Genomic DNA, 144,179 nt, shown 5'->3' with positions numbered 1-144,179 from the left:
ACAGTACTTCTCAATTTCAGTGTTTATCTAAATCTTTAATCTGATATGTATCCAATTAACGATGTGGCTATTAAAACTAGATCGTATAATTGAGGAAGGTGGCTTCATGTGTCGTGCTACTCAGAAATCCATGTGATAACGGCATATTGAAATTGTCGCATACACATGTTTTGGTTTGCAGCTACGGTAATTTACAGCCTTTGTTTGAATTTGTTCAGGGGTGGCCTGCTTTTCGCTATACATGGCCAGATTCTGTTTGTGGATATAGCCTACTGCCGCAGTCCAGTGTTCGGTAGCGAACTAACTGGGCGCCGGATATCCCATGTTAAAAGATCCGTGCCCGATGAAGTATGGACTAATGTGTTTGTTCGTATCGGCTTGGGCGCGTCGTGATCGCGAGAAGTCATGTTATGAGTAAATACTGCGATTCATCGAGTCCATATATGAATTTCGTCATTTGTATTTGTAGTTGCAGATATTGCTATCTTGTATTTGTCCTTTCTCGACCCCTATCGTGTGAATCATCATTGTTATTAATGAGCGTATGTCTCAAGTACAAATGCATACGGTACGTTAGAGGCAGCGTCAGAACCGGACGCGGAATCCAGTAGCCCAAAGCAACACATCGCATTTAAGAAGATATCACGGAACAGAAAAAATCAGCTCGCCCGAATCGTCACTGACCAGTCGAACGTATTCAAGAGGATGCATTCAACCTAGAGCGCAATGAAAACAACCCCATCCGGCAGTCACGAGACACGTCAAATCGACGAAAGCCATGGTACGAAGTATAATTTCTTGGCCGATTCAGAACACGTTAAAATCGTAAATAGATCATCTCTATTTTATGTACATTCCCTGATACCTCGTATGGCCCCGACACCAGATGTGGTCAAAGTGATCAGCATGAGCATTGGTACTCACGGGAAGTAGAAGTAGAAGTATCTATTTCCAGTATAGAATAAATGATTAAATAAAAAGTAAATTTCGTTGGAGGTTCCGCTTGTAGCATTAATTCAAAAGTGGTTGATTTGGAAATTTCAAAATGAATATCTGCAACTTCGCAAGATGTCACAGGACACTATAAATACAGCAAATTTCAAAGATGTATTTGTTTTCCATCTTACTGTAGCTATTTCAGCAATGCTGCTGTGACAGTTTCATTCATAAATTGAAAAACCCGATTCCCAAACTTCTGTGTACTTTGCAGGAGCTAAAATGTGTATAGTAAAAGTAGAAGCAGTCTAAAAGGATGATCTTATATCAAATTACCCGGGTAGGCAAAACCTAACTGAGTGACCCGAAAAAATACTGTGCTGCCAACATCTGCTACTACCATAATCAAAATTTACGGACTATAATTAGGTAACAACATTTGCATTACGTAGTTACTAGTACGGACACAGAATCTGAGTATATAAAAGTGTGCATAGCAGACCTGCGCAAAGTGCGGCCTGCCACTCGATTTTGACCGGCACGCGAAAAGTAGCCTGGAATTTAGAGCATGAAGTGTACTTTTGAATACTCTGCGTGAACTAAAACCATGGGCCGAGTTCCGTGTTTAGGAATTGTATCGGCATTATAAGAAAAACGCGTTGAAATATAAACACTCGTCGGTTAAGGCCGAGAGAGCGCGGATTTCTGAGAATCTGCCACGGAAGCCGTCAATTCAACAAGGCTAAATACTAGGGATGGTGTGAACCTCTAAAAGGTTCTGGTTCGTGTGAACGCGAACCTTTTTGAAAGGTTCTGTGTGAACACGAACGTGAACCTCATGACGTCACGGGACGTCATATTGCTAATTCCAACCTATCCTTCAATGAAATGATAGCCTATATTAATGTACACAATACCTAGCGACGATTTGGGCAGCATTACGTCACAATGCTGAAATACATATTGACGTTTTAAACGTCGCCAAATGTATCAACTGGGGCAATCAAATGATATAATAATCTCATAAAATCAATATCTTCCGTCGCTTTCCCAACAATTTTGACGAGGACTTACCAGGGAATATAAGGGAAGGAAAGGAAGTAGTTTATTTTTGTCTTTGATGTTCTTGCGGCATATACACCGACTCATGATATACATACACACGATCTGCGTATATGCATACCATGAGTAGGCTACATGATGTGCATATGCCGTCGGGCAAGGAAGATGCAGATTATAGCCTTGTAGCAGGGTTGGGATGACTCGAGTCATGACTTGACTCAAGTCAGACTCGAGTCACCTTTTTCGTATGACGGATCGGAAAATGTATTCGGCGTCTGAGTATTGCTACATTGATATTGAGCAGAGTGTGAAACGGGTTTCTATACTTGCTCTCGATATTACCCCGTTAACAAGTTATACAGCAGTAGCCAACGCCTCAATCGCACCGATTTGGTTTTAATGATCCAGTAACATCATATGAAGTAAAGATTGACCCCATACGCCTGCTAGATTGATTAGTGGAATAAGCATTAGGGATGGTGTGAACCTCTGAAAGGTTCAGGTTCGTGTGAACGCGAACCTTTTTAAAAGGTTCTGTGTGAACGCGAACGTGAACCTCATGACGTCACGTGACGTCATATTGCTAATTCCAACCCTACATTTCAATTAAGTGATAGCCTATATTAGTGTGCACGATACCTAGCGACGACTCGGGCCACATAATGACACAATGCTTAAACACATATTGGCGTTTGAAACCTCGCTATATGTATCAACTGAGGCAGTCAAATGATATAATACTCCCATAAAATCAATATCATCCGTGACTTTGCCGACAATTTCGACGAGAAGTTGCCAGTGAATATAAGCTTACGCCTTAACGGTCTTCACCAGACCGGACAATGTATTCGGCGGCTGACTATTGCTACATTGGGCAGAGCGTAAAACATGTTTCCATATTTGGCACCGATATTAGGCGACCCCACAAGTGATACAACTGTAGCCAACACCTCAATCGCACGGATTTTGTTTTAATGATACAGTAAACATATGAAGTCAAGATTGACTGCTAGATTTATCACATCAGAAAGCGATATCAATCTCATTGATTGGTTGAATAAGCATCATACGGTGACTGCAGGTACTGCATGTCGCTCGTGATGTTGTGTGATTGCGGGTCAAGCTCACAGCAGAGAGTCACTAAATATTCATAAACGGGAAGCTGGATATTTCGTGCAAACTTTTGTAACAAAGCCAGTAAAATCTTTTAGATTGTCAAGGTGCATGCTCGTTTTGTGTTGATTTTTTATGCTGCCATCGTCATGCATAGAGTAGCCCGCAGTTGAAATGCAATAAATTCGAACCAAAAATATCATATTGAAGTGAAAATTGTAATATATGAAAAAGGTTCACAGTGCAGAACCTACCATAGTTCTGTTGTGAACGCGAACCTCTAAATTCCCGAGGTTCACACACAGAACGCGAACGTGAACCTCAAGTTCACACCATCCCTAATAAGCATCATTCGCTGACTAGGCCTACGTAGCTTATTTCGATCGTGATGTTTTGTGATTGTGGGTCAAGCTCGCAGCAGAGAGTCAATAAATATTTACAAACGGAAAGTTGGATATTTCGAGCAAACTTTTGCAACAAAGCAAGTAAAACTTTTGAGATTTTCAAGGTACATGCTCGTTTAGTGATGATTTTTTATGCCTATAGCGCCATGCATATAGAGTGGCCTGCAGTTGAAATGCAATAAATTTGAACCAACGATGTTGCAATGAAGTGAAAATTGTAGTATATGAAAAAGGTTCACAGTGCAGAACCTACCAAGGTTCTGTTGTGAACGCGAACCTCTAAATTTCCGAGGTTCACACACAGAACGCGAACGTGAACCTCACGTTCACACCATCCCTACTAAATACCATTGAACACAGCTCGTGAAGCATTGTAATATCCCAAATACCTTTTATCATCTCTATAGAAAAAAGGTCTGGGGGTTTATGTGAAGAATGATTCATGTTTCACATTGTTTTGGTAAATTAACCCTCGCTTTTTCATTGACTAATTTTCACACATCCACTTATAACAGCTTGTGTTAAAAGCGCAATTCACAATATATGGTTAGAAATAAAATAAGCCGTGAAATATAATTAAATTTTTTGATCAGCTTGAAAATATGATTGTTCACCCCATCATGGTTTAGAACTACCTACTCGTTCTGCTTGGCGAACAATTTAACTCCTTGAAATGTAACATAGTGAATTAGGGGTTGATCCCAAGTGAATTCCCTGCTAACAATCGTTCCTTATGAGTTGCATGTTCCCTTTACAATCAACAGGTAGTTCGTCTCAACATAATATAGCGGTGTTTGTTTGACCGAATTCGGCCAATACCCTCAGTGGCGATGGAGTAGACCTATCTACAGTTAATAAGGAATTGACGTCTATCGCTGTACTTGACGTTGACAAAACCAAAGCTAGAAGCAGTACTAGTTAGACTGCAAGTGGTGATGGGTTGGTGGAAGCTGCTACGTTACCTAGCGTCGAGACTGGAAGCCCAGCTGACGCACCTCGGGACCAAAAGAGTCCCTGTCTCTCGGAAGGATTTAACGCCGTGTGTGGAGGAACCAATAACACAAAATTACGCCGGGTGAGCGCTGTGACCCCGAAATCCTTGCGTGCTGAGCGAGGAAGCCCCGCTAGCACCAATCAGGAACAATGTATTCAAAACAGTCCTGAAAACAACGGCCACTGCATTCGCCACGACAAATATGTGGAAATTGTTTTCGACGGCCACATGGCCGCAGCTGTCGACATCCAGACAGAGGTGGTCAAAGTAGTCAAGGAAGCTACTCAAGTAGAAGTAGAAGTAGTGACGAAAAAATATACTCAAGTACGAGTAGAAGTACTTCTTCCATCAGCAACCTAAAACTACTAGAAGTAGAAGTAGAATTGACTGACTTTAAATCTACTCAAGTAAGTAAGTAGATGTGAAAACGATCCTAATCGTTCACATGGATTGTCGCACATTGAGCTATGCGAAAGGTGCCGAGCTCGATTCATATTGATGCATGCCGGAGGAATCCAACTTTCGACAGCATAAGCATTCGTTTGCATTATGGGGTGAAAATGATAGTATTGATATGGAAATGCGATACTAATCCTATTTTTCTCTAACAGCACGTTATATGAAATATTATGGTATGGCGCCCTCCCCATATTATAAGGCCCGTAGGTTAGTCGAAGAGCAATACTGAGAAGTTGTATAGGATACGGTGTAAACACTTTGCGCGATTAGTAATAAACGTTAATAAAAAATATGGTGGACCGTAAAAATGTCATATTGTGTATTTTTATTTCCGGAAATTGAAGGCATTACTACACTTGCTTTTATACTTCAACATGAATGTTATCCAGACAAAAGAACTGATGTTAATTAGAACTCAAAGTATATGATACTGGGAATTGAAAGTGAAATATAAATACTACTTCTAAAAGAGGAACATGTACTTCATGTCTTTATAGTCCAGAAAGTTTCAAACGTGGTATTCTAAAACAGCTCTAAAACTAAAAAAAGTCAGAGTTCACTTTGCAGATTAGGACACGCCATGGACAATGGACATGCTAGATTACGAAATGATAAGTATATGCTAGATTGCGAAACATCAGTTTCGAACGTTGTGATGAGCCATATATACTATGATGAAATATTTCATATGGACGAAGGGCGACAATGTGGTGTGAACGGAACCAGGCCAACCCGCTACTTAAATTATATTCAGCGACACTATCGTGAAATCAAACCGGATACACCGTATCTACTGCGCGCGAAGCGCGACGAAAATTCTTGGCTTTACCCAACTTTTATGAAAATTAAATGTTAATACTCCTTGAAAACAGCCCCGAAATTCCTCAGGCTATCTGCCTGATTGCAGGATTGAGCTACTTCTACTTGACAAACTGAAAATAGCGAAAAGTAAGTAAGTAGATCACAAAATATTACGAAGTGGAAGTAGAAGTAGCAAAAATCAGATCTACTTGAGTAAGTACAAGAAGTAGAGGGAACCTACTTGAGTACTTCGAAAAAGTAGAAGTACTTCGTTACTGACCACCTCTGCATCCAGACTGATGATCATGATTATGTGGATGAAGAGGAGTCTGGAGGCAATATGTTAGCCTCTGCAGAAAAAAGGCGCCGACGGGCATTGAAACCGTCGGCGTGAAGATTGATGCGGGCACGCAGCTTCTTCAGAGGCAGAAACAATCGAGTGTGGAAGCCCCACTAATTACAGAGACCCTCGCCCTCTCTCCACCGACACCAAAACCGCGTCATGGCCTCTACAGACAGGGTCGCGGCCCGATAAAGACGTATGGACTATACGATGAAACTAATAAGGAAGCAAAGACATAATTGCAACGGTTAAGGTTATGCAACCGAGTAGTTGAACTTGTCAATCTCTGTACAAGCCTCCGGAACGCGTGCTACAACTTCTAAAGGACAGGTTGGGCCAGGATCTTCAGACTGCAACCCTAAGAGATCATGCGGGCGTAATCTCTTCTGATGAAACATTATCAAATAAATAAAAGATACAAATGAGACACTAAAAGGTTAATGATTCACTTGTACGTGTAAAGATGTGCGGCATGTAGGCCTACATGAGTTCCAACCAACTTACCTAATTTTTCATGATATCGTCCCAAGTCGTTCGAAGGTTATTTTTCCCCATCCTAATCTTCAGTTGTGCACGGAGGTAGTTAGCGCGACGAATCCACTGACATAGCTTATATTCTGGTCTGCTTATAGGATAGGGTTACCATACGTCCTCCTTTAGTAGGACTTGTCCTCCGTTTTCGGGTTTGGAAAATGTCCTCCGAGGACGCCTAAATGTCCCACTTTTTGAGATTTCGTCCTCTTTTTTAGGAATTTTGACCGAAATTCCACTGAGATGCCGTAAATCAGCACCGAAGTGACGCTCCGGCGGTTATTTCGGGAGCTGAGTGAAACGTTGACCTTTTTTTGAAGTGAAGGAAAAAACAGTGTTTTGGTCGCTGAGCGGAAAGTTGACTTTTGTTTTTTAGTCAACCGACTTCGAAGTGAAAAGAATTTACCATTTTCCAGTATTTTCCACCGGTATTCTAAATTTGAAAATTGTGAAAAAGTGTCCTGCTTTCCCGATCATAGGACCGTGCATAAATTCTTACCTAACATTGTAGCCTACATTACACAGAAATACGCTTGATTTAATAATTGTAGGGATGCAATACGATGTTCCCGGATTTACCGTGCGATATATGCATTTGATACCATTTATTGATCACAGGCTGCAAGAGCGCAACTTTAGCTTAAGATTTGACGCTAGATTTACCCAAGTATGAAGATATTAATAGCTAGCATGATGAAATCTGGAACCCAGACAATGCGCAAATGCCCGGAGATATTGGGATACACCGTTGTTGATTACGATTATCATGCATTTGTTGATCGAGAGGAATGGAAAAAAATAATGATGTATGGAAGTGAGAAGGGACAATTTTACAAAATGTACAAGGACATCGACGTGATCTGTGGCTCACCGGTATACTACTACTGGAGGGAAATCCTGGCAAAATTCCCTGATGCGAAGGTATAAGTTAATATTGAACATGTTCATTTCATATATGTGAAATTGATACGCTGCCCTTTGTCCCATGGGCCAACAGACAAGACAGTCCGCCTTATGTGCTGATGGTTGCTAAAGTTCTCTATTTCCTCCTCGAAATTAGGTAACGATCGACATATAGCCAAATAGCCTACTTCTGGAGGGTCATCCAATTGATTGTCTGTCCAGAGACAGGCTGAGAGTGCTCCACAACCTCTTCTACGCTGCCCTAGCTCTTCAAATCAACATTTTGTTTCGCCGAGTGAATATTTCACCTATTAACGGGCTGCCATACCGTCCTGATTACGAGAAACCGAGTGCATAGTTCAGAGGCCGGCAACCATTTGTGTGCAGCGCGCCAAAATGTCAAAAAATGTAAAATTTTACCATCTTGCGTGCCAAACACTCAATTTATTAACATTTAACGTTTCAAGCACGGCATAAAATCTACCGTTTTCTGCTGCTGTCAACGGCAGCCGTTACGCCAGTGATTCTTGAATTATTGGTCGCGAAGGGAATAAATTTTGGTCGCTACCTCACGCGACCTATCGATTACATGTACGTAATATTTACATAATTTATTGTCACAAGGGTTGTAACCGAGTTACAAGGCTCCGAGTCACAAGTCAATCTCACCTTTTTAGTTTTGACCAGAGTCAAGTCGAGTCATTTTCAATTCGCCACCAAGTCAAGTCCGAGTCCAAGTCATCGAGCAGAGGTTCGAGTCCCAGTCATGGTATTATGACTCGAGTCCGAGTCCACGTCATTGTGTTGACTGCTCAGTTACGAGATAAAATCTTAATAAATCCACTGTTATAACTCTGTTTGGTGATATCGAATGGTTCGCATTTATAATATACAAATTTTCCTCACTTTTAATAGTTTCTGGTCGCATTTTTAAGTACTAGTACCAATAGACGAACTCCCAATAGGGCGGTTATACTTTACTACTCTTCGAAATTACAATGAAACCTCGCTCTTGGCCGTCTGAGTCTCGAGTCATATGACTTAGTTCGAGTCATGCGTAATGACTCGAGTCCAAGTCGAGTCAATACCCATATTGACTCGAGTCGAGTCGAGTCATTTCCGTATTTTGAGAAAATGACTCGAGTTAAGTCGAGTCATCAGAAAATCGTGACTCGAGTCTGGCTCGAGTCGAGTCATCACTCGAGTCATTACAACCCTGATTGTCACTCGCAATGATCGATCCTCTGGTTGATTTGGCCGTTTCCAAGTCCACTGTTTTCGGTACCATCTCCAATAAGTGACAGGCCAATCAGTGTTGTTACGATGATATGGTCTGATGACGATGAAAAAGTTGCCCACCCCTGTATCATTCAAGTCGGTTTGGTCTCACATTAAGGCTAGTGCGACACTAGATTAGTCTGCAAGCGTCACGGTAAAGCGGTAAAGATATATTGGAATCGCTTGCACACCATACCAAACTAAAAGAACGCGATTCCAAATTCGCATTTCCACACGGCGCTCAGTATTTTCCTCGGTGGGTCTCATTTGATACGTGCGGCTCAAGCTGTGGGCGCTGGACTATTCGGTGCTGGTCACTTCGGCACCTTGGTAGTGTCAAACGTTTTGGCCAGCATGCGGTGGTTATTTCGTTTCAAGTGGGGTTTCAAAGTTTATAACAAAAATCAATTTAAAACATACATTTTCAAAACAAGGCTCTTATTTAAAACATCTTTTTTATTGTTTATAATGGTTTTTTTTAAAGCCCTGACGTCACGAATATTCAATTGTGACGTCATAGTCATTTGACATTGACAATTGAAAATATAGGGAAAAAAGCTCCTTTGACGAAATATATGTATTATTGCTGTTGAACCGACTATTTTGAGGGTTCCAACTATACTATATCGATATACGTCGACCAAATCGGGTGGTAGGCTAATTGTCCGTAGGCTCATACAACATGTTTTTTGTAAAGTATTTACACAATTATGGCATAATTTTACAACTTGAAAAAAAAACGCAATTTTGTTTTTTTAAAAAGGCCTTTTTTTTAAAACACTGTTTAAAACATGTTTTAAACAAAGTGTTTTAAACCCTAGTTTCAAGGTTATATCGCCGCCAATCATTTTGACAGCGCATACACCGCACGGGAGTCGCATGATGTCCGAAACTTTATGTCCAGGTCGTGTCTTCTATAGCTGAAAATGCCCAGCGCCGGAATGCCGGTTCATAAGTTGCGCTCCCGTAGGCTGCACAGTGTACACTCCTTGACTAAAGCATCCAAATGATTACATAGGCCCTACGATATTCTGTTGACGTTATTTCATAACTGCTACAACGGATGGCTCATCCCTGTACATTATGCATAGCTTTTAACAACATTTTCTATATACATATATATTTATTTATTGGGGGCTCCCTCATTATAATCCAGACATCAGTTTTCAATAATTTCAAGATAAGTAAAATCGGCCCTAAAAGACTCTATTTTATGTTGACTTACAAAATAATCTTGGATCACCTACGAGCTTTGTAGATTTTGAAAACTTCTGTTTCACTTTTTGCAAAAACATGGTCTCAATATGTCATTCGCACGAAATCATTTGGCGTGCCATGAAAAATCATCCAACGTGCCGTAAACGGCACGCGTGTCGGGGTTTGCCGACCCCTGGCATAGTTCATGCCCAGTGGTCACAAATAGCATAAAAATAATGTGTAGACCTGGGCCTAGGCTACAGCAGCACCAGGTCTGCCACACTACCAGCACCTAACACGTTCGCCATCCACATTCGGAGATATGCATACCGTACCGTATACTAGCTTCTTTGCAATGACGATGAAATAGCAAAATCCAAGCGATGGAAAATTTAAATTTACAAAATAAGGGGTGTAGGCTACGCCACGTTATATCACTCGCATTAGCTTGGAGTAGCCAATATTTCACAAATTTTTACGGATGACATTGACTTACCGCAAAACGTAGGAATCGAGAGAAAACGTGAACGATCTGCGTCACGAACGTCACTATCCGCAAAGTTCGGTATTACAAAACTGAAATTAGCGCAGATTTCTCGCGGTAACGTACCGCTTAGCTTCTAGCTGGCGGAGTTGAATCCGCGCTGGAAATTGCAGCTTTTTGAACTGCAAAATCTCAATATTCTACTTCAATAAAGTAAAGAAGTGAGGCAGTAATCGATCTAAAAGGCCATATCTTGTAAGTTACCCAATTGGGTTACATTTCGTAGGCCTAACTGTTAGTAAAATCAAGCGAAATAAGGCAGTGGCAATATATCATCATCATCATTGGTTTATTAGCAATTTTATCAGTTCAATACACCACAAAAAATGCGATACAATGAAAAGAAAGGAAGATGTCGAAGCGACTAGGAGTTGTCTATGGAATCGGACACCCACCTATAACGCTTATGAATTGAATTCTCATATACGGACCATTAAGTGCGGGGACTGAGTAGGCTACCTCGCCGTTTAAAGCCTGTATGAATATAACGGGGACTTGAGTTCTATGTCGGAAGCATGCTATTATAATCTTAAATTATAGATTACTAACCTCGCTAGGTTAGTAATCTATTGCCAAATAGACTTATTTAATATCCACTTTTTAACTTTGGCTAGCATATCGTGTGGTCGCCTTGTCAATAAGTAATTCGCTGCCGAACGGTAGAATTCAGTCCGATTCGATAGGCCTATAAAGTCGTTGCGAATTACAATCAGGGCCATGTTTCCAGAATGTTATACATGTATTGCTCCAACTGTATCCTCATACGAAGTTAAAAGTCAATGCACGCCTGATACTTGACGCAGCGGCCTAAAGCAGACAAACTATAATGTATCGTACACGCCTGTAATTTTGTTCTCCTCGTAGCAAAGAAGGGTATGAGGCATGCGGGTATTCCCATTTCCCTGTATGCGAAAGATTATCGCAGCTAAATTACAAATCGTTGCTGACCACACAGCATTATAAACCCTCAGTGGATGTCATCTTTTACTGAGATTATCGACTTCGCGAAATCACAAATTAGCGCGTTGATTGCGAAACGTTGTGTTGCGTCTGGAATTACGAGAGTTTACGTGAGTTCAAAGCGCTCCTGCGTGAGCTGGCCGCGAAATGTTTTGAAATACCAATTTTTACATTATGCGGCAATCGCATTAGAGAGAGCTCGTTACCGCTGGCGGAGATTCTGATTTACCGCATTGTTTTGTAATGTCCCCCTAGGTTATTCTCACAACAAGAGACGAGGAGGAATGGCTGAAGAGTTATGAAAATTATTTTGCAAGAATGCACTCTACTTGGACCGACGCACTCACTCATAATTTTACCCCCACTGGTAGAAAGGTTATGGACCACTTTCGCACACTCGGTGAGTTGGTTTGTATATCAACAGTGTTCTGCACAATGTGCTCTGTTTGTTTTCTGCAACCAATATTTTTATATTCGACAACGACAGTGGGCTATTAGGCGTATGGAGATTAAACATGATGAAACTCTTTCTTCGGATTCCATGGACAGAGAATTGAAACATTTATGTAATGGGATATATGCTGCTGTCTTTGTGATATTTTAACCGGTATGCATTGTTCTATCGAAGTTTCTGTAAGGACCGCAGACTCCTGTTATTATACCAGCAACTCAATTTTGACTGTTGGATTTCACGTATTACTTGCCCGTTTAAGAGAGTTATATAATAGGCTACTTATACAACCCTTGCAATATTGCGACGTAGGGTGAATCGAAAGTCGACCACGAATTCACGCACCGCATCACCCACCACACAATAATAAACTTTATGCGATAACTGTGACGTAATAAATTCCAATTTTTGAATTTTTCTGTTGTGGGTGGCTATTTTAAAATAAAGATTTTTGAAATGCGGCGGCTCGTGCACGAAACTGACCACCCCTGGACCGTCGACAATATAGCTAGAAAATATGCGTTTAGGTCGCCTGATATTCGCGTGTCCGGAGCAAAGGATGTTCCAAAGAATGGTCAATCCGAACCGACAAATTATGAAAAGAAGATACCGGGAACATGTCGCTGACGTACTCACTGTAAGTATATGAGCAATAGGGAATCAATCTCCTGCATCTTTTTCTATGTATAGAGCAATATCTTCCACCTCTGTTAATATACTAGGGTTACCATATTTTGGAATTCTGAAAAGAGGACACTTTTTCAGAATATTCAGACTTGCAAAACCGGAGGAAAATACTGAAAAAACGGTAAATATTTCCCACTTCCATTTCCCACTTGACTAAAAAAAAGATCAACTTTCGCGCTCGTTAACCAGAATACAGTTTTTCTTTCACATTATCAGGTGGTTGACTAAAAATGAGGTCAACTTTCCGGCTCAGCTCCCGAAATACCCGCAGATGCGCTGATCTAGGGCTTCTCAGTCGTATTTGGCCGTCAATTTGACCGAAATGCTCAAAGAAGAGGACAAAAGGGCGTCCTCCGAGATCACTTTCAGAAAAGTCAAAAAAGAGGACAAAGCCTCTTTTAAGAGGACGTACGGTAACCCTAGCTAGTACGTTGACGCTGATAAATAGGGCGACAACAATACTATTCGTGCACTCAATAGCCACGTCATAGTTGATCTCTTGGTATGTCCTCAAATGGTTACTGCTAGGGATATTTGAACGTGAGGTTCACGTTCACGTTCAGTGTGTGAACCCCAGAAATTTGGTGGTTCACGTTTGCAAACGAACCTGGGTATGTCTTACGCTATGAACCGTTTACAAATATTATAATTTTTCAAGTCAACATACCTTTTTTGATTGATTTTTTTACATTTCAACTTTGAACCACTCTCTTCGTGGCGCTGGTAATGGAAATTCATCACAGTGTCGGGATGACTCGAGTCATGACTTGACTCGAGTCAGACTCGAGTCAACGTTTTCGTATGACTTGACTTGACTCGAGTCACTTTGGAAAAATGACTTGACTTGACTTGACTCGAAGCTTCAAAAATGCGCATTGACTCGTAACTCGGAGCAAAATTTACGAGTCAATTTCAAGTCATCAAGTAAACGGTGTCGATTAAATCACCCTATCTTGTGTATGTTCGGATTGTTCGAGATACGCCGGTGTCACTTGTGAGAGCAACCAGTCATTCACTGATCGTACGATACACTGATCCTCGATTGTTAGATCACAAATAAATAAACCGCAAACTAAACAATCACAGCTTGCGGTGTAGTAGCCTAGTAGTAGTATAGAGATTCTACAATCTCTATAGTAGTAGCAGTAGAAGATAACTCTAAATAGCAATGTGTCTCTGTTTCTTAGACGGATCAATGCTTACGTTGCGCACTGCGCAGTGCTCACCTTTACCAACATTTATGTATGATTTAAATCAAACAAATGAAGTTTTTGCGTTTATATACTCACGGATATGTAGATGTAGATTAGGTCCTATATTTTGGCTGATAATAACTGACTGTAGCATGTGACTGTACAGTTACTCACGTATTTTATTAACAGTTCTACGTGTGCGTGAGTGATACAACGTCTTTTCGCATGTATATTTACCTAGATATTCGTTATCTGATTCAAGATAAATGATCATCATTGATCAATTAATCTGTCTTTCACACAGCTAGCAAAGTGTATTGACTTTGAATCATCACTCATACATAGAAAATTCAATTTGACTTGAATAGTGACTTGACTCGTGACTTGACTTGACTTGACTTGACTCGACTTGACTCGAGTCACCTCCAAAAAACGAGTGACTTGACTTGACTCGAGTCACCTTTGAAAATCAATTGACTTGACTTGACTCGAGTCAAAATCTGCAATGACTCGTGACTCGAAGGTAGTGACTTGATCCCAACACTGTTACATCACTAAACGAGCATACCTCGCTCCTTTTTACAAATTTATTAACTTTGTTAAAATAGATTGCTCGACATTTTCAACTTTCCGTTTGTAAATATTTATAGTGACTCTCTGGTGTGAGCATGACCCCTAAAACAATTATCATCTATATTTGGCATCAACGAAATTGATATTAAGAAATCATCGTTGTCTAGGGCTACCCTATGCCCTCCTATAGGAGGATTCGTCCTTTTTTTGAAGAAATGTCCTCTTTTTAGACAGTTTGTCCTCTTTTTTGCCTGAAATGCCCCAAAAGATCACCAAAGACGTTAAATTTTGGCCCAAAAGATAGACGGCGGGTTACGCGGGAGTCAAATCTGAAAAATGACTCTTTTTTAATCAACCCGATGAAATTGGCTTTATCAATATGTTTTTCTATTCCGCTTCAGTAACTTTTGGAGGCTGCGAAAAATGACATCATTTCCTGATTTCAAAATATGGTAAACCTATCGTTGTATAATGTAAAAAAATGTAGCATTCGAGTTCGAGCGAGATCTATCGTGAATTGATATGTTTGTTGTGTCATAAAAACCTATTTCGCCCGATTGGAGTGTTGGCTACACTGTATAATCATAGTGCCATACAATGGTGTGGCAAAAACATATCTCACGGTTTACTACGGTTGGTTCTAGTTCTAGTTGCGGATTTTAAAAGTGAGTAGTTTCAGTTCAATAATTGCGTGACATCGCGGATCCAATGCTACGTCACGACTATAGAGGGCACCGGAATGCCGATATCTTCTGAGACAAGATACAACTTCAGTCCCATATGCCAGTTCAAATTTTTAGGCAACAAAAGCATTGTTGTTGTGTCATTTAACATCACTGCGGTTCTTGAATCCCGAGTTGAGCTGGTTAAAATCAAGTTCTTGTTAAGCCTACTGTATTATTCTCTCGATTCAGTAGCTCGTGCAGAATACTATAGCCATTCTCTTCTGAGACTTGGACAGATCGTCGACCAAACGACTGTATCGACTATGTTTCCTCCTTTGCATGCTTACAGAATTGTGAGAAGGAGAAATTACTTCACTTCACATTCTCTGACGGTTGGGAGCCGGTGTGTTCGTTTCTTGGCAAAGAGATTCCAAATCAACCATTTCCGCATGAAAACCAGAAAGGTGGCCTGGCGGTATCAATGTGGCAGAGAGATACGTTCGAGACACTAAAAACAGAACTGAACTACATCATTGCAATAGACACTTACGTGACCTTTGACACGAACCAATCAAGTCGCAGCAGGATGTAAACAAAGAACAAGGCCGGGCAAGCTTACAATGAGCTCTTATGGAAATGGATTGAAAAATGAAGGTTTTTAGCAAAATTACATTGAATTGGGGATGGCTGGCCTGAATGAATAGTAATAGCGTAGAGCTAGTATGTAGTTGCAGCGTTTTAATCTAGGATGAACATGAATGGTGGCAAGTACGCATCAGCGTGCTGTGTCCAAATGCATGGATTTTTGACAACTTTTCGGATTAAGTGACGATTATTGTATACTATAATATAGGATTGTGGTAATGCATATTTTGACGATTTCCTAGGCTTCACGTCTCGAGCAAAATTTTCAAGCATATCTCATGTTCAGAAATATATGCTATAAAATATAGCTGCTGCCACACATTACAATTTTGGTGGATTGATTGAAACTTTGAAAGCTACATGGACATTCTATCAAATTCTTGGCTTTGAGTGGAACAGCATTCTCTTCTAACACCGCGAAGAAAGCTACGAAGTATTTCATGGAGCGCTACGTCCATGACTTAGGGATAAAGATTGAGGAGACAATCCACTCTTTGTGGAAGCAATATTCTAGTAAACAGCCAATGTTATCGCAACTTGCGGAAAAGTGAGATACCACACTCAATGGAAATACACGTTCTCAGAAATCCATTATTGATTCGTCTTACACTTGTAAGACAGGGTAAGTAAGGAAAAATACATTTTTTCAGAGACTCCTGCAATAGATATTGTAACTATGATTTATTTTCACATTAGGTTCTGATATATGCTCTCATGCATATGCGTTGATCAAGACAATCCAGCACCCGAAGCTACAAGAACTGAAAGGCATACATTGTGGTTTGCATCAGCATCAGCAAGCTCGATTGCGATTGCCAAGCCATCTCTCGACCGTTCTCGCAACCGATCAACTCCTGCCTCAACGTAGATTTTGGTGTATCTGGTGTCTTCAGTTTTATAACATTCCACCAAACACAAATAATCCTAGAACATTTGTACCTGGATAACTGTTCATTCAACAAATTGGGCATCTAAATGAGCTTCAATGCACACCACTGGAATATATAGTATGATTAGACATGCACTGGTGGTACCCACTGACCATGGCACTGCGCAATTACGATCTGTAGCATGCTATTAAGCATTACGATATTCACAATGGAACTGAATTTGCACAATTGCCGAATATGTTTCGTCATTCATTTTAAATTTTTAATCTTGAATTAGAGTAAGCAATTAGTCCATATTTGGTTAGTTGATACACAATGCTGCATAGTATGAAAACGGACAGAATTTTATACTCCTTGATTCTTCCGATCAGCTGTTTAATATGAATAGGGTGTCTCGCAATCTTTCTTGTTGTTGAACAGTCTGGCCTCGGCATTTGACAGTGTGCCAAATCATGTGCAGGAATATTTAAATCTACATTCAATTTCTTGATTTCAGACTCAATGGTGAATCCATAGTGTCCTATATGGTGTCGACACAAGCAAATCTCACGGCTCAGTGAAATTGTATCACGTCACAATTTCCATTTGGCTACATTTTTGACCGGCTTGCCGAGCATTAAATTTGGTAAAACGGGTATCAATAGAAAGTTGACTCTGCACTGATTACGAAAATATAAATTTTATTCCACTCGCGGCCCTGGAACTCCAACAATCAGCCTCGAATTTTTCATTGTTATTGAGATTGGCATTGGGACGCAACAATGCTTTTTGGACCTTTTTCTCTTGAGCTACACTCTCGTTTCGCCAGACAGCATTGTTGCGTCCCAATGCCAATCTCCATAACAATGAAAAATTCGAGGCTGATTGTGGGAGTTCCAGGGCCGGGAGTGGAATAAAATTTATATTTTCGTAATCAGTGCAGAGTCAGCTTTCGATTGATACCCATTTTACCAAATTTAATGCTCGGCAAGCCGGTCAAATATGACCGTCAAATTGCCTGTAGCCAAATGGAAATTGTGACGTGATACAATTTCACTGAGCCGTGAGATTTGCTTGTGTCCACACCATATAGGACACTATGGTGAATCCCTTTTCTGCCATGATAGCATTTCCTGGTTCACATCATTTTCGTTAATTTCTTGTCGAATCCACATATTTCACTAATATTTTGATCTGAGATGCTCCCTGTGAATAGTTCCTGCACAAAAGTAAGTGCACCACAACCCATCAATCCTTTCAAAGTTGTATGTGATTTATAGACAGTCAATAGTCATTCTAGTTTTGAGAATTCATGAATGAATGCAAATGGTGCATTTTTAAGAACCACATCTCTACATGGCCAAATCGAAATTTAATGAAGCAGTTACATACGGTTGATCCAATGGTTTGATACTATGCTTTCAGCAATAATATAAATTTGAGTAGGATAAGCCGGGCAATTCAGAAAGAATTTAATGTAGTCCAGTATAAAATTTCAGCTTCTCCGCATATTTTGACATTATGATGATCCTCTGAGAACTGAACTTCACTAGCAATAATTGTCCGTCAATTTGTAACTTTCCTGGACGAGTTTCCTGTTTTGTGCTTCTACTTCTTCCAGAAATTTTATTTCCTTGCGTTTTATCCATCAACTTCCTCTTTCTGCAGCTTCATAAAAGATATCCATCAAGCCTGCACAAAATATTATATAGTATGTTTATTTTACAGAGCAACACTGCTGTGCAGGCACCTATCGAGGCGTCTACTCGTCCGACTAATGCAACGTATCACCGCTACCAATTTCAACTATCCATCTCATTATTGAATATATTGCTCTCAACGATTTCAATCCATTACACATCGTCAAGCAACAACACTGGAGCGGAACAATACGACACACACACCAAGTCGATTATGGCATCAAGTGTGACTGTATTTCAGATTCAGATTCAGTGTTTTTGGTACAATAACAGATGCGTCATTTTATTAATAAAATGAGAATTCAGATGACTAAAAGGAAGTCCACATGCCTTTATCCAGACTTTACATTCTTCCATGCATGTTATCGGCTCTGGGAAAGGTACAAGCACACACCAGGAACGGCCTGGGTAGCCATCTCCAAGTTACACAGGCTATTAGCACAGTGTTTATCCGGCATTTATCCTGATTGATTCAATACATGAGCTAGAACAAAAAATGACGATTTCAACTGGGAACGGATCATGTTGCCTAACATAGGCTATATCATATTAATATGATCATTGAATATGCAGACAAGTCCAGTGTAACAGTAATTTGCTAGATAATGATACAGACTGTAGACCGTATCATATACGATTCCATGAATAGAACGCATATTACACCGAGCCCACATCATGAATACCCCACATATCCTGACTCTAGATCCCTCTAATACATGCTATTCGGTACGACAATCCTATAGTATACGACTAAGGATAATACAGCAATTGTTGCTTCATCCGAGAAGTTACCAGAAATCCATGCATTTGGACATACCATGCTGATGCATGCTTGCCATCATTCATGCTTATTGTAGGTTAGAACACTGCATATACATACTAGCTCTACGATATTACCATTCACCAAAACCAGCTATTCCCAATTCAATGTAATTTTGTTCAAAACCTTCACTTTTCAACCCTTTTCCATAAGAGCTCATAGTAAGCTTGCCCGGCCTCGTTCTTTGTTTACATCTTGCTGCAACCTGATTGGTTCGTGTCAAAGGTCACGTAAGTGTCTATTGTTCTCGTGACAATTTGCTTCTGTGTACAATTACTGATCTTTTGATTTTGTAATCCAAGTTGCAACAGCGAGTATTTGTTCTTGTCATGCTAGGATGGAGTGAAAATGGCTTTTTTAAATCGAAAAAAGGGGGTTCTAAATCCCGACAAATCACCCAAAACTTCAATAAAATTCGACTAAAGGGAATTACTCCCATTTTCCAGCCGGCAACCCCCTAATTTCTACGAATGGCCCATCTCGGCAACCGCTGGTCGTAGAGTCATGACATATAGCTCAAAATCTGTTACACAAAACGAGTTGCAGCCAAAAATCACAAAAATTTTGAAGCGGGGAAATGGCGGGAGTAACTAAGTTACATGTTAGTGTGATTTACACAATAACAGCTAAATAAATAAATCGAACTATCTAAAAGCTCACTGGTAAAAGGATGTTTCTCCATGTATTTTTAAAAAAGGCCCTCGGGTGACTCACCTGGTTCTTGCGGGCTACCTGGAGCTCGTGGGTACCGCATTGGTGACCCCTGATCTAGAATATGGCTGTGGAAGGAGACCCCCTAGTGGTCGACGGACTCCCATGAGTAGGGTGGCTGGACACAGTCGCAACCCAAGTCTACACCCCTGTGGCCATACTGGTTTCCACCCAGGGCTTGACAAGTTTCATAAGATCGTAGGATGGCTCAATAGGCATCCGCTACACACTTCGATACCCCCTAATGCAGGGGTGTTAAGCTCAACTGGCTTCGCGGGCTGGATTCAAACCTTCAAATCGCTCGCGGGCCGGACCAGTCAAATGGTTTCACTATGCTAGAGCAAAATGTACCCCTTGCTTTTTCCATGAATACTTTATGATCAATCCTATCCTACGGATCATAGGGTTATTCCAGCAACACCTTTATTCGCAAACAACGGAATTTTGGAAAGGAAATCCAAGATTGGCCGGCTGAATTCAATTATCAACCGCTGAAACACTGATTCTAACGACGGAACAAGCTGGCAAATGTCTATGCTCCCTTGGTTTTAGTCGCAATCTGGCGTTAACTCCGAGTATACGTAGTGAGGGACAACAGATTTAACTGTAAACGCGGACATTAGAATATGGTCATTTAATATGAAATCGCGATTAGGGTTCTATGTCTATCTCGGACCTTTCGAGTCAAAAGTGATACAGTAGTGCGACCAAATGTATTTTTATTGTACTTTTTTTTATAATATCCATGCGCTATGCGACCTGCATATAACAGTTTCGCTTAGGATATTTCGCTTACGGTTTTTCGCTTCTGCGAATAACCACTTTTTGGTTCATCTTTCCATAAAAATTTGAACTCAGAGTCATGGAATTGGATGTCAGTGTCACTGATTTGTCCCTGATCGTGACTATATAACACCACCGTAGGATGATCATGTAATGTGACCTATGAACTTGACATTTGCTGCCTTGTGGGAACTATTTCTTACTATAAGATTTCAACATTTGTCAGCAATGTGCTGGATATCACAGGCATTTTTCAATCTACTTAGAATTGCGTCGCTGGCCGGATGAAATCGTCTGGCGGACCGTATGTTCGACACCCCTGCTCTAATGCCTGCCGAACAGACAACATGACGCCTCAATGCATCTTCCAGGCTGGGACCCGCTTGTTTCTCCTCTCGGAATGTTCTTTGGACCTCATTCTGTTGTCAACAGAGACTAACCCACCCTCACACGAGGCTGGGAGGCCATTTCTGACATGGTATATTTGCTAATGAGGCCAAAGTCGAAGCATGACATGCATCTTCTTCTTTCTCACGGAGACGTCGCCCGCTTGGGTATTCCGAAACAGTATTCATAAATCAACCGATCGGGCGTCGTCAGCGGCACTCCCCGGTCCACCGATGGCTATACCCGCCATGCATTTAGGAAAAGCATGAATGTTCTTTTACCGTTTTACCTATTTTGCGCACGGCGCCGCCCACACACCTTGGTACGTCTTACGGCAAGCATATCTTGTACGGACCTTTGTACGCTTCATAGTTCAAGGAATAATCAAGCCCTAGGGGCTGGGATGTCACAGCCTCACAAATATTTGCCACTAAGGCAGTAGTCCCTTACCAGTGATCTTTTACATAATGAGATCAATTTATTTAGCTGTTATTGTGTAAATCACACTAAAACATAGTTGCTCTCGCCATTTACCCGCTTCGAAATTTTAGTGTTTTTTGACTGTAATTCGTATTGTGCTCACAATAGAGAAAACTTTCTACTTAAGACAGATAGAAACATGATGTTTCCACGGATTTTGAGCTATATATCATGACTCTACGACCAACGGTTCCAGAGATTGGCCATTTGACCCTCCACGCGCAGAAATTAGGGGGTTGCCGGCTGGAAAATGGGGGTAATTCCCAAAAGTCAAATTTTATTGAAGTTTTGGGTGATTTATCGGGATTTGAGAACCCCATTTTTCTATATCAAAAAGTCATTTTCACTCCATGTCATGCATTGTCGTCCTCGCCTGCAGCCTTCCATATATTGTATATTATCGACTTCAAATTTATTTGACCTCTCAACATCCACCAATGAAACCGTACCTCTGCACGATACAGTAACGTGAAATTATTATTATTAATTTTAATCTTGAGCTATATGGGACGCCTGTCGCCGTTTCCTTGCCACGAACAATAATGTTTTCTCGAGCATCCGATTGTGATGCTACTGTAGGGTTACCATATTCTATTGCCCAAATTGCGGAGACTCTTTAGTGTCCACTAGCGGATTTTAAAATGACGCCTCTCAATAAGGCCTCATCACTGAGCTATATGAGAGAGAGAGAGAGAGAGAGAGAGTCTTTATTTTCATCGAACCAAAATACATAACAAACGGCAGTGATGGTGGTACAGAAAATATCATCATCATCATCATCATTGGTTTATTAGCAATTTTATCAGTTCAATACACCACAAAAATGCGATACAATGAAAAGACAGGAAGATGTCGAAGCGACAAGGAGTAGTCTATGGAATCTGACACCCACCTTGGCCTAGGCGATGTAAAGAGGAGGCATGCACACTGAATGAAAGTAAAGAAGATAGTATAGAAGAAGAATGCGACAAGAAATAGGGCGGCATGTCATGGGAAGCGAGATCGATAGGTCAGTCGTGGTCCGGTAATCATGAGTATGGACTGTATTTATTTAGTAGTAATTGCTTGTATTTCGACTTGAATGTGGACATGCTCGTCGACTGTCGAATGATATGCGCGCACAGTATTCGGTATTAGATAGGAATGATCGATAAGACCGTGAAGGTCATCTAGTCTGATCACACCAGCATCAAACAGGTACACTTGACTTTGAACAGTCTGGCTGTAAAGTTGTTTAGTTAAAGGAAAATAGAAAAAAAATTAAACAATGGTGGCAAATGATCAATGAAGCAATGTCTGGGCGAGGTAGGGCAACAGTGTTAGTGTAACGACAAGAGGTGATCAAGTAGGGCTTTTTTGAATCTATTATAAGGCAATTCACGGATATGTGGTGGTAATGCATTCCAGATGATAGGTCCCGAGTAGTCGATAGATCTCTTAGTTAGGTTGCTATTGGGTGGGGGTAAGTAGATGTTTCCTTTAGACGAGGATCTCGTGTAATGGGAATGGACATGTTTAGCAGGTATGAAAAAGTCATCAAACACAGGAGGCAGACTATTGGAAAAATATTTGTGAACAACTTTTGATACTTCGAAGCGATATAGTTCATCAACTCGCAAAATTCGATGCTTACGGTAGTAAGGCGATAAATTGGTACGTAAAGGTACAGATGAGATCAGCCGTATCGCACGGTTTTGCAGGGTGAACACTGGAGTGCGTTACTCGCGATATTTGCGTGATCATGATCACTAGAAGCAGTTGCATTGCGGGTAGTAAGCCTAGCGATTTAGTACAGGAGCTTATGGAAAAGCATCGAGTGTTTCAATATATATTTGATTCATAATGGGATTGTAGTATTTTGAATGAATAATTATCGTAACATTCAGGATTTGTTTCAGTCCAATATCTCGTGTTTATATCGGTGTTATCTGTGTAGTTCGACATGTTGAAGATATCTCGTTCTGGTGGTAGTGTTTGTTGCGCCTATGGGTGCAGTAAAAGGCTTGGAGGTATTGATTTAGAATTTAGATTGTTCGTGGTAAAATAAGGTTATCTATGCGTCAACGTATGTATATATTTGCGGTTATATTCCTGATGTAGATTGCTTTACTCGTTGTATCCAGCTAAATAAAAGTACTTCTGCTCAGAAATTTCTATGGTCGCTGAGTGCCTTTTTCACAATTGGATAGGGTGATTGCCATGGCATTGACAATTTGACTTGGGTATGATACCCTTAATCCTGAGGGAGCTGTATGAGTCCGTCTTCTTACTCCTTACCTTCAGTTTCAGGTCACCGTGTATGCGATGATACAAATACACATTGAAATTTGCTTTTATTACAAATGTTGGATAGCAACAAACGGGCATATTTTACGTGTAGAGAAATAACCAAGCTGTCAAAAGATTGGAACAGATAATGCCAGAGTTCAGCAGATATATGTATCCAGGGCCGTAACAGCACTTCGTCAGCCCCCCCAAAAAACTTTGGTCTTGGGCCCCCATAGGGTTATAGGCTGAACTTCTGGGGGGCTTTGCCCCCCAGACCCCCTCCGGCGATACACTGTTTACAGCTATCCATCATATTCGTTGGGAGTTTGTTTGTTGACTCAGCCATTGTGGCCTAAGCGCCCGAAGCGCAAAAAAATTTCTAGAATTCATGATTGAATCGGTCAGTATGATCGGGAATTGCATATATATTGTTATCAATTTTTATCTTCTCTCTGCCCACGTAATCAGATTTGCCGATAGAGCTGAGTGAGGTGTGTTTGAAAAGGTAGGACCACTCAATAATAAATAAACATCTTCGGACGTATACCCGTTGGCAGGAACGAAACAGCACCTCGTCAGGCCCCCAAAAACGTGGGCCTTGGGCTCCCATAGGGTGATAAAACGACCCCCCTCATTACGTTGTTCGCGTTTGTCACGAAATCATCTGCACTGTATTGTGAGTAGAGCGCGAAGCGCAAAAATTTTCGATAATTTATGATAAAATCGGTCAATCAGATCGGCGATTGCATATATATTATGCTATCAATTTATTGTCATCTCTACTCACGTAATTAGATTTACCGGTAGAGCTGAGTGAAGTGTTATGAAAACGGGAGGGCCCGTAAATAATAATTAAACATATTCGGTCGGGCGGACCCGTTGATATGACTTCGTTACATGATGTTATTTCGTGACTTCCAGTCTGCTATATCAAAAAAATATAGAATCGCCCAAACGTAGGCTTCTAAACTGAGAGACGCACACGATTTCAAATTGGTATTTCTTCACTGGCATAAAATTTGTCCCAGCGGGATGGTATTTGTCTTGTGAGGTTCAGATTGCAAAGACATTAACATTCGGCGCCAGTCATTTAGGCGCCTATGGACAATTAAACCTAAATGTATTTTGTATATATAGCGAAGTCTTCGGTCGGCATAAGGGCATAGACCTTTTCGGCCAAGGTTTTCTCGCTGCCGATCGTTCTGGCACACTTCTTCGAGTCGCATGTCATATGGCCTAAAACTTGATTGTATTTCTTGGTGGGTCGTGGCGCGGTAATGCCCCAATACCCAACAATAAAGATAAAAGGCTACTTGAATTCGCGCACAGCGCGAAAAATTTTGAAAAAACTGCATAAATTTTCAAAAAATACTCTATGATTTATGCTAATTCACGAAATAATTTTGGGCCCCCTTCGAGCTCGCCCCCCCCAATTGGGGGGTTTGGGGTGCGGCAGTTACGGTGCTGTATGTATCTATAGGAAGTAAGAGCATCTACGATTGCCAGCTTGATATTATTACCGGAGATTGCCTTAGAATTATACCTTAGCCTGGATTCAAAATCTTTTTACTGCAATGGTGCTGATGAGAATGCTGTAACTGCCAGCTACTTGATGGCTGTGAATATCGCTAATGGAGAAAATTCAGCATCATGTGACATACCAAAAGGTACTGCTGAGGCTATGTTGGTTACAGCAATCTGTGCATGTGCACTGTAGGAGTTTATTATCATTATTAATTTTATCGGATCACTACATCACAAGATACAATGAAACGATGTAGCCTACTTGAGGTATCGAAAGAGAAGATTAGCATGGCCCTTGAGGATACCTACGGTTGTTCTCTGTTGGGTTTCCAATTTTGCTTGAATGTGCACGCGACCATCATGGACTTCAATGCTAGGTTTTCCCGCCGATATCGGCCAGGACGCTGTCGACGAAGAGTCTGGCACAGCCACGGCGTCTCAACTAGGGCTGGCCACAATGATTCGAGTACTCGAATCTGAATCGAGTATTGATTTTAATAATTCGAGTCGAGTAGTAAAAGACGTTTTTTCGAGTACTGAAATTATACGCTTCTCGCCACTAAAAGTTAATTTATCAACTAGCATTATTACAGTTTCGATACTGTTTTCCACTGTGGCAACCTTTAAAGTTGAAACCTAAAGACGAAACATAACACAAAGCTACGAACGTTACTGGAATTAACACATCTCCGAAGTTATAATCATCTCACACTATTGTCACAAAGTGCTATGAAAACTGCATGGTCGAAAAAGTAGTATCCTTTGTTTGTTTGGGGTAGCCATGGTGTTTGTCGACTACTATGGTCATTTACACCAGGCCAATTTTCTTCTCGTAGCACGGCCCACTTTTAGGCTTTCATAAGACATCGCTTACACGTATGAGGTGGCGAGGAGGAGCCTGGAGAAACCTCCAACACTTCGGTATGAATTCTGGAGTCGACCTTGGTTGGACTCGAACCAGCAACCCATTGATGGATTATACCACTACGCTATCTCGCTCATTCTATCAATTTGTTTCAACGTTCTGAGATTCCCTATTTTATCCTATATTTTGCGCTTAGGTAATAATTATGTGCTGTACCGTTACTTACGTAATTTAGAAGTAGGCCTATCTTTAATGTGATGGAAAACAGGCATTATATTCTTTGTTGTGGCATAAAATGTGCATATTTGAACTTTGACATATTGCATTCTGTTATGACGTCATAAGGAGTGATACTCGAATACTCGACTCCACTCGAAGCATAACAAGTCTCTCAGAATCGAATCACTGATGAGGTTCTCGATTTTGCCCAGCCCTAGTCTCAACCAGACTGTATAATTTTTAGCTTTTCCGAATTAGATTAGAATTGTGATTACAGCTACAGATATGGCTCGATTCAGAATTTAAACTACATAGCTATTCCGAATTGGATTAGAATTACATCTACATTTTTCGGAATTGGATTAGAACTACACTTATAGCTACACATACATATCGTGCTGGTTGCTTTTGATAAGAGGCACGCGAAAAGTTCTTCGAGTCAATAAATATGAATTTACTGTTAAAGGCCGTGTTCAAGTTTTGTACCACCAATCAGTTATTCAAGTATTTTTGGAAGAGGTACACTGACTCTCAGATTAAGTTGCTTAATCGGATAGTCAAAGTGAGAGGAAGAATCAGAGCTTTACGAGCTTCAATTGACTTCTTGACGAATTGCATCAACATGCGCACTCTGCCGAGGTTCATGGAGGCAAGGATTGAAAATTCTCGTTCTAGGCATAATCCGAGGATAGAACGAGCATTTCGTCGTGACGAGATTGAAAAAGACCGTTCAACTTTAATTTACGTACGGAAAATTTGCCGTTCTCTAGATCAGAACGCCAGAGAGTTTTCGTCGATATTTGATCTTATCCGATTTTGCCACTACCTTGCTATTATTGATGCTCAAAAAGAAAAGCAAAACCAAGTGAAGAATGAACGCATCAACTTACAATTTTTATTTCAACACCGGTTTGGAAAATCTAATGTGGACGATAACTTGATTCATAACCTTTCGGACTATGAGCTCACGAAATCGGAAAAATTTGTGCTTTCGCACGGCTTGGACTTCTGCATGCCGCCTACGATTGTGAAGCGTGAATATATATTTTCCGAATTTGAATTATTACTGGCTCATCTTGCGCATCACAACGCGAAAAGCCGAGAGAAGTATTCAAGTATAAAAGCTAGGTTGAGTGACTTAGCCCACGCATACTGTGGAACTCCTGTTGATGTTGGTGATTTTATAATGACCAAGGTATGTTGGCAAGCGATTAAATCACTTCTCTCCAACAAGAATAGTTATATAACAAAATCGGACAAAGGTAACGGAGTAGTCATTCTCAACAAAGCAGACTATTGCCAAAAGATGGAGAGCATTCTTCAAGATTCCTCCAAGTTTATTTCTCTCGGACCGTCGAGTTCGAAAGATAATACGAAAAAGAATGAGGGTAAACTGCAGCGTCGTCTACTAGCTCTAAAGAATCAGAAGGTTATCCCTAAATAAGTCAATGAATTCATCAGACTGTGCGGATCACTTAGACCGCGTATGTATGGCCTGCCGAAAATACACAAAGCTAATATGCCACTGCGTCCGATTCTTTCTATGTCTGGTTCGACACAACATAGTTTAGCAAAATGGCTCAACGCAATAATCGAACCTGTCCGGTCTGTTTATTCAAATAATTACTTAAGTGAACTCCGGGCTATTCTACTTTTCACAACGGCCTGCTGTACGCATCGAAATGATGAGTGGCAATGTTATGAGTAGTTGCTGGGACTGAAAGTTGTAGCGCGTAGGGCGATAATTTTTCCGATTCACGAATGAATTCGGTAATTTATAGTAGAAGTATCCCATATTACAATCAAATATTTATCCTTTCTCAGCCTATGTGATCAGATTTAACGGTAGAGTTGATGGAAGGAGTGCTTTCGAAAATTTAGGGCAAGTTATAACTGTAAATGCATCCTCGGGTGGCCCAATTGTTATTAGTCACTTTGCTGAATGCTGTTATTTCGTGACCCCACCCCCATCAGGATTTTCGATTATATCGGTAGTGGAAATATATCGAAATCGCCCAAATGTACTATAAACAAATTTCTTTCGTGAGGAGCACACGAATCCGATTTCGGCTCAGATTGAGAAGGGCGCTACTATATTAGAATCGAAAAATGAAGTCGTTTTGAATTGCGCAGAGCGCGATAAAAATTTCAAGATCTCTCAAAAATTTGGGAGTAAATTCGTAATTTCAGTTTGCATGTCGACGGCCGCCAACACATACTAATTGAATTAGGTGTCGACGACCGCACAAATTCCCTTTTACGGCCGCAGGCTGCCCACCCCTGATCTAATAGTATACAAATGGTATATCCTACGCCAAGTTTGAATCCACATTCCATTCGTTGAGACTTTTACATTTCTGACAAATTTTCCCAAACTTGTTTGAAAATAACAAAAAAAAAACAAATTAAACATGACATCAATTCATTTCAAGGTAGGTTGCACTGAGACTAATCCCAATGCAGGTTGTGACTACACTCTACAGAGAGCACGGCGTCGTTTTGTCCTGCCATGCTAAATTGGATCAGTTTTGGATTTGAATTAAATTGTGTTGATTTAGAGTAGCCTAATTGTGGGCGAAACCGCGCAACCTATATTGCATCTAAGTCTGTCTCCGGCAGTGCATTTAGCAAGCTATTAACAACAGCTACCCAGCACGCCGAGCAATCGCGGTAGCTTTCCATTGATACCAATTTTATCAACTTTCGCGCTCGGCAAGCCGGTCAAAAATTACCGTAAAATTGCCTTTGGCCGAATGAAAGTGTGAAGTAGACCAATCGCAGTGAGCCGTGTGACTTGCTTGTGGCCAAACCATTTTAGGACACTATGATATAACTTTGCCATGTTTTTCCCTATAGCGCAGGGTTGCTATACGTCCGGATTTTCCCGGACATGTCCGGAATTTCACTGTTCAGACTGCCTTCGGGAGGAAATACTAAAATATAGTTATATGTCTGGAATTTTGAAGGCTCGATCGCGGCTCAAGTTTTTTCGTAATCCAACATAAACAATATTATTTTCGGGCAGATTTATGCTACTATAAAATCTTCTTTACGCTGGGCGCGATTTAGTGTCCCCTTATATTGATTTAAATATGAGGACCCCCACCTTCGCACTACCTTCACATTTGTTGAGAAAATTCGAAATTTCGGCCTTGGTCCCAATGATGTATAGGCCTATATGAGCTCATTTGACATTGTTAGTTGATTTAGCAATGTGCCATTGACTAATACTTTAAATATTTGCGCTGACAATCTTTACAATGGTGAGCTTGAACCGCCTCCAATTCCGCGGGAAATTTTCTTGGAGTTGCTTGAAATATCAACGTCTCAACGATATGATGTATAAGCAAACTGACGGCATTGCCATGGGTTCACCATTGGGACCCACCCTCGCGAATATTTTTGTCGGGTTCAATGAGTATAAGTTATTTTCGGACTCTGATAAACCTCTTATGTATCATCGATACGTTGATGATACGTTTGTGGTTTTTCAAAGTGAGCGACAGTGTGATGCCTTTTTCGATACGTTAAATTCAAGGCATCAATCCCTTAAATTCACAGTAGATAAAGAAAAAAATAGTTCCCTGCCATTTCTTGATGTATTGGTAGAAAAAACGGGTCATCATCATCATTGGTTTATTAGCAATTTTATCAGTTCAATACACCACAAAAATGCGATACAATGAAAAGACAGGAAGATGTCGAAGCGACAAGGAGTAGTCTATGGAATCTGACACCCACCTTGGCCTAGGCCAGTGGTTCTCAAAGTATGGGTCGCGACCCAAACATGGGTCGCGGAGGGTCAGAAAATGGGTCGCGACATAGTGATTCAAATCTGTCAAAATTCAATTTTCTTAGTGGATTATTGCTTCATCATACGCATTTCATTTAGCTTCTTAGTGGATTATTGCATCATAAGTGGTTTTCTAAGAGTTTCAATGGCAGCGCAGCTACACTAGGCGTAACTACTTAGCCCAGTAGCTGCTAAAAAGACTAAGTTAAGGAATGGAATGCATTTTGATCGCGAATCTAAGCCTGCGCCAGGCCACTGTTATTCACATGATGCAATCGCACAAGCTCGAGCAGTAATTAGTCTTTACCATCTCCACACACCAAAAATACTACACCATCTTGGCAGACAGTAAAAATCATATTGATTTAAAACAAAATTAATCCAGATTGTTTGTATCAAACGGCAACAGACTATAATTCATTTGCGTGTCTTCACTGCGTTGCGTCATGATTCGAGCGCGCTTTGTATCAAGGCTCGCAATCGCCTCGATCCTGGAGACGATTTGCGCATTGCGCTCAGTAAGATAGAGCCGTGCATTGAAAATATTATGAAAGAGAACTTTCAGTTTCATCAATCACACTGAATGAATGATCTGTCTCTAATAAATTGTTCTTTCATAGTACTGTGTACTATAACTGGTTGTCTGTGTCTTATCTGAAAAATTAGCAGAGTGGTAACACAAAAAATACATTTTTTTATGTTTGAGATTTGGGTCGTGAGGTGATCATGAAACTCAGATTTGGGTCGCGCTCAAAAAAGTTTAAGAACCACTGGCCTAGGCGATGTAAAGAGGAGGCATGCACACTGAATGAAAGTAAAGAAGATAGTATAGAAGAAGAATGCGACAAGAACTAGGGCGGCATGTCATGGGAAGCGAGATCGATAGGTCAGTCGTGGTCCGGTAATCTTGAGGATGGACTGTATTTATTTAGTAGTAATTGCTTGTATTTCGACTTGAATGTGGACATGCTCGTCGACTGTCGGATGGCCGGCGGGATACTGTTCCACACATCAGGTCCGGCATATTTGATGGAGCGATGATCTTTTCGGTCGATCATATGATATTTGGACGACGTGGAAGCGCGTGTGTTGTACTTGTGCGCTTTTGATTCAGAGGTAAAGAAGTCATTGAAATATTCGGGGCAACGACCGCAGTGAAACTGATACATAAACTTGGCGATTTCTAGTTTCCGCATATCTTCTATGTTTAGGACGCCGAATCTCTTCAGCAGCGACTTATTGGATGGGCAGCCAGGCCACTTTGGGGCCCTAGCTATGATTCGGAGCACTTTATGCTGTAGTTTCTGCAGTGGCTTGAGTGCAGTTTTACTGGCAGACCCCCAACAGAGGATGCCATAATGTAACTTCGATTGGATTAAGGATTTAAAGAGTATCAGAAGAACCCATGCTGGCATGAAGCGCCCAAGGCTGTAGAACAGGCCGCACTTCGGTGATAATTTAGTTTCTAGGGACTGAATATGACTCTTCCAGGACATGTTCGAGTCCAGTAAAACTCCGAGATATTTGGCATTATCTGTGTTGGAAACGGGCTGACCAGCGATTTTAACGGTTAGGTTATTTTTTGAATTAACTGTCAGCAATTGCGATTTCGAGGCGTTTATGCAAAGGTTGTTCTGGGCCGTCCACTCATGGACTTTGGGCATTTGGTCACCAGTCAGGGCATCCAGCTCTGCCGTCGAAGATGCGGAAGAGAGGAGGTGAGTATCATCAGCGAACAGTGTGGTGTTCAATGAGGAGGTTTCAAAAATGTCGTTGACATATAAGGTGAAAAGGACCGGTCCAAGTACTGAGCCCTGGGGCACACCACAGGTCACCGGGTGAGGAGAGGACAAGGTGTCTGAGATCGCAACCATTTGTTGGCGTCCAGTGAGGTAACTTTTCATGAGCTCAAGTTGTGGGTCATAAACGCACTACATCAGTTTATCGGAAGCCAAACATTCACCGGTCATTATGTTATGTCTCTATAAACTTGTGCATCAATCACTTATGATTTTCTCCAAAGACAAATTGCCCCCAGAATTAGATTAGATTAGATCCACTCTGTCCCAAAATGGATATCCCGATAGCAGCACTGACTCTGCCATTGAGGAGAAAATGCGCAAATTCAGACAACCTACAGTTTTCGGCCCTAACAAATGCCCGGTGTACATACACCTTCCTTGGCTTGGCTCTGTTTCCAATAGATTCACCAAATCAATCAGATCATGCGTCGAATCGTGTTACAACACTGTTCATGCGAGGATTGTATCTACAACGAAACAAATTTTGTCCAACACGCGAAAGGATGTGCTGCCTGCTTTTCGTCAAAGTATGGTCATACATGAATACAAATGCCACTGTGACAGTCGGTACTTCATACGTGGGACGCACATCCCAACGCTTGCTAGAGCGTACCAAACAGCATGTTCCTAAGAGGATAAGATCGACATCGCCGTCTCCTGATTCTGAAAATGTCACTCAGCAATGTAAACACGTATAAAAATCCCAATCGTACAGCCAAGTGTTGGCATGCAGTTCTTCAATTGGCCAGCATTTGTTCGACAACCCGTCTTGCGCCTCAAACTATTCAGACGACATGGTTTAAGTTTGATCCAAGGGTAGATATATATTTTATTTAACAGCTTTGGCATCCACTTTCATCAAACTAAACAACCCGGTACTTTGTCGCCAGAAACAATTTTTGTATAATCCTAAATCTCACACTAGTTGTCGTTGCTTAGCTGTTCGTCCGTATTTTTGTACAATTTTTTTTCTGTGTTGCTGCATTGTCTCATTGTCTCATTGTATTCGTATGTTATTCCTCACGGGCACTACTTCTTCAAGTTGCTTGTTGCTACAGTCATCTCCCGGTTAAGTACGCAAATTGATCCTGAGTAGTTTGTGCGAACTTATTTGGTTCGACGTGCTTAGCAGTTACGCAGCCACCACTGATTCGAACTCGGACTCGGTGGTGAATTGAAAACGACTCGACTTGGCTAGCGTCAAAACTATAAAAGCGACATTGACTTGCGACTTGGAGCCTTGTGACTTGGTTACAACCCTGGTGTATAGTGACACGGTTGTTAATATACAATGTTCTTTCCGATTCTCCACTAGTTGCTGACGATTACCCCTGACGAGTGTCTGCCGAAAATATTCGGGTTTATTTTAATGTGAATGTACTGATGAATTGTGTATTTTGAAGTACTATACCTCCAAGATAATAGTTACTACATTTCTGATGCCAAATTCATTGGTGAATTCTCTAGTAACCCGTTCAAAGAGTCAAGCTCACAGATATCTTCTCGGTATTTAGGTCTGGTAGGCAGCAGGCAAAGAAAAGTGGAAACAGAAATTCTGCAGCAGCAACACGCCAGCAACACGTCGCCGTTTTTTTTCCGGAAATCGGCGCCTTCTCGACGGAAAATGCCGGCTTAAATCCTTTTGTGCCCGTTGGCGTGCCTCCTAGATTTTGCGATGATAGACGATAACCTAGGGTTACCATATTTCAGCAACTCAAATTCCGGACACTCTTTAGCGCCCACTAGTAGATTTCAAACTGAGTTATGACGCCACAATAGCAAAGCTTTGCTCATAGTCCACACTCCACAGGTGGTGACGATCCGATTCAGGAATATGTGGCTGTGTATTGTGTAACCGAGACTAGTATATTCATATTGAAATGAACCCGAATATTTTCGGCTGACACTCGTCAGGGGTAATCGTCAGCAACTAGTAGAGAATTCGAAATAACAGCGTATATCAACAATCGTAACACAAAATATGACGTCACCAGCACGAAATGTTGAATACGAGAGCGTTCAATGTACTATTTTTAGATGATACACGAACTCTTTTTGTTGACACAGCCTTGGCTGGTGTATTTTGATAAAAGTCGACTCCAAGGCACACAAATGAAAGTGTGAGCGACCCTTTCCGAGTATGCGAAATCTGTCGTCTCGATAATTTTTCGCGCAATCCAAATCCAATCCAAATCCGACAAAATTTCACAAATCCTGTTTTTTCAAAACCTAATCCTAATCCATGCTCATCTCTGCTGACCGGAACGTTAATCAAAACTGAAAGCGCGAATCTGGACCCACTTAGGTAATACCGCGATGACGCAATTGACGCAGTCAGCCATCCCGGAGTTCTATATATCCCTGGCTCAAGGTATGTAATCAAACTTCGGTAACTGCAGCGACACTTTTTGGTAATATTTGAGAGCATTTCGTAAAATTTTAAAACAGTCAAAATCAGAGCATTTTAGCGAACTTCAACTCCAAAAGATGTCGCAAAATGGTACGAAATGTTATGGATGCCTGCTATGCAGCCGATCGAGGTTTCAAGAAAATATCAAAACTTTATTTGTTAGGAAAAAAGTGTGTATATTCGTTACTCAAACCGACTTCTATTGCTCAACACAATAAAATCATTGTGCCCAACCCTAGTTCCCGATCATAAACGCTACAAAACCAAACACGCTACCTTTTTCGTGCTCCATAGATCTATTGGTTCATATGACTTATGCAAATTGCCCTGTACACTTGTCCCGTTGCGTTAAACAAGCAGAATGCAAATATATTTCTGAAGGGAATTATGCTAATATAGAGGAAACGCAAGAGCGTGCAAATGGATTGGTTTGATGAGTTTCCCGATTCTTTAGTTACCAGTCACGGTTGAATTGCACGAATATACATCGAATGCGATTACTTCCTGTCATAGCGGTGGCAATTACGTTTACGCACTCGATGAGCTCGCTTAAATTTGTCGCAAGTCAACAGCATGAACATTTCACCTTCTTGGAAAAGCCACTCGCAACCGCACAATTTTGTTTTCGGGTGCGCGTGCGATAGGTTATTTTTAGCTGTTAAAATTACTGTGTCCCGCATCTACGTGTTACGTGTTCTATCATATTTTGCTAAATTTGCAGAATTCTATGGGGAAAACCAGTGTTTGGTGCAACCCCCGTCGGATCCAAGATCTTTCGACAATGCCAACGGCAACGGAAGGTATGTCAGTCGTTATGTATGGTACCGTCCCACAACGTCCGCAAATCTCCTTGGTAGGCCTAACAAACGTAATGTAGACATGACCAGCTTTGACTTTGGAACATGGGGTGTTCCTGAATATTTTTACTGACAAAAAACGTTGTAATATAGAATGCCAGTTGTTGGGAGATGATATTTAAATCGAGGACTAATGCAGAGCTAGACTTTTTTGATGGCGGCCACTCTAATTTTTCCTATTACTCTTGAGTTTCAATTGTCTTACCCGACAAACTACGTTTTTCAGTTCTACTAGAACCGGCGATATCTTATCTTCAATTTCTGATATGAACGCAAGCATCGGGGGTGTCGGTTTGTAAGAATGTGTTACTTGAAATATGAACTTTGTAGATATGTTAGTCGAAAATTTTGAAATGGTCGTTCCAATTTTTTGGAATTTCTTGACTTACAAGTCTACTATCAGCAGAAAATTCGCAAAATTTGGTTGGTTTCAAGTTTCCATTCCGTTATTTGGTCCGACTTGTGATTTTTTTTTGTGAGACTTCCAACAGTGACACGATAGCCCTACCTAATACCGCTACCGTTTTCAGACTGAGCAATTCAAAACCGGGACCTGGCCGGGCACGTTTCAGCTGTGGCCTTCGACCGACGACAACGCTGGCATTTGGGAGTAGAGGAACGAGTCTGGCAGAGACGGGGAATAGTTTCTACGAGTTTACGGGAATATACTTTACAGCTGGCTGGTCCATACGCTTACCAAAAGCCAACATACGCTCGACATAATGTTTGAGCCATTTTATTATTTGAAATTCGGAACACTAGTTTCGATGCTGTTCGGACTCCTTTTTTCATCGAGGGCTTGCTGATGTACAGTTGAATGCGCTTACTCTGTCATTTGGGAAACCATAGTGATCCCCGCGCGTCGGAAACGGACATAACTCTCCGTTATTCGTTATGATTGGGGTGACAGTGTCCTTTATATCCTTGCTAATGTCGTTTTGACGTGGTCAATTTTTTGAGACTATATTAATTTTTCCTATACTAGCAGTGGCGGCTCGTCCTATAGGGCAACTGGGGCATTGCCCCACCTAAAATTCTGTTCAATAACAATTTAACCATTTATAGACGCACAGCGCTCAATATATATCGAGATCACAGCGAAACCCGCGTTCTTCTTGTGCTTTCGCTTGCAAATGCCCATACATAGCGAAGTCTCCGCGAAAATCGAATTCTCTTCTGTGTTTTCGCTTTGTGAATGCCTAGCCGGGGCTTGCCCCGGTAGCGCTCATAACAAGCTTTCACTATCTATTCTCTCAAAGCTGCGCACAATTAAGAAACGTTGCTTTACTCTCTCCTATTCGTAAAATGGCCGAGCAACCGGGGCAAATATGCTTGCTCGCCCCTAAGGTGTGATGTAACAATCGTATCTATATCTAAACTCGGATACCGTGATATGCGTTGAGTCGACCGTTGCTGGTACAGGTCGATTTTGATGGTGTTTCACACCATGATAATTCTTGAAACTTGGTATGTCATGTCGTGATGGTGGTATTTAACACTGTCCTAAGTTTCAGGGTTTCTACTCAAAGTTTAGGGTAGTAATTCCGTTTCCAAAGTCGAGTGTGTGCTGATCGGTCATGTATCGCAAACATATTTCACGCAAAGCCGGTATTGGTCTCCATTGATTTTAACGATGCTCCTTAGCTAGATCCGTCATGAACTTTTACATGGTATGTCTTGATTTTAGTATCGAACGCTGTGCCAAGTCTCAAGGTTGACACTCAATGATTAGGGCAGCAATTTCGTTATTAAGTTCGAGTATGGTAGAGATGTGCGCTGATCTGACACTTAGCCTACCTAACGCATTGCGGATTTCACGCAAAAGCCGGTGTATCTGTGTTCTATACTGAGATAGGTGATGAGATGATGATATCATGAAACAGTTTACTAACATCCTCGGTTTGCATTCAAATATTTAGTTTTATTTTATATTCTCCAATGTCAATTTCACCGTGGAATGGTGGCCTTCGGGCCATTTGCTCACAATTACAACCCCTGTCAAGCGCGATAGCTGTTTCGTTTTCGATGGCGGCTAACAGCTGATCGCTTGATCAGCCGATTCCTCAGTAAATATTACGCAAAATTCGGCGTTGATCTGTTCGTATTAATTTTGACAGTGTACCATACCGAAAACGGTCATGAGGCTATACTTCTCGATGATTTCATGTAACAGTGTACCAAGTTTTCGGCTTTCATCCACGTATTTATTCGGTAATATATTTTCCGAAGGCGATTTTGCAGCAGACATATAGACACTATAGACCGTAAGCCGTATGTGTCGTGTGACAGTCTCCAGCCTCAAGGCCAGAATCTCCCAAGCTGTACCGGGACCGAATTTCCGAGGCTGCTATCCGTAGTTCTTCAGAATGATGTTTTGGATTCAATATGACATTTCCTTGTCCAATCTATGAGATAACAATTGCGTATGTGTCCGAACTCGTTGACCTTTCCAGTTAGGCATACGCAATCTCTCGATTTATAGTCATTTCCATTTCTGCAGATCAGGGCTGCCAGATTGGCCCTTTCGGGGCCAAATTCGTGAAATTTGGCCCTTTTTAGAGGCAGTTGGCCCCAAAATAATAATTTGGCCCCTTGGCCCTTTATTTTCAATTTTTGGCCCTTTTTGGAAGCAATTGAGACATACCCACAAACTAAGTATTCAAATAAATCTATCTCGCAAATTGAGCAGACAATGTTTATGCCAATGTCAAAGATTCGAGTGGAAACACTGTAGAAGATTTGGATTTGTTTTTGTAGAATGTAGACTGTTTTGGAATTGTAAATACAGATTTGTGAACAGGTGGACGAAAAAGCATCGAACATGGCTGGAAGCTATGTAGCAGAAAAAGTCTGAAGAAGAGCACCCTTATAGTACTTAATGATTGATAGAAATTTCAAAGAAAAAAATTCAACATAACTGAAGAGTTTTTTGGTGAAAAACCTAAAAATTAGGTATATAAGTTGGATAAGTTTCAAATGTAAAGAAAATATTCTCTCAATGTTTAATTCAAAATCATAAAATTTAATCACTCTCATATTATAGCATATTCAGTCGGAAAAGGCTAGAAATAATGAAGCAGTTATTGTAGTAGGATCCAGTGTAGTTGCAGGTAGTGGATTTGGTGTCCTACAACAGTATCAACAATATAAAACTGGAATTCCAGGTGTCTATGGGTAATGTTGCAACGTTATTGACGTTATTGAACAATTTGGCCCTTTTTGGCCCCTTTTGGCCCTTTTTCCGGCGCTGTTTGGCCCTTTTTCGCAAAAGATGTCTGGCAACCCTGCTGCAGATAAGTAGTCAGGTCAAGTGCGAACATGAATCGTGTTGAATCTTTGCTCCGTACGCCGTTTAGCCAGCTGCCTTTAGAGCAAAAATTAGAGGTAAAGCGACTAGGTCCGTATCAGCCTAGAAATTGCCCATTGATCCAATCGTACGCCGGAGGAAAGCGCACTCGTGCCTTTTCTTCAGCGCATTTCGATAAAAATGAATGGCTTACTTATGGCGAGGATAAAAACGCCTTGTTTTGCTTTTACTGTCTTTTATTCGACAGTGCCGGTACCGGAAGCAGTGGCTCTTGTTGGAACAAAATTGGTTATCGCGATCTGAAGCATTTGTCAGAGCGTCTGAAAACGCACCAAAAATCCCAAGTGCACATGGCTAGTGCAGTTAAATATAAATTGTTTGGCAGAGTAAATGTAATGTCGCAGCTCAATGAAAGTTATCGCGTATCAGTCTGCAAGCACAATGAGCTTGTAGATAAGAATAGGCATGTTCTCTCTCGGGTGATTGATGCCATTAAATTTATTGGAGTTCATGAATTGCCCCTTCGAGGCCACGATGAGAAGGAATGCTCTCTCAATAGGCGGGTATTTTTGGATCTAATTAAATACACGGCTTCCATTGATAGCATTTTGCGCGAACATCTCGACACCGCGACAGTAGCTAAGGGTACCTCAAAGACTATTCAAAATGATGTGCTTGATTCGATATATCACATCTATCTACAGCATTTGTTTACCGAGATTGTTGACGCTGAATTTCTATCTATTCAGTCTGACGAAACAACTGACATTACGTGTTTGTCACAACTAGTCGTGATTTTTCGGTTCACGAAATTTGGTATGCCAGTCGAACGATTCCACAGCTTTGTGGCTGTTGACGATCGCACTGCTGTCGGAATTTCTTACGTATTAAAAAAAACATTACAGCCCTATTCAGTTGAGTCGAAACTTATTGCGCAAACCTACGACGGCGCAGCAGTCATGAGCGGATCGCGACATAGCGTACAAGTTTTAATGAAAGAAGTTTACCCGCATGCGCATTTTTTGCATTGCTACGCGCATCAGCTCAATCTTCCATGGATAACAGCTGGCTTTTTATAATGTTTTACGTTTATGGGTGCCACCGCTTTGATTGCCTATCCCCTGGTCGTAACGCATCAGGATCGTGTACCAAACACTTTCGGACGAGGGCAAATCGATTTGACTCGCTTTCGGGACGAGAATCCATATACAAATCGGGTCGGAGGCGCTGCAGCACTTTACAGAATTGCTGAGCATGGAACGATTAAAACACCACAAGGTGTCATGCGAATGCTCTTTGTAGGTAGTTGGTCTGTGTATTTTTGGTATAGTCTTACTCGGCGCTTGCGTAATCTCTACCACGAAATCATAACGCATGCTACTAAGGATAACCTGGTGATTGATTCGTGGCATGGGAACGATTCTTAGTTCGCGTACATTTTGTAAAATAATCATTTGAATAAAAAACAATGAATAAAACATTTGTTACCGCACTTCAAGTCACGCCACCGGCAAACCTCTCGCGGCACCTACGTTAAAAATCATTGTTTACGGGAAATTCATGTGGCCATCATGAACGTTGAAAAACGCTACTGTGACGTCATATTGATAACAAGTCGCTTGCGGCCCTTGCCCCACCACCCGATATTGTCACGAGCCGCCACTGTATACTAGTTCTCTTAACGTTATCGACTGGTACATAGCTGACATTGTGTGGTTTTCCAGGAACGATATTGCATATGCTCGTTAAAAATCTGAATATATTTGCGTGCTACTAAGGTGGCTGGCTCCACCGACAGGAATCCTATTTCTCTCTGGGATAGAATCTCGATTGCAAGCTGTTCTGTTATACCCCTCGTATGGTACATAAGGAAAACGAATACGTTTGTATTTTCTTGGTCTGTTTTCCATCGGAAGCTGTGCAGTGAACGCCAGTAAATGAGATTAACCAAGTTCGAAATATAGAAAGAATATTGTCGTTGTGACGCAATAATGACAAGTAGCCTACACACAGTCGCGAACGGCAGTAAACAGCGCACGGTTATGGTACAGCATACACAAAATCGGTTTCCAGTAAATTCGGCCACAAGACACTTCGACCCTCGGTATATTCGGCCAGGGCCGGGGTAACAATAACAGTTACAATAAAATTACATAACCTTAACCCTATAACCCTAATCCTAATCAGTGTTGGGATCAAGTCACTACCTTCGAGTCACGAGTCATTTCGAGTCATTGTACATTTTGACTCGACTCAAGTCAAGTCAATCGATTTTCGAATGTGACTCGAGTCAATTCAAGTCACTCGATTTTTGGAGGTGACTCGAGTCAAGTCGAGTCGAGTCAACAGAGTTTCACGAACAATCCGAACATATGCAAGATACATATTTTTATTGACACTGATTACTTGATGATTTGAAGTTGACTTGTGAAATTTGCTCCGAGGCACGAGTCAAGTCAAGTCAAGTCATTTTAGCAAAATGACTCGAGTCAAGTCAAGTCATACGAAAAAGGTGACTCGAGTCTGACTCGAGTCAAGTCATGACTCGAGTCATCCCAACGCTGATCCTAATCCTAACCCTAATCCAAACCCTAATCCTAATCCTAACCTTAATCCTAACCCTAACGCTAACCCCTAACCTCCAAATCACTTGATAATAATATAATTATGTAATTAATTCACATTAATCATTGGTAATACATTTTACGCAAAATTCTCCGAGGACAGAATTTACCGATTGAATTCGGATCTCGATAAATTCGGCCCCGTAAATATCCGCGTTATCTGCGGTGACTGCGTGATATACGCACACCCTGTCCTCCAAATCACTTGATAATGATATTATTATGTAATTAGTTCACATTAACAGTTGGTAATACGTTTTTATACAAAATTCTCCAAGGGCCGAATTTACCAGGTACGCGATCTACTCATTCCCTGACCTCCAAATCACTTGATAATAGTATAATTATGTAATAAATTCATGTTAACGGTTGGTTATAGATTTTAATACAGTATTCTCGGAGGGCCGAATTTACCGAGGGCCGAAGTGACCTACGGCCGAATTTACTGGCCGAATTTACCGGTGGCCGAATTTACTGGCAACCCACAAAATCATCTGTAAAACAGCCGAATGACAAAATAACACTAATGGAAGATTCCCAGCGTGTAGAGATGTTCCTTCTGGCGACAGAGGATCGGTTTTTGCAGCTTTATAATGGTTGATTCAAGGACCTTTAAAAGGTAAAGAGAACGATCAAGAGCAATTATGGAAAACTGACTGTTATTGTAATGTTTTGCACACTCTGGGTGTTTCAAAAGGGGCTGTCCGATGGCAGAATTGCATGCTGTTACTTGGTCATAATCACGCATGGTAACTATAGGGACTGTGATGGTGACGCAGACATGTCATGACCATGCGAGTTCCTAATTTGACGTGGGACGTGTTGACGAATTCTTTGTTGCAAGCGTTGAGATGTGCGACCCACATACCAACTGTCGCATCGGCACGTATATTGGTAAATTACGTTACTCTGATCAATCGCAGGAAGCACATCCTTGCGCGTTGCTGGTAGTCAAGATTTCGTAGTAAATATGACACGGTGTTCCACTTGTGGGAAACAATGTCTCACGGAGGACTTAATCTGTTTTTCAAACCTGTTGCAAGCTGTGCCTATCCACGGGAGATGCAAATAAACTGGGTACCTTCTCGGTCCGAACGGCTTATCTTTGTGGAAATATTGTATTTTACGTTCAATATCGCATATCTTTAGCGTCGTCGCGTGTACCAATGATATTTATACATTGTATATATATCATTGCGTGTACCGAGTCCACTGGCTTGACTTCAAGTTGAACGTGTGAATAACATTTTTGCAGCAGCCATTTATTTTTGAAAGCTACTGTATTCGAATCCAGCTGTCAATGCGGTACCGAGGTTAGACGACATAGCTTCTTAATCAATAGCCTAATTTTGAGCCGTATTTCATCCATGTTGCACTTTCTCGACGAGATCCAGACGGTAATTTGTATAGGTCGATAGTATGACGGAAGAGACGACTGTATTTCGAACCACGGCTGTAGGCGTACGGTACAGGCGCTCAATGCCCAGCGTAACAACGGAGCCACCTGAAAAGGAGCACATTCCGATTACACGTCCTCTTCTGTTTCTTAGCACCGGAAAGATCTGCTATTCACCTCAAAGCATGCACAATTGCACATGCACATTAACGTTACGCGTACTGCGCGCTTTTCCTGAATTTGCAACATTTGGTGTGAATTTGCAATTAATCGTAACTGATCACAAGCACTGGTTTATTAGCACTCACTGGCGATCACAATTGCGATTCGACATGCTACAAGGTCGGAAGGCACGCTTGTAGCCAATAGAACGAGCTTAGCAAAGCCATTTCGTAGCTGGGAGACCACAGAAATTCTAGCAAATACATAATGATATCTAATCTCTGTCGCGCTATGTAAGCATGGTCAGCTCGAGCATAGAAGACACCGTACGGCCCAAAATTTTCGTCTTGGATATTGTTGCGCCAACATAAATTGGTAGATTGTGTAAGAAAGAATTTTCGCGTCAAACCCAATTTTAATGCAACCCTCCAAAATATCGTGGTTAGCCTACGCATTATGTATCATCGGCTGGTGTATAAACCAACCTCCCAAATTCTTCATGATAACGTCCCAAGTCGCTCGAAAGTTTTTCCCATCCTAATCTTCGGTTGTGCACGGAAGTAGTTAGCGCGATGAATCCACTGACATAGCCTATATTCTGGTCTGGAATTGTTTGTTCTTATTGCAACGACTCATAAGCCCGTGCATAAATTCTTACATGACAGTGTACATTACACAGAATTACGTTTGATTTAATAATTGTAGGGATGCAATACTATGTTCCCGGATTTACCGTGAGATATATGCATTTGATACCATTTATAGATAACAGGATGCTATAGAGCTCAACTTCAGCTACAGATCTAAGGCTAGATTTATACGACAATGAAGATAATAGTAGTTAGCATGTTAAAATCTGGAACCCAGACAATGCGCAAATGCCTAGAGACATTGGGATACACCGTTGTTGATTACGATTATCATGCATTTGTTGATCGAGATGAATGGAAGAAAATAATGATGTATGGAAGTGAGAAGGGACAATTTTACAAAATGTACAAGGACGTCGACGTGGTCTGTGGCTCACCGGCATACTACTACTGGAAGGAAATCCTGGCAGAATTCCCTGATGCGAAGGTATAGGTTAATATTGAACATGTTTATATGTGAAATTGAGACGCTGCCCTTTGTCCCATGTGCCAACAAATAAGACAGTCCTCCTATATGCTGATGGTTCCTACATTAAGTTCCTCCTCGAAATTAGGTAACGATCGACATATAGCTAATTTCTGGCGTGTCATCCAATTGATTGGCTGTGGCGAGATAGCGCAGTGGTATAATCCGCGGCTGCAACACCAATGGGTGCGGGTTCGAGTCCGACCGAGGTCGACTTCCGAATTCCGATACCTAAGTGTTGGAGGTTTACCTAGGCTCCTCCTCGCCACCTCATCCGCGTCGGCGGTGTCTTACAAAAGCCTAGAGGTGGGCCGTGCTATAAGTCGGCAGTCACGGAAAATAAAAAAGAATATCGGCCTGGTGTACATGACCGTAGTAGTCGACAAACACCATGAATATCACAAAAAACAATTGATTGGCTGTCAAGCGGCATTAGGCTGAGAGTGCTCCACAACCTCTTCTACGGTGCGCTAACTCTTCAAATCAACATTTTGTTTCACTAAGTGAATTTTTCACCTATATTAGCTGGTTGCCATGCCGTCCTGATTACGAGAAACCGCGTGCATAGTTCATGACAAGTGGTCACAATATAGCATAAAAATAATGTGTAGGCCTATATAGCCCTAGGCTACAGCAGCACCAGGTCTGCAACACTACCAGCACCTCACGTTCGCCATCCACTTTCGGAGATATGCAAGGCATACCGTACTAGCTTCTTTGCAATGACGATGAAATTGCAAATTCCAAGCGATGGTAAATTTCAATTGACAAAACAAGGGGTGAAGGCTACGCCACGTTAGCACTCGCATTAGCTTGGAATATATTTCACAATTTTTGCAACTTGGTCACATACCTTTCGTTGGGTAATTAGTGAAATTTCATTCTTGTAACCAGGACGTCGTCGCGAGTCGCAACCCAGCAATAGAGAGACACTCACTGTCTGTTGCAACTATGTTTCGAAAGACTTTTACACAAGCCTTCGGTCCATTGTGTAATATAATAACTATCCAGGTTATTCTCACAACAAGAGACGAGGAGGAATGGCTGAAGAGTTATGAAAATTATTTTGCGAGAATGCACTCTTCCTGGACCGACGCACTCACTCATAATTTTACTCCCACTGGAAGAAAGGTCCAGGACCACTTCCGCACAATCGGCGAGTTGGTTTGTATATATCAACAGTGTTCTGTCTGTTTGTTTGTTTTCTGTAACCAATATTTTCATATTCGACAACGAATGTGGGCTATTACGCCTGATGAAACTCTTTCTTCGGATTCCGTGGACAGAGAATTGAAACATTTATGTAATGGGATATTTGCTGCTGTCTTTGTGATATTGCAACTGCTATGCATGGTTCTATTGAAGTTTCTGCAAGGTCCGTAGACTCCTGTTAATACCAGCAACTCAATTTTGACTGTTGGATTTCACGTTTAACTGGCCTGTTTAACGGAGTTATATAATAGGCTATACTTTTACAACACTTGCAATATTGCGACGTATAGGGTAAATCGAAAGTAGGCCACGAACTCCGTAATAGTGGGTGGTCAACCCGTGGGCCACATGTGGGCAACATGAATCGATATTACATAAATGATCCACCCCCAACAATAGTGCATGGACGATTGGTCATTGGTCAATGAATATGGCTCTTCCATTTGTGGGCCTATTGTACAGGCTAGCAGTAACTGCAGAGTTTGGCCAATCAATCAATCAATCAGTTTAATAATATTTTCATCATTTCAAGACATCACAAGACTGCGATACAATGAAAAGATAGGAAGGTGTCGAAACAACTTGGAGTAGCCTTTAAGATCAGACACCCACCTTAGCCTAGGCGAAGTAAAGAAGAGGCATGCACATTACGGCTCTTCAAAAATTACTTTTTTTCTCAAATCGTACTGGCTACTTGATAAAATTGCTAGGTTACCTAATTTAAGCCTACACACAAAATTTGATTCAATTCCAGCCAGTAACCGCTTTGCTACAGGAGAAGTAAATTTCTGTTTATGATATAAAAATAAATAATAAAATATTTGAAAATTTTCTGTTCACCACATGAAAGTGTTAGGCTGTCTATAGAAACGATGCTCATTTTTTTAGAGGTTCGGAGGGGCCACAGCCAACCTCCCCCCGTGGGGATATCTGTGACTACAGCTGAGATATTCCACCCAGCTGTAGGCACTTTCCGATGTAATAGGGTTACTACGTGTCGAAAGGACACGAAGAACCCATGTTACTTCGGGTTCGTCTTCTTTTTCTTCTTTAGTTTACTCTTCGGGTTAAGGTGCGGCCAACGATGCTCATTTTTTTTTTTGCGGCTCTTCGGATACCCAGACTTTCACAGGGCTTCTCTCATCTGATATAAGCCCTGCTACGGTCTGGGGGTTTTATTATATGTTATATCCAAATTAAATAACTCAGTTGAAATCAAATATACCTATTTTTCTTTGTTTTTGTTCGCGATGGCTGATCTCGTGTACCTTAGTGCAACCAAATACTCCAATAGCTGCGTCGGGCATAGAGCGGCAGTATTTCCATTTGTGTGGAAAAGGCTAACCGCCGGACGCGAGCGGTTGGAGGGTCTTTGGGTTGCCTCCCTCTCCTCCCCGGGACAAGTTTTTTCTGATTTTTATTTTTGGTTGGCGTTTGGATTGACCAAGGTTTATCTTGGAACCCAACATACCAACCAGAGTTTTTAGTTTTCTTCTTATTTTCTTCTTTTGCATATGTAGTAGTCATTAAATTTGGTTCAATTCCAACCAGTGGAAGCGGAGTTATTGCCGTCGAAAATTTTGGATTTGAATAAAATAGTATTTACGGTGAGCACAACTATAATAAATAAACAAAGAATCGGTCACCGTAAATACTATTTAGAGTGTTGAAGAGTACGGACAGCACGCTGACTGGCATAGTGTAGCTAAGGCGGCGAAACAGACCACATACCTTCGACAGTTGTGGTTTGAGTGATTGCTTGTGACTCTTCCAGGACATGTCCGAATCCAGTAAAACACAAAGGTATTTGGCATTTTTAGTGTTGGAAATTGGTTGGCCAGCGATGTCAACGGTTAGGTTATCGCAGGAGTTCACGACCAATAATTGTGGGCTTACCATATTTTGGAAATCTAAAAAGAGGACACTTTTTCAGAAATTTGAGACTTGCAAAACCGGAGAAGAATTCTCAAAAATCGGTGAATTTTTCCCACTTTGTGATCGGTTGACTATAAAAAAGGTCAACTTTCCGCTCAGAGCTCAAAATACCGTTTTTCACTCCACATTGCTAGGTGGATGACTAAACAAAAGGTCAACTTTTCGCTCAGACCGCAAATCACCGTTTTTCACTCCGAAATACCCGCCGGACCGTCACTTCTATGCTAATTTACGGCATATCACTCGCATTTTGCTCTGAATGTGACCTACATTTTCAAAAAAGAGGACAAAATCTGAAAAAAGAAGACAAAAGGGCGTCCTCCGAGGACACTTTCAAAAAAGTAAAAAAAGAGGACAAATCCTCTTAAAAGAGGACGTATGGTAACCCTAAATAATTGGGATTTCGCAGCGTTAAGCCGAAGGCTATTATGGGACGTCCACTCATGCACTTCGGGCATTTGATCACGGGTGACGGTATTCAAGCTTGCGGTAGTAGGTGCGTAGGCCAATAAAATGTTATTAAGAGATAATTGCAAGTAAAGGAAGTGTGAGCAGAAAAATAGAACTTTTAGAACTGAGTTGGAAGAAGGGTTTGTATTCAGTGATAACGGAGGTAAACGACTATGCTTTTATCAGTCAAGATTCGCTCAGCAAATGAAAAGCTATGTACCTTGAAACTTCATTACGAAACCAAACACCAAAATTTTGCAACGAGTTACCCAACGAAGACAGATGTAGAAAGTAATAAGATCACCGAGCTGAAATTTTCTTTAAATGCCCAGCTGCGCTTGAAGGAACTGCTCCACACTGCTCTGACGTCATATCAGCCTGATTCCAAACACATAGTAGCCCAGGTGGGGACGCACCGCATTACCACACAATAATAAACTTCATGCGATAACCTATGTTCCATTGTGACATAATAAATTGGTATTTATGAACTTTTGTGTTGTGGCTGGCTATTTGAAATAAAGATTCTTGAAATGTGGCGGCTCGTGCATGAAGCTGACCACCCCTGGACCGTTGACAATACAACTGTAATATATGCGTTTAGGTCGCCTGATATTCTCGTGTCCGCAGCAAAGGATGTTCAAAAGAATGGTCAATCCGAACCGACAAATTATGAAAAGAAGATACCGGGAACATGTCGCTGACGTACTCACTGTATGTATATGAGCAATATGGAATCAATCTCATACATCTTTTTCTATGTATAGAGTAATATCTTCCACCTCTGTTGGTACGTTGGCGTTCAAAAATCGGGCGACAGCAAGACTATTCGTGCACTTAATAGCCACGTCATAGCTGGTCTCTTGATAAACCCTGAAATGGTTACTGCTAGGGAGGGTTTGAACGCGAGGTTCACGTTCGCGTTCAGTGTGCGAACCCCAGAAATTTGGTGGTTCGCGTTCGCAAACGAACCCGGGTAGGTTTTGCGCTATGAACCGTTTACAAATATTAAAATTTTTCACGGCAACAACCTTCTTTGATTGAACTTTTTTACATTTAAACCTTGAACCACTCTCTTCGTGGCGCTGGACATAGAGCATTGAGCAATAAACGAGCATACGTTGCCCTTTTCACAAATTTATTAGCTTTGTTAAAATAGTTTCTTCGACATTTTCAACCTTCCGTTTCTAAATATTTATAGTGACTTTATGCGGTGAACTTGACCCCCTATAACAATTATTATCTATATTTGGCATCAACGAAATTGGTATTAATAAATCATCGTTGTCTAGGGTTACCATATACGCCCTCCTTTAGGAGGATTTGTCCTCCTTTTTGAAGAAATATCCTCCTTTCTGACTGTTTGTCCTCCGTTTTGCCTAAAATACCCAAAAATACCACGAAATACGTTAAATTTTGGCCTAAAAGATAGACGACGGGTTACGCGGGAGTCAGATCTGAAAAATTACTCTTTTTTAGTCAACCCGATGAAATTGGCTTTATAAATATATGGTTTTCTATTCCGCTTCAGTAATTTTTGGAGCCTCTGAAAAGTGACCGTCTCTCTTGATTTCAAAATATGGTAAACCTGTCGTTGTATAATGTAAAAAATGTAGCATTCGAGCGAGCGCGATTGGGGTGTTGGCTACTGTATAACCATAGTGCCATACAATGGTGTGGGCACAAGCATATCTCAAGGAATGCCGATATCTTTTGAGACACAATTCAGTCACATATGCCGGTTCAGATTTTTAGATAACAAAAGCATTGTTGTTGTGTCATTTAACATCACCACGTAATAAGATTTACCAGTTGCGCTGAGTGAGCCATTATTGGAAAATGAAGGCCACGTAATTATTGGGCGTGCCCGTTGGTACAATTAATTCGATACATGCTGTTATTTTGTTACCGCTTGTCCGCTATATAGTCAAAAGATACTGAAACGCATAAACGTATTAAATTCAAGTGAGCACACGATTCAAAATTGGCATTTCTTCACTGGCAAATAATTTTCTCCGATGGATGTTATTTGTCCTGTGGGGTGCAGATTGTGACGACATGATAATTCGGCACTAGCGATTTAAGCACCCATGGACAATTAGACTTTTACACATCGAAGTTTACGGTCAACATAAGGGCAATCCTCTTCGGCTAAGGTTTTCGCGCTGACGATCTTTTTGACACACATCTCGGAGTCCCATATTGACCGAAACTTTATATTTCTTCGTACATCGTGGCGTGGTAATGGCCGACGCCAAAATGCCAATTTCTCTTTTCTATAATTATGCGTATTGTTCCGTGGGGGCGTCGTCAAAACATATGATGTGTAATTTATGTTCATTCACTGAAATAGTTTAGGGCATCCTTCGAGTTCACCGATTAGGGTTTGGGTTGCAGCAGTTTCGGTTGTGGTAAGAGGTCAAAGTCCAGTAGTTTTTTTCATGACTTTGGCATTGGAAATATTTCGCGCTTTAATCACGCTCGAGGACCATAATTGTGTGTGGTATATTCAGGGTCAAATCAAGGTTTTTATAACAACAGTCGGGCACGCAGTCTTATACCCTGTGGTTCAAACCATCCCGAGTTCACATCTGCGATTTGCAATACGGGGAAATTAATGGTATTGGATTTTGTCTTGGTGCTTTGTGGAACTATAAGAAAGTCAACTTAGAATGGGATGCATATATCTGCTCACATTGAATTTAGTACTGTACCCAAGCAGTTATTGATTTTAACATGAATGTATACCAAACAAAGCAACTCATTATATAACGTTCATGTGAGGTTGTTAATCACAACACTAGACAGTATCGTCCGTTATAATACGATGAAGAAATATTCTGACGATTTAATTTGGTAGCTCTCAAATACAATTATATATATATATTTATTTATTCATTTCGTGCCAAAAGCTGCAACTTATTTTACGTACAAGGGGCTCTCATTCTCAAAAGTGATATACAGTGCCTCCTTCTTCGATATTCACACGCTGTGCGCTGCGAGATATAATACCCAATTCGTAACATTTTGTTGAAAATAACCCTAGCAAGCGTGACGGCCCTGTTTAACGGGAAATTGGTGATCTAAAAGTACGCGCAATTCGTTTTACATGAATTATAATAACCCACAACATTTATGAAAACATATGTAGCAAAGATTGTCCCGTAGCGCGACCAAAACTTTTGGGATTTGACATATTTTGCAGAATGTTAATTTGCTCTGAATACTCATTAAGGATATGTCCTTCTACCACATCATCCACTGCGAAGCCATTTTCTTCATCACCCCCCATATCGCCCCCTGAGCCAAGCGCTCCCCATATCGCCCCCTGAGCGTTTCCGCCCCCTTCAAAATCGCCAGCGCCCCTTGGAGGACGCTGGAGGCAACGTTAAGAACCACTGGCATAACCAAACATCAATACTTACGTTACTATTTGAAACTAGCCAAAGTTGTGTTTATTATCCTGCTGCGAGGTAGTGGCTTCTGAGTGTATTAATAACCTGATATAAGGCATAGCGGGTGTTCTTACAATCACACAAATATACATGTAAATCTAATATCGATTTACTATGCTTAGATAATTAGTTACGCAATGACGAGCAAAGCCAATATATTTGTGACATAATAATGGGCAGTGGCATTTGGAAATACGGCGATTCTGCCATCAATAACCTGCTATAAGAGTGTTCACTGTTCAGTTCATGTCATACAGTCTTTACAAGCAGTAAGTAATTGTTCTTTCACAAAGAAATCAATTAGTTATGCGAAATAGTCGATTACGATTACTATTACTTAAAAAGGCTGTAATCGTCGTAATCGATTACGATTACTATTCGCGATTACCCCAAGTCTGGTACTCAGAGGTGGTCAAAGTAGTCAAGAAATCTACTCAAGTAGAAGTAGAAGTAGCGACGAAAAAAAATCTACTCAAGTACGAGTAGAAGTACTTCTTCTTTGAGCAACCTAAAACTACTTGAAGTAGAAGTAGAATTGACTAACTTTAAAAGTACTTAAGTAAGTAAGTAGTTGTGAAAACGATCCTAATACGTTCACATGGATTGTAAAAAGGTACAAATTGAGCTATGCGATAGGCGACGAGCTTGATTCATATTGATGCATACCAGCAGGTATCCAATTTTCGATAGCATAAGCATTCGTCCACATCATGGGATGAAAATGATAGTATTGATATGGAAATGCGATGCTAATCCTCTGTTTTTTCGGACAGCACGTTTTAGAAAATAGCATGGTATGGCGCCATGCCTCATATTATAAGGCCCGTAGTTAAGTCGAAGAGCAATACGGAGAAGTAGTATAGGATACGGTGTAAACACTTTGCGCGATTAGTAAACGTTATTAAAAAATATGGTGGACCGTAAAAATGCCATATTGTGTAGCTTTATTTCCAGAAATTAACGGCATTACTACACTTGCTTTTATACTTCAACATGTATGTTATCCAGACAAAAGAACTGATATTAATTATAACTCAAAGTATATGATACTGGGAATTGAAAGTCAAATATAAATACTACTTCTGAAAGCCGAACATGTATTTCATGTTTTTAGTCCAGAAAGTTTCGAAGGTGGTATGCTAAAACAGCTCTAAAACTAAACGAAAGTCAGAGTCCACTTTTCCAGATTTGGACACGCCGTGGACGGACATGCTAGATTACGATATGACAAGTAGATGATAGATTGCGAAACATCAGTTTCAAACGTTATGATGAGCCATATATACTGTGATGAATTATTTGATATGGGCGAAGGGCGAGAATGTGGTGTGAACGGCACCACGCCAACCCTCTACCTAAATTATATTCACCGATACCTTCGTGAAATCATACTGGTCACTCCGTATCCACTGCGCGCGAGGCGCGACGAAAATTCTGGGCTTTACTAAAATTCTATGAAAATTAAATGTTGATACTCCGTGAAAACAGCCCCGAAATTCCTCAGCTATCTTCCTGATTGGAAGATTGAACTACTTCTACTTGACAAACTGAAAATAGCGAAAAGTAAGTAAGTAGATCACAAAATATCACGAAGTAGAAGTAGCGAAAATCAGATCTACTTGAGTAAGTACCAGAAGTAGAGGATAACTACTTGAGTACTTCTAAAAAGTAGAAGTACTTCGTTACTGACCACCTCTGCTGGTACTTATTTAGCCTTGTATTATTCTCTCGATTCAGTAACTCGTGCAGAATACTACAGCCATTCTCTTCTGAGACTTAGACAGATCGTCGACCAAACGACTGTATAGAGCAGGGGTGGTCAAACTACGGCCCGCGGGCCGCATACGGCCCACAAGACCGTTCTGTGCGGCCCGCGAGAGTCTCGAGAGTCTAAAGAAACTTTTTAAAAGTATTGATAGAATGCGTACTAAAAATCAGATTAATGCAGGGACTTGATTACCTTTTTCTTACTATATTTCATCATGACAATTCCAAGAGAGTGGTTCTCAAACTGGAGGGCACGCTCCCCTTAGGGGCGCGAAGCTGAGCTCAACTGAGAAAAATTTTTACATCCAATTCATAGTTATTGCTCTGTATTTAGTCTCAATTACATATTTAAAAATCTCTCATCCACAGTCTACGGCGTTTTGTGATATGACGATAAGGGGGCGCGAAAACTTTCACCATCATAAGGGCGAAGGGCGTGTCTTAAAAATTTTGAGAACCACTGATCTACGGTAAATACTTAATATCACAGCGGGATAGCTGTAAAGAGATTGACATTATTTGGATCACGATTGAGATTTCAGATTGGCCACTCCATTTTTAATTATTTCAGTGATGTAGGCTACCTATAAAAACGATTCGGGCATGTCTTAGGTAGATTCGTTGTCTGTATGCGTAGAATTCGGGTATTTATATTTTATCTACACGAAGTAGAAGCGTTTTTGAAGCTAACATGGTTATGATGCTGTCAGCATTGTGTGTCCTGGAACTGAACCAAAAATGGAATTAGTAAATCTATGAACAGATCGCTGCTCAAAGATTTAAAATTCATACCTGTTCTAAGAATCGGGCGAACCGACTTTCATCTCTATAGTTTTGACAAATTGGCTGGTTTCAAATAAGCACATATATTATCTCCATGTCCTCACTATATAATCAAATATCAATATTGCGTTTTGGTTTATAATCCTAATTTTATATATTGCGGCCCGCAATTGGATTCAGATGTTGAATGCGGCCCGCGAGCTCAAAAGTTTGCCCAGCCTGAGATAGAGACTATGCATGCTTACAGAATTGCGAGAGAGAGAAATTACTTCACTTCACATTCTCTGACGGTTGGGAGCCGGTGTGTTCGTTTCTTGGCAAAGAGATTCCAAATCAACCATTTCCGCACGAAAACCAGAAAGGTGGCCTGGCGGTATCAATGTGGCAGAGAGATACGTTCGGGGCACTAAAAACAGAGCTGAACTACGTCGTTGCCATTATTCTCGTAATTATTTGCTTCTGTGTACAATTATTGATCTTTTGACTATGTAATCCATGTTGCAACAGCGAGTATTTGTTCTTGTCATGCATTGTCGTCCTCGCCTGTAGCCTGCCATTATCGAATGTGACTAGTCACATTCGATACTGCCATGTATTGTATATCATCGCCTCCAAATTTATTTGGCCTCTGCAACTTCCACCAATGAAACCGTACCTCTGCACGATACAGTGACGCGGAATTATTATTATTAATTTTAATCGTGAGTTTTATGTTACGCCTGTCGCCGTTTTCGTGCCACGAACAATAATGTTTTCTCTAGTATCGGATTATTATGCTACTATAGAATGTAAACGTGGAATGGCAGCGACCGATTTTACATTCTATAATGCTACAGTAGGGTTACCATATTCTATTGCCTAAATTGCGGACACTCTCTATTGCCCACTCGCGGATTTTTAAAATGACGTTGTCTTTCAATAAGGGCCTTATGCACCCTTGTCCGCCCGGAGTTAATCGTCTCCTGCGTCACCGTGATCAATGATCAAGTTCATTATTGATCGCTTTGATATTGATACTCAATTCAATTTATTGCTAATAATTTCATCATTTCAATACACCACAAGACTGCGATACGATGAACGATAGGAAGTGTCGAAACGTTTTGAAGTAGTCTTCCAAATCAGACTCCCAACTGGCCTAAGCGACGTCAGAAATTGAAATGTAAAAGAAATAGAAATGCAAAAGACGAAAATAGAGAAAGACATGTGACAGAAAAAGGTGGCATGTGTCAGAAGGCGAGATCGATATGTCAGGTCGTGGTCCGGTAAACTAGAGGGCTAACTATAGTATTGATTCAGTAGAAAATGCATGTATTTTGACTTGAATGTGGACAGTACATGTTCGATGACTGTCGGATATATGCAGGGATATACTGTGTCATAAATCAGATCCGGCATATTTGATAGATCGATGATTATTTTTTGTCTACCATATGGTAATTGGAGGACCTGGACACGCGTGGGCCGTACTTGTGCACTTTTTATAGCGAGATATAGAAGTAATTGAAGTTTTCGGGGCAGTGGCTGCAGTGGAACAGTTACATAAACTTCGCAATTTATATTTTCCGCATATATTTTATGTTTAGGACACCGATTTTTTTGGGCAGTGATTTGTTCGACACACCGTCAGCACCTCTGCCCAGATTTACTCACGGCCTATTTTGGAAGCTGATTACGTTCAACATCTTCGCGAAACCCAGAATAGAGGCAAACGACCCCTAGATTTAGAACCACTATCTTTGAGTAAAGCATCTAAATGGCCTTAACCTACTCTAGGAATATAACTTTCTCCTATAATTGCAATGACGATTAGGGCCATTTCAGTAACTGATGGTTATTTTCATTTATTTTCGATTGCATATTTTGCGAGGGTGGTGGTTCTCATATTTAAATCAATAAAAGGGACACTAAATCGCGCCCAGCGCGAAGAAGATTTTATAGAAGCACAAATCTGCCCGAGAATAATATTGTTTATGTTGATTTACGAAATAATTTGAGCCGATTTCGAGCCTTCAAAATTCTAGACATGTAAGTATATTTTAAGATTTCCTCCCGAAGGCAGTCTAAACAGTGAAATTCCAGACATGTCCGGGAAAATCCGGGCGTATAGCAACCCTGTGCTATGGGGCAAAACATGGCAAAGTTATATCATAGTGTCCTAAAATGGTGTGGACGCAAGCAAGTCTCACGTCTCACTGCGATTGGTCTTGATTTTTAAGATTATACTTAAAATCTCACAAAAATTAGAAAGTCAATTCGTAAATTCAATTTCCATGTCGACGGCTGATGCCAACACATACTAATTGAAATACGTATTGACGGCCGCACAAATTTCCTCTACAGCCGCAGGTCGCCCCCCCTGAGTCAGAATTAATTCCACTTCCGGGCGCATGCCACAATCGTATCAATAAAAATCCACTGCACAATAGTTTAAAATTCGATATTGTTGTTCTCTATGCGAGTACCTCCAGCAATCAAGTTTATCGGAAAATTGAAGGTTTCCTGTTCAAAAAAATCGAATATATTCGGAATTTCTGCCACCCAGAATCTCGTGATACGTTGATATTTGACAATGGCATGGCATGGCAGGTTATTAACGAAAATAACATTGAGAATGACATTGCGCGACAATTTCAGAGTACGAATGTATCAAGCAGACAACAACAAAATATCGATTATGACAAACGAGTAAGCGTTTATTCTAATCAGTAGAGCAAGTTCGTGCAACCTTCGCAACTTTTTTTACAGCTTCTGGCAGCTTATTTAATACTCAGACATTATGTAGTATGGAGTTTTAAGCTATTTGGAGGATTCTTATATTGCAACTTTTTGCAACTTTCATCCATTTTTTCCATGCAACTTTTTGTAACTTTTTCGATTTACCATGAAACTTTTTGTAACGTTTTCGATTTTTTATGCCATTTTTTGCAGTTGTTTTTTCGATTTTTCATGTAACTAACTTTTTACTGGAAATATTTGGCACTATGTAAATAGATCGGTCGATTATTTCACTGTCGTTTAAACTTGAGGTCCTTTCTGATTTGACATACATTTGGGCTAGATCGCCGAAAATTATATCTTCCCTGGGTCAATTTTGCCAGGCTTTTGATTTTGTTGAAGTCGCCAACACTGAGTTTTGCTACAATGCCTTGGATACGGATCGATTCGAGTATCTCATACTCTTATAATTTCAAGGAACTTGTCCACGAATGCACATTTTTAGTGCAACTTTGTGAAAAATAAATACAACTTTCCAAGGATTTATCTGCAACAAAAACTTGCCCTACTGATAACACAATTATTGGAATGTAACTGAATATTAGAGTTAGAAAGGCCATTTCAAAATGACGGAGTTCTGCGTTTCAAATAGTGGGTTCGACCCTCGTAGCCCCTGTGGCTACGCCACTTCGTAACGTCGTGAGTCGGCGTCTATGATTAGGGTAGTAATTGCTTTATCCAAAGCGACTATGTAGTAGCCTATGTATAGGTGTGCGATGAACTGAAACTATAAGCTACCGCACATCAGATTTTACGCAAAATTCGCTCTCTATATAGGCCTATGTTGATTTGGACTCAGTTCTATATGGCGGATAGGTTTGCTGCGCAGTGCACAATTGCACATACTCTCTGGACGTCATTTTGCGCGACTCTGTCTGGATTCTGACTATTTAAAGAAGATCTTCGTTCGATGCACGGCGCCTTTTTATCTGACGATCGATTGACGCTGTACCACCTACGCTGTTTATTATATCCGATGTTTTCTCCTCAGTCTTTTGATGTTTTCTGTTGCACACTAAAATGCAGGCCACGTATTCGCCGAGTCTCTGTTGCGGACCGTAGAGGGAACGCGACGTATAGTAACCCTGTAGTGGATGCGATCGTAGAGGTCAGGTCAGAGCAGTGGCGGCTCGTCCTATAGGGCAACTGGGGCATTGCCCCACCTAAAATTCTCTTCAATAACAATTCTTTACCATTTATAGACGCACACCAATCTATATATACCGAAACCACAGCGAAAATCGTATTCTTCTTGTCCTTTCGCTTGTAAATGCCCATATATAGCGAAGTCTCTACGAAAATCGAATTCTCTTCTGTGTTTTTGCTTTGCGAATGCCTAGCCGGGGCATGCCCCGGTAGCGCTCATAACAAGCTTTCACTGTCTATTCTCTCAAAGCCGCGCACAATAAAGAAACGGTAATTTACTCTCTCCTATTCATAAAATGACCGAGCAACCGGGGCAAATTAGCTCTGTGCCCTTAAGGTGTGATGTAACAATCGTATCTATAGCTGAACTCGGTTACCGTCATATGCGTTTAATCGACCTTTGGTGGTATAGGTCGATTTTGATGGTGTTTCACACCATGAAAACTCTTGAAACTTGGTATGTCATGTCGTGATGGTGGTATTTAACACTGCCCCAAGTTTCAGGGTTTTTACTTAAAGTTTAGGGTAGTAATTCCGTTTCCGAAGTTGAGTGTGTGCTGATCCTTCATGTATCGCAAACAGATTTTACTCAAAAGCTGGTATTGGTATCCAATCCATTGATTTTGACGATGTTCAATACTGAGATCGGTTCTGACATTTGGCACGGTAAGTCTTAACGTTAGTATCGAACGCTCTACCAAGTGTAAAGTTTGTCACTGAACTGTGTTAGTGGTAATTTCGTTTCCTAATTCGAGTGAGAGCTGACTCTCATTTATCGCTAACAGATTATACGCAAAGCCGGTATTGGTCTCTATTGATTTTAACGATGCTCCTTACCTAGATCCGTCATAAGCTTTTGAACAGTATGTCTTGATTTTTATATCGAACGCTATGCCAAGTCTCAAGGTTGACACTCACTGATTAGGGCAGTAATTTCGTTATCAAGGTCGAGCATGGTAGAGATGCGCTCCGATCTGACACTTTAGCCTTCAACGCATTGCGGATAACACGCAAAAGCCGTTGTATCTGCGGTAACGTTAACTGAGATGATGATATCATTCTCAGATTCCATTCAAATATTTACTTTGATATTATATCCTCCAATGTCAATTTCACCGTGAAATTGTGGCCGTCAAGCCATTTGCTTACAACCCCCTCAAGCGCGATAGCTATTTAGTTTTCGATGGCGGCTAACAGCTGATCACTTGATCAGCCTATTCCTCAGTAAATTTTACGCAAAATTCGGTGTTGGTCTGTTCGCATTAATTTTGACAGTGTGCCATACCGAAAAGGGCCATGAGGACACTTCTCGATGATGTCATGTAACAGTGTACTAAGTTTAAGGCTTTCATCCACGTATTTATTCGGTAATATATATATTCCAAAGGCGATTTCGCAGCAGACCTATAGACAGTAATAAAGCCGTATGTGTCGTGTTACAGTCTCCAGTTTCAAGGCCAAAATCTTCTATGCTGTACCGAGACCGAATTTCCGAGGCTGCTATTCTTAGTTCTTCAGAATGATGTTTTGGATTCAATATGACAGGCCCAATCTATGAGATAACAATTGCGTATCTGTCCGAACTCGTTGACCTTTCCAATTAGGCTTACGCTATCTCTCGAGTTATAGTCATTTCCATTTCTGCAGATAATTAGTCAGGCCTAGTGCGAACATGAACCGTGTTGAATCTTTTTTCCGTACGCCGTTTACGCAGTTCCCATACTTCAAGTCACAGCTCACCGGCGGACCTCTCGAGTCTCGTGGCACATACGTTAAAATCACTGTTGCCGGGAAATTCATGTTACCGTACCATCATTAAGTTACTTGTTTACGTTGGAAAACGCGATTGTGACGTCATCTTGATAAAAAGTCGCTTGCAGCCCTTGCCCCACCACCCGATATTGTCACGAGCCGCCACTGGGTCAGAGGTACTCAAGAAGTTGGATAACGTAAGCGGTGTCTTACAAAAAGCCTAGAGGTGGGCCGTGCTGTAAGTCGGCAGTTACGGAAAATAGTGAAGAATCTCGGCCTGGTGTAGATGACCATAGTAGTCGACAAACACAATGAACACCACAAAACAAACAAACAAGTTCGGTAGTTCCACGGGAATGTTCCATGGATGTCCTGGTGTCGATTGCTGTTGCCTTCCTGCACCACATGCCTGATTACTTGGCCAATATTTTACCGTCACATGTAAGCGATACCGCGGATTAATTGGCAGTGCGAGATGACAATATCTACGCCCGTGGGTCTCATCATACGAATCACCAAAACACTTGCAAAATTTTGTACTCGCATCAATGTTTGAAATGTAATTTTGACTTTTTTTATCGCTTTTTTGTGTCTCACTGTGTATCACACTTCGGTATGTACTGTACATGTATTGCTTCCTCGATGTGGGTATTACATGCCTAGGTTGCTATGCTATCTCCACTGCGTTCTAATGATTTTTCCCCGATCTGAATCGCTCTCATCCTATACCTAAAAGCTTTTCCAAGGGGGAATCTGATGGCGGATTGGTGTAGTGCATAATGCACATACTCTCTGGACGTTTGATCATCAGTTACAATGATTGCTGTTGATCATTGTGCGCGACCCTGTTCGGGATTCTGACTATTTAGAGAGGACCTCCGTTCGATGCATGCTGCCATTTTAATCTTACTATCGATTGACGCTGTACCATCAATGCTGTTTATTATATTCGATGTCTTATCCTTAAACCGTTCATGTTTTCTGTTGTACAATGAAGTGCTGGCCAACGTATTCGCCGACTCTCTGCTGCGGACCCTAGAGGGAACGCGACGTAGTCTTTGACTTAGACAGCGTGCCATAGCTCGCCATAGATATATCTATGCGGAGTTCGGACACAAGATTTCGCATGGTAGATCTTGATCATATCAGCTCACAACGTGCTAATTTTCAAGGCTGTCATTTAATAATTAGGACAGTAACTTTGTTTCCGAAGTCATGTATAGACTAGGCAGGGCCGTAACAACACTTCGTCAGGACCCCCCCCCAACCGTTGGTCTTGGGCCCCCTGCACTGTAAAAAATAAAAACCTCGATTTACCGCGAAATGTTTGGAAGCACGGTAGCCAGACATTTCGTGGTAATATAACATTACCGTTAGTCAACGTAAATTTAACTTACATTCGTCTGGTAATCTGACTTTACACACCAGACTGTAATGTTACAGTCTCCCGCGGTATATCCAATCTACATGTTCTCCTGTACATTTACGACCGAGACTGTAATTTTACCGCCTACCTACCTACATGCTGTCCGTGTAAATCAGGACTACATATCAGCTTGTTAATTCGCGTACATCCATACCTATCGCAAAGCAACGCGATGCTAAAATATCGGAAAAGTTTCTTCACACTCCCAAAACGACATTGGTACAAACTGTATATTCATTCATGATTCACGATGAAATGGTTATCGATGGAAAAGTATTGCTGCTGGAGGTCTAATTCTTCTTTAGGAGACATGCAGTAACACGAGTGGTCTCAAGAAAAGGTGAATTAATTCCACCACCGGCCAAACTTCCAGTTGTTTCTTTTTCTCGTCCTCATTCCTTCTGTGTAACATGCAGTTCCACTGAAAAGAATTCATGCATAAGTCGCTATATTAAGCAAAGTTGCTAACCTAGACATGACATTAAAAAGACTAAGAAAAATGGGCTAACAAAAATATAACATGTTTCGAAGTACCGGTACTGGTACATTGTGGGATGATGGCTCCGCATTTTACATGATATAGCAGAGATTCAAGACATACTTTATCTGATGTATTGAAGCAAAAGGTTCATTTGAGGTGCCGTATGTGCCAAACAAATCCAGCAGTGAATGAAAACATCTCTATGGTATGGCCCGAAAATGACAGTAAGAAACCAACAGTTTCAACTCCTCCGCGGCGGAGTATGTGGTGGCACAGGTCACTATATATAAGTCGACTAATATCCCAAAATATAACAGAAAATGCGGCGAATGAAATATTTCAATCATGAAATCAAAGTCATCCCGGTGGTGTGCACAGTCGTAGATATTCACGGTAACAAATGCTATGTAGTACTGTACCTTTTACGATGCGTACCCCATTCAGCATTCCTAGTATTCTTCAACGATCGTGTCCACTTTCTTCAAGCACAACAAGCTTCGCTCCACCCTTTGCTCAAATCTCAATAATGGCCACTGGCCAGACGACACACAGGCGATTTCGAAATAAGTGATATATTCATCCGCACACATATGCCACCAATAATATTTACTGGCCACGTTATAATCTTTGATCTAGGTCGTGTTTTCCATACAGAAACATTTATTATTACATATAATCCCTTTCTTTTTCATCTAATCTCGTATATATTGATATTTATTCCAAGTGTTGTTCACTACTTACTGTACTTACTTAACCAGACGCTGCTTGTGATGTCACAGTTGTGCGTTGGTTGTTTACAACGAATCTCAGAAACCCAGTAACGCGTAACGGTAACCTAATGTAACCCATTACTGGTCGCCTTGTCCGCCATTAACAAATGATCAACTGAGCATGCGGTGCTGATATTTCTAGTTTCCCAAACAATATTATACATCCTAAACTGATTTTCTAACTTATCAGTTCTATCCGTGACAACGAATGTAACCAGCGAGACCGGCCGTATAGCCATAGCCTTATAATATAATATAATGGCCAATGGCCATGGTGTTAAACCACATTAGCTACAATTGCCAGTTGTTTCTTGTACCCTTCTATATACTATATTGAAATTGGTACTTGGGCCACCAATTTCCGTATGACAGACCCCAGTTTCGCGAACAAGGTTGAATCAGGTCAAATCACCACGAGAATGATGTATCAGTAACATTCAGTTCCCCATATACATTGGCTGCAGCGATTCTGAAGCTAATCAATTTTGCCAATAGCCTGGTAAACTTCAGTAACGAGTAACTGTCAGTAATTTTGCGAAGAAATTCTGGTTACTTGACTTCACAGCTAAATTAAGGTAATATTACATATCAAAATGTAAAATTACAAGCTACGCTCAGTTATTGGCTGCGACCGGTAATTCGTTGTAAAATTTACAGAGATTTCCCAGTAAATCTACCAGATTTTTTACAGTGTGGTAAACTGGACTTCTGGGGGGCTTCGCTTCGCCCCCAGACCCCTTTGCCTGTCCGCTCTTTGTCGCTGTTTATCTTAAACATTGGACTCCGTTTAGTGAGCCAGCTATTCTCGCCTAGACGCGCTTAGCGCGAAAAATTTCAGCAATCCATGATTTAATCAGTCGGTATCATCGGGGATTGCATATATATTGCTATCAATTTTCATCCCCTCTCTGCTCACGTAATCAGATTTACCGGTAAAGCTGAGTGAGGTGTACTTGAAAAGCGAGGACCCCTTAATAATAATTTAACATCTTCGGGCGTATATACCCGTTGGCAGGAACGAAACAGCACTTCGTCAGATCCCCCAAAAACTTGGGTCTTGGGCTCCCATAGGGTGATAAACCGACCCTCCATCATGTTGTTCGCTTTTGCCACGAAATTAGCTGTAATGTTTAGTAAGCCAGCGCGAAGCGCGAAAACATTCGATAATTCATGATAAAACTGGTCAATAAGATCGGGAATCGACCACGTTCTATTGGTGGAACGGCTCCATCATGTATTCGGAATCTCCGGCGTTGCATAAGAATGGGTAAAATCCTATTTGAAAGATAGAATGCAGTGCGTATCTGTGGATGGTGTCCGTTCGTCAGAGATTCAAATCGAATCAGGCGTACCACAGGGTTCTGTTCTCGGCCCATTGCTCTACCTCATGTACACGAAGCCAGTCGGAGATATTTGCCGTCGCCAAGGTTTCTTCCACCATTGCTACGCGGATGATACACAGGTCTACGGTCTTATGAAAAATAGCAATGATTGGGAGAGCGTGTCATCCAAGTTACAGCGATGTCTTATTGATATTGAGCTCTGGATGACACAAAATCGTCTCAAGTTAAACAAAGAGAAAACTGAACTCATCATTTTCACGCCAACCAGACGCCCCATCGACCACAATCAATTCACCATCAGATTCGAACCAGACACCATACAAGCCAAGACCTGTGTACGTAACCTAGGTATTCACTTTGACGGCATGCTCTCAATGGAAAAACATATCGACTATACATCAAAGATCTGTTTCATGTATATCCACAAGATCAGTCGAATCAGGAACTACCTATCTGAGGATTCATGCAAAGCCATAATACTGTCGCTGGTGATATCACGGCTTGACTATGGAAATGCTTTGCTTTACGGGGTAAGCCAAAATTGCATCGACAAGCTACAAAAGATCCAAAACATCGCTGCTCGTTTGGTAACTCGGTCAAGGAAGCGTGATCACGTAACACCGATTCTTAGATCCCTTCGTTGGTTACCCGTGAAATTTAGGTCTGAATACAAGCTTCTTCTGTACGTCTTCAAATGCATGGAGGCAGGGTTGTAACCAAGTCTCAAGGCTCCGAGTCACAAGTCAATCTCACTTTTATAGTTTTGACTCGAGTCAAGTCGAGTCATTTTCAATTCCCCACCGAGTCAAGTCCGAGTCCAAGTCAGCGAGCAGAGGGTCGAGTCCGAGTCATGGTATTATGACTCGAGTCGAGTCCAAGTCATTGTGTTGACTGTCCAGTTTTCCAGTTAAAGACTTGTTAAATCCACATTTCATAACTCTGTTTGGAGATTTCGAATGGCTCGCTTTTAAAATATATTAATTTACCTCGTTTTTAGCAGTTTCTGATCGCATTTTCAAGTACCAGTACCAATAGACGAAATCCCAATAGTGTGGTTACTTTACTATTCTTCGAAATTACAATGAAATGTCGATCTTGGCCGTCTGAGTCTCGAGTCATATGACTTGGTTCGAGTCATGCCCAATGACTCGAGTCCAAGTCGAGTCAATACACAGATTGACTCGAGTCGAGTCATTTCCGTATTTTGAGAAAGTGACTCGAGTCAAGCCGAGTCATCATAAAATCGTGACTCGAGTCAGACTCGAGTCGAGTCATGACTCGAGTCATTACAACCCTGCATGGAGGGAAGTGCACCAGCGTATCTTCGTGAGCTAGTGACAATGTATAATCCCGGAAGAGTGCTACGTTCTCAGTCGCAAAAGCTCTTGTCCGTTCCAAGAGTCAGAACATCGACCTACGGCGAGAGAACCTTTTCTTCCTCGGCCGCCATTCTGTGGAACAATCTTCCAATTTCTATCAGACTATGTGACTCGCTATATGCTTTCAAACGCAAAATCAAGACCGTTTTATTCACGCGAGCGTTCGAACTAGAGTAGTGTTCATTCCGCCCTACAACTATGCACTTCGTCTTTTATACATATCCTTTACTTTTATATTTTATTGCCTTTTATGTACAGCGCCCTAGTGTAGTAATGATATATTGTTATATTCGGCGCTCTATAAATTATTATATTATTATTATTATTATATTCTTTATTCACAGTAAAACTGGTAGATACACACATAATCCGGGGAGCAACCTGCCCCCAAAGGAAAATGGCGAGATTGGAGTAAATTTTTAAAATTTCAGTAATACATTCAAATTGTTATTCCTATGCAATACACGGAGAAGTCAGATTACAGAATTGCAGCAGATGAAGAATTGGCAAGGGTTACAGAGCAGAGGTAGAGATGATTGAAGATGAAGAATCGAAATTACAGAAATTATGCTGTGATTCACAAGCGTAATTTTAGTCCAGTGGTGCATTCAAGGCCTTCCGAAGAATGTGCACAGTGCCCAATAATGTAATCTTTTGGATCATGTCGAATCGAACGTTACCCGGAATTTGTTGGATATGTCTCATGAGTTTTTTGCTCACGACCCCTGTAGCACCAATGACTATCGGTACAATGTTTATTTTGCATCGCCACATTTTCTCACATTCCATTTTGAGGTCTGCGTATTTGGAGTATTTTTCTGATTCTTTTTGCAGTAGGTTGTGATCAGCTGGGACAGCCAGTTCAATGAATAAGCATTCTCTTTTCTTTTTTAGTTTGACGATTATATTCGGGCGTTTGCTCCTGATTTCGCGGTCAGTTATAACTGGTACATCCCACAGAATTTTTACTTGTTCGTTTTCTGTCACTGGTGCTGGGCTGTAATCGTACCAATTTTTTGACGAAGTGGTGATGTTAAAATGTTTGCATAATTCAAGATGAATGTAGTGACTAATCCTATTGTGTCTCCATGTGTATTCGGTAGCTGCAAGTGCACCACAGCCGGACATGAGATGTGCCACAGTTTCATTTTGGTTGTGGCACATTCTGCATTTGCCGTCCGTGTTTTGCTTCAGAATTCTTTTGCGATAGTATTTTGTAGGAAGCGATTGGTCTTGTGCTGCGAAAATGAATCCTTCGCTTGCCGGTTTCAGGCCAGAGCTGGATAGCCAGGTCCATGAAAGCTCGTCTACATGGGGCTGTGAAGTTAACTTCTTGTGCTGTCCATGAAGAGGCATCGACTCCCATATCGTTTCTCTCATTTTCAGCGTTGCATTTTTGTATCGGACTCGTGCTGCTTTTGCTATTGTTGTGGGTTTAGCAACAGTGTTTTCTGCAGTGTACAGGTTAGCTGTTTCCAAGTTGACTTCTCTGGCGTACTTGTCGTGACGATAGCTCAGAGATTTTGTTTTGCGCTGTTTGTCTTCCTGTGCAATGAGTTTGCAGTAAATGTTATCGCTGTTGTTGATGTACTGTGACAAGCCGATGATTTCTGTTTTGAAGGTTTGTTCAATTTCTTGTAGTCCTCGACCACCTTTTTTTCTGGGGATGTACAGTCTTTGTGTATCAGATTTTGGGTGATGCATGTGGTGCATTGTCATCAGTTTTCTCGTCTTTGTGTCCAATTTTTTAATTTCATCTTTACGCCAGTTCACCACACCAAAGCTATATCTCAAGACAGGCACTGCAAGACTGTTTATGGCATTGATTTTGTTTTTGGAATTGAGTTCAGTTTTGAGAATTGACTTGAGCCTGCTGATGTATTCTTTTTTTAGACTTGATTTCATTGCAGCATGTTTAATGTTGTCGCTTTCACAGATCCCTAGATATTTATAGTGATCTTCGGCATTCAATTCTGTTATGGTTTCGTCCATTTTGAAGTTCATGTCGCCAGTGCTGGTGGCTCTTCCGCGTCGTATGGTAAGTTTTGAGCATTTATCCAAGCCAAATTTCATTTTTATATCTTCCGAAAACTCATGAACAATTTTCATTTGGTTATTCAGGTCCGTGTCGGATTTCGCATACAGTTTCAGATCATCCATGAACAAAAGGTGATGAATCTTTTGACCTTCAGAATTTGCTGCTTTTTTCATCACGTATCCTGTTTCATTTTTTCTCAGCAACTCACTGAGTGGAGCTAAGCTGAGGCAGAATATTATTATTATTATTATAACGCTTATGAATTGAATTCTCATATACGGACCATTAAGTGCGGGGACTGAGTAGGCTACCTCGCCGTTTAAAGCCTGTATGAATATAACGGGGACTTGAGTTCTATGTCGGAAGCATGCTATTATAATCTTAAATTATAGATTACTAACCTCGCTAGGTTAGTAATCTATTGCCAAATAGACTTATTTAATATCCACTTTTTAACTTTGGCTAGCATATCGTGTGGTCGCCTTGTCAATAAGTAATTCGCTGCCGAACGGTAGAATTCAGTCCGATTCGATAGGCCTATAAAGTCGTTGCGAATTACAATCAGGGCCATGTTTCCAGAATGTTATACATGTATTGCTCCAACTGTATCCTCATACGAAGTTAAAAGTCAATGCACGCGTGATACTTGACGCAGCGACCTAAAGCAGACAAACTATAATGTATCGTACTCGCCTGTAATTTTGTTCTCCTCGTAGCAAAGAAGGGTATGAGGCATGCGGGTATTCCCATTTCCCTGTATGCGAAAGATTATCGCAGCTAAATTACAAATCGTTGCTGATCACACAGCATTATAAACCCTCAGTGGATGTCATCTTTTACTGAGATTATCGACTTCGCGAAATCACAAATTAGCGCGTTGATTGCGAAACGTTGTGTTGCGTCTGGAATTACGAGAGTTTACGTGAGTTCAAAGCGCTCCTGCGTGAGCTGGCCGCGAAATGTTTTGAAATACCAATTTTTACATTATGCGGCAATCGCATTAGAGAGAGCTCGTTACCGCTGGCGGAGATTCTGATTTACCGCATTGTTTTGTAATGTCCCCCTAGGTTATTCTCACAACAAGAGACGAGGAGGAATGGCTGAAGAGTTATGAAAATTATTTTGCAAGAATGCACTCTACTTGGACCGACGCACTCACTCATAATTTTACCCCCACTGGTAGAAAGGTTATGGACCACTTTCGCACACTCGGTGAGTTGGTTTGTATATCAACAGTGTTCTGCACAATGTGCTCTGTTTGTTTTCTGCAACCAATATTTTTATATTCGACAACGACAGTGGGCTATTAGGCGTATGGAGATTAAACATGATGAAACTCTTTCTTCGGATTCCATGGACAGAGAATTGAAACATTTATGTAATGGGATATATGCTGCTGTCTTTGTGATATTTTAACCGGTATGCATTGTTCTATCGAAGTTTCTGTAAGGACCGCAGACTCCTGTTATTATACCAGCAACTCAATTTTGACTGTTGGATTTCACGTATTACTTGCCCGTTTAAGAGAGTTATATAATAGGCTACTTATACAACCCTTGCAATATTGCGACGTAGGGTGAATCGAAAGTCGACCACGAATTCACGCACCGCATCACCCACCACACAATAATAAACTTTATGCGATAACTGTGACGTAATAAATTCCAATTTTTGAATTTTTCTGTTGTGGGTGGCTATTTTAAAATAAAGATTTTTGAAATGCGGCGGCTCGTGCACGAAACTGACCACCCCTGGACCGTCGACAATATAGCTAGAAAATATGCGTTTAGGTCGCCTGATATTCGCGTGTCCGGAGCAAAGGATGTTCCAAAGAATGGTCAATCCGAACCGACAAATTATGAAAAGAAGATACCGGGAACATGTCGCTGACGTACTCACTGTAAGTATATGAGCAATAGGGAATCAATCTCCTGCATCTTTTTCTATGTATAGAGCAATATCTTCCACCTCTGTTAATATACTAGGGTTACCATATTTTGGAATTCTGAAAAGAGGACACTTTTTCAGAATATTCAGACTTGCAAAACCGGAGGAAAATACTGAAAAAACGGTAAATATTTCCCACTTCCATTTCCCACTTGACTAAAAAAAAGATCAACTTTCGCGCTCGTTAACCAGAATACAGTTTTTCTTTCACATTATCACGTGGTTGACTAAAAATGAGGTCAACTTTCCGGCTCAGCTCCCGAAATACCCGCAGATGCGCTGATCTAGGGCTTCTCAGTCGTATTTGGCCGTCAATTTGACCGAAATGCTCAAAGAAGAGGACAAAAGGGCGTCCTCCGAGATCACTTTCAGAAAAGTCAAAAAAGAGGACAAAGCCTCTTTTAAGAGGACGTACGGTAACCCTAGCTAGTACGTTGACGCTGATAAATAGGGCGACAACAATACTATTCGTGCACTCAATAGCCACGTCATAGTTGATCTCTTGGTATGTCCTCAAATGGTTACTGCTAGGGATATTTGAACGTGAGGTTCACGTTCACGTTCAGTGTGTGAACCCCAGAAATTTGGTGGTTCACGTTTGCAAACGAACCTGGGTATGTCTTACGCTATGAACCGTTTACAAATATTATAATTTCTCAAGTCAACATACCTTTTTTGATTGATTTTTTTACATTTCAACTTTGAACCACTCTCTTCGTGGCGCTGGTAATGGAAATTCATCACAGTGTCGGGATGACTCGAGTCAACGTTTTCGTATGACTTGACTTGACTCGAGTCACTTTGGAAAAATGACTTGACTTGACTTGACTCGAAGCTTCAAAAATGCGCATTGACTCGTAACTCGGAGCAAAATTTACGAGTCAATTTCAAGTCATCAAGTAAACGGTGTCGATTAAATCACTCTATCTTGTGTATGTTCGGATTGTTCGAGATACGCCGGTGTCACTTGTGAGAGCAACCAGTCATTCACTGATCGTACGATACACTGATCCTCGATTGTTAGATCACAAATAAATAAACCGCAAACTAAACAATCACAGCTTGCGGTGTAGTAGCCTAGTAGTAGTATAGAGATTCTACAATCTCTATAGTAGTAGCAGTAGAAGATAACTCTAAATAGCAATGTGTCTCTGTTTCTTAGACGGATCAATGCTTACGTTGCGCACTGCGCAGTGCTCACCTTTACCAACATTTATGTATGATTTAAATCAAACAAATGAAGTTTTTGCGTTTATATACTCACGGATATGTAGATGTAGATTAGGTCCTATATTTTGGCTGATAATAACTGACTGTAGCATGTGACTGTACAGTTACTCACGTATTTTATTAACAGTTCTACGTGTGCGTGAGTGATACAACGTCTTTTCGCATGTATATTTACCTAGATATTCGTTATCTGATTCAAGATAAATGATCATCATTGATCAATTAATCTGTCTTTCACACAGCTAGCAAAGTGTATTGACTTTGAATCATCACTCATACATAGAAAATTCAATTTGACTTGAATAGTGACTTGACTCGTGACTTGACTTGACTTGACTTGACTCGACTTGACTCGAGTCACCTCCAAAAAACGAGTGACTTGACTTGACTCGAGTCACCTTTGAAAATCAATTGACTTGACTTGACTCGAGTCAAAATCTGCAATGACTCGTGACTCGAAGGTAGTGACTTGATCCCAACACTGTTACATCACTAAACGAGCATACCTCGCTCCTTTTTACAAATTTATTAACTTTGTTAAAATAGATTGCTCGACATTTTCAACTTTCCGTTTGTAAATATTTATAGTGACTCTCTGGTGTGAGCATGACCCCTAAAACAATTATCATCTATATTTGGCATCAACGAAATTGATATTAAGAAATCATCGTTGTCTAGGGCTACCCTATGCCCTCCTATAGGAGGATTCGTCCTTTTTTTGAAGAAATGTCCTCTTTTTAGACAGTTTGTCCTCTTTTTTGCCTGAAATGCCCCAAAAGATCACCAAAGACGTTAAATTTTGGCCCAAAAGATAGACGGCGGGTTACGCGGGAGTCAAATCTGAAAAATGACTCTTTTTTAATCAACCCGATGAAATTGGCTTTATCAATATGTTTTTCTATTCCGCTTCAGTAACTTTTGGAGGCTGCGAAAAATGACATCATTTCCTGATTTCAAAATATGGTAAACCTATCGTTGTATAATGTAAAAAAATGTAGCATTCGAGTTCGAGCGAGATCTATCGTGAATTGATATGTTTGTTGTGTCATAAAAACCTATTTCGCCCGATTGGAGTGTTGGCTACACTGTATAATCATAGTGCCATACAATGGTGTGGCAAAAACATATCTCACGGTTTACTACGGTTGGTTCTAGTTCTAGTTGCGGATTTTAAAAGTGAGTAGTTTCAGTTCAATAATTGCGTGACATCGCGGATCCAATGCTACGTCACGACTATAGAGGGCACCGGAATGCCGATATCTTCTGAGACAAGATACAACTTCAGTCCCATATGCCAGTTCAAATTTTTAGGCAACAAAAGCATTGTTGTTGTGTCATTTAACATCACTGCGGTTCTTGAATCCCGAGTTGAGCTGGTTAAAATCAAGTTCTTGTTAAGCCTACTGTATTATTCTCTCGATTCAGTAGCTCGTGCAGAATACTATAGCCATTCTCTTCTGAGACTTGGACAGATCGTCGACCAAACGACTGTATCGACTATGTTTCCTCCTTTGCATGCTTACAGAATTGTGAGAAGGAGAAATTACTTCACTTCACATTCTCTGACGGTTGGGAGCCGGTGTGTTCGTTTCTTGGCAAAGAGATTCCAAATCAACCATTTCCGCATGAAAACCAGAAAGGTGGCCTGGCGGTATCAATGTGGCAGAGAGATACGTTCGAGACACTAAAAACAGAACTGAACTACATCATTGCAATTGTTCTCGTGACAATTTGCTTCTGTGTACAATTACTGATCTTTTGATTTTGTAATCCAAGTTGCAACAGCGAGTATTTGTTCTTGTCATGCTAGGATGGAGTGAAAATGGCTTTTTTAAATCGAAAAAAGGGGGTTATAAATCCCGACAAATCACCCAAAACTTCAATAAAATTCGACTAAAGGGAATTACTCCCATTTTCCAGCCGGCAACCCCCTAATTTCTACGAATGGCCCATCTCGGCAACCGCTGGTCGTAGAGTCATGACATATAGCTCAAAATCTGTTACACAAAACGAGTTGCAGCCAAAAATCACAAAACTTTTGAGGCGGGGAAATGGCGGGAGTAACTAAGTTACATGTTAGTGTGATTTACACAATAACAGCTAAATAAATAAATCGAACTATCTAAAAGCTCACTGGTAAAAGGATGTTTCTCCATGTATTTTTAAAAAAGGCCCTCGGGTGACTCACCTGGTTCTTGCGGGCTACCTGGAGCTCGTGGGTACCGCATTGGTGACCCCTGATCTAGAATATGGCTGTGGAAGGAGACCCCCTAGTGGTCGACGGACTCCCATGAGTAGGGTGGCTGGACACAGTCGCAACCCAAGTCTACACCCCTGTGGCCATACTGGTTTCCACCCAGGGCTTGACAAGTTTCATAAGATCGTAGGATGGCTCAATAGGCATCCGCTACACACTTCGATACCCCCTAATGCAGGGGTGTTAAGCTCAACTGGCTTCGCGGGCTGGATTCAAACCTTCAAATCGCTCGCGGGCCGGACCAGTCAAATGGTTTCACTATGCTAGAGCAAAATGTACCCCTTGCTTTTTCCATGAATACTTTATGATCAATCCTATCCTACGGATCATAGGGTTATTCCAGCAACACCTTTATTAGCAAACAACGGAATTTTGGAAAGGAAATCCAAGATTGGCCGGCCGAATTCAATTATCAACCGCTGAAACACTGATTCTAACGACGGAACAAGCTGGCAAATGTCTATGCTCCCTTGGTTTTAGTCGCAATCTGGCGTTAACTCCGAGTATACGTAGTGAGGGACAACAGATTTAACTGTAAACGCGGACATTAGAATATGGTCATTTAATATGAAATCGCGATTAGGGTTCTATGTCTATCTCGGACCTTTCGAGTCAAAAGTGATACAGTAGTGCGACCAAATGTATTTTTATTGTACTTTTTTTATAATATCCATGCGCTATGCGACATGCATATAAAAGTTTCGCTTAGGATATTTCGCTTACGGTTTTTCGCTTCTGCGAATAACCACTTTTTGGTTCATCTTTCCATAAAAATTTGAACTCAGAGTCATGGAATTGGATGTCAGTGTCACTGATTTGTCCCTGATCGTGACTATATAACACCACCGTAGGATGATCATGTAATGTGACCTATGAACTTGACATTTGCTGCCTTGTGGGAACTATTTCTTACTATAAGATTTCAACATTTGTCAGCAATGTGCTGGATATCACAGGCATTTTTCAATCTACTTAGAATTGCGTCGCTGGCCGGATGAAATCGTCTGGCGGACCGTATGTTCGACACCCCTGCTCTAATGCCTGCCGAACAGACAACATGACGCCTCAATGCATCTTCCAGGCTGGGACCCGCTTGTTTCTCCTCTCGGAATGTTCTTTGGACCTCATTCTGTTGTCAACAGAGACTAACCCACCCTCACACGAGGCTGGGAGGCCATTTCTGACATGGTATATTTGCTAATGAGGCCAAAGTCGAAGCATGACATGCATCTTCTTCTTTCTCACGGAGACGTCGCCCGCTTGGGTATTCCGAAACAGTATTCATAAATCAACCGATCGGGCGTCGTCAGCGGCACTCCCCGGTCCACCGATGGCTATACCCGCCATGCATTTAGGAAAAGCATGAATGTTCTTTTACCATTTTACCTATTTTGCGCACGGCGCCGCCCACACACCTTGGTACGTCTTACGGCAAGCATATCTTGTACGGACCTTTGTACGCTTCATAGTTCAAGGAATAATCAAGCCCTAGGGGCTGGGATGTCACAGCCTCACAAATATTTGCCACTAAGGCAGTAGTCCCTTACCAGTGATCTTTTACATAATGAGATCAATTTATTTAGCTGTTATTGTGTAAATCACACTAAAACATAGTTGCTCTCGCCATTTACCCGCTTCGAAATTTTAGTGTTTTTTGACTGTAATTCGTATTGTGTTCACAATAGAGAAAACTTTCTACTTAAGACAGATAGAAACATGATGTTTCCACGGATTTTGAGCTATATATCATGACTCTACGACCAACGGTTCCAGAGATTGGCCATTTGACCCCCAACGCGCAGAAATTAGGGGGTTGCCGGCTGGAAAATGGGGGTAATTCCCAAAAGTCAAATTTTATTGAAGTTTTGGGTGATTTATCGGGATTTGAGAACCCCCTTTTTCTACATAAAAAAAAGTCATTTTCACTCCATGTCATGCATTGTCGTCCTCGCCTGCAGCCTGCCATGTATTGTATATTATCGACTTCAAATTTATTTGGCCTCTCAACATCCACCAATGAAACCGTACCTCTGCACGATACAGTGACGTGGAATTATTAATATTAATTTGAATCGTGAGTTATATGGGACGCCTGTCGCCGTTTCCTTGCAACGAACAATAATGTTTTCTCGAGCATCGGATTGTTATGCTACTGTAGGGTTCCCATATTCTATTGCCCAAATTGCGGGCACTCTTTAGTGCCCACTAGCAGATTTTAAAATGACGTCTCTCAATCACTGCGCTATATGAACACTAGAGTGCGCTACTCGCGATATTTACCAGAGATGAGCGGATTTGGAATTTCTATGTCCTAATCCAATCCAAATCCGAACCTTGAAATCCAAATCCTAATCCATAACTTTTTCATATTCAAGTCCATGTCCAATCCTAATCCGATTCTAAATGGAAATTCAGAAAAAATGCTAATTTATGCAAGGGAGGAATCGGAAAATTTTCTTTCACAACCAACGATTCCCTTGATTCAGGATAACTTAGTAACCATAAGTACATTCAAAACTGATCTGAATGAAGTTTGTCGCCATTCGCTACAAGACATCGATCTCCCAGAAAATAGATAAATCCAATCCAAATCCTAATCCGTTCAGAAAAAAATCTCTCATCCTAATCCAATCCAAATCCGACAAAATTTCACAAATCCTGTTTTTACAAATCCTAATCCTAATCCATGCTCATCTCTGATAATTACGTATTCACTAGAAGCAGTTGCATTGTGGGTAGTAAGCCTAGCGATTTAGTACAAGAGCTTATGGAAAAGCATCGAGTGTTTCAATATATATTTGATTCATAATGGGTTTGTAGTATTTTGAATGAATAATTATCGTAACATTCAGGATTTGTTTCAGCCCAATATCTCGTGTTTATATCGGTGTTATCTGTGTAGTTCGACATGTTGAAGATATCTCGTTCAGGTGGTAGTGTGTGTTGCGCCTATGGGTGCAGTAAAAGGCTTGGAGGTATTGATTTAGATTGTTCGTGGTAAAATAAGGTTATCTATGCGTCAACGTATGCATATATTTGCGGTTATATTCCTGATGTAGATTGCTTTACTCGCTGTATCCAGCTAAATAAAAGTACTTCTGCTCAAAAATTTTCATGGTCGCTGAGTGCCTTTTTTACAATTGGATAGGGCGATTGCCATGGCATTGACAATTTGACTTGGGTATGATACCCTTAATCCTGAGGGAGCTGTCTGAGTCCGTCTTCTTACTCCTTACCTTCAGTTTCAGGTCACCGTGTATGCGATGATACAAATACACATTGAAATTTGCCTTTATTACAAATGTTGGATAGCAACAAACGGGCATATTTTACGTGTAGAGAAATAACAAAGCTGTCAAAAGATTGGAACGGATAATGCCAGTTCAGCTATCTTTCAGATATATGTATCTATAGGAAGTGAGAGCATCTACGATTTCCAGCTTGAAGTTATTACCGGAACCTTGGAATTACCTTAGCCTGGATTCAAAATCTTCTTACTGCAATGGTGCTGATGTGAATGCTGTAACTGCCAGCTACGTGATGGCTGTGAATATCGCTAATGGAGAAAATTCAGCATCATGTGACATATCAAAAGGTACTGCTGAGGCTATGTTGGTTACAGCAATCTGTGCAAGTGCACTGTAGGAGTTTATTATCATTATTAATTTTATCGGATCACTACATCACAAGATACAATGAAACGATGTACTTGAGGTGTCGAAAGAGAAGATTAGCATAGCCCTTGAGGATACCTACGGTTGTTCTCTGTTGGGTTTCCAATTTTGCTTGAATGTGCACGCGACCATTATGGACTTCAATGCGAGGTTGTCCCGCCGATATCGGCCGGGACGCTGTCGCCGAAGAGTCTGGCACAGCCACGGCGTCTCAACTAGGGCTGGGCACAATGATTCGAGTACTCGAATCTGTATCGAGTATTGATTTTAATAATTCGAATCGAGTAGTAAAAGACGTTTTTTCGAGTACTGAAATTATACGCTTCTCGCCACTAAAAGTTAATTTATCAACTAGCATTATTACAGTTTCGATACTGCTTTCCACTGTGGCAGCCTTGAAAGTTGAAATCCTGATTGGCCTTATCGCAGCAGACGAAACATAGCACAAAGCTACGAACGTTACTGGAGTTATCACATCTCCGAACTTATAATCATCTCACACTATTGTCACAAAGTGCTATGAAAACTGTATGGTCGAAAAAGTAGTATCTTTTGTTTGTTTGGGGTAGCCATGGTGTTTGTCGACAAGTATGGCATTTACACCAGGCCAATTTTCTTCTCGTAGCACGGCCCACTTATAGGCTTTTATAGGACACCGCTTTCACAGATGAGGTGGCGAGGAGGAGCCTAGATAAACCTCCAACACTTCGGTATGAAGTCTGGAGTCGACCTCGGTCAGACTCAAACCTGCAACCCATTGATGGATTATACCACTACGCTATCTCACTCATTCTGTCAATTTGTTTCAACTTTCTGAGGTTCTCTATTTTATTCTATATTTTGCGCTTAGCTAATATAATTATAAACCGTTACTTACGTAATTTAGAAGTATCTTTAATGCAGGGTTGTAACCAAGTCACAAGTTACCGAGTCACAAGTCAATCTCACTTTTATAGTTTTGACTCGAGTCAAGTCGAGTCATTTTCAATTCACCACCGAGTCAAGTCCAAGTCAGCGAAAAGAGGGTCGAGTCCGAGTCACGGTATTATGACTCGAGTCGAGTCCAAGTCATCGTGTTGACTGCTCAGTTTCTTGTAAAAGTCATGTTAAAATCCCACTTTTATAACTCTATTTGGTGGTATCGAATGGTTTGATGTTATAATATACGAATTTTCCTCACTTTCAGCAGTTTCTGCTCGCATTTTCAAGTACCAGTAGCAACAGACGAAATCCCAATAGTGTGTTGGCTTTGGAATTACAATGAACTGTCGGTCTTGGACGTCTGAGTCTCGAGTCAATGACTTGGCTCGAGTCATGCGCAATGACTCGAGTCCAAGTCGAGTCAATACACAGATTGACTCGAGTTGAGTCGAGTCATTTCCATATTTTGGAAAAATGACTCGAGTCAAGTCGAGTCATCAGAAAATCGTGACTCGAGTCGGACTCGAGTCGAGTCATGACTCGAGTCATTACAACCCTGCTTTAATGTGATGGAAAACAGGCATTATATTCTTTGTTTTGGCATAAAAGGTGCATATTGCATTCTGTTATGACGTGATAAGGAGTGATACTCGAATACTCGACTCGAAGCATAATACGTGTTTCAGAATCGAATCACTGATGAGATACTCGATTTTGCCCAGCCCTAGTCTCAACCAGACTGTATAATTTTTAGCTTTTAGGAATTAGATTAGAATTGTGATTACAGCTACAGATATGCTGGCTCGATTTAGAATTTAAACTACATAGCTTTTCCGAATTAGATTAGAATTACATCTACATTTTTCGGAATTGGATTAGAACTACACTTATAGCTACACATACATTTCGTGCCGGTTGCTCTTGATAAGAGGCACGCGAAAAGTTCTTCGAGTCAATAAATATGAATTTACTGTTAAAGGCCGTGTTCAAGTTTTGTACCACCAATCAGTTATTCAAGTATTTTCGGAAGAGGTACACTGACTCTCAGATTAAGTTGCTTAATCGGATAGTCAAAGTGAGAGGAAGAATCAGAGCTTTACCAGCATCAATTGACTTCTTGACGAATTGCATCAACATGCGCATTCTGCCGAGGTTCATGGAGGCAAGGATTGAAAATTCTCGTTCTAGGCATAATCCGAGGATAGAACGAGCATTTCTTCGTGACGAGATTGAAAAAGACCATTCAACTTTAATTTACGTACGGAAAATTTGCCGTTCTCTAGATCAGAACGCCAGAGAGTTTTCGTCGATATTTGATCTTATCCGATTTTGCCGCTACCTTGCTATTATTGATGCTCAAAAAGAAAAGCAAAACCAAGTGAAGAATGAACGCATCAACTTACAATTTTTATTTCAACACCGGTTTGAAAAATCTAATGTGGACGATAACTTGATTCATAACCTTTCGTACTACGAGCTCACGAAATCGGAAAAATTTGTGCTTTCGCACGGCTTGGACTTCTGCATGCCGCCTACGATTGTGAAGCGTGAAGAGATATTTTCCGAATTTGAATTATTACTGGCCCAACTTGCGCATCACAACGCGAAAAGCCGAGAGAAGTATTCAAGTTTAAAAGTCACGTTGAGTGACTTAGCCCACGCATACCGTGGAGCTCCTTTTGACATTGGTGATTTTTTAATGACCAAGGAATGTTGGCAAGCGATTAAATCACTTCTCTCCAACAAGAATATTTATATAACAAAATCGGACAAAGGTAACGGAGTAGTCATTCCCAACAAAGCAGACTATTGCCAAAAGATGGAGAGCATTCTTCAAGATTCCTCCAAGTTTATTTCTCTCGGACCGTCGAGTTCGAAAGATAATACGAAAAAGAATGAGGGTAAGCTACAGCGTCGTCTACTAGCTCTAAAGAATCAGAAGGTTATCTCTAAATAAGTCAATGAATTCATCAGACTGTGCGGATCACTCAGATCGCGTATGTATGGCCTGCCGAAAATACACAAAGCTAATATGCCACTGCGTCCGATTCTTTCTATGTCTGGTTCGGCACAACATAGTTTAGCAAAATGGCTCAACGCAATAATCGAACCTGTCCGGTCTGTTTATTCAAATAATTACTTAAGTGAACTCCGGGCTATTCTACTTTTCACAACGGCCTGCTGTACGCATCGAAATGATGAGTGGCAATGTTATGAGTAGTTGCTGGGACTGAAAGTTGTAGCGCGTAGTGCAATAATTTTTCCGATTCACGAATGCATTCGGTAATTTATAGTAGAAGTATCCCATTGTACTATCAAATATTTATCCTTTCTCAGCCTATGTGATCAGATTTAACGGTGGAGTTGATGGAGGGAGTGCTTTCGCAAATTTAGGGCAAGTTATAAATGTAAATGCATCTTCGGGTGGCCCAATTGTTATTAGTCACTTTGCTGAATGCTGTTATTTCGTGACCCCACCCCCATCAGGATTTTCGATTATATCGGTAGTGGAAATATATCGAAATCGCCCAAATGTACCATAAACAAATTTCTTTCGTGAGGAGCACACGAATCCGACTCAGATTGAGAAGGGCGCTACTATATTAGAATCGAAAATGAAGTCGTTTTGAATTGCGCAGAGCGAGAAAAAAATTCAAGATTACTTGAAATCTCTCAAAAATTTGGGAGTAAATTCGTAATTTCAGTTTGCATGTCGACGGCCGCTAACACATACTAATTGAATTAGGTGTCGACGACCGCAGGGTGCCCACCCCTGATCTAATAGTATACAAATGGTATATCCTATGCCAAGTTTGAATCCGCATTCCATTCGTTGAGATTTTTACATTTCTGACAAATTTTCCCAAACTTGTTTGAAAATAACAAAAAAAAAAACTCATTAAACATGACATCAATTCATTTCAAGGTAGGTAGCGCTGAGACTAATCCCAATGCAGGTAGTGACTACAGAGAGCACGGCGTCGTTTTGTCCTGCCATGCTAAATTGGATCAGTTTTGAATTAAATTGTGTTGATTTAGAGTAGCCTAATTGAGGGCGAAACCGGGCAACCTATATTGCATCTAAGTCTGTCTCCGGCAGTGCAGTTAGCAAGCTATTGACAACAGCTACCCAGCACGCCGAGCAATCGCGGTAGCTTTCGATTGATACCAATTTTATCAACTTTCGCGCTCGGCAAGCCGGTCAAAAATTACCGTAAAATTGCCTTTGGTCAAATAAAAGTGTGAAGTAGACCAATCGCAGTGAGCCGTGGGACTTGCTTGTGTCCAAACCATTTTAGGACACTATGATATAACCTTGCCATGTTTTTCCCTATAGCACAGGGTTGCTATACGTCCGGATTTTCCCGGACATGTCCGGAATTTCACTGTTCAGACTGCCTTCGGCAGCAAATCCTAATATATAGTTACATGTCTGGAATTTCGAAGGCTCGAAATCGGTTCAAATTTTTTCGTAATCCAACATAAACAATATTATTTTCGGGCAGATTTATGCTACTATAAAATCTGCTTTACGCTGGGCGCGATTTAGTGTCCCCTTATATTGATTTAAATATGAGGACCACCACCTTCGCACTACCTTCACATTTGTTGAGAAAATTCGAAATTTCGGCCTTGATCCCAATGATGTATATATGAGCTCATTTGATATTGTTAGTTTATTTACCAATGTGCCACTGACTGAAACTTTAAATATTTGCGCTGACAATCTTCACGATGGTGAGCTTGAACCACCTCCAATTCCGCTGGAAATTTTCTTGGAGTTGCTTGAAATATCAACGTCTCAACGATATAATGTATAAGCAAACTGACGGCATTGCCATGGGTTCACCATTGGGACCCACCCTCGCGAATATTTTTGTCGAGTTCAATGAGTATAAGTTATTTTCGGACTCTGATAAACCTCTTATGTATTATCGATACGTTGATGATACGTTTGTGGTTTTTCAAAGTGAGCGACAGTGTGATGCCTTTTTCGATACGCTAAATTCAAGGCATCAATCCCTTAAATTCACAGTAGATAAGGAAAAAAATAGTTCCCTGCCATTTCTTGATTTATTGGTAGAAAAAACGGGTCATAAACTCACCACATCAGTTTATCGGAAGCCAAACATTCCAAAGACAAATTGCCCGCAGAATTAGATTGTATTAGATCCATTCTGTCCAAAAATGGATATCCCGATAGCAGCACTGACGTTGCCATTGCGGAGAAAATGCGCAAATTCAGACAACCTACAGTTTTCGGCCCTAACAAATGCCCGGTGTACATACACTTTCCTTGGCTTGGCTCTGTTTTCAATAGATTCACCAAATCAATCAGATCATGCGTCGAATCGTGTTACAACACTGTTCATGCGAGGATTGTATCTGCAACGAAACAAATTTTGCCCAACACGCGAAAGGATGTGCCGCCTGCTTTTCGTCAAAGTATGGTCATACATGAATACAAATGCCACTGTGACAGTCGGTACTTCATACGTGGGACGCATATCCCAACGCTTGCTAGAGCGTATCAAACAGCATGTTCCTAAGAGGATAAGATCGGCATCGCCGTCTCCTGATTCTGAAAATGTCACTCAGCAATGTAAACACGTATAAAAATCCCTATCGTACAGCCTAGTGTTGGCATGCAGTTCTTCAACTGGCCAACATTTGTTCGACAGCCCGTCTTGCGTCTGAAACTATTCAGACGACATGCTTTAAGTTTTATCCAAGGGTAGATATATATTTTATTTAACAGCTTTGGCATCCACTTTCATCAAACTAAACAACCCGGTCCTTTGTCGCCAGAAAGAATTTTTGTATAATCCTAAATCTCACACTAGTTGTCGTTGCTTAGCTGTTCGTCCGTATTTTTGTACAATTTTTTTTCTGTGTTGCTGCATTGTCTTATTGTATTTGTATGTTATTCCTCACGAGCACTACTTCTTCAAGTTGCTTGTTGCTACAGTCATCTCCCGGTTAAGCACGCAAATTGATCCTGAGTAATTTGTGCGAACTTATTTGGTAGGACGTGCTTAGCAGTTACGCAGCCACCACTGATTCGAACTAGGACTCGATGGTGAATTGAAAACGACTCGACTTGGCTAGCGTCTAAACTATAAAAGCGACATTGACTTGCGACTTGGAGCCTTGTGACTTGGTTACAACCCTGGTGTATAGTGACACGGTTGTTAATAGGGATGGTGTGAACGCGAGGTTCACGTTCGCGTTCTGTGTGTGAACCTCGGAAATTTAGAAGTTCGCGTTCACAACAGAACCTCGGTAGGTTCTGCACTGTGAACCTTTTTCATAAATTACAATTTTAACTTCATTGTAACATCTTTGGTTCAAATTTATTACATTTCAACTGCGGGCCACTCTATGTATGGCGCTGGCAGCATCAAAAATCAACACTAAACGAGCATGCACCTTGACAATCTCAAAAGTTTTACTTGCTTTGTTACAAAAGTTTGCTCGAAATATCCAGCTTTCCGTTTGTGGATATTTAGTGACACTCTGCCGTGAGCTTGAGCCGCAATCACACAACAACACGAGCCGAATACGTAGTCAGCGAATGATGCTTATTCAACCAATCAATGAGATTGATATCGTTTTCTGATGCAAAAAATCTAGCAGGCGTACGGGGTCAATCTTGAATTCATATCTTTACTGCATCATTAAAACCAAATCCGTGCGATTGAGGTGTTAGCTACAGCTGTAGAACTTGTTAATGGGGTAATATCGGTAGCAAGTATAGAAACTTACTTTACACTCTGCTCAATATCAATGTAGCAATACCCAGACGCCGAATACATTGTCAAGTCTGGCCTAGACCTTTAAGGCGTAAGCTTATATTTCTTCGTAAGTCCTCGTCGAAATTGTTGGCAAAGCGACGGAAGATATCTATTTTATGGGAGTATTATATCCTTTCATTACCTCAGTTGATACATTTAGCGGCGTTTAAAACGTCAATATGTACTTCAGCATTGTGGCCTTATGTGGCCCGAGTCGTCGCTAGGTATCGTGTACATTAATATAGGTTATCGCTTCATTGAAAGATAGAGATGAAATTAGCAATATGACGTCACGTGACGTCACGAGGTTCACGTTCGTGTTCACACAGAACCTTTCAAAAAGGTTCGCGTTCACACGAACCTGAACCTTTCAGAGGTTCACACCATCCCTAGCCTTGTTAATATACAATGTTCTTTCCAATTCTCCACTAGTTGCTGACGATTACTCCTGACGAGTGTCTGCCGAAAATATTCGGGTTTATTTCAATGTGAATGTACTGATAAATTGTGTATTTTGAAGTACTATACCTCCAAGATAATAGTTACTACATTTCTGATGCCAAATTCATTGGTGAATTCTCTAGTAACCCGTTCAAAGAGTCAAGCTCACAGATATCTTCTCGGTATTTAGGTCTGGTAGGCAGCAGGCAAAGGAAAGTGGAAACAGAAATTGTGCAGCAGCAACACGCCAGCAACACGTCGCCGTTTTTTTCCGGAATTCGGCGTCTTCACGACGGAAAACGCCGGCGAAAATCCTTTTGTGGCCGTTGGCGGGTCTCCGAGATTTTGCGATGATAGACGATAACCTAGGGTTACCATATTTCAGCAACTCAAATTCCGGACACTCTTTAGCGCCCACTAGTGGATGTCAAACTGAGTTAGGACGTCACACTAGCAAAGCTTTGCTCATAGTCCACAGGTGGTCACGATCCGGTTCAGGAATATGTGGCTGTGCATTGTGTAACCGGACCGAAAGCACATGTTTTTAGCCCCCTCCCGCCTAAATAAATAATTATTTTGAGCCCACACTATAAGATAATCGATGCAACTTCTGGGGGGGGGGGGGGGGGTGCTTGCTATGTGAATCTGGTTTCTATATGCATCTGGTGGTTAATTGAATGAATTCTGTCAATAATATGGGTTCCATATATTACTATATAGCAGCGGTCGGGAACCTATGGCTCGCGAGCCATATATGGCTCTTTTGGGTATAAGATATGGCTCTTTGCAAAATTATAATTTTTATACTGAATTGATTAATATTGCAGCAACTAGTTAGTAAATTTCCGTCACGACCAGAATACTTATTCTCGCGACTGTATAAATATGTCGTTGAGAGGTAAAGACAATGCCGTCTTCAGGGTTAGAGGCTCGGACGGACAACCCTTTTCAAAATCTCCAAATTGAAGTTGCTGTCGCGCCGGCGACCAATATCACTCGCGAATTCGATGTACCCGCCTCAAAATCTTGGATTGCACGATACGTTGACTGGTCAAAGAGATCAGCAGACATGCGATGCCCATATGACAACGCAGTTATCAAATAAATCTACGGCGCGTAATGAACTGCCGTGGAAGTGACATTCACAATTACAAATAACTCCATAGCTATCCACGTTCTTGATTGGTAAGTCGCTTTGTAGCACCGGCGATAAAATGTAGGCGTGTAGCGGAACGTCATATCGTCGCAGTGGAATCAAAGTATCTTATGTCCAGTTTTCAAATTTTAAAGCTCCCTTTTTTAAACTTAAATAGATTTTCGAAAGTTTTTGTACTTCTTTCGTTCATATCTTAGCCATGGTTATGTCTGTTTCAGTGTATCAAAGTTAATCGGGGTCAATATATGGCTGAAAGAAGATGAAAACTTCACTCAAAGTTAATTTTCCCAAAATGTGTAAAATGGACATGAGATACTTGATTCCACTGCGACGATATGTTCCCGCCGAATAATTTGAGAATTGAGATGGCGATCAGTATTTAGATTTTCGGAATCAGTGCAACATTCAATTCATATCAGTTATTATGAATTCTAGGCTATTTACGGTGAGTTGCGGTATCAATGGCGAAGTTTGGCCAGTCTGTGCATTACCTCTCGCTTCGGGCTGTATTCTCGAGTAATAAATATGCAAATCGCCTTACTGTGGGAGGAAAATGTTCAAAATTCAGTCATTCACATCGATAGAAAATACCAATAGTTATTGAAGGTTTAACAAGTTGCGTTCACTCATCCTGGCGACAGGTGTCGAACTGCCTCGCTTGCCTCCCCTGACCCCATGCCACTAATCTATCACACCTTACATGGGGTATATACTGCTGTAGTGGCCATGTTTGGCTCCACTTACGCATGTGATCATGAGTTCTCGCATTTAAAAGGAGCATCACGACGAAGCTTCGTATTCGGAACGCAAGTTTCACATGCTCGAATAAGGTTACCAGCATGATTCGTACGAGTTTTTATAGAGAAAATGAGGCGCACACGACGAATCCCATGTTGTGAGTTTATATAAGTGCTACCATGACGTCATGAATTTTCAATTGTGACGTAACAGTTGATTGACATGTATGGCTCTTTCGGAGTTAAAATGGAAAAAAATGGGTCAATATGGCTCTTCGGAGGAAAAAGGTTCCCGACCTCTGCTATATAGATACTACTCCCGGCCCACATGGTCAGAGTTAGCGGTCGAGCTGGTTGGAGATGATGAGTCCCAAAATACAGGGAGCGTAATCGCACATCGTCGGAGCTTTATAAACACCCCACATCCAGTGGTTTCCAACCTTTTATGGTCGCGACTCCATCTCCAATTTGAAAATGTTCCCTGGCCCAGACCAAAATTTGACGAGCTAATTACTAAAAGAAGTCAGCACCTTTGCCCGGACTTACTCACGGGCTATTTTGGAAGCTGATTACGTTCAACATATTCGCAAACCCCAGAATAAAGGCAAACGACCCCTCCCCCTCCCGTTTGGAACCACTATCTTTGAACATTTAAATGGCCTTAACGATGTCTAGAAATGTACCATTCTCCTATAATGGCGATTATAATTAGGCGTATTCCAGTAACTGAAGGTTGTTCTTATTTATATTTTATTGCAGTATTTGCGAGGGCGGTAGTCTTCATATTAAAATCAATAAATGTGATAGTGAATCGCGCGCAGCGCGACGAAAAATAACATGGATCCGTAGAAATATTCCTAAAAAAATGTTTTTATGCTGATTTACGAAAAAATTGTGAGCCTACGTCAAGTCTTCAAAATTTCGGACATTTGGCATATTTTAGAAATTCCCCCCGGACGCTAGTTTGAACAGTGAAATTCCGGACATGTCCGTGAAATTCCGGACGTATGGCAACCCTACGATAACCGGGAGTATCAGAAATACTTGACCGAGCTACGAAACGCGGCGCTGCGAAAACAGAAGTGGAGTCCCGTAGCGCAACAGTTTGATACTGCCGATGTCGTCGCGTGGAACAACAGGTACGGTTGCCCCCTTACGTGAACAACTGGAACATTTTAATCTTTTCCGAATTAGATTACAGTTGTGACCACACAGTTTTTTCCAATTAGATTAGAATTAGAGCTACACAGACTTTTTCCAGATTGACTAGAGTTAGAATTATGACTGCACAACATTTTCCAAATCAGGCTAGAATTTAAATTGGAGCCACACTATTTTTTTCCAAATTAGATTAGAATTAGAGCTACAGTGTTTTCCAAATTAGATTAGAATTAGAATGATAGCTACACACATTTTTCAAATTAGATTAGAATTAGAATTATAGTTACACATTTTTCCAAATAAGACTGGAATTAATATTAGAGCATATAGAAACATTTCACAACTTGGATCAAAATTAGAATTAGAACAAAGAAAGGTTTCACAAATTAGACTAGAATTAGCTATTTATCCAAGACTGGCTTACTCTGTCACCGACGCCGCACATTCCTAATGTATGCAAATGAATAGTAGGGGGAGATGTGGTACCGATGGATCAATGGGACCGAAAATACTTGAAAAATTCTCAATGATAATTCCACGATTACGCTCCGTGAATTTGTCTAGAATTACATGCTGACAGAATCTTTCCTCACATGCAAAAAAATCGACCTGCGTGAGTTATGGTGTTTGTGATGAATAATTTACGTTTTAGGGGGTGTAAAGTAAATTTGGATCGACATTTGCATTTTTCTATATCATCTTTCAGACTAACAAACTCGCCATAATTTTTGATGTGAAGTATAGGGCTCGTATCAGGGTATATAATGGCACATATTTTTTGAATCAATACCACCCTCGGGTGGACTATTTTCAAGTCAATTACAATATTTATGGGGTGGGGGGACCTATATGGTACCATAGACAAATCAAGTAAAATAGATAGACCAACTAATCACTTAACAACAGAAACTCGCCTACATATATATAGGCTGTAAATCATAGTTACCTATGGTGTTTTATCGCTATTACGAGGTATTTGAAAGTCAAAATGTCGATTTGCGGGTAATATGTATGTGGCATTATTTTTTTTTAAGTTTAGGCGTAAATCAAAACATGATTTTATGCCAACACTTGACTTGATATAATCTATTTTATTCTTGAAGGTCGCGACGAAACATTCTTCATTGGCTTGCTGTAGCTTAGCTAATAGTACACAACAAAACAAGTTAACAAATTTGAGATTTGAGCGTATGTCTCATAGGTCCCATTGTCGTGTGCCTTTGGACCCACTGGGTGGGGACCGATGACACTTTCGAGCAACAAACTTTAAATATTTATTAATATTTTTTGAAAAGGCGGATATTCATGTAAATGTCCGCGATAGGTAGAGCTTGTATCGAAGTGTTGAGACAGCAAAAGATCTGCTATTCTCGGCTGAAGATTTGAGGGCCAGATATCATTTTGCAATTTTTGATCCATCGGTACCACATCTCCCCTATGTTCATATTGAAATGAACCCGAATGACACTAGTAAGGACTAATTGTCAGTATATAGTATATATCAAAAGAACTTTTGAATATCAATAGTCGCATCACTATCAGCAGCGACATCATATCTGGCGATACGACCAGACATGGGGTAATCGCGATTAGTAATCGTAATCGATTACGACGATTACAGCATTTTCAAGTAATCGTAATCGCAATCGATTACATTCGAAAAAATCCCGAAGTAATCGTAATCGTAATCGACTACTTCCCATATTTAATCGATTTCTTTGTGAAAAAACGATTACATTTTATTTGTACAAGGATTGTGACATAAACTGAACACTCATGAACAAGGAAGAGATATTATACCAGTTATTGAGAGCACAAACGTCTGATTTTTAAATGCCACTGCTCATTATCACGTCAGAGGTAGCCTATTAGCTTTGCTCGTCTTTGCGTAGGAAGTGTCCACACATAGTAAATAGATATTCGATGCACATTAGTGTGATTGTAAGAAACCCATCGTGCTGTATATCGGTTTATCAATACATTTCAGACGCCACTACCTCGCATCAGGATAATTAATCATAATCACCTCTCTGCCTAAGTTAAAATAGCAACTTTTGTATTGATGTCTGGTTATGCTTAGTTAAACTATAGAATGTAATAGTTCTAATTCTAGAGTTAAATGCAGTTTCACCGTTGCTGCTTGGCGAGCAGTAGACCTATATGGTACGAACATACAGCAGACAAAGGTTTAAAATTTTGTACTCGTCAAATAAAACATTACGGTTTCCACAACGAAGCATTAACCCTCGCTACGCGGTTGGCTCATGCATGAGCCCGGATTGTATTTTCACGAACACGCTTCACTTAATCCCGAATATCTTGCGTTATACTGGTCGCAGAAAGTTACATCTATTTCAGATGGATAGCTAGTATCAATACGCATACGTCGAGCCATAAATAACCTATTAGACAATGAAATAACCTCATCAAAATGCCGATTGAATACACAAAAACGTTTTGCGCAAAATACAACTTGCGGCGGCGCTCGAGTGCATGTGCGCGCGCGAGATAAACCAGCGCCCGTGACCAGCGCATCTCCGTTACAGACGCCATATTCATATGCAGCTCTTTTCTCCAAACAGCTGTTGACTATGTCATCGCCCATCAATTGTAATGCTTATATCTAACATTGGTCGCAGGACAGATTATTCGAATTGGAAGTAAACATATTTTACGAAATAACATGCGTGGGTTCTAGCAATATATTCCATGTTGTGATTAGCGCGGACTTGCTGTTGCAGATTACGCATATGGATTATTCGTACTTTTCATACCAATACATCAACACTACCATCTTCAGTGAGTTACATGATCTCCGCTCTTGATATGACAGCAAATTTACGACATTTCTGGTGAAAATGTTGCGCATCTTTCCCGTGGTAGCGCACGAAACGCACCGCTCGATAATATGTGATAAACTGATTTGAAACGCCCATAAAATATCAGTGAAGCACTGTATTGATATTGCAGGTATGACTCTGTCAATTCAACCAATTCAGTCCTAGTTGTTTTACAACGGCAAAGTTCGTTTCAACACATAACACTATCTCGTACAAAGAATGGACAAAAGCGAGTACATATACCGGCGCGTTGTGAAATGAATCATTTCGGGGATACTATGTTATTACCAAAACAATAACATGCCGCAATATCTTTGCTGTTGTAATTAGCGCAGATTTCAAGTTGCAGATTACGCAAAACAAGGTATATCTTTGCAATAAGTTGAGTCGCCAATGCTATATACTACATCATCTACATTGTTTCATACGAAGCCATCATTGTAATCATGACATGGTTTTCCATTTGTTGGTGCTAGATTTGGTTTGTTACCATTTCAATTTGCGGTTGTATTCCACGCGTGATGCATTATTTCATATGTTGTATCATGCAATATACTATATTCTTTTACCAAAATATGGCTGAATGTCGATTGTCAAGTTAGCGTATAGATGTATCGTATAGATATGTAGAGTCTGCTGTCGCGAAAGCACTTCGAAACTGATTGCTGCGATGCGCGTGTGGTACAGAAACCACTATTCTTCTGCGATAGCTGAGGTGGTTGTGGATGCCTATTATTTGTTCAATAGATAGGCCTTGCCTCAAAGCGTTTGTCTACACCACCACCGTCGATGGCTTACATAATGTTTGATAAACTGATTTGAAATGCCAACTAAAATATCAGTAAGAATGTGTATTCATATTGCAGGTATGACTACCTGTCAATTCAACCAATTCAGTTATAGTTGTTTTACAACGGCAAAGTTCGTTTCAACACATAACACTATCTCGTATAAAGAATTGATAAGCGATTACCATATAACGGCGTTGTGAAATGAATAATTTCAACGTCTGCGATACTACGTCATTTTCGAACAATAACACGCGGCGCGTGTATGTGCGCTGAATGCGAGACACCTGGCGTCGAACACACTGTAGCCAGCTGTAGCCATCGGTACATCAGCACTCGTTACAATCGACTGTATTATCGTAAGAACCTCACTCAGGTCGTTTTGGAATCCTGATATTGCTGTGAAATCAGTCAGGCGATGACTCTATCCCGAGCAGCTCCGTGTATGACGTAGCAGCAAATTCAAAAGTCGAATTCTCTTTTATTTTCGAAAAGTTGAGAACACTTCCCGGTATAGGGGCATCACCTGTTACTCTCTCGCTTTCAGACTAGCTTAGTTGGTTAGGCGCCTGTTTCCTGATTACAGCGTTATATTAGGCGTCGGTTCAAGTCCCGTGGTTCAGATTTTATGAATCTTTTTCTAAATGCATTAAAATTCGGTCCTGAGGCCGACCGCGGGAGGAGGGTTAAAATCAACAGGTGCTGATATGTATCATAACTGGGCCGTTGTTTTGCCGTTTCTCGTAATGGCAGCTTGCATTACATTATCTGCATTAAGTTGAAGGCAGAATTTTATGTTCTTTTTCTGGTATTCTCATATTATTCTACTCAAGACGGGCGCCAATCGCTATTTGAAAATTCGTTACTGAACATTTGGACTTGCCGCCATAGCCATCGGCTTATATACCATAATAGCGTGGGTTGTAGCTAGAATCAGGATCAAAACAGCAAAAGCGTCCCCCAACCAAACTTTGGTATTGGGCCCCCATAGGGTAGTTAATTTGACGTTGACGATTTAATTTCGACAATAGTATTGGTAATTGCATTATATTGCATTTTTAATCCTATCTCAGCGCCCTAAGGTCAGATTTACCTGAAGAGCGGGGGGGGGGGGGGGGGGGGGGGGGGAATTCATAATTATAACATCTGGTATCTTGCAATAATTTATTCATTGTATGTTGTCAATTCGTGACCTCCGGTCTGTTATATAGCCAAAAGTAGTGCTCCAAACAACAGACTAACAGAAAAACTTGCGTGAGACGCACACACAAATTGCCATGTATAACTAATGCTCCGTGGGTACCCGGGTGGCATTTACATCGTGGGCTCAGATTGGAAGGAATTGACTGTTAGTCACGCCCACCCAGCGCGGCTACTAACAATGGACACATACGCTAAGTTTTGGCCAATATCTTTTTAATAGCACACTTCGTGAAGTCTCATGTTGGCCGAAACTGCATAAGTCTTTTGATGTGTCGAGGAGCGGTATTGACTGGCACCTAAATGCCTATTACTATGAATTATGCAATATGCATGCTTTATTTCTTGAGGGGGAGACGTATATGCATTTCGAAATCAAGCTATCTAGAGACATTTAAATCGCAAAGCTGAAAGAGAAATTCGAAGTTAATGAAATCTCTCGAAAATACTCTATAATTTATGTTGGTTTACAAAATACTTTTGAGTCCCCTCCAACCACGCTCCCCACCCTATTGGGGAATGGGGGTGCGGCAGTCATGGACATGGCAAGAATGCAAATCATTGGGTGCGATAAACCGTCCTCTATAAAATGGGCTATGGGTACATTATGACGTAACAAGGAAATGTCCCATCGTTTTTAAAGACAGTTGTTATATCATTGGACCTTTCCAGCGCAATCCATGTATTGTCTTCCAATATAACTACTACGATGCAAAATAAATGTAATCGTGAGTAATCGTGATTACTTTTCAAATGTAATCGTAATCGCAATCGACTACTTCCCGATTTTGCTGTAATCGTAATCGTAATCGTAATCGCGTGATTCAGAAGTAATCGTAATCGCAATCGATTACATTCATGAAGTAATCACCCCATGTCTGGATACGACTGCTCTTTTGGAATCCACTGCTAGTTGCTGACGAGTGTCAACCGAAAATATTCCGGTTAATTTTGACATGAATATATTATCTGATTGTATATTAAAGTGCTGTAACTTTGAGAGTCTCTGCAAAATTTCAATATACCAACTCCGACTCCAGCATTCCTGTAAATCTACTCTGAAAATTATATCTTTTTTGCAGTATTAAATATTTCAATAAATGAATCCATCTATTTTTGCTAATTCAATTAAAAATTGCAGGCTCAAGGTATGTAATCAAACTTCGGTAACTGCAGCGACACTTTTTGGTAATATTTGAGAGCATTTCGTTAAATTTTAAAACAGTCAAAATCAGAGCATTTTAGCGAACTTCAACTCCAAAAGATGTCGCAAAATGGTACGAAATGTTATGGATGCCTGCTATGCAGCCGATCGAGGTTTCAAGAAAATATCAAAACTTTATTTGTTAGGAAAAAAGTATGTATATTCGTTACTCAAACCGACTTCTATTGCTCAACACAATAAAATCATTGTGCCCAACCCTAGTTCCCGATCATAAACGCTACAAAACCAAACACGCTACCTTTTTCGTGCTCCATAGATCTATTGGTTCATATGACTTATGCAAATTGCCCCGTACACTTGTCCCGTTGCGTTAAACAAGCAGAATGCAAATATATTTCTGAAGGGAATTATGCTAATATAGAGGAAACGCAAGAGCGTACAAATGGATTGGTTTGATGAGTTTCCCGATTCTTTAGTTACCAGTTACGGTTGAATTGCACTAATATACATCAAATGCGATTACTTCCTGTCATAGCGGTGGCAATTACGTTTACGCACTCGATGAGCTCGCTTAAATTTGTCGCAAGTCAACAGCATCAACATTTCACCTTCTTGGAAAAGCCACTCGCAACCGCACAATTTTGTTTTCGGGTGCGTGTGCGATAGGTAATTTTTAGCTGTTAAATTTACTGTGTCCCGCATCCACGTGTTACGTGTTCTATCATATTTTGCTAAATGTGCAAAATTCTATGGGGAAAACCAGTGTTTGGTGCAACCCTCGTCGGATCCAAGATCTTTCGACAATGCCAACGGCAACGGAAGGTATGTCAGTCGTTATGTATGGTACCGTCCCACAACGTCCGCAAATCTCGTTGGTAGGCCTAACAAACGTAATGTAGACATGTCCACTGTCCAGCTTTGACTTCGGAACATGGGATGCTCCTGAATATTTTTACTGACAAAAAACGTTGTAATATAGAATGCCAGTTAAATAGTATATTCATATTGAAATGAACCCGAATATTTTCGGCTGACACTCGTCAGGGGTAATCGTCAGCAACTAGTAGAGAATTGGAAAGAACATTGTATATCAACAATCGTATCACAAAATATGACGTCACCAGAATGCCAGTTGTTGAGAGATGATATATAAATCGAGGACTAATGCAGAGCTAGACTTTTTTGATACTCTGATTTTTCCTGTTACTCTTGTGTTTCAATTGTCTTACCCGACAAACTACGTTTTTCAGTTCTACTGGAACCGGCGATATCTTATCTTCAATTTCTGATATGAACGTAGATCTGTTAGTCGGAAATTTTGAAATGGCCGTTCCAATTTTTTGGAATTTCGTGACTTAAAAGTCTACTATTCGCAGAAAATTCATAAAATTTGGTTGGTTTCAAGTTTCCATTCCGTTATTTGTGAATTTTTTTTGTGAGACCTCCTACAGTGACACGATAGGCCTACCCACCGCTATCGTTTTCAGAGTGACCAATTCAAAACCGGGACCTGGCCGGGCACGTTTTAGCTGTGGCCTTCGGCCGACGACAATGCTGGCATTTGGGAGTGGAGAAACGAGACAGGCAGAGATATGGAATAGCCTTTACAAGTTTTCGTGAATACACTTTACCGCTGGCTGGTCCATACGCTTACCAAAAGCCAACATACGCTGGGCATATTACTCGTGTCATTTTGGTATTTGAAATTCGGAATACTAGTTTCGATGCTGTTCGGACTTATTATTCGTCGAGTGCTTGATGATGTACAGTTGAATGCGCTTACTATGTCCTTTGAGAAACCATTGCGATGCCCGCGTGTCGAAAACGGATATAACCTCGTTATTCGTTATGATTGAGGTGGCAAAGTCTTTTGTATCCTTGCTAATGCTGTTTTGACGTGGTCAATGTTTCGAAAGTATATCGATTTTTCCTGTACTAGTTCTGCTAAGCGTAATCGACTGGTACATAGCTTACATTTGTGAGATTTTCCAGGAACGATATTGCAAATGCTCGTTAAGAATCTGAATATATTTGCATGCTATTACGCAGTAGCTGGCTCCACCGGCACGAATGCTATTTTTCTCTGGGATAGAATTTCGATTGCAAGCTGTTCTGTTATGCCCCTCGTATGGTACATGTGGAAAATGAATACTTTTGTATTTTCTTGGTCTGTTTCTCATCGGGAGCTGTGCTCTCGATGGGAATGTTCCATTTTGCCTTTTTGTTGAAGTTTTCTTTTTCGACCTCTTGATGTGATTGTGTCCACCAAGGCGGTGACTTTTACAGATTGTTTATAGTGCTTTTATTGTGAACGCAAGATAATCGAACAGATTATGTTGCTACTTAAATGATGATGCGTTCGCTATTTTCCAACTACCGCAGGGCAATCGGGTTCGTGGACAGCAAATTTTACGACATTGTGGCTGACAAATCTCAGTGCAAAGCATCAGTTATAAACTAAATTTGTTCTTTGCGCTATCTCCCTAACCCTCCATGGGACGAGACGATGTTCCCACATGATTGGGTTTGCCGTTACTGAATTAGCATATGAAACAATTCGCCATTATAGTGTCTCGACGGCAGTTTTGTACGCATATCCATATGATACTTCCGATCATCTGCAAAGCTTGAAACTTTTTCGTATCTCATGATCCATACGGATTTAACACGGTGTTGAAACTGATTGTCATGGAGGCTTTCTATGTTTTTGGTCTCTACCTGATTGGGAAGGAATTGGATTGTCGAGGATTAGGGAAGCCGTCATCTATCGAATCTGAGGAGAAAAGTTGCATCGCTGGGTTATGTAGCCGACAGTCGAGGGGATTTAATTCGACCTGGGAACTGAAAATTAACGTGAAAAAGTAGTAAACCAGTTGGATACCGAGAGAATTTAATGCAGTGTCATGACATCACATATCTTTAGCGCAGACGCGTGTACCGAGTCCACTGGTTTGACTTCAAGTTGAACGTGTGAATAACATTTTTGCAGCAGCCATTTAGTTCTGAAAGCTGCCGTATTCGAATGTAGCTATCGATGCGGTACCGAGGTCAGACGACATAGCTTCTTAGCCAATAGCCTAGCTGTATTTTATCCATGTTGCACTTTCTCGACGAGATCAATACAGCAATTTATATAGGTCGATATAGTATGACGGAAAAGACAACTGTATTTCGAACCACGGCTGTAGGCGTGCGGTACAGGCGCTTAATGCCCGGCGTAACAACGAAGCCACCTGAAAAGGATCAGATTCCGATTACACGTCCTCTTCTGTTTCTTAGCACCGGAAGATCTGCTATTCACGTCAAAGCATGGACATTAACGTTACGCGTACTGCGCGCTTTTCCTGAATTTGCAACATTTGGTGTGAATTTGCAATTTATCGTAACTGATCACAAGGACTGTTTTTTTAACGCTCCCTGGCGGTCGCAATTGCGATTCGGCATGCCACAGGATGGGAAGGCACGCTTGCAGCCAATAGAACGAGCTTAGCAAAGCCATTCGTAGCTGGGAGACCACGAAAATTCTAGCAAATACATAATGATATCTAATCTCTGTCGCGCTATGTAAGCATGGTTAGCTCGAGCATAGAAGACACCGTATACGGCCCAAGATTTTCGACTTGGATATTGTTTCGTCAACGTAAATTGGTAGATTGTGTAAGAAAGAATTTTCGCGACAACCCAATTTATACGGCCCTCCAAAATATCGTGGTTACGCACATGTATCATCGGCTGGTGTATTAACCAACCTCCCAAATTCTTCATGATAACGTCCCAAGTCGTTCGAAGGCTTTTTTCCCATCCTAATCTTCGGTTGTGTATGTGCAGTTGTACACGGATGTAGTTAGCGCGATGAATCCACTGACATAGCCTATATTCTGGTCTGGAATTGTTTGTTCATGTTGCAACGACTCATATAGGCCCGTGCATAAATTCTTACATGACAGTGTACATTACACAGAATTACGCTTGATTTAATAATTGTAGGGATGCAATACTATGCTCCTGGATTTACCGTGCGATATATGCATTTGATACCATTTATTGATAACAGGATGCTATAGAGCTCAACTTCAGCTACAGATCTAAGGCTAGATTTATACGACAATGAAGATAATAGTAGTTAGCATGTTAAAATCTGGAACCCAGACAATGCGCAAATGCCTAGAGACATTGGGATACACCGTTGTTGATTACGATTATCATGCATTTGTTGATCGCGATGAATGGAAGAAAATAATGATGTATGGAAGTGAGAAGGGACAATTTTACAAAATGTACAAGGACATCGACGTGGTCTGTGGCTCACCGGCATACTACTACTGGAAGGAAATCCTGGCAGAATTCCCTGATGCGAAGGTATAGGTTAATATTGAACATGTTTATATGTGAAATTGAGACGCTGCCCTTGGTCCCATGTGCCAACAAATAAGACAGTCCTCCTATATGCTGATGGTTGCTACATTAAGTTCTCTAGTTCCTCCTCGAAATTAGGTAACGATCGACATATAGCCAATTTCTGGCGGGTCATCCAATTGATTGGCTGTCAAGCGGCATTAGGTTGAGAGTGCTCCACAACCTCTTCTACGGTGCGCTAACTCTTCAAATCAACATTTTGTTTCACTAAGTGAATTTTTCACCTATATTAGCGGGTTGCCATGCCGTCCTGATTACGAGAAACCGAGTGCATAGTTCATGACAAGTGGTCACAATATAGCATAAAAATAACACTGGTCAACACATATTTTTAGGCAGACAAAGTAAGAGTGGTTTTGGGGGTTCTGAAGGGCACTGATTCCGAATATGACCTTGGTTTTTTCAAATTGGCTCTTGTTGTGGAGATAACCCATGGGACTGCGTTTTGACCAAAATCTCCCATTTTCGAGGTAATGACTAGATATAAAATCGGCTTAGTGGTACTATAAAGTTTAGAAATTCAATATACTTGTTATTTTACACACAGAAGACTACATTAAATCAAAATACAGCAACAGCACTATATTTTGGGGTATTAGATTCATCATAGTTACAGACTTTCACGGATATCTTGTACATAAATAAACTCCAGTCATGTATAGAAGTATTTACCTAGATACTCAAATAACGTGGCATTAAATCAATCAGTTTGACGTCAACCACCTATTGTAAATTCGGAATAATCAGTTGGAATACAATATTACTGATATACTTTAAATCGAAATTTTTTTTGTACGATTTTCGCCTGTGTAAGCTATTTAGTGCAGTTTCTCAAAAGGCTCCGGCAACGGTCTGACATAATATGATCAATGGTTCATCTCATCTTCCCTGGTATCTTTCTATTGTTGGTCTGATGTATTGTTAGAACCTCTCCCCTTGCTAATCAACATGATGATCGGAAAATATATCAAGATGACTGAACAGGAAGTGAACATTTATGCTCATGTTTGTTCCAAGTTTTCGATATGCAGATACGAATTTCCGGGCAACTGTTTGCAGTTGGGTGCTTTGTGATCAGCTAAAAAGTTTTATTTACTACATCTTAGGAGAAATTACATGCTGTGAACTCCTCCTAATATGAAATTGGAATCTTTCATCGGTATTCGAATATACCAGATACCAGATTTAAGCTTCTCGTTTGATAGGGTTACTAGGTATACCCACCTCGTGGACTCATAGTAGAAAATTATCCATTTACCAGTCAAAAGAAATGAGACATTGTAGTTAAGCCTTTCAAGGACAAATTTTATAGTTTTTTTACTCCTCTTTAATCTTGGTAGAATGACTAATTGATACAGGAGAAGATGAATTTCCGTTTTGAAAAAGTACAATTTGTAGGCTTGACAAACTGCTTTTTTGACAAACAAATATTTCGCATCATGCCATATTAATATTGATAGAACGACTGAGAATGACATGAGGGTTCTTCATAGTCAATTAGCCATTTATGCGCAGTATAAAATTAGAAAAAACTACGATTTTCTTCCCACCGAGTGAAATATTTAAGGGTAAATACAGTAATTTTGGGCTTTTTTAGGGGTATAAATATTTTCTGACAGAGAGCCAATCTGACAAAACTAATGTGATATTCGTAATCAGCAACCTCAAAAAAACCCAGAAACGGCTCGCAGATGTTCTGCCTAAAAAATAAATTTTCATTTTGTTGACCAGTGTAATGTGTAGGCCTATATAGCCCTAGGCTACAGCAGCACCGGGTCTGCCACACTACCAGCACCTCACGTTCGCCATCCCCTTTCGGAGATATGCAAGGCATACCGTACTAGCTGCAATGACGATGAAATTGCAAATTCCAAGCGATGGTAAATTTCAATTGACAAAACAAGGGGTGAAGGCTACGCCACGTTAGCACTCGCATTAGCTTGGATTATTATATTTCACAATTTTTGCAACTTGATCACATACCTTTCGTTGGGTAAATAGTGAAATTTCATTCTTGTAACCAGGACGTCGTCGCGAGTCGCAACCCCGCAGTTGAGAGCCACTCACTGTCTGTAGCAACTATGTTTCGAAATACTTTTACACAAGCCTTCGGTCCATTGTGTAATTTAATAACTATCCAGGTTATTCTCACAACAAGAGACGAGGAGGAATGGCTGAAGAGTTATGAAAATTATTTTGCTAGACTGCACTCTTCCTGGACCGACGCACTCACTCATAATTTTACACCCACTGGCAGAAAGGTTCAGGACCACTTTCGCACAATCGGCGAGTTGGTTTGTATATCAACAGTGTTCTGAGCCATGTGCTCTGTTTGTTTGCTTTCTGTAACCAATATTTTCATATTCGACAACGACTGTTGGCTATTACGCCTGATGAAACTCTGTCTTCGGATTCCATGGACAGAGAATTGAAACATTTATGTAATGGGATATTTGCTGCCGTCTTTGTGATATTGCAACTGCTATGCATGGTTCTATTGAAGTTTCTGTAAGGTCCGCAGACTCCTGTTAGTACCAGCAACTCAATTTGACTGTTGGATTTCACGTATAACTGGCCTGTTTAACGGAGGTATATAATGGGCTATACCTTTACAACACTTGCAATATTGCGACGTAGGGTAAATCGAAAGTAGGCTACGAACTCCGTACTACAGGGGTGGTCAACCTGTGGGCCACATGAATTGAGATCACATAAATGCTCCACCCGCAACAATGGTACATGATCATGGTCATTGGTCATGCAATCAATGATAAATCACTGTGTTCAGCAATGGACTTGATAAATTAATCACGATAGCGCATGTCACGACGGTTGGGTTTCACGTTATTACTGGTTGTAGGCAACTTTTATAATTACAACACTTGCAATATTGCGACGTAGTGTAAATCGAAAGTAGACCACGAATTCCCTAACACAGGAGCGGTCAACCGTCAACATGTGGGCCACATGATCGTGTTCACATAAACGCTCCACCCGCAATGATGGTGCATGTGGATGTGACCAATCAATGATAAATCATTTTGTTCAATAACGGACTTAGTAAATTAATCACTACAGCGCAGGTCCCGATCATTTCCGCACTAACAAATGGTGAATATGGCTCATCCATTTGTAAGCCTATTGTACAGGCTAGCAATAACTGCAGAATTTGGCCAATCAATCAATCAGTTAATTAATATTTTCATCATTTCAAAACATCACAAGACTGCGATACAATGAAAAGATAGGAAGGTGTCGAAACAACTTGGAGTAGCCTTTGAGATCAGACACCCACCTTAGCCTAGGCGAAGTAAAGAAGAGGCATGCACATTGCACATTGCACATAGAATGAAAAGTAATGCAAAGAATATAAGACGCAAGCGACAAAATGAGATGGCATGTGGCGGAGGGCGAGGTCGATGTTAGGTCGTGGTCCTTTAATCCTGAAGGCTGGCTAGTATTCATTTAGAAAAAATTGCACGTATTTCGACTTGAATGCGGACATGCTCGACGACTGTCGGATAGCCGGCAAGATGCTGTTTCACAATTGGGGTCCGGCATAGAGAAATTCGTCTTTTTGTATTCCGTCCTGATCATATGGTAGTTGTTCTTCGTTGACGTGCGTGTGATGTAGCCTACTTGTGCGCTTTGACTCGGAATTGAAGTAGTCGTTGAAATTTGAGGGACATTGACCGCAATGGAACTGATACATAAATTTGGCAATTTCTTGCTTCCTCATATCTTCTATGTTTAGAATACCAAATCTTTTGAAAAGCGATTTATCAGTTGCACATCCAGGCCCCCGTGGGGCTTTGACAATGATACGGATGATCCGATGTTGAAGTTTTTGCAGTGGGTCAATCGTATTCTTGCAGGCAGCACCCCAACAAAGAATTCCGTATTGTAACTTTGATAGAAATAGAGCGTTGAAGAGTATCATCAGCACGCTGACGTGCCGAGTGTAGCTAAGGCGGCGAAACAGACCACATACCTTCGATAATTGTGGTTTGGGTGATTGTATGTGACTCTTCCAGGACATGTCCGAATCCAGTAAACACCAAGGTATTTGGCATTTTTAGTGTTCGAAATTGAATGGCCAGCAATGTCAACGGTTAGGTTATCGCAGGAGTTGACGACCAAAAATTGGGATTTCGCAGCGTTAACCGGAAGGTTATTATGGGACGTCCACTCATGCACTTTGAGCATTTGATCACGGGTGACGGCATTCAAGCTTGCGGTACTAGGTGCGTAGGCCAATAAAATGTTATTAAGAGATAATTGCAAGTAAAGGAAGTGTGAGGAGAAAAATAGAACTTTTAGACCTGAGTTGGAGGAAGGGTTTGTATTCAGTTATAACGGAGGTAAACGACTATGCTTTATCAGTCAAGATTCGCTCAGCAAATGAAAAGCTATGTACATTGAAACTTCATTACGAAACCAAACACCAAAATTTTGCAACGAGTTACCCAACGAAGACAAATGTAGAAAGTAATAAGATCACCGAGCTGAAATCTTCCTTTGATGCTCAGCTGCGCTTGAAGGAACTGCTCCACGCTGCTTTGACGTCATATCAGCCTGATTCCAAACACGTAGTAGCCCAGGTGGGGACGCACCGCATCACCACACAATACGGCCGTAAAACAAACTTTACGCTGATTGGTCGAGAGACAGTGGCCATGGATACGGCGCAGCAACGGAGGACGCTGCATTTACCTAAGCCTAGTTGGCACTACGATGTATTCCTATAGCCGTGTAGACTGCATAAAAACGACAAGATTACAGTTAAATGTTTATTACTTCATCAATAATAAAATTAGGAAAGGATATTAAATATTTAGTAACGTATACTAAAATATAATGCCGGAATACTGCTGTGTTTATAAATGCGGTGCCACCAATGGCAATGAACTGGGGAAGAACAGATTTTTCCATTCATTTCCTTCCAACGCAAAGGACAGGAAGGCTTGGGAATGCAGAGTAAGAAGGCAGGATTTCAAGCCTACTTCCACAAGCTTCATTTGCTCCTCATCGCCGACCTCACTGCAGTTGCAGTGACTTAAAAAGCCCAGAAATCACAGTGAGCCGAGCTACAAGTCGGCAGCTAAAGACCCGATGAATCGCGAGCCGATGCATGAGAGAGTGGAAAGAATGTCAAAGACAAGAATAAATCCATTGATCAGTTCAAATACTGTCATGTCGTGGAGCACAAAGCCTTAAACAGGCTAAAAGCACCACTGTTGTGTACAATAATAATAATAATAATAATTTGCTACCACCACTTTTGCAAGGAAGATATTGCTGGTAGTGCATTATAGATACACCAATAGTCACGTCTAAAGAGAGGTGCGATTCCCAGTCGCAATCTCCGTGGTGAAGCAGAAGATATGCGCATTGCAAAGAGGCGGACCCTGAACTCCATGCCGTGTCAACTGTCTTCCTGCAATGTTGTGGATGCTGCACATGCAGATCTTACATTGTCATCTGGTGATCTTGATCTAGAATCGCCATCGTGTAGCCTTGAAATGGAATCTTCAAATCCATCACCTGAATCTTAGGGTTAGAAGCCAACGAAGTCAGTCATATGCAGATTAGCCACCTATAAGCCCACAGGACATCAGAACAGAGATGATGTGCAGAATGGTGTAAATACATAGGGCTCTTCGACTCACAAGTAGCAATTTTGGTAGGGTTTTGGACTGCTTTGAGGGGAACAAGACAGCAGGTACTCCATATGCAACATCTCTTTTCAAATCACTTCAAGGACAGTACAGTATGAACAGGTATTCAATATTGTGGGGGTTATTATTGCACGAAGAAAGGGCCATTCAAGACTAATAAGCATCACTGATGTGAATGTAGTAAAGATTGGTCTTGTTCTTTTTCCATATGGATATCTGGGTGCTTCACGTGATAGAGTGGTTCTAGCTGAGCAGACCTCATCTGCCTTGGTGTGCTTGAGGTATCGTAACAGCACATGCGATGAGTTCATGAAATTTGAACTTGGGCAGAAATCACAGAAAAAGAGTTTTTATTTGACTGCTGCTAGATAATTACAAGTAAATCACTCTTATTGGCATCAAATTCAGGCCCAAATGTATGCCACAAATAGTCCTGCCTTCTTATACTCTGCCTTCCCAAGCCTTCCTGTCCTTTGCGTTGGAAGAAAATGAATGGAAAGATCTGTTCTTCCCCAGTTCATTGCCATTGGTGGCACTGCATTCATAAACACAGTAGTATTTCGGCATTATATTTCAGTATATGTTATTAAATATTTTATTTCCTTTCCTAATTTTATTATTGATGAAGAAATAAACATTCTTGTCGTTTTTATACAGTCTACACGGCTATAGGAATACATCGTAGTGCCGACTATAGGTTTAGGTAAATGCAGCGTCCTCCGTTGCTGTGCCGTATCCATGGCCATTGCCTCTCGACCAATCAGCGTAAAGTTTGGTTTACCGCCGTATAATAAACTTCATGCGATATCGAATGTTCCATTGTGACATAATGAATTGGTATTTATGAATTTTTGTGCTGTGGCTGGCTATTTAAAATAAAGATTTTTGAAATGCGGCGGCTCGTGCATGAAGCTGACCACCCCTGGACTGTCGACAATACAACTGTAAAATATGCGTTTAGGTCGCCTGATATTCTCGTGTCCGCAGCAAAGGATGTTCAAAAGAATGGTCAATCCGAACCGACAAATTATGAAAAGAAGATACCGGGAACATGTCGCTGACGTACTCACTGTGTGTATATGAGCAATATGGAATCAATCTCATACATCTTTTTCTATGTAGGCTATAGAGTAATATCTTCCACCTCTGTTGGTACGTTGGCGTTCACAAATCGGGCGACAACAAGACTATTCGTGCACTTAATAGCCACGTCATAGTTGGTCTCTTGATAAATCCTGAAATGGTTACTGCTAGGGAGGGTTTGAACGTGAGGTTCACGTTCACGTTCAGTGTGCGAACCTCAGAAATTTGGTGGTTCGCGTTCGCAAACGAACCCGGGTAGGTTCGTAGCGCTGGCAATAGAAATTCAGCACTAAACGAGCATACGTTGCCCTTTTCACAAATATATTAGCTTTGCTAAAATATAGTTTGTTCGACATTTTCAACTTTCCGTTTCTAAATATTTATATTGACTCTCTGCTGTGAGCTTGACCCCCTATAACAATTATTATCTATATTTGGCATCAACGAAATTGATATTAAGAAATCATCGTTGTCTAGGGTTACCATACGCCCTCCTTTAGGAGGATTTGTCCTCCTTTTTGAAGAAATATCCTCCTTTTTGACTGTTTGTCCTCCTTTTTGCCTAAAATACCCAAAAATACTACGAAAGACGTTAAATTTTGGCCTAAAAGATAGACGACGGGTTACGCGGGAGTCAGATCTGAAAAATTACTCTTTTTTAGTCAACCCGATGAAATTGGCTTTATAAATATATGGTTTTCTATTCCGCTTCAGTAATTTTTGGAGCCTCTGAAAAGTGACCGTCTCTCTTGATTTCAAAATATGGTAAACCTGTCGTTGTATAATGTAAAAAATGTAGCATTCGAGCGAGCGCGATTGGGGTGTTGGCTACTGTATAACCATAGTGCCATACAATGGCGTGGGCACAAGCATATCTCAAGGAATGCCGATATCTTTTGAGACACAATTCAGTCACATATGCCGGTTCAGATTTTTAGATAACAAAAGCATTGTTGTTGTGTCATTTAACATCACCACGTAATAATATTTATACCAGTTGCGCTGAGTGAGCCATTATTGGAAAATGAAGGCCACGTAATTATTGGGCGTGCCCGTTGGTACAATTAATTCGATACATGTTGTTATTTTGTTACCGCTTGTCCGCTATATAGTCAAAAGATACTGAAACGCATAAACGTATTAAATTCAAGTGAGCACACGATTCAAAATTGGCATTTCTTCACTGGCAAATAATTTTCTCCGATAGATGTTATTTGTCCTGTGGGGTGCAGATTGTGACGACATGATAATTCGGCACGAGCGATTTAGGCACCCATGGACAATTAGACTTTTATACATCGAAGTTTACGGTCAACATAAGGGCAATCCTCTTCGGCTAAGGTTTTCGCGCTTTTTGACACACATCTCGGAGTCCCATATTGACCGAAACTTTATATTTCTTCGTACATCGTGGCGTGGTAGTGGCCGACGCCAAAATGCCAATTTCTCTTTACTATAATTATGCGTATTGTTCCGTGGGGGCGTCGTCAAAACATATGATGTGTAATTTATGTTCATTCACTGAAATAGTTTAGGGCACCCTTCGAGCTCACCGATTAGGGTTTGGGTTGCAGCAGTTTCGGTTGTGGTAAGAGGTCAAAGTCCAGTAGTTTTTTTCAGGACTTTGGCATTGGAAATATTTCGCGCTTTATTCGCGCTCGAGGACCATAATTGTGTGTGGTATATTCAGGGTCAAATCAAGGTTTTTATAACAACAGTCGGGCACAGTCTTATACCCTGTGGTTCAAACCATCCCGAGTTCACATCTGCGATTTGCAATACGGGGAAATTAATGGTATTGGATTTTGTCTTGGTGCTTTGTCGAACTATAAGAAAGTCAACTTAGAATGGGATGCATTTATCTGCTCACATTGAATTTAGTACTGTACCCAAGCAGTTATTGATTTTAACATGAATGTATACCAAACAAAGCAACTCATTATATAACGTTCATGTGAGGTTGTTAATCACAACACTAGACAGTATCGTCCTTTATAATACGATGAAGAAATATTCTGACGATTTAATTTGGTAGCTCTCAAATACAATTATATATATATATTTATTTATTCATTTCGTGCCAAAAGCTGCAACTTATTTTACGTACAAGGGGCTCTCATTCTCAAAAGTGATATACAGTGCCTCCTTCTTCGATATTCACACGCTGTGCGCTGCGAGATATAATACCCAATTCGTAACATTTTGTTGAAAATAACCCTAGCAAGCGTGACGGCACTGTTTAACGGGAAATTGGTGATCTAAAAGTACGCGCAATTCGTTTTACATGAATTATAATAACCCACAACATTTATGAAAACATATGTAGCAAAGATTGTCCCGTAGCGCGACCAAAACTTTTGGGATTTGACATATTTTGCAGAATGTTAATTTGCTCTGAATACTCATTAAGGATATGTCCTTCTACCACATCATCCACTGCGAAGCCATTTTCTTCATCACCCCCCATATCGCCCCCTGAGCCAAGCGCTCCCCATATCGCCCCCTGAGCGTTTCCGCCCCCTTCAAAATCGCCAGCGCCCCTTGGAGGACGCTGGAGGCAACGTTAAGAACCACTGGCATAACCAAACATCAATACTTACGTTACTATTTGAAACTAGCCAAAGTTGTGTTTATTATCCTGCTGCGAGGTAGTGGCTTCTGAGTGTATTAATAACCTGATATAAGGCATAGCGGGTGTTCTTACAATCACACAAATATACATGTAAATCTAATATCGATTTACTATGTTTAGATAATTAGTTACGCAATGACGAGCAAAGCCAATATATTTGTGACATAATAATGGGCAGTGGCATTTGGAAATACGGCGATTCTGCCATCAATAACCTGCTATAAGAGTGTTCACTGTTCAGTTCATGTCATACAGTCTTTACAAGCAGTAAGTAATTGTTCTTTCACAAAGAAATCAATTAGTTATGCGAAATAGTCGATACGATTACTATTACTTAAAAAGGCTGTAATCGTCGTAATCGATTACGATTACTATTCGCGATTACCTCAAGTCTGGTACTCAGAGGTGGTCAAAGTAGTCAAGAAATCTACTCAAGTAGAAGTAGAAGTAGCGACGAAAAAAAATCTACTCAAGTACGAGTAGAAGTACTTCTTCTTTGAGCAACCTAAAACTACTTGAAGTAGAAGTAGAATTGACTAGCTTTAAAAGTACTTAAGTAAGTAAGTAGTTGTGAAAACGATCCTAATACGTTCACATGGATTGTAAAAAGGTACAAATTGAGCTATGCGATAGGCGACGAGCTTGATTCATATTGATGCATACCAGCAGGTATCCAATTTTCGATAGCATAAGCATTCGTCCACATCATGGGATGAAAATGATAGTATTGATATGTACATGCGATGCTAATCCTCTGTTTTTTCGGACAGCACGTTTTAGAAAATAGCATGGTATGGCGCCATGCCCCATATTATAAGGCCCGTAGTTAAGTCGAAGAGCAATACGGAGAAGTAGTATAGGATACGGTGTAAACACTTTGCGCGATTAGTAAACGTTATAAAAAATATGGTGGACCGTAAAAATGCCATATTGTGTAGCTTTATTTCCAGAAATTAAAGGCATTACTACACTTGCTTTTATACTTCAACATGTATGTTATCCAGACAAAAGAACTGATATTAATTATAACTCAAAGTATATGATACTGGGAATTGAAAGTCAAATATAAATACTACTTCTGAAAGCCGAACATGTATTTCATGTTTTTAGTCCAGAAAGTTTCGAAGGTGGTATGCTAAAACAGCTCTAAAACTAAACGAAAGTCAGAGTCCACTTTTCCAGATTTGGACACGCCATGGACGGACATGCTAGATTACGATATGACAAGTAGATGATAGATTGCGAAACATCAGTTTCAAACGTTATGATGAGCCATATATACTGTGATGAATTATTTGATATGGGCGAAGGGCGAGAATGTGGTGTGAACGGCACCACGCCAACCCTCTACCTAAATTATATTCACCGATACCTTCGTGAAATCATACTGGTCACTCCGTATCCACTGCGCGCGAGGCGCGACGATAATTCTGGGCTTTACTAAAATTCTATGAAAATTAAATGTTGATACTCCGTGAAAACAGCCCCGAAATTCCTCAGCTATCTTCCTGATTGGAAGATTGAACTACTTCTACTTGACAAACTGAAAATAGCGAAAAGTAAGTAAGTAGATCACAAAATATCACGAAGTAGAAGTAGCGAAAATCAGATCTACTTGAGTAAGTACCAGAAGTAGAGGATAACTACTTGAGTACTTCTAAAAAGTAGAAGTACTTCGTTACTGACCACCTCTGCTGGTACTTATTTAGCCTTGTATAATTCTCTCGATTCAGTAACTCGTGCAGAATACTACAGCCATTCTCTTCTGAGACTTAGACAGATCGTCGACCAAACGACTGTATAGAGCAGGGGTGGTCAAACTACGGCCCGCGGGCCGCATACGGCCCGCAAGACCGTTCTGTGCGGCCCGCGAGAGTCTAAAGAAACTTTTTAAAAGTATTGATAGAATGCGTACTAAAAATCAGATTAATGCAGGGACTTGATTACCTTTTTCTTACTATATTTCATCATGACAATTCCAATAGAGTGGTTCTCAAACTGGAGGGCACGCTCCCCTTAGGGGCGCGAAGCTGAGCTCAACTGAGATTGACATTATTTGGATCACGATTGAGATTTCAGATTGGCCACTCCATTTTTAATTATTTCAGTGATGTAGGCTACCTATAAAAACGATTCGGGCATGTCTTAGGTAGATTCGTTGTCTGTATGCGTAGAATTCGGGTATTTATATTTTATCTACACGAAGTAGAAGCGTTTTTGAAGCTAACATGGTTATGATGCTGTCAGCATTGTGTGTCCTGGAACTGAACCAAAAATGGAATTAGTAAATCTATGAACAGATCGCTGCTCAAAGATTTAAAATTCATACCTGTTCTAAGAATCGGGCGAACCGACTTTCATCTCTATAGTTTTGACAAATTGGCTGGTTTCAAATAAGCACATATATTATCTCCATGTCCTCACTATATAATCAAATATCAATATTGCGTTTTGGTTTATAATCCTAATTTTATATATTGCGGCCCGCAATTGGATTCAGATGTTGAATGCGGCCCGCGAGCTCAAAAGTTTGCCCATCCTGAGATAGAGACTATGCATGCTTACAGAATTGCGAGAGAGAGAAATTACTTCACTTCACATTCTCTGACGGTTGGGAGCCGGTGTGTTCGTTTCTTGGCAAAGAGATTCCAAATCAACCATTTCCGCACGAAAACCAGAAAGGTGGCCTGGCGGTATCAATGTGGCAGAGAGATACGTTCGGGGCACTAAAAACAGAGCTGAACTACGTCGTTGCCATTATTCTCGTAATTATTTGCTTCTGTGTACAATTATTGATCTTTTGACTATGTAATCCATGTTGCAACAGCGAGTATTTGTTCTTGTCATGCATTGTCGTCCTCGCCTGTAACCTGCCATTATCGAATGTGACTAGTCACATTCGATACTGCCATGTATTGTATATCATCGCCTCCAAATTTATTTGGCCTCTGCAACTTCCACCAATGAAACCGTACCTCTGCACGATACAGTGACGCGGAATTATTATTATTAATTTTAATCGTGAGTTTTATGTTACGTCTGTCGCCGTTTTCGTGCCACGAACAATAATGTTTTCTCTAGTATCGGATTATTATGCTACTATAGAATGTAAACGTGGAATGGCAGCGACCGATTTTGCAGCTTCGTTCCGCTTCGCTGAAGCTTTACTCGGAGTTATTTTACGGCAGCTACTGTAGGATTTCTGGCAATCCAAAAATCGTCTTCCAGAGCGCAGAATTTACTGAATCTGGTCTTGATCGAAAGCTACTGTCACACTGACTCTGAAAATGTAAATGAAAATATGATCAGGCACTGAACCGCTTAGAATTCGCCCTCCAAGTCAGAATTATCGGCATTGTCCGAACAATCGAAGAGCCGCAATGGGTCATTGTTATGGTCATTGTTTTGCGGTCATCCGATTGTTCTGAACAATGCAGATTTTAGATGTTGAGGGTGGTTTATCATCTCAGTACGGTGCTTCACCATATTTTGATTGATATTTTCGAAATCAGTGCGACAGTAGCTTTCGATCAAGACCGGATTCAGTAAATTCCGAGCTCTGGAAGACAACTTTTGGATTGCCAGAAATTCTACAGTAGCTGCCGTAAAATAAGTCTGAGTAAAGCTTCAGCGAAGCGGAACGAAGCTGCAAAATCGGTCGCTGCCATTCCACGTTCACATTCTATAATGCTACAGTAGGGTTACCATATTCTATTGCCTAAATTGCGGACACTCTCTATTGCCCACTCGCGGATTTTTAAAATGACGTTGTCTTTCAATAAGGGCCTTATGCACCCTTGTCCGCCCGGAGTTAATCGTCTCCTGCGTCACCGTGATCAATGATCAAGTTCATTATTGATCGCTTTGATATTGATACTCAATTCAATTTATTGCTAATAATTTCATCATTTCAATACACCACAAGACTGCGATACGATGAACGATAGGAAGTGTCGAAACGCTTTGAAGTAGTCTTCCAAATCAGACTCCCAACTGGCCTAAGCGACGTCAGAAATTGAAATGTAAAAGAAATAGAAATGCAAAAGACGAAAATAGAGAAAGACATGTGACAAAAAAGGTGGCATGTGTCAGAAGGCGAGATCGATATGTCAGGTCGTGGTCCGGTAAACTAGAGGGCTAACTATAGTATTGATTCAGTAGAAAATGCATGTATTTTGACTTGAATGTGGACAGTACATGTTCGATGACTGTCGGATATATGCAGGGATATACGGCATATCCGGATCCGGCATATTTGATAGATCGATGATTATTTTCTGTCTACCATATGGTAATTGGAGGACCTGGACACGCGTGGGCCGTACTTGTGCACTTTTTATAGCGAGATATAGAAGTAATTGAAGTTTTCGGGGCAGTGGCTGCAGTGGAACAGTTACATAAACTTCGCAATTTATATTTTCCGCATATATTTTATGTTTAGGACACCGATTTTTTTGGGCAGTGATTTGTTCGACACACCGTCAGCACCTCTGCCCAGATTTACTCACGGCCTATTTTGGAAGCTGATTACGTTCAACATCTTCGCGAAACCCAGAATAGAGGCAAACGACCCCTAGATTTAGAACCACTATCTTTGAGTAAAGCATCTAAATGGCCTTAACCTACTCTAGGAATATAACTTTCTCCTATAATTGCAATGACGATTAGGGCCATTTCAGTAACGGATGGTTATTTTCATTTATTTTCGATTGCATATTTTGCGAGGGTGGTGGTTCTCATATTTAAATCAATAAAAGGGACACTAAATCGCGCCCAGCGCGAAGAAGATTTTATAGAAGCACAAATCTGCCCGAGAATAATATTGTTTATGTTGATTTACGAAATAATTTGAGCCGATTTCGAGCCTTCAAAATTCTAGACATGTAAGTATATTTTAAGATTTCCTCCCGAAGGCAGTCTAAACAGTGAAATTCCAGACATGTCCGGGAAAATCCGGGCGTATAGCAACCCTGTGCTATGGGGCAAAACATGGCAAAGTTATATCATAGTGTCCTAAAATGGTGTGGACGCAAGCAAGTCTCACGTCTCACTGCGATTGGTCTTGATTTTTAAGATTATACTTAAAATCTCACAAAAATTAGAAAGTCAATTCGTAAATTCAATTTCCATGTCGACGGCTGATGCCAACACATACTAATTGAAATACGTGTTGACGGCCGCACAAATTTCCTCTACAGCCGCAGGTCGCCCCCCCCCCCCCCTGAGTCAGAATTAATTTCACTTCCGGGCGCATGCCACAATCGTATCAATAAAAATCCACTGCCCAATAGTTTAAAATTCGATATTGTTGTTCTCTATGCGAGTACGTCCAGCAATCAAGTTTATCGGAAAATTGAAGGTTTCCTGTTCAAAAAAATCGAATATATTCGGAATTTCTGCCACCCAGAATCTCGTGATACGTTGATATTTGACAATGGCATGGCATGGCAGGTTATTAACGAAAATAACATTGAGAATGACATTGCGCGACAATTTCAGAGTACGAATGTATCAAGCAGACAACAACAAAATATCGATTATGACAAACGAGTAAGCGTTTATTCTAATCAGTAGAGCAAGTTCGTGCAACCTTCGCAACTTTTTTTACAGCTTCTGGCAGCTTACTTAATACTCAGACATTATGTAGTATGGAGTTTTAAGCTATTTGGAGGATTCTTATATTGCAACTTTTTGCAACTTTCATCCATTTTTTCCATGCAACTTTTTGTAACTTTTTCGATTTACCATGAAACTTTTTGTAACGTTTTCGATTTTTTATGCCATTTTTTGCAGTTGTTTTTTCGATTTTTCATGTAACTAACTTTTTACTGGAAATATTTGGCACTATGTCAATAGATCGGTCGATTATTTCACTGTCGTTTAAACTTGAGGTCCTTTCTGATTTGACATACATTTGGGCTAGATCGCCGAAAATTATATCTTCCCTGGGTCAATTTTGCCAGGCTTTTGATTTTGTTGAAGTCGCCAACACTGAGTTTTGCTACAATGCCTTGGATACGGATCGATTCGAGTATCTCATACTCTTATAATTTCAAGGAACTTGTCCATGAATGCACATTTTTAGTGCAACTTTGTGAAAAATAAATACAACTTTCCAGGGATTTATCTGCAACAAAAACTTGCCCTACTGATAACACAATTATTGGAATGTAACTGAATATTAGAGTTAGAAAGGCCATTTCAAAATGACGGAGTTCTGCGTTTCAAATAGTGGGTTCCACCCTCGTAGCCCCTGTGGCTACGCCACCTCGTAACGTCGTGAGTCGGCATCTATGATTAGGGTAGTAATTGCTTTATCCAAAGCGACTATGTAGTAGCCTATGTATAGGTGTGCGATGAACTGAAACTATAAGCTACCGCACATCAGATTTTACGCAAAATTCGCTCTCTATATAGGCCTATGTTGATTTGGACTCTGTTCTATATGGCGGATAGGTTTGCTGCGCAGTGCACAATTGCACATACTCTCTGGACGTCATTTTGCGCGACTCTGTCTGGATTCTGACTATTTAAAGAAGATCTTCGTTCGATGCACGGCGCCTTTTTATCTGACGATCGATTGACGCTGTACCACCTACGCTGTTTATTATATCCGATGTTTTCTCCTCAGTCTTTTGATGTTTTCTGTTGCACACTAAAATGCAGGCCACGTATTCGCCGAGTCTCTGTTGCGGACCGTAGAGAGAACGCGACGTATAGCAGTGTTGGGATGACTCGAGTCATGACTTGACTCGAGTCAGACTCGAGTCAACTTTTTCGTATGACTTGACTTGACTCGAGTCACTTTGCCAAAATGACTTGACTTGACTTGACTCGGCGCTTCAAAAATGTGGATTGACTCGTGACTCGGAGCAAAATTCACGAGTCAATTTCAAGTCATCAAGTTAACTGGCTCGATCAAATATCTGTGTCTTGTGTATGTTCGGATTGTTTGCGATACGCCGATGTCACTTGTTAGAATAACCACTCATTCACTGATTGTAGGTTTCACTGATCCTTCATTGTTACATCACAAATAAATTGACCGCAAGCTAAATTATCACAGCTTACGTTGTAGTAATAGTAGATTAATCTAATTCTAATAGCAACGCATCTCTAATTTTTAGACGGCTCACCTTTACCAACTATTGCGTGATTTAAATCGAACGAATATAGTTTATGCATTTATAAGCTTACGGATGTGTAGATGGATGGGTAGTGTATTGTACGATATCCATTTGTTTCAACTTCCCGAGGCTTCGAATTCGATCTTCAATTTTGGATGATAATAACAGACTGAAGCATGGAGCTATACAGATACTCACGTATTTTATCACCAGTTCTACATATGCGTGAGTGACACAACACCTTTTGACATGTATTCAACTTCAAATTTGTTATTTCATTCAGGATAAATAGCCAATTAATATGTACTTCACGCAGCGAGCAAAATGTAATGACTTTGAATCATCACTCATGCTTCGAAAATTCAAATTGACTTGAATTGTGACTTGACTCGTGACTTGACTTGACTTGACTCGACTTGACTCGAGTCACCTCCAAAAAACGAGTGACTTGACTTGACTCGAGTCACCTTCGAAAATCGATTGACTTGACTTGACTCGAGTCAAAATGTGCAATGACTCGAGATGACTCGTGACTCGAAGGTAGTGACTTGATCCCAACACTGACGTATAGTAACCCTGTAGTGGATGCGATCGTAGAGGTCAGGTCAGAGCAGTGGCGGCTCGTCCTATACGGCAACTGGGGCATTGCCCCACCTAAAATTCTCTTCAATAACAATTCTTTACCATTTATAGACGCACACCAATCTATATATACCGAAACCACAGCGAAAATCGTATTCTTCTTGTCCTTTCGCTTGTAAATGCCCATATATAGCGAAGTCTCTACCAAAATCGAATTCTCTTCTGTGTTTTTGCTTTGCGAATGCCTAGCCGGGGCATGCCCCGGTAGCGCTCATAACAAGCTTTCACTGTCTATTCTCTCAAAGCCGCGCACAATAAAGAAACGGTAATTTACTCTCTCCTATTCATAAAATGACCGAGCAACCGGGGCAAATTAGCTCTGTGCCCTTAAGGTGTGATGTAACAATCGTATCTATAGCTGAACTCGGTTACCGTCATATGCGTTTAATCGACCTTTGGTGGTATAGGTCGATTTTGATGGTGTTTCACACCATGTAAACTCTTGAAACTTGGTATGTCATGTCGTGATGGTGGTATCTAACACTGCCCCAAGTTTCAGGGTTTTTACTTAAAGTTTAGGGTAGTAATTCCGTTTCCGAAGTTGAGTGTGTGCTGATCCTTCATGTATCGCAAACAGATTTTACTCAAAACCTGGTATTGGTATCCAATCCATTGATTTTGACGATGTTCAATACTGAGATCGGTTATGACATTTGGCACGGTAAGTCTTAACGTTAGTATCGAACGCTCTACCAAGTGTAAAGTTTGTCACTGAACTGTGTTAGTGGTAATTTCGTTTCCTAATTCGAGTGAGAGCTGACTCTCATTTATCGCTAACAGATTATACGCAAAGCCGGTATTGGTCTCTATTGATTTTAACGATGCTCCTTACCTAGATCCGTCATAAGCTTTTGAACAGTATGTCTTGATTTTTATATCGAACGCTATGCCAAGTCTCAAGGTTGACACTCAATGATTAGGGCAGTAATTTCGTTATCAAGGTCGAGCATGGTAGAGATGCGCTCCGATCTGACACTTTAGCCTTCAACGCATTGCGGATATCACGCAAAAGCCGTTGTATCTGCGGTAACGTTAACTGAGATGATGATATCATTCTCAGATTCCATTCAAATATTTACTTTGATATTATATCCTCCAATGTCAATTTCACCGTGAAATTGTGGCCGTCAAGCCATTTGCTTACAACCCCCTCAAGCGCGATAGCTATTTAGTTTTCGATGGCGGCTAACAGCTGATCACTTGATCAGCCTATTCCTCAGTAAATTTTACGCAAAATTCGGTGTTGGTCTGTTCGCATTAATTTTGACAGTGTGCCATACCGAAAAGGGCCATGAGGACACTTCTCGATGATGTCATGTAACAGTGTACTAAGTTTAAGGCTTTCATCCACGTATTTATTCGGTAATATATATATTATATTAATACAATAAATAAATAAATACAAGGCCAAAATCTTCTATGCTGTACCGAGACCGAATTTCCGAGGCTGCTATTCTTAGTTCTTCAGAATGATGTTTTGGATTCAATACGACAGGCCCAATCTATGAGATAACAATTGCGTATCTGTCCGAACTCGTTGACCTTTCCAATTAGGCTTACGCTATCTCTCGAGTTATAGTCATTTCCATTTCTGCAGATAATTAGTCAGGCCTAGTGCGAACATGAACCGTGTTGAATCTTTTTTCCGTACGCCGTTTACGCAGTTCCCATACTTCAAGTCACAGCTCACCGGCGGACCTCTCGAGTCTCGTGGCACATACGTTAAAATCACTGTTGCCGGGAAATTCATGTTACCGTACCATCATTAAGTTACTTGTTTACGTTGGAAAACGCGATTGTGACGTCATCTTGATAAAAAGTCGCTTGCAGCCCTTGCCCCACCACCCGATATTGTCACGAGCCGCCACTGGGTCAGAGGTACTCAAGAAGTTGGATAACGTAAGCGGTGTCTTACAAAAAGCCTAGAGGTGGGCCGTGCTGTAAGTCGGCAGTTACGGGAAATAGTGAAGAATCTCGGCCTGGTGTAGATGACCATAGTAGTCGACAAACACAATGAACACCACAAAACAAACAAACAAGTTCGGTAGTTCCACGGGAATGTTCCATGGATGTCCTGGTGTCGATTGCTGTTGCCTTCCTGCACCACATGCTTGATTACTTGGCCAATATTTTACCGTCACATGTAAGCGATACCGCGGATGAATTGGCAGTGCGAGATGACAATATCTACGCCCGTGGGTCTCATCATACGAATCACCAAAACACTTGCAAAATTTTGTACTCGCATCAATCTTTGAAATGTTATTTTGACTTTTTTTATCGCTTTTTTGTGTCTCACTGTGTATCACACTTCGGTATGTACTGTACATGTATTGCTTCCTCGATGTGGGTATTACATGCCTAGGTTGCTATGCTATCTCCACTGCGTTCTAATGATTTTTCCCCGATCTGAATCGCTCTCATCCTATACCTAAAAGCTTTTCCAAGGGGGAATCTGATGGCGGATTGGTGTAGTGCATAATGCACATACTCTCTGGACGTTTGATCATCAGTTACAATGATTGCTGTTGATCATTGTGCGCGACCCTGTTCGGGATTCTGACTATTTAGAGAGGACCTCCGTTCGATGCATGCTGCCATTTTAATCTTACTATCGATTGACGCTGTACCATCAATGCTGTTTATTATATTCGATGTCTTATCCTTAAACCGTTCATGTTTTCTGTTGTACAATGAAGTGCTGGCCAACGTATTCGCCGACTCTCTGCTGCGGACCCTAGAGGGAACGCGACGTAGTCTTTGACTTAGACAGCGTGCCATAGCTCGCCATAGATATATCTATGCGGAGTTCGGACACAAGATTTCGCATGGTAGATCTTGATCATATCAGCTCACAACGTGCTAATTTTCAAGGCTGTCATTTAATAATTAGGACAGTAACTTTGTTTCCGAAGTCATGTATAGACTAGGCAGGGCCGTAACAACACTTCGTCAGGACCCCCCCCCCAACCGTTGGTCTTGGGACCCCTGGTAAACTGGACTTCTGGGGGGCTTCGCTTCGCCCCCAGACCCCTTTGCCTGTCCGCTCTTTGTCGCTGTTTATCTTAAACATTGGACTCCGTTTAGTGAGCCAGCTATTCTCGCGTAGACGCGCTTAGCGCGAAAAATTTCAGCAATCCATGATTTAATCAGTCGGTATCATCGGGGATTGCATATACATTGCTATCAATTTTCATCCCCTCTCTGCTCACGTAATCAGATTTACCGGTAAAGCTGAGTGAGGTGTACTTGAAAAGCGAGGACCCCTTAATAATAATTTAACATCTTCGGGCGTATATACCCGTTGGCAGGAACGAAACAGCACTTCGTCAGATCCCCCAAAAACTTGGGTCTTGGGCTCCCATAGTGTGATGAACCGACCCTCCATCATGTTGTTCGCTTTTGCCACGAAATTAGCTGTAATGTTTAGTAAGCCAGCGCGAAGCGCGAAAACATTCGATAATTCATGATAAAACTGGTCAATAAGATCGGGAATCGACCACGTTCTATTGGTGGAACGGCTCCATCATGTATTCGGAATCTCCGGCGTTGCATTAGAATGGGTAAAATCCTATTTGAAAGATAGAATGCAGTGCGTATCTGTGGATGGTGTCCGTTCGTCAGAGATTCAAATCGAATCAGGCGTACCACAGGGTTCTGTTCTCGGCCCACTGCTCTACCTCATGTACACGAAGCCAGTCGGAGATATTTGCCGTCGCCAAGGTTTCTTCCACCATTGCTACGCGGATGATACACAGGTCTACGGTCTTATGAAAAATAGCAATGATTGGGAGAGCGTGTCATCCAAGTTACAGCGATGTCTTATTGATATTGAGCTCTGGATGACACAAAATCGTCTCAAGTTAAACAAAGAGAAAACTGAACTCATCATTTTCACGCCAACCAGACGCCCCATCGACCACAATCAATTCACCATCAGATTCGAACCAGACACCATACAAGCCAAGACCTGTGTACGTAACCTAGGTATTCACTTTGACGGCATGCTCTCAATGGAAAAACATATCGACTATACATCAAAGATCTGTTTCATGTATATCCACAAGATCAGTCGAATCAGGAACTACCTATCTGAGGATTCATGCAAAGCCATAATACTGTCGCTGGTGATATCACGGCTTGACTATGGAAATGCTTTGCTTTACGGGGTAAGCCAAAATTGCATCGACAAGCTACAAAAGATCCAAAACATCGCTGCTCGTTTGGTAACTCGGTCAAGGAAGCGTGATCACGTAAGTAGTTATATAGATCGCTCGTGATGTGGCAGGGTTTCTTATGGGCGGGGTGACATGCTAACGAGAAACCGGGGGTGGCATGCTAACGTTTTCGTCTTATGGCGGGGGTGGCGAGCTAACGTTTTCGTCTTATGGCGGGGTGGCGAGCTAACGTTTTCGTCTTATGGGCGGGGTGGCGAGCGGCTGGGAAACCCGGGGTGGCAAGCGGCGATTTCGTCTTATGAGCGGGGTGGCGAGCGGCTATTGTGTCTTGCGCACGGTAACCCTTTTCAGCATAGGGATCGGTCGCAAGCGGCTCTTATGTCTTATCGCGGAGGTGGCATACGGCTATTGCGTCTTATGGTGGAGGTGGCAAGCGGCTATTGTGTCTTGTGGTCGCAGATCTCTGGTGATTCGCTGAATGAACCTTTGTTAATGTGTATATCGTAAATTATTATATTTGATGTAGTTTAGTCGTGACAAATGACCGATCGTGTTCTAAGTCTTTCGTCGCTATTGATTTCTACGTAACCTGAATAGTACTTTCAGATCGGATTATTCGCACCTTGTATACCGCTGTTTCGCACCTACAGAATAGTCTGCTGTTCACAGTCGCGACTTCACCGTGATAGCACAATATTCGCAGGTAATATTTCCGCAATAAGTTTGTCACAGAGCCGTCGCACAATATCCGCGTTCACAAACTAACACTCCAAAAAGGTGTGAAATATTGGTAAAATCCCGCGATCGCTCACAAGATAATACCTAAGACATAACCATCGCTTGCGACTCGCTGTTACATACATGCCGATCGTTGACAATGTAATATTTTGGTAATTGGTTTGCCACAGAGCCGGCGTAGACGGTGATTCAAATATCAACAATAGCCGCGTTCACAAACCAACACTTCAAAAACGTGTGAAATAGGTTACAAATCCCACGATCGCTCACAAGATAACACCAAAGACATCACCATTTCTCGCGTCTTGTCATTACATACATCCCAATCGCTACAGTGTAATGTGTCGATGGTTGTTACTATCAAGTAATAAGTAATGAATAACAGTACCAGCGCAGACCGTGATTCGAAAACCAACAATTTGACACTTGCCCGCGATCGCTATATGTTTCATGCCTCTCGAATAGTGGCTGACTTTAGTTGCGTGATAAGATCCATGAAAATATTCAATCAATGTGTTAGTTTGTCAACTTGAAATGTAACTCACTACACAGATCAAGTTGAATCGTATTTGAATGTATTGACTCGACCCAACTCAAATCCTTTGACAAATCCTATTAACGCAATCTGTTGAATCGAACGTAACCTGAATATTACTGACACCAACATTCACCCACATCGGATCATTCACACATTCCACGCCACTGTTTTAACAGTTATAGAATCAATACCAACTATCTCTAACCCGATAATATTCAATCATTTTGGTAATTTACCAACTTTAAATCCATTCGCGGATGTACTAAAGGTAAATCCAGATAATCCAAAATGAAATATTTGGACTTTGACATAGTCTGAATTGAAATAGATTGACAAACATGACTAACAACTTTCAACCCAGTCATATTTAGAGATTATACACACATTGATTCGAAACAAGTAATTAAACATTACAACTCTATTCGCGATCCGGCTTTTCAATTGCCAAAGCGACATTTTAACATCTTACCATACTCAAAAGAATTATTCACAACATTAACAAGTGTTAAATATCTAGTTTTCACTTACTTGGTTATATCACTACAACTCACAAACTTGAATTAATTCATCCTGGTTGTATTCATATGACCGATAATTTTTTATTCAACTGTAAAGGTCGTTACTATTCTGTAAAACAAAGTATTTACTAATCGGTCCATATACGACTTGACATAAACCTATTACATTTTGAATATACGATATTTGAATGTCTGAACAATAACTGAGAAATAATTATCACAAGTGAATCCATATACGACAGCGAAAAAGATATTGGAATGTCAGCAACTCTTCACGGTCGTAGTTACTACCACATTAACTAATTTACCCGACCAACTCGTCATGATCATTCCTGAAATCAACACAAACATGCCCCTGTCTTCAGTTACCACAAAACAGCATCAAGTTTTAAATCCACTTGTAGCTGACGGATTATTTGATTGCATCGATAGAGAATATTATTGAACTCGTCGGTATTGTTACTACAACAAATTTTCGCTTACACCGACTGCGAAAGTTAATATCGAATGGTAAGTCTTGACCGCATATTTGTTGAACACAGACATGACAAAGAACATTACCGAGATTTTATAAACTAGTCATATTACTTTTCACATCTATCAATATCAGAATACAAGTAATCAAACTTTTTGTTAAATGTAACATAGCACTTTTGGAATCGGATTCGTTATAGTCATACAAATTGTATTAAACCCAACACCAAAACAAAAGGACTTTTAAGTTCATTGAAATCAAATCATTCGTCTTCGACTTGCACTTTATTAGATTGCACGCAACAATTCGTTACGAATGAGCTGTAACCAAAGTTAAGAATTCTTTGTGTCCACAGATATAGAAGATGAATATAGCTAACACAATCACGAATCGACGTTTCAGAGTATTTCACGGATGTAATAAAATTGTTAGTGTCGCCTATCTAAAAGTATGCATGCGTTCGATTTCCATACCGACTGTTGCGATGTTTAGGATTCGCTTACAATGACCAAGAGTGAGGATTTAACATCAATGTCGTTACTGGTGGTATTCACAACAGAGAATCGAAACATTACACAGTGTGAAAATATATCTTTGATATCAAAGCACTATCCCAAGTACACGATTAATACTCAACTCCGTTCACACTTTCTATAGAACGTGCCAAATGTAAAATATCACGAGGTTGCACTCCAAGACTTTGATCATTACAAAAGTAAATTGAATATGTTTGCTCGATGCATTCAATTCAACTAGAAATGTCTAGTGCACAACAATCGTAATATTAAGGAAGTACTTGCTACACTCTAATTCACTAAACGTGTTTTTGCATTGTTGTTCATTTGTAGCATTGATTGTTTTTGAACCCTCAAATAATAATTCCCGACATGAAACCAAGCCGCTGAAAGTCGTTACCAACACAAAGAAACACTTTGTACGATGTTTGCCAAATGTATCCTATATGGTTAGGTGTACTAGAATTATTTGCGTAACACATACACCGACAATGTGATCGAAAACTTTTCCGTTGTCATTCGCTAAAGTAAATGTCATCACAATACTCTGTCACTAAAGACGTTACTTGTATGTGATTGAATCACCGATAATTAACTCACTAAACCGAACTCCAAAGAAATTTTACTCACGCGACGGCTATGAAACAGCGTCGCTTAATCGGTCTATATCGTTTTTTCTAAAGGTAAATCATATCCATCCAATAGAAAACAATTTTCACTAGCTTGGTAATGAAACCGAAGTCTTCATTCAATATTTTGTTTGTGTCAAATACTTTGCAATAAACACACGGGAGTGGTCGAGCTTTACATCAGCAGACTGTAATCTGTAAATCAAGCTTACATCCTACTTGTAACTGTATCGTTTACCTAACCGAGTTGTATGCACAGTTTGATGTTTTTTGTTATTTGGTAATTGCTGAATATACTATTTCGAAATACTCCCTTGAACGTAATTTCCATCATCGTAATAATCGAAGTACATTTGTGTCGAATTCGTAACAACCGACTATGACATGATAGATTTTTGACAAGTTATGCTTGGAAGATTGGTCCTATATCACCAAAAAGAATTACCGCTCATATTGATACTGTTATCCCTTGTTCGGTATTTTCAAACGAGTAAAATTTATTACTTGAGTTACTCCGCTTAATGCAAATGTAAACACAACCGTCTTTCAACATCACAAAGACATCGATACAAAGTATACAATCAAACGCAACAAGTTTACTTTTGTAGGTTGTGTATGATTATCCTGCATAACTCATTTCTTACCAAAGCCATATGAAATATATTCATGTTACACAAAAATATTCACTCATGCTACAAACCTGTACAGTGATTGGTGGTGCTTTCAAACTGTTTCGATACCTCAAGAACTTTATTGTCTGAATGGTTGTTCATGTATCATAATAATCAAGTAATTCAACACAGAGCTAGTATTAACAGAAACACCAAAGTTGTTTACACAAAAGTTTGTATGTGTACAGTATACGAATACCATGTGTAAGTCCAGCACAATTGTGGGCGAGTTTAGTTAACACAATTTACGACACCGAGGTCGCGTCATCTTTCGTAAGACAACAAACCAAGGCTTCAGGATATGTCCATGTCATAGCAATAAATCAGCTACTCCAACAACAGAGTGCGTATGTTTCTAGTTACGGTGCTTACATCTTACACACAAATCAATCTACTTTGCTAACGAAAAGTGGTGAGTCATCATATGATTGTCCTCACTAGTAAAACATACTATCATACAAAATGATCGTTATAGTTTGCACACCAACGGTACATCGTACAAGTAACAAGTCTCGAGAATCCAGTTATTCAAAAAACGCGAAAGTATTTCTACACCAAGTCGTTATGTTGACGAAAGCGTATATTGTAATATCATGATCGATTTGCATTCATTGGTCACAAACTGTCACTACTCTAAATAATTCTGTTTCACTCAAACACAAACGCATACTTGTCACCATTCGTTTTCATCAAGCACGAGTTCAAGAAACTTACTTACTACGACATGAATTTTTATTTTTATGGTATGTAAATAGGTAATAATTAATTCAAGTAACACTATATCAACATCATCGAATTGTGCTAATAGATTTACATGTGGTCTTGTGGTTTTCGTCGGGACATACAGCACGAGCTAACTGTAGACTCCTCTCTGTTGTACAGCTACTCGGTAATCGAAATGCATTAACATGTAAACAACGATCTTGTTTCATCACACCAAAAATATGTTCACTGTCGCGATACTCTGCACAAGACGTACATAGCCTTTTCACACTCGTAATAGTATACCAACGTCAAGCGATAACGTTTAACAAGACCAACGACACTGAACCCACGACGTTTACCTATGTAAAATTACCACTTTCGCTTGCCAGTCCATCGTTTACCTGAGTAAACATATTATTTTCCTTTGGAGATCTGACGTTTCCCCTGGGTAACAAACCCCTTTTCACTTGTAAATATATTTTTTTCCTCGGCTAACAAACCTTTTTCACTTGGAAATATATTTTTTCTCTTGGTAATAAACCTTTTTCACTTGGAAATATATTTTTTCTCTGGTTAACAAACCTTTTTCACTTGGAAATTTATTTTTTCTCTGGTTAACAAACCTTTTTCCCTGAGCAACACACCATTTTGACTTGGTGGTCGTCGTTTACCCGAGTAAAAATATCATTTTCTTCTGGAGATCCGGCGTTTACCCAGTGTAACAATACATTTTCACTTGGAAAAATACTTTTACCTAGAGTAACTAATCATTTCTCCTGGGTAACAAACCCTTTTCGTCTGGAAAACTATCATTTGCCTGAGTACCAATACCGTTTTCACTTGGAAATAATTTTTTCCCTGGGTAACAATACCATTTTCGTTATGAAAACTGTCAACCACACCGGACAATTTGATATTTTGTATATTGTTACAACGGGCAGTGACAAAATATACATCAACAACGACTCCGATACATTTGTCTAATCGAATATTCACTTGCTCTGATGCATCCCATCAAAATCATTGGTTACTCACATACAATAACAATGAGCTGTTGTACACCGAAATGCACGCTTTGGAAAATTGGACAATAGGCTGCGATAGTTCTGCGATGTCCGGGTTCGTGCTTTGGATTTTCCAGAGTCAAAATGTCTGAATAAAACACCTCCTCGACGACGGTTGGTATGTGGATAACGGTGTTCGGAAAACGGTTGGATTTATGTCACCCATCGCGATAACAATTCCTGGTCGAGTTTTCCTCCGGCATGTTTGCTATATTGTGTCTTTATTGGTCAATGTATGTCTCGACATTCAGTTTGAAATCGGAAATGATAAAGTATGTAACCGGATCCGGATATCAACTCTGAATCGATAAACCAATGAATAATATTCAAAGTAAACATGTTACACCTGTGTTTCCACGAAAAAATACCATCCAGACATACGTCGCGCTTGTTTGCCCACACCAGTATACGCGCAAATGGAGGTGTGTGACATTGCATGCCATGTGTTGGTATACAAACATCGATCCACAGACATTATCATAGCCGGTAGTTTTGATGTAGATCGAATGTCACCCGATAACAATGTCATACCAATAACCCACATTGCAATGACTCTGAGTCAATCTGAAGCATGACATACAGACACACAAACATGGACCCGTAACATGGGTTATTCGTACGATGCTGAAAGTGAACTATACAGCATATATCAATAGAGCGTTCACACTCGAATATGCGAACCATGCACAATCATATACCCTGGTTTTTGTTGGATATGTACAAATACATGTACAAATATGTATGTACAATAAATATGTACAAATACATCGCTCGAATGTGAGGTTCGTCTGGTGTAAAACCCATGTCAAATAACACCAAAGTGTGCCTTCCGTGTTTTGTTATTTCCACCGACGCTTCTTGTCTGTGTCGTAACACTATGGTGCTGGGACTTGAAAAACGACAGATTGTGAAACGGATTGACATGACCAACTGAATCGATGTCAATAGCCTTGTGGTGATGAAAATTTCAAAATGTTACCGATACAGCTAACTGAGAGCGACGTCAATAGCCTTGTGGTGACGCCGTTTCAAAATATCACCGATATGACCAATTGAATCGACGTCAATAACTTTGCGCGATACCGTTTCAAAATGTTACCGATATGACAAACTGAAACCCCGATCTCTTGTGGCGATGGTCGTTTCGAAATGTCCCCGGACGAACTGGGTCCTTACGAAGGTGTGTTTTATGATTACGTGTGAAATCACGAGGTAGTGTTCTATTGTGGTGTACGATTGCAGTCTTCATTCCACAGAACCACACCTTATTGGGTCACAGTATCAGTCGAGATTTGCAGAATCACTGTTCACGATATTTATCTGGAGTCGTTATGTGGGAGTAGCGACATCCATGCATCGTGACTGAAAGACTGATCGCAATCATTTCGAGCACCGTACTTCGATAGTTCACATTGGTCGAACGCTGCAGTCTCAGCAGAAAACTTCGGTGTCGACAACACGACGGATATTGACCGATGTATCCAATTGGTCTGGGTGGTCTGTCCGGAGATAGGGTCATGACTATCTTGTAATGTTACAACGCGATGAAACCATCGAGTAAATCAGTGAACGGTGTCAAAATATCGATGTAATAGCGCCGACTCAGAGTCATTGCAATGTGGGTTATTGGTATGACATTGTTATCGGGTGACATTCGATCTACATCAAAACTACCGGCTATGATAATGTCTGTGGATCGATGTTTGTATACCAACACATTGCATGCAATGTCACACACCTCCATTTGCGCGTATACTGGTGTGGGCAAACAAGCGCGACGTATGTCTGGATGGTATTTTTTCGTGGAAACACAGGTGTAACATGTTTACTTTGAATATTGTTCATTGGTTTATCGATTCAGAGTTGATATCCGGATCCGGTTACATACTTTATCATTTCCGATTTCAAACTGAATGTCGAGACATACATTGACCAATAAAGACACAATATAGCAAACATGCCGGAGGAAAACTCGACCAGGAATTGTTATCGCGATGGGTGACATAAATCCAACCGTTTTCCGAACACCGTTATCCACATACCAACCGTCGTCGAGGAGGTGTTTTATTCAGACATTTTGACTCTGGAAAATCCAAAGCACGAACCCGGACATCGCAGAACTATCGCAGCCTATTGTCCAATTTTCCAAAGCGTGCATTTCGGTGTACAACAGCTCATTGTTATTGTATGTGAGTAACCAATGATTTTGATGGGATGCATCAGAGCAAGTGAATATTCGATTAGACAAATGTACCGGAGTCGTTGTTGATGTATATTTTGTCACTGCCCGTTGTAACAATATACAAAATATCAAATTGTCCGGTGTGGTTGACAGTTTTCATAACGAAAATGGTATTGTTACCCAGGGAAAAAATTATTTCCAAGTGAAAACGGTATTGGTACTCAGGCAAATGATAGTTTTCCAGACGAAAAGGGTTTGTTACCCAGGAGAAATGATTAGTTACTCTAGGTAAAAGTATTTTTCCAAGTGAAAATGTATTGTTACACTGGGTAAACGCCGGATCTCCAGAAGAAAATGATATTTTTACTCGGGTAAACGACGACCACCAAGTCAAAATGGTGTGTTGCTCAGGGAAAAAGGTTTGTTAACCAGAGAAAAAATATATTTCCAAGTGAAAAAGGTTTGTTAACCAGAGAAAAAATATATTTCCAAGTGAAAAAGGTTTATTACCAAGAGAAAAAATATATTTCCAAGTGAAAAAGGTTTGTTAGCCGAGGAAAAAAATATATTTACAAGTGAAAAGGGGTTTGTTACCCAGGGGAAACGTCAGATCTCCAAAGGAAAATAATATGTTTACTCAGGTAAACGATGGACTGGCAAGCGAAAGTGGTAATTTTACATAGGTAAACGTCGTGGGTTCAGTGTCGTTGGTCTTGTTAAACGTTATCGCTTGACGTTGGTATACTATTACGAGTGTGAAAAGGCTATGTACGTCTTGTGCAGAGTATCGCGACAGTGAACATATTTTTGGTGTGATGAAACAAGATCGTTGTTTACATGTTAATGCATTTCGATTACCGAGTAGCTGTACAACAGAGAGGAGTCTACAGTTAGCTCGTGCTGTATGTCCCGACGAAAACCACAAGACCACATGTAAATCTATTAGCACAACTCGATGATGTTGATATAGTGTTACTTGAATTAATTATTACCTATTTACATACCATAAAAATAAAAATTCATGTCGTAGTAAGTAAGTTTCTTGAACTCGTGCTTGATGAAAGCGAATGGTGACAAGTATGCGTTTGTGTTTGAGTGAAAAAGAATTATTTAGAGTAGTGACAGTTTGTGACCAATGAATGCAAATCGATCATGATATTACAATATACGCTTTCGTCAACATAACGACTTGGTGTAGAAATACTTTCGCGTTTTTTGAATAACTGGATTCTCGAGACTTGTTACTTGTACGATGTACCGTTGGTGTGCAAACTATAACGATCATTTTGTATGATAGTATGTTTTACTAGTGAGGACAATCATATGATGACTCACCACTTTTCGTTAGCAAAGTAGATTGATTTGTGTGTAAGATGTAAGCACCGTAACTAGAAACATACGCACTCTGTTGTTGGAGTAGCTGATTTATTGCTATGACATGGACATATCCTGAAGCCTTGGTTTGTTGTCTTACGAAAGATGACGCGACCTCGGTGTCGTAAATTGTGTTAACTAAACTCGCCCACAATTGTGCTGGACTTACACATGGTATTCGTATACTGTACACATACAAACTTTTGTGTAAACAACTTTGGTGTTTCTGTTAATACTAGTTCTGTGTTGAATTACTTGATTATTATGATACATGAACAACCATTCAGACAATAAAGTTCTTGAGGTATCGAAACAGTTTGAAAGCACCACCAATCACTGTACAGGTTTGTAGCATGAGTGAATATTTTTGTGTAACATGAATATATTTCATATGGCTTTGGTAAGAAATGAGTTATGCAGGATAATCATACACAACCTACAAAAGTAAACTTGTTGCGTTTGATTGTATACTTTGTATCGATGTCTTTGTGATGTTGAAAGACGGTTGTGTTTACATTTGCATTAAGCGGAGTAACTCAAGTAATAAATTTTACTCGTTTGAAAATACCGAACAAGGGATAACAGTATCAATATGAGCGGTAATTCTTTTTGGTGATATAGGACCAATCTTCCAAGCATAACTTGTCAAAAATCTATCATGTCATAGTCGGTTGTTACGAATTCGACACAAATGTACTTCGATTATTACGATGATGGAAATTACGTTCAAGGGAGTATTTCGAAATAGTATATTCAGCAATTACCAAATAACAAAAAACATCAAACTGTGCATACAACTCGGTTAGGTAAACGATACAGTTACAAGTAGGATGTAAGCTTGATTTACAGATTACAGTCTGCTGATGTAAAGCTCGACCACTCCCGTGTGTTTATTGCAAAGTATTTGACACAAACAAAATATTTAATGAAGACTTCGGTTTCATTACCAAGCTAGTGAAAATTGTTTTCTATTGGATGGATATGATTTACCTTTAGAAAAAACGATATAGACCGATTAAGCGACGCTGTTTCATAGCCGTCGAGTGAGTAAAATTTCTTTGGAGTTCGGTTTAGTGAGTTAATTATCGGTGATTCAATCACATACAAGTAACGTCTTTAGTGACAGAGTATTGTGATGACATTTACTTTAGCGAATGACAACGGAAAAGTTTTCGATCACATTGTCGGTGTATGTGTTACGCAAATAATTCTAGTACACCTAACCATATAGGATACATTTGGCAAACATCGTACAAAGTGTTTCTTTGTGTTGGTAACGACTTTCAGCGGCTTGGTTTCATGTCGGGAATTATTATTTGAGGGTTCAAAAACAATCAATGCTACAAATGAACAACAATGCAAAAACACGTTTAGTGAATTAGAGTGTAGCAAGTACTTCCTTAATATTACGATTGTTGTGCACTAGACATTTCTAGTTGAATTGAATGCATCGAGCAAACATATTCAATTTACTTTTGTAATGATCAAAGTCTTGGAGTGCAACCTCGTGATATTTTACATTTGGCACGTTCTATAGAAAGTGTGAACGGAGTTGAGTATTAATCGTGTACTTGGGATAGTGCTTTGATATCAAAGATATATTTTCACACTGTGTAATGTTTCGATTCTCTGTTGTGAATACCACCAGAAACGACATTGATGTTAAATCCTCACTCTTGGTCATTGTAAGCGAATCCTAAACATCGCAACAGTCGGTATGGAAATCGAACGCATGCATACTTTTAGATAGGCGACACTAACAATTTTATTACATCCGTGAAATACTCTGAAACGTCGATTCGTGATTGTGTTAGCTATATTCATCTTCTATATCTGTGGACACAAAGAATTCTTAACTTTGGTTACAGCTCATTCGTAACGAATTGTTGCGTGCAATCTAATAAAGTGCAAGTCGAAGACGAATGATTTGATTTCAATGAACTTAAAAGTCCTTTTGTTTTGGTGTTGGGTTTAATACAATTTGTATGACTATAACGAATCCGATTCCAAAAGTGCTATGTTACATTTAACAAAAAGTTTGATTACTTGTATTCTGATATTGATAGATGTGAAAAGTAATATGACTAGTTTATAAAATCTCGGTAATGTTCTTTGTCATGTCTGTGTTCAACAAATATGCGGTCAAGACTTACCATTCGATATTAACTTTCGCAGTCGGTGTAAGCGAAAATTTGTTGTAGTAACAATACCGACGAGTTCAATAATATTCTCTATCGATGCAATCAAATAATCCGTCAGCTACAAGTGGATTTAAAACTTGATGCTGTTTTGTGGTAACTGAAGACAGGGGCATGTTTGTGTTGATTTCAGGAATGATCATGACGAGTTGGTCGGGTAAATTAGTTAATGTGGTAGTAACTACGACCGTGAAGAGTTGCTGACATTCCAATATCTTTTTCGCTGTCGTATATGGATTCACTTGTGATAATTATTTCTCAGTTATTGTTCAGACATTCAAATATCGTATATTCAAAATGTAATAGGTTTATGTCAAGTCGTATATGGACCGATTAGTAAATACTTTGTTTTACAGAATAGTAACGACCTTTACAGTTGAATAAAAAATTATCGGTCATATGAATACAACCAGGATGAATTAATTCAAGTTTGTGAGTTGTAGTGATATAACCAAGTAAGTGAAAACTAGATATTTAACACTTGTTAATGTTGTGAATAATTCTTTTGAGTATGGTAAGATGTTAAAATGTCGCTTTGGCAATTGAAAAGCCGGATCGCGAATAGAGTTGTAATGTTTAATTACTTGTTTCGAATCAATGTGTGTATAATCTCTAAATATGACTGGGTTGAAAGTTGTTAGTCATGTTTGTCAATCTATTTCAATTCAGACTATGTCAAAGTCCAAATATTTCATTTTGGATTATCTGGATTTACCTTTAGTACATCCGCGAATGGATTTAAAGTTGGTAAATTACCAAAATGATTGAATATTATCGGGTTAGAGATAGTTGGTATTGATTCTATAACTGTTAAAACAGTGGCGTGGAATGTGTGAATGATCCGATGTGGGTGAATGTTGGTGTCAGTAATATTCAGGTTACGTTCGATTCAACAGATTGCGTTAATAGGATTTGTCAAAGGATTTGAGTTGGGTCGAGTCAATACATTCAAATACGATTCAACTTGATCTGTGTAGTGAGTTACATTTCAAGTTGACAAACTAACACATTGATTGAATATTTTCATGGATCTTATCACGCAACTAAAGTCAGCCACTATTCGAGAGGCATGAAACATATAGCGATCGCGGGCAAGTGTCAAATTGTTGGTTTTCGAATCACGGTCTGCGCTGGTACTGTTATTCATTACTTATTACTTGATAGTAACAACCATCGACACATTACACTGTAGCGATTGGGATGTATGTAATGACAAGACGCGAGAAATGGTGATGTCTTTGGTGTTATCTTGTGAGCGATCGTGGGATTTGTAACCTATTTCACACGTTTTTGAAGTGTTGGTTTGTGAACGCGGCTATTGTTGATATTTGAATCACCGTCTACGCCGGCTCTGTGGCAAACCAATTACCAAAATATTACATTGTCAACGATCGGCATGTATGTAACAGCGAGTCGCAAGCGATGGTTATGTCTTAGGTATTATCTTGTGAGCGATCGCGGGATTTTACCAATATTTCACACCTTTTTGGAGTGTTAGTTTGTGAACGCGGATATTGTGCGACGGCTCTGTGACAAACTTATTGCGGAAATATTACCTGCGAATATTGTGCTATCACGGTGAAGTCGCGACTGTGAACAGCAGACTATTCTGTAGGTGCGAAACAGCGGTATACAAGGTGCGAATAATCCGATCTGAAAGTACTATTCAGGTTACGTAGAAATCAATAGCGACGAAAGACTTAGAACACGATCGGTCATTTGTCACGACTAAACTACATCAAATATAATAATTTACGATATACACATTAACAAAGGTTCATTCAGCGAATCACCAGAGATCTGCGACCACAAGACACAATAGCCGCTTGCCACCTCCACCATAAGACGCAATAGCCGTATGCCACCTCCGCGATAAGACATAAGAGCCGCTTGCGACCGATCCCTATGCTGAAAAGGGTTACCGTGCGCAAGACACAATAGCCGCTCGCCACCCCGCTCATAAGACGAAATCGCCGCTTGCCACCCCGGGTTTCCCAGCCGCTCGCCACCCCGCCCATAAGACGAAAACGTTAGCTCGCCACCCCGCCATAAGACGAAAACGTTAGCTCGCCACCCCCGCCATAAGACGAAAACGTTAGCATGCCACCCCCGGTTTCTCGTTAGCATGTCACCCCGCCCATAAGAAACCCTGCCACATCACGAGCGATCTATATAACTACTCACGTAACACCGATTCTTAGATCCCTTCGTTGGTTACCCGTGAAATTTAGGTCTGAATACAAGCTTCTTCTGTACGTCTTCAAATGCATGGAGGCAGGGTTGTAACCAAGTCTCAAGGCTCCGAGTCACAAGTCAATCTCACTTTTATAGTTTTGACTCGAGTCAAGTCGAGTCATTTTCAATTCCCCACCGAGTCAAGTCCGAGTCCAAGTCAGCGAGCAGAGGGTCGAGTCCGAGTCATGGTATTATGACTCGAGTCGAGTCCAAGACATTGTGTTGACTGTCCAGTTTTCCAGTTAAAGACTTGTTAAATCCACATTTCATAACTCTGTTTGGAGATTTCGAATGGCTCGCTTTTAAAATATATTAATTTACCTCGTTTTTAGCAGTTTCTGATCGCATTTTCAAGTACCAGTACCAATAGACGAAATCCCAATAGTGTGGTTACTTTACTATTCTTCGAAATTACAATGAAATGTCGATCTTGGCCGTCTGAGTCTCGAGTCATATGACTTGGTTCGAGTCATGCCCAATGACTCGAGTCCAAGTCGAGTCAATACACAGATTGACTCGAGTCGAGTCATTTCCGTATTTTGAGAAAGTGACTCGAGTCAAGCCGAGTCATCATAAAATCGTGACTCGAGTCGAGTCATGACTCGAGTCATTACAACCCTGCATGGAGGGAAGTGCACCAGCGTATCTTCGTGAGCTAGTGACAATGTATAATCCCGGAAGAGTGCTACGTCCTCAGTCGCAAAAGCTCTTGTCCGTTCCAAGAGTCAGAACATCGACCTACGGCGAGAGAACCTTTTCTTCCTCGGCCGCCATTCTGTGGAACAATCTTCCAATTTCTATCAGACTATGTGACTCGCTATATGCTTTCAAACGCAAAATCAAGACCGTTTTATTCACGCGAGCGTTCGAACTAGAGTAGTGTTCATTCCGGCCTACAACTATACACTTCGTCTTTTATACATATCCTTTACTTTTATATTTTATTGCCTTTTATGTACAGCGCCCTAGTGTAGTAATGATATATTGTTATATTCGTCGCTCTATAAATTATTATATTCTTTATTCACAGTAAAACTGGTAGATACACACATAATCCGGGGAGCAACCTGCCCCCAAAGGAAAATGGCGAGATTGGAGTAAATTTTTAAAATTTCAGTAATACATTCAAATTGTTATTCCTATGCAATACACGGAGAAGTCAGATTACAGAATTGCAGCAGATGAAGAATTGACAAGGGTTACAGAGCAGAGGTAGAGATGATTGAAGATGAAGAATCGAAATTACAGAAATTATGCTGTGATTCACAAGCGTAATTTTAGTCCAGTGGTGCATTCAAGGCCTTCCGAAGAATGTGCACAGTGCCCAATAATGTGATCTTTTGGATCATGTCGAATCGAACGTTACCCGGAATTTGTTGGATATGTCTCATGAGTTTTTTGCTCACGACCCCTGTAGCACCAATGACTATCGGTACAATGTTTATTTTGCATCGCCACATTTTCTCACATTCCATTTTGAGGTCTGCGTATTTGGAGTATTTTTCTGATTCTTTTTGCAGTAGGTTGTGATCAGCTGGGACAGCCAGTTCAATGAATAAGCATTCTCTTTTCTTTTTTAGTTTGACGATTATATCCGGGCGGTTGCTCCTGATTTCGCGGTCAGTTATAACTGGTACATCCCACAGAATTTTTACTTGTTCGTTTTCTGTCACTGGTGCTGGGCTGTAATCGTACCAATTTTTTGTCGAAGTGGTGATGTTAAAATGTTTGCATAATTCAAGATGAATGCAGTGACCAATCCTATTGTGTCTCCATGTGTATTCGGTAGCTGCAAGTGCACCACAGCCGGACATGAGATGTGCTACAGTTTCATTTTGGTTGTGGCACATTCTGTATTTGCCGTCCGTGCTTTGCTTCAGAATTCTTTTGCGATAGTATTTTGTAGGAAGCGATTGGTCTTGTGCTGCGAAAATGAATCCTTCGCTTGCCGGTTTCAGGCCAGAGCTGGATAGCCAGGTCCATGAAAGCTCGTCTACATGGGGCTGTGAAGTTAACTTCTTGTGCTGTCCATGAAGAGGCATCGACTCCCATATCGTTTCTCTCATTTTCAGCGTTGCATTTTTGTATCGGACTCGTGCTGCTTTTGCTATTGTTGTGGGTTTAGCAACAGTGTTTTCTGCAGTGTACAGGTTAGCTGTTTCCAAGTTGACTTCTCTGGCGTACTTGTCGTGACGATAGCTCAGAGATTTTGTTTTGCGCTGTTTGTCTTCCTGTGCAATGAGTTTGCAGTAAATGTTATCGCTGTTGTTGATGTACTGCAGGGTTGTAATGACTCGACTTGACTCGAGTCATTTTCTTGAAATGGGAAAATGACTCGACTCGACTCGAGTCAATATTTGGATTGACTCGACTTGTACTCGAGTCATTACGCATGACTCGACCCAAGTCATTGACTCGGCTTATTTTATATGACTTGAAGATGAAGAAATTTGCGAATCATAATGGCTAGATCAACGCATCCGACGAATTCTGCCGACATCGCTATTTGTCACCACTGCTTTCGTTGCACTTGTCTGATATCAGATATGCCGCCGTAAAAACAACAGAAAATGATAGTAGCAATGCATTGTACAAAATCGTCCAGTGATGAAGAGATAATAGATCCTCCGCAATTAAAGTACTCAAGACTTTTCAATTATGCAAGCAAACAATTGAATCAAAGTTCAATTAGAGCCAATGAAATGACTCAGATGGTGAAGAGACTGATAAGCTCAATTAGCTCATGTGTAGATTTGAAGGCGATGATTCTTTGCATTTTGGGCGACTAAAAAGAATGAGTATTCAATGCTCTTCAGTGTGGTTCCAAAATGCTTGTCAATTCCTGCATCTAGTGCACTAGTGGAACGTGTATTCAGTAGATGTGGATTCATTCTACGGCCATGCCGCTTTAACATATTTGAGGATCTCCTTTCCACATTAGTATTTTTGAGGTGTAACTCATTGATTTGATCTGCTGTCTGTGAAAACACACAATGCCCCTCGTCCATTTGACGTTTTGTTAGATATGCGCATTGTGCACGTGAGTAATAATGAATGGCTAATGTTGTGTGATGTTTTTACAATATGCCTGTTCTAAAATAACTTCTTTTTTATTTTATTGGGTGGTTACATGATAAAATTGTTATGTTGCATAAAAGGAACACTGAATCTGGCTTAATTTGAAAAAAAGTGGAATCAATGATGTGAGAGGAGAATATTTTGGATTTGAAAATAAATGGAGTATTTTAGTGAGAAATTCTTTCATATAATATAGTTACATAGTAGTAAGCCGACTATTTTTTCATATCCAAAACATTCTACTCTAATAACTTCACTTTTTCCAGTTGGAATTGAGTCAAATTTGCTATGAATCATATTTTTACACAATGTAACAATATCATGAGATAGCCGGTAAAATTCGAAAATCTCTATTTGTAATTAGTCTAAATTTTTCTTTCATAGCATTGCTTTCTACTGGTTGGAATTGAGCCAAATTTGATTTTTTAGGCAATCTAGCAATTTTAAGAAGTAGCCGGAGAATTTGAAAAAATGTTTTTGAACAGCCCCATTGTACAATTATTTCTCCAATGCTGTAACTGCGATGTAGTCTGTAATGCAACTGGGAAAACCTTTAGTATAATCAAAAGGTATCTGTTCTGTTGTCACTGCACAATGCACATAGTTGCATGCACGCTTTTACAGCATGCTGGCCTGTTGTAAATACCTCTACATAAACATGCATCCAAAGATTCTCTATCAACTAGTATGCAGACGTGAATTCGTTGGTTCTCTATCAGCTATTCGTGAGCTATCGTCGATGTGTTCATAATAAAAACTGAATGTTTGTATTGGTGATGTATCAGACTGACAAGAGAGATATTTGATTTTAAGTTCTAAGATTGGTAAAGTTATCTTTAGCATCGGTAAATGAGGCCAGGACCTGTCCGTTATCTGCCTAAATAAACACGTGCCAAGACTCTGATAGGGACAAAATGAGCATGTTTCGCAAACAGGGAATTCGATATCACCCAGGCAGGATTGAAAACATGAGTTGAACATGACTTCAATACTGTGACTTGGACTCGACTCGAGTCATAACACCATGACTCGGACTTGACCCTTTAAACGGTGACTTGGACTCGGACTCGAGTCTGTGATGAATTGAAAATGACTCGACTCGACTCGAGTCAAAACCACAAAAGTGTGATTGACTCGTGACTCGGAACCATGTGACTTGGTTACAACCCTGATGTACTGTGACAAGCCGATGATTTCTGTTTTGAAGGTTTGTTCAATTTCTTGTAGTCCTCGACCACCTTTTTTTCTGGGGATGTACAGTCTTTGTGTATCAGATTTTGGGTGATGCATGTGGTGCATTGTCATCAGTTTTCTCGTCTTTGTGTCCAATTTTTTAATTTCATCTTTACGCCAGTTCACCACACCAAAGCTATATCTCAAGACAGGCACTGCAAGACTGTTTATGGCATTGATTTTGTTTTTGGAATTGAGTTCAGTTTTGAGAATTGACTTGAGCCTGCTGATGTATTCTTTTTTTAGACTTGATTTCATTGCAGCATGTTTAATGTTGTCGCTTTCACAGATCCCTAGATATTTATAGCGATCTTCGGCATTCAATTCTGTTATGGTTTCGTCCATTTTGAAGTTCATGTCGCCAGTGCTGGTGGCTCTTCCGCGTCGTATGGTAAGTTTTGAGCATTTATCCAAGCCAAATTTCATTTTTATATCTTCCGAAAACTCATGAACAATTTTCATTTGGTTATTCAGGTCCGTGTCGGATTTCGCATACAGTTTCAGATCATCCATGAACAAAAGGTGATGAATCTTTTGACCTTCAGAATTTGCTGCTTTTTTCATCACGTATCCTGTTTCATTTTTTCTCAGCAACTCACTGAGTGGAGCTAAGCTGAGGCAGAATAGAAGTGGTGAGAATGAGTCGCCTTGGAAGATACCATTGCATATCTGAATTGTACAGGTTTCTGTTTCACCTTGGTCATGTTTGATCAACAGTTTTGTATGCCAATTTTTCATTGAATTTTCAATAAATCTGATGATGATCGGATTCATTTTGTACATACGCATTGTTTTCAGTATCCACGTGTGAGGGACTGAATCGAAAGCTTTTTTGTAATCTATCCATGCCATGCTGAGGTTAGTGTGTCTCCTCTTGCAGTTTTCAAGAATGGTTTTGTCAAGGAGCAGGTGGTCCTTACAGCCAAGGGCGCCTTCCTTGCATCCTTTCTGCTCAGGCGGTAGAAGATTTTCTAGGTGTTTGTAGCTTCGTTTTGCCAGGATTTTGGTCAGTGTTTTGTACATGGTTGTCAGGCATGTTATTGGCCTGTAGTTCTTGGGGTCCCTGGTGTTTTCATTTTTTGGAATAAGATAGGTGATCCCTTGTGTGAACCAGGCTGGGATCTCGTGCGAGCTGGTTGAGGATAAAAGCTCATTGTAGGTCACCGCTAGGTAATTATGTGTTGCAGTTAGTTTTTTTAGCCAAAAGTTTTTGATCTGGTCAGGACCAGCTGCTTTCCAGTTCAGTGAACTCTTTAGGGCCTCCTTGATTTCTTGTTTTGTGATTTCTGACCATTGTTGTTCTGGTGTTTGTAGATGGTCAGTGTGGAGGTCTTGTATCCAATTTGCATTTGAGTTGTGCAATTTTTCGGTTTCCCATATTTTCTTCCAAAATGATTCCACATCTGCAGTGGCTGGTATTTTGCTGCTGGCAATTTTTTGATTTGACTTTTGTTTCATCATTCGAAAAAATTGTCCAGGTTTGCGAGCAAATAACAAATTTTGGCGATATTGTGTTTCTCGTTTTTTATATCGTTTCAATCGTTGTGCTTTGGCGCATATTCTCATTTTTAATTCTTCTTGCAACATTGTCACTTTTTCTGTTGACTGCAGTTTGGTTTGGTGCTCCAGTACTATTCTTTTTACTTTATTTTTTACTTTGCGGGAAACATTTCCTTCCTTTTTTTAGTTCTGAGAGTATCGCAACGTCACACCTTAGTTTTGCGATTTTGTTTTCAATTCTGCGTTGCCAAGCTGGCGTATGCCTTCCCCTTTTTTTGTTGACAGTTCTTGGTATTTTGCAGTGCCTTTCTGAGATAACTGCCGCAGTGCTGTAAATGAGGTTGTTGATTGTTGTCAAGGGACATTGTGGTCTTTCTCCTTGTTTTTCATTTAGAGTTGCAGGTAGTATGGTTTCTGTCAAAATTTTGTTCGCTACTGCAATATCAGTTTTCAGTTTCTTTGTAATTTGTAAGTCAGGTAACTGCACTCTGTCATTTACATTCAATGTGGATTTCATGCGGTCGATGATTTGATTTTTGATCTCCAATTCTAATTCCGTGTCTATGTCGCCATCGTTAGGTGTTGTTGATTCATTCGGGTGCCCGGTGGTATTTTGTAATTCTACTTCTGCGATGTTCGGGTCATCAAGTGATTGTTGTGTTGTCCTCTTGTCCGAATTGCAGTTCCATTGCCTCAGAGTTTTCTATGTTTTTGTTACACATTTCTCCCTCGATTTCTGCGAGTTCTTGTTCAGATAATTTTTTATTTTTTATTACACAACGTCTCATTGTTGCCAGGGTATTGGCAGTCATGGTTGGAGAGTTGTTCGTTCTCTCTTTCCATTTTTGAAAAGTTCCTTCGGTTACTCCTGCCGAGTTTTCAAATTTGGCTAAGAAGTAACATCTCATTATTTCTTTATACTCTTCTTTACTCCATCTGTGTCTCTTCTTTTTTTCTTTTGCAGCAGAGCTGTTTTGTGAGCCACAGTTCGGTGTTGCACAGGCGCCATGTTGAGAAATATCTTCTCTTTGGTGTTCCTGTGTGGTCGGAGTTGACGAGTCCTCTGGGGTCATCCGCTTGGTCCCACGGCGGGTACGTCCAGGTGCGATATATCCAGATCGTTTCGCAGGCATTCACAGCAGTGATGCGTCAGTTCAGAAGTTAGGTTAAGTTAAAGTAATTAATTAATTATTAATTAATGCTTAATACAACCAAATACTCCAATTATTATATTATTATTATTATTATAACGCTTATGAATTGAATTCTCATATACGGACCATTAAGTGCGGGGACTGAGTAGGCTACCTCGCCGTTTAAAGCCTGTATGAATATAACGGGGACTTGAGTTCTATGTCGGAAGCATGCTATTATAATCTTAAATTATAGATTACTAACCTCGCTAGGTTAGTAATCTATTGCCAAATAGACTTATTTAATATCCACTTTTTAACTTTGGCTAGCATATCGTGTGGTCGCCTTGTCAATAAGTAATTCGCTGCCGAACGGTAGAATTCAGTCCGATTCGATAGGCCTATAAAGTCGTTGCGAATTACAATCAGGGCCATGTTTCCAGAATGTTATACATGTATTCAGGCACGTAGCCAGGGGGGGGGTTTCGGGGGTCGAAACCCCCTCCTTTAGAAACGCGAAACCCCCTCCTTTAACGCGAAACCTTGCTCTTTTTAAATGACCGCTCTGACGCTAATACTCGTTTGCAATTCAATAAGTCATATTATCAGTATTGTGCGCGGCGAATTAACGAAAGGCGCGGCCAATTAACGAAAGACGTGTTGCTAATTAGCGAGATTCGTCTGTGCGCATTGCACTGCACAGTGTAACGCGACACGATCTCCCGCTGAGATGATTGGCGAAATCAGGTCATTCATTGTCGCGCGTTCGGCAATCATTACTAGCCTGATTTACCGCGTCTCCAACAAGCCTAATTCCGCTGGCTTGAATAATCACATCTGCAATAGGCCCGCGGCGCACGATATCGTCACTGGCCTTCACAATCACATCTGCATTGGCTTGGTGTGCACGATATCTTCGTAGGCCTACACAATCGCATCTGGAATAGGCCTCGTACTAAAGATATCGCTAGCCTAACTACCGCGTCTTGGGCCTACCATGCTTCGGCTCCTATTTCTCGATGGCTTGGATAAAATGCTATTAAGTATATGCTGATTAGCGATTGTGATTAAAGAGTTACATCTCGTAACTGAATGACATCGAATGTCCGCAATCATGTTCGACGCGTGCGTACATGCGTAATTGATTTCCACTAGTCTTCAGCTATAGTCCAGTAGGCTTGAGTTATAAGAGGTAAAGGTTTGAACCACCTGAAATCGGCGTCATTATAGCACATATTCCATAAAAACTCGTACATTTTTACTTGCCTAAATCGTCACCGAGGCTACGTAAGACGCAAGACGCATTGATGAGCGGGCGTATTTAATTGTTGGACGCTTTGACAAGCGCGTGAATTTAATTGTTCAGCGCGTTGATAAGCGCGCGTATTCAAATGTTCGACGCGTGCGTATTTCATTGTTCACGACAGATCAGGGAGTCGCTAATTAACAGCACTTCCGGACTCGTCGAAAAGCTTATCGTACGCCTATAATCGCCAACACGGGGATGTTGTATAATCGTTATTTACGCATCGCATGTACTTAACCCTAATGAGTCAATGCTACGTTACTAAATTCGGAAAAAAATCGAAACCCCCCCCTTTTATTTCAAACCCCCCCCTTATTTTTCGGCTGGCTACGCGCCTGCATGTATTGCTCCAACTGTATCCTCATACGAAGTTAAAAGTCAATGCACGCGTGATACTTGACGCAGCGACCTAAAGCAGACAAACTATAATGTATCGTACTCGCCTGTAATTTTGTTCTCCTCGTAGCAAAGAAGGGTATGAGGCATGCGGGTATTCCCATTTCCCTGTATGCGAAAGATTATCGCAGCTAAATTACAAATCGTTGCTGATCACACAGCATTATAAACCCTCAGTGGATGTCATCTTTTACTGAGATTATCGACTTCGCGAAATCACAAATTAGCGCGTTGATTGCGAAACGTTGTGTTGCGTCTGGAATTACGAGAGTTTACGTGAGTTCAAAGTGCTCCTGCGTGAGCTGGCCGCGAAATGTTTTGAAATACCAATTTTTACATTATGCGGCAATCGCATTAGAGAGAGCTCGTTACCGCTGGCGGAGATTCTGATTTACCGCATTGTTTTGTAATGTCCCCCTAGGTTATTCTCACAACAAGAGACGAGGAGGAATGGCTGAAGAGTTATGAAAATTATTTTGCAAGAATGCACTCTACTTGGACCGACGCACTCACTCATAATTTTACCCCCACTGGTAGAAAGGTTATGGACCACTTTCGCACACTCGGTGAGTTGGTTTGTATATCAACAGTGTTCTGCACAACGTGCTCTGTTTGTTTTCTGTAACCAATATTTTTATATTCGACAACGACAGCGGGCTATTAGGCGTATGGAGATTAAACATGATGAAACTCTTTCTTCGGATTCCATGGACAGAGAATTGAAACATTTATGTAATGGGATATTTGCTGCTGTCTTTGTGATATTTTAACCGGTATGCATTGTTCTATCGAAGTTTCTGTAAGGACCGCAGACTCCTGTTATTACCAGCAACTCAATTTTGACTGTTGGATTTCACGTATTACTTGCCCGTTTAAGAGAATTATATAATAGGCTACTTATACAACCCTTGCAATATTGCGACGTAGGGTGAATCGAAAGTCGACCACGAATTCACGCACCGCATCACCCACCACACAATAATAAACTTTATGCGATAACTGTGACGTAATAAATTCCAATTTTTGAATTTTTCTGTTGTGGGTGGCTATTTTAAAATAAAGATTTTTGAAATGCGGCGGCTCGTGCACGAAACTGACCACCCCTGGACCGTCGACAATATAGCTGGAAAATATGCGTTTAGGTCGCCTGATATTCGCGTGTCCGGAGCAAAGGATGTTCCAAAGAATGGTCAATCCGAACCGACAAATTATGAAAAGAAGATACCGGGAACATGTCGCTGACGTACTCACTGTAAGTATATGAGCAATAGGGAATCAATCTCCTGCATCTTTTTCTATGTATAGAGCAATATCTTCCACCTCTGTTAATATACTAGGGTTACCATATTTTGGAATTCTGAAAAGAGGACACTTTTTCAGAATATTCAGACTTGCAAAACCGGAGGAAAATCCTGAAAAAATGGTAAATATTTCCCACTACCATTTCCCACTTGACTAAAAAAAAGATCAACTTTTGCGCTCGTTAACCAGAATACAGTTTTTCTTTCACATTATCAGGTGGTTGACTAAAAATGAGGTCAACTTTCCGGCTCAGCTCCCGAAATACCCGCAGATGCGCTGATCTAGGGCTTCTCAGTCGTATTTGGCCGTCAATTTGACCGAAATTCTCAAAGAAGAGGACAAAAGGGCGTCCTCCGGCCTTTATGGCTAAGATCAAGTTTCGCCGACTCCTCCGTTCGTTCACCGAAGACGCTGCCCACGCCGGACTACTCAACTCCAGAAGAAGATTTCTCGACCGCCTCCGTCTCAGCAGCCGCTTGCCGCGCCTCTGCCGCGTGCTATTCACCACCATCTTCTGCTACAAACGTTGGACTCGCCGGAAAGGTTAGTTATTCCGGAGCTACAATTCCAACGCCGGCCAGAGATTCCTTGTTGCTCAACTAAGGCGTAGCCGTCTACGCTGCAACAAGGAATAAGCAACGAAGAAGTCTATCAATTCCGTTGCTTTTGCCACGGTACGGTGTGATTTGAACACGTCGTTCAACCACCGGAGTGATCTTGGATCGCTTGCCTTAACTGTTCGACTATAGCAGAAAGGCTGCCGTGTGCAACTCTGGTCGAGGCCCTACACGTCGGGATTCCTCGCCACCTCGCTGCAAATCAAGCACAAAGCAGCGAGAAGAACTGCCACGCCGTCCTAAAGAAGAAGATCAGAAGCGGAATAACATCAATACCGCTTCAAAAGGACGGCCGAAGATCGACGGCGAATCGTTTGGACTTAACATCAGTATCAACAGAGAGCCGTCGATCTGCAAAGGCGAGGAAAACCCGGGTGTTAACGCGCATTCGTAAGATAAATTTCGTTTTTACCGTTCGCGTTAACATACGTGTAGGGCGTAGCAGTAGCGCTGCTGACGCGGGGGTAATTAAGTCCGGCGTGGGTACACAATTACGTCTGGCCTGTATCCTGACGCGTTCGCTATTCCTTTTCGAACCCTTGGTTAACCTTTGTATTGTCCCTTTAATTGTCTGTTACCATCCGTTTAATTTGTCGCCTTTCCTATCCCCTCTAATAGCGAACGCTGGTGCAGGCCGCTTAGTCTTTGCTTCCAGTTATTGTCCCAATTCTCATTTCGTTACGTTTAATTGTGTGCGTGATTTGATCCTAGTTATATTTATATTCGTTGTAATAGGTCGCGACTCGGTCATCTTTAGGCCTAGATTCCGCAATTTTCTTCGATGGCTAGTGGAAACTCAAGCCCTCTCGTTGTTCCGTACCACGGTCCAGAAACGAGCGTTGATGTCGCGTGTCCGAAACTAAATTGCGGTGCGTCGTTTTCTGCAGCTGTTCGCTTAGCGGAACACTTGGCTTTTTTGCACCCCTGTGACAGTCTTATGTATAAGTGTATGAAATGCGGTAATTTCTTTTCTGATTCTGACCATAAAATAAGCTGTCACTATAGGCGGTGCAAGGGCACGCGACATCATAGTTGGTTTGCCTGTCCCACTTGTGGAAAGTGTTTTAACGCGGTTCCGAAAGCGAAGGACCATTTTAAATCCAGTCACCCCGAGTCTGCTCTCCCCTTGGACTCGGCTTTTAAGTAATCTGGAATCCCCTCTGAAATTTTATTGACGGTCCCCATTAAATATAACGGCAAGGATGCAACTAGGTATCCTTGCCCAGTTACCGGGTGCAATAAGCAGGGCTTCCCGTACAAATTGTTGGTTTCACTCCAGAAACACATTTTGAGTAAGCACGACATCACAAAAAACTCTGTAAATTTTGATGTCGTGTGCGGCAGATGTGACCAATGGACAATTCTTGCGCAGCCAGACATGATCTCTGCCAAGAACCATTGGTCCACCTGCCGCCTACGGGAAGCTGTGCCTGCATCCGGTAACTTATCCCCAACCACGTCTACGACTGTTTCGCGAGTCGACTCGATCTCCCCTATTTCTTCGCGTTCTGTAGTCCCCTTTGCCGTTGACGCAGCGGAAAACTCTCCTACTTCTTTTCCCGGTACTATACCGGACCCTGCCTTATCCGTGGCCAATCTTTCACTCTCGTCGGATACCACCTCCTTGGTAACCGTGTCATCTAGGCCTTGGTCACGGATTTCGAACAAATCTCGACGCTCTGTCAATTCTTCTAAAAATTCCAAAACTAAAATAAAGTCCATGAGATTCTATCCCTCTTCTAGTAGTAACAGCTCCGTGTCTTCTGCTACATCCTCTGGGCCGCGCGAGTCGCCAACAGTCGTGACGTCACCAAATTCCTCTGCGCCCCGAACCCCTTCCCCTATCCTTATCAGCCGATTCCCGGTCCGTGGGCCGGTCACTGGGGCCTTACCTGCCGCCCGTGCCTGGCTTCGGACTGCCGGGGATAGCAGACAGTCCCTAGGCCGACGTACCACACCCCCAAAAATTGTGGTTTCCCCCCCAAGGGATTTTACTCCCTCCCCACCCCAAACGTTAGTGAAGAGCCGTTTGGCCCCTGTCTCTTCACCAAGCCCCATTCCATCGCTTTCGGAATTGTTTAAAGCACCTTTGCCTGGCAGCCCGAGCTCTACTCAAGAGCTCCTTGCCAGGTTGGACCGGGGAAGTCCCTTCCCCAC

The 144,179-nt window shown here is 40.8% G+C and overlaps 5 protein-coding genes and 3 long non-coding RNA genes across 17 annotated transcripts; 6 read left to right on the top strand and 2 right to left on the bottom strand.

Annotated features, from left to right (window-relative positions):
* Positions 1–3,861: 3,861 nt before the first annotated feature.
* On the top strand, positions 3,862–15,686 carry LOC145452664 (uncharacterized). Its single transcript, XM_080330838.1, has 4 exons — positions 3,862–7,564; positions 11,781–11,925; positions 12,504–12,613; positions 15,444–15,686. The coding sequence occupies exons 1-4, from the start codon at positions 7,313–7,315 to the stop codon at positions 15,684–15,686; spliced, it is 750 nt and encodes a 249-aa protein (XP_080186964.1). The 5' UTR covers positions 3,862–7,312.
* Positions 15,687–34,409: 18,723 nt separating this feature from the next.
* Positions 34,410–94,548, top strand: LOC145452609 (uncharacterized). Of its 9 annotated transcripts, none has more exons than XM_080330806.1 (4): positions 34,410–34,999; positions 35,092–35,170; positions 35,454–35,518; positions 35,758–35,832. In XM_080330806.1, exons 1-3 carry the CDS (start codon positions 34,862–34,864, stop codon positions 35,495–35,497), a joined length of 261 nt encoding a protein of 86 aa, XP_080186932.1. In that variant the 5' UTR covers positions 34,410–34,861; the 3' UTR covers positions 35,498–35,518; positions 35,758–35,832. The 9 variants fall into 9 exon arrangements, with proteins under 9 accessions (XP_080186932.1, XP_080186931.1, XP_080186934.1 ...); XM_080330804.1 differs by having other exon boundaries at positions 34,424–34,999; positions 35,454–35,499; positions 35,758–35,852; XM_080330805.1 differs by having other exon boundaries at positions 34,412–34,999; positions 35,454–35,901.
* Positions 42,527–47,848, bottom strand: LOC145452625 (uncharacterized). Its single transcript, XR_013919451.1, has 3 exons — positions 47,734–47,848; positions 46,776–46,954; positions 42,527–42,662 (listed from the first exon to the last, which is right to left on the bottom strand). It is a non-coding gene; the product is annotated as an uncharacterized LOC145452625 (long non-coding RNA).
* LOC145452603 (uncharacterized) lies at positions 43,485–54,211 on the top strand. The gene is made up of 4 exons (XM_080330795.1): positions 43,485–43,793; positions 44,844–44,988; positions 48,034–48,143; positions 53,682–54,211. Exons 1-4 carry the CDS (start codon positions 43,542–43,544, stop codon positions 53,916–53,918), a joined length of 744 nt encoding a protein of 247 aa, XP_080186921.1. The 5' UTR covers positions 43,485–43,541; the 3' UTR covers positions 53,919–54,211.
* Positions 60,753–62,478, bottom strand: LOC145452890 (uncharacterized). Its single transcript, XR_013919579.1, has 2 exons — positions 61,437–62,478; positions 60,753–60,957 (listed from the first exon to the last, which is right to left on the bottom strand). It is a non-coding gene; the product is annotated as an uncharacterized LOC145452890 (long non-coding RNA).
* LOC145452611 (uncharacterized) lies at positions 67,326–75,090 on the top strand. 2 transcript variants are annotated; one of them, XM_080330810.1, is made up of 4 exons: positions 67,326–67,759; positions 68,338–68,447; positions 68,576–68,618; positions 71,250–75,090. In XM_080330810.1, the coding sequence occupies exons 2-4, from the start codon at positions 68,428–68,430 to the stop codon at positions 71,484–71,486; spliced, it is 300 nt and encodes a 99-aa protein (XP_080186936.1). In that variant the 5' UTR covers positions 67,326–67,759; positions 68,338–68,427; the 3' UTR covers positions 71,487–75,090. The 2 variants fall into 2 exon arrangements, with proteins under 2 accessions (XP_080186936.1, XP_080186935.1); XM_080330809.1 differs by lacking the exon at positions 68,576–68,618 and having other exon boundaries at positions 67,356–67,759.
* Positions 94,549–95,887: 1,339 nt separating the features above from the next.
* Positions 95,888–108,767, top strand: LOC145452602 (uncharacterized). Its single transcript, XM_080330794.1, has 4 exons — positions 95,888–96,218; positions 98,417–98,561; positions 102,915–103,024; positions 108,236–108,767. Exons 1-4 carry the CDS (start codon positions 95,967–95,969, stop codon positions 108,470–108,472), a joined length of 744 nt encoding a protein of 247 aa, XP_080186920.1. The 5' UTR covers positions 95,888–95,966; the 3' UTR covers positions 108,473–108,767.
* Positions 108,768–140,267: 31,500 nt separating this feature from the next.
* LOC145452375 (uncharacterized) lies at positions 140,268–141,536 on the top strand. The gene is made up of 3 exons (XR_013919327.1): positions 140,268–140,669; positions 141,246–141,355; positions 141,484–141,536. It is a non-coding gene; the product is annotated as an uncharacterized LOC145452375 (long non-coding RNA).
* Positions 141,537–144,179: the final 2,643 nt, after the last annotated feature.

This window comes from Botryllus schlosseri, chromosome 12 (genome assembly GCF_051294905.1).
Source record: "Botryllus schlosseri isolate E-star chromosome 12, Bs_hap1, whole genome shotgun sequence".
Classification (NCBI taxonomy): domain Eukaryota; kingdom Metazoa; phylum Chordata; class Ascidiacea; order Stolidobranchia; family Styelidae; genus Botryllus; species Botryllus schlosseri.
Note: the sequence above shows the minus strand (reverse complement) of the source record. Positions and strands in the feature narration are given on the sequence as shown.

Coding starts and splice junctions, on each gene's coding strand:
- LOC145452664 (XM_080330838.1), top strand. CDS start 7,313: ATGAAGATATTAATAGCTAGCATGATGAAATCTGGAACCCAGACAATG. Junction 11,926..12,503: donor GGACCACTTTCGCACACTCG/GTGAGTTGGTTT, acceptor ATATGCGTTTAG/GTCGCCTGATATTCGCGTGT. Junction 12,614..15,443: donor ATGTCGCTGACGTACTCACT/GTAAGTATATGA, acceptor GCATGCTTACAG/AATTGTGAGAAGGAGAAATT.
- LOC145452611 (XM_080330809.1), top strand. CDS start 67,678: ATGCACTCTACTTGGACCGACGCACTCACTCATAATTTTACCCCCACT. Junction 67,760..68,337: donor GGACCACTTTCGCACACTCG/GTGAGTTGGTTT, acceptor ATATGCGTTTAG/GTCGCCTGATATTCGCGTGT. Junction 68,448..71,249: donor ATGTCGCTGACGTACTCACT/GTAAGTATATGA, acceptor GCATGCTTACAG/AATTGTGAGAAGGAGAAATT.
- LOC145452603 (XM_080330795.1), top strand. CDS start 43,542: ATGAAGATAATAGTAGTTAGCATGTTAAAATCTGGAACCCAGACAATG. Junction 44,989..48,033: donor GGACCACTTCCGCACAATCG/GCGAGTTGGTTT, acceptor ATATGCGTTTAG/GTCGCCTGATATTCTCGTGT. Junction 48,144..53,681: donor ATGTCGCTGACGTACTCACT/GTATGTATATGA, acceptor GCATGCTTACAG/AATTGCGAGAGAGAGAAATT.
- LOC145452602 (XM_080330794.1), top strand. CDS start 95,967: ATGAAGATAATAGTAGTTAGCATGTTAAAATCTGGAACCCAGACAATG. Junction 96,219..98,416: donor CAGAATTCCCTGATGCGAAG/GTATAGGTTAAT, acceptor ATAACTATCCAG/GTTATTCTCACAACAAGAGA. Junction 98,562..102,914: donor GGACCACTTTCGCACAATCG/GCGAGTTGGTTT, acceptor ATATGCGTTTAG/GTCGCCTGATATTCTCGTGT.
- LOC145452609 (XM_080330800.1), top strand. CDS start 34,944: ATGAACATTTCACCTTCTTGGAAAAGCCACTCGCAACCGCACAATTTT. Junction 35,171..35,453: donor AATGCCAACGGCAACGGAAG/GTATGTCAGTCG, acceptor TACGTTTTTCAG/TTCTACTAGAACCGGCGATA. Junction 35,523..35,757: donor AGCATCGGGGGTGTCGGTTT/GTAAGAATGTGT, acceptor TACCGTTTTCAG/ACTGAGCAATTCAAAACCGG.